The sequence below is a fragment of the Carassius gibelio genome, chromosome A19 (genome assembly GCF_023724105.1).
Source record: "Carassius gibelio isolate Cgi1373 ecotype wild population from Czech Republic chromosome A19, carGib1.2-hapl.c, whole genome shotgun sequence".
NCBI classification, from domain to species: domain Eukaryota; kingdom Metazoa; phylum Chordata; class Actinopteri; order Cypriniformes; family Cyprinidae; genus Carassius; species Carassius gibelio.
The window spans coordinates 12,474,993-12,596,888 of NC_068389.1; the positions used below are offsets into that span (position 1 = coordinate 12,474,993).

Genomic DNA, 121,896 nt, shown 5'->3' on the forward strand with positions numbered 1-121,896 from the left:
CATTTTCCCTGTCAAGTTTGTACAACAGATGAGTCTAATTTAGAGAGACTTGTGTGGGCAGTTTCTGTTTGCTGAAATCTCATGACCATCTTCTAATATAAAGTTATCTCAACATGCCGTGGAAAAAAAGGGATTCCTTTTCAGCCATCAAGTATTGCAGGGGCAATCATGAAAATCATCAATCATTGTTTTATGCTATATTATTATTGTCATTGTGTAATAAGTGATGCTCACTAAGCATGTGGTGTTTGCCAAAGTATGAGCAATTACTATCGGTCATAATTTGAGCTGTTGATAAAAAAAAAAAAAAAGAAACTAAATATTAAACTTGTACTCTTTTTGTTACAGACAGTAATGTGAGCCGTTACTTTTGGGTCATTAATGGGACATTAATGAGGTTATTTTTGGGGCCAGATTATTGTTATTATATATATATATATATATATATATATATATATATATATATATATATATATATATATATATATATATATATATATATATATATATATATATATATATATATATATATTTGATTTATTTTTTATTTTATTTTTTATTTATTTGATAGGGACAAAGCATGTTGATGAACACTTGTACAGAATACAAATTTAAACAAGCCGGATTATAGCAGTGATGCTAATTTACGTTCTTAGTCCCTAGGCAGGTACACACAAACAAATACTCACTATACACAAGACTCTGCTAAAAAACACAATACATAAACCACATCACAAAAATTAGTAAGAAAAATGTTCACACACTTGATTTTTCATAAGCCACTTCTTAAGATGTTGTTTAAAAGTGTGATAATTAGGACACTGTCGTATTGACTGTGGCAAACTATTAAAGTATTTGCTTCCTATCACTGATAAAACTTTCTGGCCAAAAGATGTTCGCCTATTTTGTACTTCCCAATCCCCTCTACTGACAGACCTGGTACCAAAACCACAATCTGCCCTCTGTTTGATGAACTCCTTCAACGGGGGTGGAGCAAGCCCATGCCAGACCTTATAAACAGAGCATGCATAATTAAGATTTTTAAAATTTTCAAAACTCAAAAGATTATGTTTTTTAATTATTTTACAGTGGTGAAATGAGAGGTTTTTTTTTTATCAAACACCTTTATCGCCTTCTTATACAGTGTTTCTATTGACTTAAGAATTGAGTTACTAGTGAATGACCAACTACTGAAACAATACTGCATATGTGAAAAAAATCATTGAATATAAATACAGCCTTGCAGCACCAACTGTCAAGAAAGACCTAATATACCTAAAATTTCTTAAATTAAACTTCACAATATTAGACAACTTTTTTACATGGCTTTTAAAAGTGAAAGTAGAATCAAGAGTAACTCCAAGATACGTAAACTCTTTCACAAGTTCTATTTCCTCTCCTCCTAGAAATACATTTGAATGCGTCATCTCTACTAACCGTTTTAAAAACATCATACACACAGATATATATATGTATGTATATAAAAACTTGACTTGAATACTACTCTTCTATAATGAGCAGGTTTTTAATGTATGTTTAATGTATTAATTTTTGGAGACCATTCCAGTGTGAATTTTTTTTCCTAATATCATAAGGGGGGGGGCATAATCAGGTATTATATTTAAATTAATTATTTATTTTACTTTTTTTTTTTTTTCAAAAATAATAATTGAATGCCAGATCAAAATCAGTTGGTGTGACTCCCTAAAAACTAATATTTCTGAATTAATTGTTCATGATATTTGTACTTAAAATACCTTGACATCTTTATATATATAAATGTTATTTTTTTTAAATAAGTAAAAAAAAAGTGTTTCCACTCACATGTATTAATGGTTACATGAAAATATTATATAATTTGTCAAAACCTCCAGCATTAATTTGTACAGTACAGTTCTAGCAAACAGATTTAAAAATATATACGCGTTAGAAAATCTGTGTTTTTATAGACCTTGCACAACAGTAAATCTTTCACTGTAACCAGTAGAGGGCAGAAGTCTTGCTCTAAAAACAATCCACTTCCCTTTTGCTTTATTCTACTGAGAGCACAAATTCTTCTTCACACAACCCAAACTCTTTGCAACTTCAAGACAGCTGGGGCTGCCAGGATAGAGCAGAAATAAGATATGGGAATCAACATGTCCCTCCATCATAGTGAATACAAATTGACAAGATGCCTACCGAGCGTGACTGTGCTTGCAGGCGGAGATGACTGGCATGAAGTGCGTGGCTGATATACAGATGAACATCTGACATGCCAGGGGAAGGAGGAGTGCTGTGCATGCTGTACTGTGGATCTGACAGGCAGATAGTCTCAGTGCTTGGGTGTGGTGTGAAAACAGGTACAGACAACTCAGTCGGTTGGCATTCAGAGAAAGTGAAATTTTGCAATGCTGGCACAGTCGCATCCGTCATTTTCGTATTGAATAACACTGCATGTGTTTTTTTGGCAGGCGGTGTGTGATGGTGTGATCTAGCATGTGGATGTGGGTTGGAGAATCGGTGGCTGATCATTAAGGCACTAAGTGTAGACAGCAGCAGGCCCACAGGAGAAGGCCTAACGTGGCCTCCTCACAGAAGATCAATAGCCCATCCACACATGCACAACACATATCCATCACCAGATTTCCCATTAAAAATGAGCATTCTGTCAATAATTACTCATTGTTTATTTACTAGTGAAAGTGAAAAGGGACTCTCAAGCTCCACAATGACAAAAAAAGCACCATAAAAGTCGTTCATATGAGACCCCTCCCCCCACCCCCCCCCACACACACACATACACACATACACTATTCATAGTCAGCCGAAGAATATTTGTGTCATGAGACGCACAGGAATGCATTCTGATTTTGTGACAATATACAATTTTTATAGTCCATTTCAGCACTTCTTCTTAAATTTCAAACTTAAATTTGGAATGTAGTGATTGAGTGAGTCACATGTACCAAAAACAGTACCTTGGTAATGGTGCTTTTTGTCATTCTGAGACACAGTTATGAATACAGTTCTCCTTCACTTTCATAATATTCTTCAGAAATTCACCATTGTGTTCCATGGAAGAAAGTGTTTGTTCATGAGGGTGACTAAACACAAAGTAAAACCAAAACTATTAGCAATATACACAAATAAAGCTGAAATAAAAATAAAACATAAATGCATTAAACAAATTAAACATAAAACTTGAAATAAAAATGAGAAATATTCCCCAGAAAACAAAACAAAATAAAATAAAAATAAATATTAAAACAACTTAAATTTAAATAAAATAAATTGAACTGTAATACATGTAATTCATGTAACAATATTATTAAAATTTAAACAAAAATATAAATGAAAACATGAAAAACTGAAAATATTAAATACAAGATTCTAAATTATATACACACACACACGTGTGTGTATAATTTATTAAATGTCAAATACTGCAATAGTACATAAATAATACTAAAATGACACTGAAGAAGGTAAAGCTCTGCATCCATAATCAAAAATGTTCGTATATTTTAATGTCATACCATCATCCACGGCTAATTTTATGGCAAATAAAAAAGTATGACTGATATGTCTATGATATGACTAATTCCTAAAAGTCTACTGTAGTCATTTTGCCAATGTTTGCAAATGTTGTATTTACAGGGAAATGTAAGTCATGTAAAACTTCTTGACCAAATGCTGTGCGCTGCGACTCTTCAATAACAGGCCAGATATGCTGATCTATTCCAGGGTGGAGGATGGGTATGTTATAGTCTCCATAGAAACATAGCCGCAAACTCTTGTGGAAAGTCCCTTCCCAAACACTGACCACAATGTGTCTGTGTATGTGTGAGTGCATGTGTTTAACTTTTAGTCTAATTCTACTCCCCCATAATAGGAAGAGTATTCTCGAAGAAAATATATAGACTGTCACTGTCATTTAAACTGGTATTATCTTAGCAAAATTAGCAATAATCATGCATATCTCACTCTTTTTATTGTGTTTTCTGGTTGAACCAGAATATTGTTCTACTGATGTTCTACTCATAGAAACTAGAACAGAAAATTAGTTTCATAAGGCTATTTACATGAGTAACTGTGGGCACTGGAGTGCAAACGCAAGCCTACTGTCAGAGCCAGCAAACTGGCTCTTACTCTTGGCTAATCACAATGAATGCACAATTCCTATATCTATAGGGGATTCTAGCTTTTATTTTATTATCATCACGGGCTGGTTTGAGGAAATTGGAAGATTCAGATAGTATTTATATAATAATGCAAGGCCGCAGATAACTACAGGCGTGCTGATATTTGTGATATTTTTTGGTGATGTGATATTGCTTTCATAAAACGTTAATATAAACAAGAAATGAACATTGAGCTGCTTATATTTGTCTAGTCATATATTTATTTTAACAAATATCCCTGGCAGAGTTCCAAAAGAATCCACAGCGTCTATCTTTTCACGTTAATGCAGAGGGTAAACCCCGGTCTGGAACTTTGAATGAGTGGAGCGGAGTGACAGAGCGCCATGGCTCATAGCGTTCTATAATCACTTGGCTCGAACTCCAATCCGGAATCTCCATTCCCTGTTGCTGTTCTGAGCGAAGGATACAAACTGTGCAGTTTCCCAGTGATATTGGACCAAATGGCAGCTCTCCCGGAACGGTGCTGTTTATATCAGATTACAGAAACGAACTGACATGTATTATTAAACTTTAAAACTCACCATCTGTATATAGAGCCTAAAACGTCATTATGTTTTTCTATGCTTTTAATGGAACAACCTCCAATCTCTTCTCTTTAACTGGGCCGGCCAACTGCTCCATATTTGGATTACACTTTTACACACACACACACACACACACACACACACACACACACACACACTCTTACGCACGCCTCCACACACTCACTCCCTCCGTCACACACACTCACTCACTCACTCACTGGAGGTGGGGGGACGGAGAGATAGAGCTATTAGCTCGGGCTGCAGCAGACATCATTGTACGAGCGGAAGGGAGACGATTCCACCGGCAGTGCGCGAGAACGCACGGAGCCCTGGCAACACGGAGAGCCTCGCGCTTCCCTGCCCGTTATACCGTACAGTAAGTCCGTGCATCTAATTTACCAGCACAAAACTGTCTTTTGGATTTGCTTGCGATCTGGGGAAAATGGCTGGGAACTAAAGAACGCAGGAGGAACAGAGTGTGACGTTTATTAAAAAAAACCTTTGTAAATATTTACTGTGACAATTGCACTCATTGTTATGTCAACCTGTCTGCGGTCGACCGGGCGAGATGCTCAAGATGTGCTGTTTGTCATCTCGATTAAAAATTATATAACTACTTTGAAGTAGCGCACGGGAAGCGGGGCGGTTACTCGCGAGCTGTAAGCCCAAGCAGGGAGCGCTCTCGCCGGGGCTGAGTAACTGCGCCACCCCGCCTCCTTTTATCGCTCCAGATAGACTCATAAACATACATTTATCTGCGGATTATTGGTCAGCCAGCTGTACTTTTTGTAGCAAACTGTCACTCGTCGTAGCTGTGCACACTTCTGCTGAGTCAACATTGTTGCTAGAAGCCTTTTGATGTGAAAACAATCGCGGAAGTGTCTGCTCTAGAGTTGCGACTTCACCCTTGTGCACCGTTTATTCAAGTGCATTTATCGCCGGTGTCTGTTTAATTGAGAATATCACGTACAAGTAGGCTACAACACTTTTAGTCTCCGCTTCACTGTCACTGTGTTTTAGACACTGGTTGTGTTTCAGTACATAATGAGCGCACCACATCGCATGGTTCCTAAAAGGCGGTGCGATTTGTTCAGCGCGTCCTGAACAGACTCCAGTAACGCTGTCTAGGTAGGCAGCCTTACTAGGATTTGAGACACAGCCATTGAGTGTATCCCGTCGTGATGTCACTCGGTTCATCCCGGCTGGTTATATAATGAGCTGTTGCTGTGTATATTTCATGTGTTTTGCAGGGCGGATGGGGGCTCCATGTATTGTGACCGAAAAACAGTGCTAGGTTTTGTTGCTTTACTAAATAAACCGTGCAGTTTAGCGTTGATTTTGTAAACAGTTGGTTGAGACAGCCTTAAGTAGGTCTTAGGATCAGAGTATCATTATATCACGTACTATACTATACTGTCAACGTCTTCTGTACATTAATATACTACGCCTTGACTTTGTGCGCAGTTTAGAGCAGTTGCATACTATACTATACTAAACTATATTTTGCAATATATATTACCTATATTACCATTTTACATGTGCAAATATTTATTCCACGTGTCATATGATGGTATATTTATTATTACACTTTATACTGCAATGCATACTATAGTATTCTATAATGCAGTATGCTACTATGATATACTACACTGTAAGATGTAACGTTGTTTTGACTTTTGATCCGAGGTGATTGTGCACAGATTCATGACTAATGGGACAGTTGCATATACTGTACTATATATACTATACTTTAATGCACATATGACAGTACAGTATATATTACTATACTAATATAGTAATATATACTACAACTCCTGCCAGCACCGAGCCCTGAACCGGTGACCTTCGGGTAACTGGTCCAAGTCTCTAACCGTTAGGCCACAGCTGACCCCACTGTGAAATGTACTGTAAGAATCTATAAGAAATAAGAAATGTACTATACCATGCTATGCATAGTTTATGCTTTTGAATGGACTTTATTGTGCACAGATTTATGGCTAATGACAGTTGTAGCATATTCTAATCTATATTATTCTATGCAACATATATAGCATTCATTTTTTTGTTTATTGCATTATTTGCAGGTTACAGTTCATATGATTTTTGCAGCAGAAGTGAAGTAAAACATTCCATGTGAAAACATCTTTACTCCCAAATGGCTGCTTGAAAAGAAAAAAAATCTCCATTGATTTAGTTTACTGAGGATATTTAATTCACTTTTAGACTTTGTATGTCCAGGGGTGGATTTTGTGATTTGGGGGCCCCAGGCAAAATATATGAATGGGGCCTTATGAATTTGCACACATTTACAAATCCAGCATTGAGGTTGCTTTTTTGTTGTAATGCTTACTGCTGCATAATGGTGCCCCACAGTTGTGTCCAGTGTTTCTACATTTTTCATGTACATGTTTAAAGGCTTTATTTCATGTTGTAGAGCACAACAGCAATTGATTCACAGATTTCACAAAAAAGCAACTGGTTGCATGTCTGCGCTTTATGCGCATCTTCTAGATGAAAAGTATTTTAGGGAGCCCTTGGCTTTTGGGGGCCCAAGGCAGTTGCCTACCTTTGCCTAATGGGTAAGTCTGCATCTGTGTATGCCATAAAGAGGCACAGAAAGAAGATAGACATAGTGAGAAATCAAATTTACTGCATGAGACAAACTTTCATTAAATGTTGAAAGACCAGCATGTTCAAATAAAAAAAGGAGGATCATTTGCAGGGTCACCGTGCTACAGTTTCACCATGTTCTGCCAAGTATTGCTGCTGCATGCTCGGTTTTCATGCTTATTATTAGTGTACATTTACAAGGCTTTTGGATGATTAGGAAATCCTAGTGCTTTTATTGAAAATCCTGTTGTTTTGGAGAGCGTGTGGATTAGTGTTTCCCCTTTTTTGTGCAGTTGTAATACAAACAGTATGGCCTGCCCTTTGCAACCTGGGACCAAGCTGTTTGTTCTGATTATGCAGTGAATGTTTTATTTTTTTAGAGGGATTTGTGTGGTGGTGAATTGCTCAGTGCTATAACTCAGTAAGCAAATCTCTGTTTGATGGCCCCAGTACCACTTATTTTTAAATGCTAATGAGTAGTTATTAAGACACCGAGTATGGCCTAATTACAGGTGCTCTAGTGTGTCTGCTCATTTGTTCAGTTTACACATACACTTGCCGCTTGTGAAGTGCTCTATCTTGTTTCTCCTTAATAGATGCGCTGTTTAAACTACCAGAGTGTCAATGGAGTTGTGTTTGCTGAACCCAAATGAGCTTGTGACAGTTGCAGGCAAGGCTAACTCGACACGCTTGGGTGCCTGTGAAATACAGAAGGACACACCTCCACCTGCAGACAGTGCTTATATAATGCAGCTTTGATTGACAGGGAGAGTATCAGCCAATGGGTGAGGAGAGCTAGCTGGACCAGGAATTTGTGTACACATTGGAGGGGTGGAGCTTAAGTCAACCTGGTTTCACCCTTTGCTGGAAATTAAGTGTAAAGTTAGGCCTATCCAGGCAAGCTCTTAAAGGACACTCCCTCACAGGTATGCATGCATGAACTCAAGACCTGGGCCGCATTGTTCTGCAGCATAAAAGACAAATTCAAGGTAGGCCAATTCTTTCTCTGAGCTCTAACTCTTCTGGCTATAGCTGCTTTTTTGTGAGTCTGTGAACGTGTTTGCACCTGGTATTGAAATCTGTCTCGGGTCATTTGATAGCAAGTGGCCATCTGTTGCTGTTTATACATCTTGCATGTTCCACATATACCTTCCAATTTAAATCTTGCATCATGTGATGTTTTGAAAAGTAGCATGCATGGAAAAATTGCTAACAATAAGTTGTTTTCATTTAATTTAAAATCCTTGCTTTAGTGCACTGGTTGATTGACGGGTGAGGAGGCGGTCCTTCACTGCTCCCCAGGATGCTTCAGAATGGGTTAGCATTTACACTACAAATGCGATGTAGTCTCATGTGTTTTCTGAATGTGATGTGAGAGATCCGATTTACACCTGTATTTATCTCTGTCCACTTGTGATCAGATGCTAGTATCAGTGTAAAAGGAGTCTACAGAAGTTCAGCGTCCTTTCGCAGTGTGAGAGTATGAGGTGGGGAGAGGGAGGCAAAGAATGGGAGTGGAACAGGTTCAATTGAGCAATGCTGTTTCCAGACCTTTATAGCCCTTTTCTTTCATCTCTCAGTACTATTCATTTGCTCTCCCTCCATGGGTGCAGTACACATCCCCAACCTGCTTTTGTACTGCAGCGCTCAAGAGCTTTTTTTGATATCGAGATATAAAATAAAAAACACTCTTTTCTCCAATGAGTGGATATCAGCGTGCCGGCTGCTCGTCTTCCTCTAGACTCCCCGTGACGGCTTTATGTATAGCCTGAACTGAAGCTTTTTATTTTTCAGCTGAACAGTGCGATGAACTTGAACGTGCTTGAAACTGTTCATTGTTCAGTGAATGTGCTAATTTTTTTTTTCTTATTATTCTTCTTGTCAAAGTGTGGCGCTTCAGGATCATCAATACATTTCTTCATCCATCTAGAAGCATAGTTAAAAATAAAACCTTTACATAAATAAATCACATTCAAGCCTCCAGACTTCATGGTATATCCAGACTCTGCAGCTTGGAGAGTAACATGCACACCTGTGTTTTCTGGACAGCCAGAAGTGTTTTAAAATCCTGTTTGATTTCCTAATGTGGCCTTCGAGTCGTATATATTGTGATTTTGAGTTAAACTTAAAAAGCACATGAATGACCAAGCAAAGTCATTTTAAAAAGTGGGGAAATTCTTATTGATACCTGGCCCCTGCAAAATCAAATATTTCAGAAGGCTCCACAATATTGAAAAAAAACTGACATAATGTTTCTCTGCAATATATATTGTGATATGATTTATTTCTTTATGTTTTGGCCAGATGACTCTATTTGGAATGAAAGCAGCATCCGCACTTGTCAGTCAGCTGATCTGAGGCTTTGTAGTGAAGATAGTCTCAGATATAGAAGCAATCGATGGCTGATGTTCTGAATGGCAGAGTGTGAATAGTGTAGCGGCTCTGTGTCAGTGTGGGGATCGATGACCCCTCTATGGGCTGTTGTCCTTCTCTGGCGTGGGGATCTGTATGCTGGTGCTCCCCCTGGGCTTATCCAGACAGTAGAGCCACTATTGATGGCACTCTTTCACCATGAAAGCAACCAAATAACAACAAAGCTTCACACTCATGTGCAGCTGGTTTAGAACATGATGAAAATCCTCGTCCTGTTACTGAAAGCCTTAAGTAGCATCCGTTTTTGGAGCATCCTTAAAGTGATAGTTCACCAGAAACTAAACCTTAAAGGATCCATATTTTTTTTCTTTAGTGGAGCAGAAAAGTAGATATTTAAGAGAATATTCATGCTGTTCTTTTCCATACATTGAAAGTGAATGGAAACCAAGATGCAAAAAAAAAAAAAAAAAAAAAAAGGCACCATAAAATCATTATTAAAGACTTGTATACCGTAGACCAGTATCTTGAAACATCTGAAGCTTACTGTGGTGAATAGATTGTAATTTACATCTGACCTTACTGACCAAAAATCTTCCTTGACTGCTATTGTCACCATTCTCTTTCACTGAATGGAAAAAGCAGCTTTGGCATTCTGCTAAACATCTATTTTTGTGTTTTATAAAAGGTTTGGAACAACACAAAGGCTAATAAATTATGACATTATTTTCATTCATAGATGAACTATACCTTTCTGTTGTCTGTTTTGCAGTTTGTGAATGTACAGAAGGTTGATGGTCTTAATATATCAGCCCTCAGGAAATCGACAGACTAAAAGCCTCATTCTCAACATATGCTTCAGAACATATGCTTTATTGAGGTACTGCACAAAGCTAGATAGACCTCTGTGCAATGTTAGTGTTCATTCATGTCTCTCCACCTTTTTATCCCCACAGATATGCCATATTCATATTTAATGGCATTCGCTATAGTGTGGCACTAGAATTGCTTTATTTGTAATGAGGAACTTGGTAGGGAAGCATTGCCTACCTATTTTTAGGCTCTTTACTGTCAGTATCATGTTTCTTTTCACTAGTAATTCTTTTAGTATGAAAATGACTAAATGATATAGCATTATGTGGCTGAATATCTCATCTCGGTTTTTTCCTTTCCATCTGATTTGTATTACATTTTCAAACTGCAATAAATTGTAGCTTGTTTTGAACTGTTCTGCATATAGTTCCCAAACAAAGGGCAGCTGGAATCATCTGACCAGCATGTTGTAACCCCTGAGGCAGGGAACACACAGATGAAGACAATGCTCAAGGAGGAAAGATGCCATCCTTTCTGATGCAGTTAATCAGATGAATAGGACCACCAAGCGTTCTTTAACCGCAGCACATACTTCTTGGAAGTGACCTCTGAGTAAGCATTCATGCATTACTACACTATCGACAATGGACCTTTTTTCCCCAATGTTTCACTAATGCGATGGTGAAATAAGACCCTTTTTTGGAATATTCCTAGGCACAATTCTAAAAGCTAAAAATGCATCTAAGGTGCAAATATTTTATTAAAACTTACATTTTGTTAATGTGCTTTGTATTTTAAATAGATTTTCTTTTTTTCAGATATTCTCAAGATGGAGAAATCTGTTGTATTCATTTGTCCTCCATCTTTCTGCCACTATTAGTAGATAGAGCAAATGCGTCCTGTATCTGCATATACACGTTGAAACAACATGAAAAAAATGTCTTAACTTATGGGATTTATGATAAGTTAGTTGTTCTGACTTTAAGAGGTTATTTGCAATGGAAATTCAGGAATTCAAATAATTTTGTCCTAAGAATGTTCTTTTTTTTTCTTTAGATTGTTCTAAAGGAATGTTTTTGTGAATACAAAATATATAACTTATTTAGTTCTTCAGAAGAAAATAACTGTTAAGAAGAACTGCAGTCTTCTGAATATTGTGTGAATCCGGCCCACTGAGCTAGGAATACGGGAAGATGTCTCCACATAGCCAGGTGAGCGGGATGTAGTAGGACCTGCCATGCATCACGGGTCTCACAGCGCGTATCAGGATTGAATACTTCCAGCACAAAGGAGGGTATGCACCGGGAGAGGAATTCAATAACAGGAAAACTCTATGGATACAAACAATCTGTGGAATACCGAAATCCACCCTTACCACTGTTTTGTTTGCCATGATATAGTCATAGTTGTGCACGCTGTATTATTCAGGTGATGTGAAGTCCCTAGTAACTTCTCACCTTTGTAAACTTCATGGAAAGAGCACAGAGCTTCTGGGCAGGGTGCAGGGACTTTACTACAAGCTGTACTTAGTGCAGTTACAGTACATTGAAGGAATTTCCTGAAGTTAACGCTGGCCTTGAATCGACAAAGTGTGGTTTTGACAAAAGGGAAACGCACCAGAGAAAAACCAGACTGAGAGAAAAAAAAATTTAAATACTGCGTGCTGAGAAAAAAGAAGCTAAAGGCCGTCCCAGTTCCATCCCATTTCCCCTCTTAAGTGATCTCATTGGATTGGTGGAGACGTGCCAGTGTTTGGTGGGAGAGGCGCTCCCCTCCTCTAGTGGAGTTCTTTCTAGAGAGACTCTCAGAGAAGGTAGCCAGACAGGCATTCCTCACTCTCACATCTCTACTGCTCCATTTTTTTTTCCTTCTCCGTTTTCCATCATTGCCTCCAACAATGTGTGTCTGAGTCACCCGGAGGTGCTTAAAACATAAACGTGGGCACATTGAGAACATTTGAGTGTGTTCATTAGCGTCATACAGCACTCAAATCATTTGGAAAAGATCATAGAGTATTATTTAATGCCTGTTAGTTGCATTATAATAGTATCATCGGTCTGTTTTTCATTGACTGATGTTTTGATTAGTGGTGCTGTTTACTTTTTTTTTTTTTTACATTTTATAAAATAATGAACAAATAAAGAAAAACAAAAAAACTGTTAAATGCCACAAATGTACATTATATAGTACAGAGTATTAAAAAAGTGATATCAAAATATATAAGTATAATATAATTATATAATTATAATATAATTATAATATAAATATAATTATATAATATACAATATTTATATAATAATATAAATATTAATGTATAATATTGAATGTTGCATATGCTGAAATTCAGATTTGCTGAAGTTTTAACATTTAATAAATTATTAGTATTTTTTTAAAGCTCAAATAAGTATTGAATGACTGAAAAAGTAAGTTCTATTTAAAGTAGAGGAAAGAAACATGAAACCATTTCAAATTCAGTAATGTCCATTAAATATCCAATAAACATTTTATAAATAAAAAAAATCTTTAATATGGTATATGTTGTACATACATAAAATAATCACTTCAAGGAGGGACACAAGCCAAATCTAGAGACCAAAATATCATAGTAACTTGAGGGTGTTCTTTCTTGACTTAAACAACCAATCAGCTAGCAATCTGAATAACACTTTAGCATTGTGGCAGCAACATTTGTCAAAAGTAAAAAAATCCAGTGCTCGCATTTCATATCATAGCTAAAAAGCATGTCAAAGATAATTCTGAAGGTTCTTGCTAAATAGGCCATCTCTTGCACAGAGTCAATAGCTGTCAGCGTGGTGCAGCAGCTTTGGGATGAGGAAGTTTGCAGGTTGAATGAGCAGCAGGCAGTGGACTGATGAGGCCTGACACAGATGAATGAGGTTAATCTGAAGGCCACCGTGTAAAACGGTATCCCAGGTGTCAGCAGTGACTGAGAATATTTACCATAAGCTACTGCACATGAAGTCCAAATATCTGTTTGCTTACTTTTCTCTTCTCACAATGGTTACCCAACTGAAACTGCCATCGTAGAAACCATATAGAGAAGGAGGTCGCTATAGTACATGGCATGAGGCTGTTCGGCTGTCTGATGAGTCTTGTTCCTGAAATGTCATGACATCTGCAGATCCACACTTATTACTTAATGCAGAATCAAAGAGGTCTGCTTGTCCCAGCATGCATTTTGATGCATGCCTGATTTATGCACTCTGTTTTAAAGGGATAGTTCACCCAAAAATGAAAATTTGATGTTTATCTGCTTACCCCCAGGGCATCCAAGATGTAGGTGACTTTGTTTCCTCAGTAGAACACAGACTGAGATTTTTAACTCAAACTGTTGCAGTCTGTCATTCTTATAATGGGTGTGAATGGGAATCACGGCTAAAACATACAATAAAACAAAAAAGAAATACACAAACAAAATCAAATTAAACCCTGTGGATCGTGACAATAAATTGATGTGTAAAGACACGAAATAATCGGTTTGTGCAAGAAACTGAACAATATTTATATAGTTGTTGTTTTTGTTTTTTTTTACCTCTGATGCACTGCAATGTCTGAAATGTACTGATAGCCTCCTCAAAACACAGCCTGCAGTGAGGCGTCTTCTTATTCTTCTTGCTTTACGGCAGATCAAGTGCATTACCGCCACCTTTCTCTCAAATGGACCATTGAAACTCCATCTACAATCTCAATCGGGAGTGTCAATGGTCCGTTTGAGAGACAGGTGGTGGTAATGCACTTACAAGTGTGCGATCTGCCGTAAAGCAAGAAGACGCTTCACCGCGGGCTGTGTTGAGGACGCGCTGTTCTCTAATAACAGAAAGCATTTCCTAGTTGAATTCATAAATCTCTCTCTTTCAGTGGTGAGTGGGACACGTTCATTATGCTATAGCATATATCTGAGAAAAGCCTCCAAGGAATCAGTGTCAGGGTTATTATAGTCAGTTAAACATAAACCCATAAAAATGAATTTCTTAAAATAAAACGGTTAACTTTAGTTTCCAAGGCAACATTTTTTGTTTTCATTAAAGTGATTGCTTTATATGATAAACGGATATAATTTAAGCTATTATTCACTTATAAACATAGATTGATGCACACATAGCACATCTAATATGGTAACCAGAAGCTTAGTTGTGCTTCCTTGATATGCAAGAACCAATATGGTTTGTTCTTGTGCATCAAGCATGTACTGACTTTTTGTTTGCTTGAAATTTTAATGGATGGATGAAATTTAAAAATACTGCACATTAATTTGTGTTTTGAAAACGACCACATTCTTATCAACTGTGATTTTAGCGGTAGATAATGTTAAGGGTTTGGTTTAGGGGCATGTGAGAGGCATACAGTATGTTTATATATTCCAGAGCTTGTCCTACTTGGCAAAATCACGCTAACCCTGAATCCACCTACTTATTCTAATGTTACATTACATGGCTGTACCAAGCTTTCAGTATGACCTTTAGAATAAACACTACATGAATGCATGAAGATGTTCTGGTATGACTGAATGTAGCACCAGCCATGCATGTCATGGTACATGTTTCTAAACCATGCCAGTCTGACACCTACCCACATTCAGTGCGATTGTGATTCTAGTAAATGTCAGTATGTGATGCATAACCAGCTGTCAGAGGACTTCTAGTTGACACTGGCTGAACAGTTGTAACATTGAGTGTCCATGAACTTGGTTTGACTGAGCGGGGTCATTACTGAGAGGATGGTCCTCCGCTGAGCGTGCTTGGTGTTGTTCTGGAGATTACATCAGAAAAGACATACAACAAAGGGTCTGAGGGAGGGCTGCTTCTTTTTCCTGTTGTGAAATGATTTGATTCATGTGGCCTGTTCTCTCAGCAACCTATTCATACTAGTTAACCTCAATGTTGAAACACAGGCCGAGCTCTGGCATTTCCTCTCAGCCACTGACAGAGAGGCAGTGGGGTAAAATATGGGGAGTGCTTTGGAACACTGTATTTTTTGGGCTTTGAGCAACTTTCATAAAGACGGAGGAGGCAGTACTTTTTGAGCTTCTGTGACAGGAACCCACCCTTAGAGAAACATAATATAGTAGACTCGCAATTTCAAGGATAGTCTGCTTTGAGCACAAAGACATTCTTTCCCATTTGCCGCAGAGCCTTCAAACTTTCAAGTCCAAAGACAAGGGCACGTAACCGTTTCTAAATGGTTTTCTCTGTGAAAAGATGATATGCCGTAGTCCTCGCTCTATCTGCTCAGAAGTTGCTATATTAGCAGGTTTCACTGAAAGTCTGTTGCCAAGTGTAGCGCGTGATTGTTCCATCAATAGTAATATTTCTCAATCCTGCCTGTCCTAGCTTAGAAAGTGGCGGACTTGTTGTTGTTGTCGGTGCTGATGTTTAATCTCTTAAACCCGAGGGCTGATTTTGTAATACATTGTAAAGGAATTACACATTGTTACTCCAATTTCCCAAATCTCAGGATAATTCAGACCTTTCATCAAGTATTCTGTATTATTTATTTGGAAAGAGCATTTTGTTGTTGTTTTTTAATGTGGAAAAAAATAATAATTCAGCATCACTTCTTTTTTAGAGGAGCCACATTTTTCATGTGCCAAGTCCCAGACGCTTTAAAATGGGAGATGGGCAATTAGAGATTGTTTTTGGTTGTTGAGGATAGCTACCTTAAAGTTATAAAGTAGTTATATTGTTATCTATAGATATCTAAAGAATAGCATCATCGCAAAAGTAACATACTTAAAGTAACATATTTGCATAATTTACTTTTCAGAACCATTCATTCTCATATGAGCAATTTAAACGTAAGATTTGAAAAACTTTTTTGCATAAATATGATAAAATACACAACAAAATGAATAATAATAAAGATGCAAATTATCTTTTGATTGATGTAGTTAAGGAAGCTACTTTGCATAAATGTAATGGGATAAATAATAAAGAAATTATTATTATTCGTAATACATGTCATTAAAAAAAATGTTCTAATAATTTTGTTAATATTGTATCAGAGCTAAAATAAAACAATAATTAATATTCATTGTAATTTAGATCGCAAAACAACTTTGTATAAAAATAATGGATTTAAAATTTATTTGTATTTTATTATTAATACAAGCCATTTTTTTTATTTTGTTTTAATATTTTTGTTATTATTGTCAAAGATGACAATACATCATCATCTTCATCATTCATATTCTTAATACTGTACATGCCATTTTTATTTCATTTTCTAATTTCTGATAATATTGTGTCAAAAAGCTGAAAATCACAATAATTAAAATAAATTCAGTATTTGTCACACGCAAAAAATAAAAATAAAAAGAAGAGTTAACTAATTGCTGTGTTTCAAGACATGACAGCTCTCCACTCTCGCTTGGTTTATTCAGTTTTCTCACAGCAGTTTAATCATGTTAACTAATCACTGGGGGTCAGATTATAGTATTTTAGTTTCTGATAAGAAGTTTTTCCATTAAATGGGTCAGTTGAAAAGGCATGAAGCACTGCAGTCTAATCTGGGAATTCCTCTTAAGGGCTGTTCACTGTGTTACTTAAAAATGTGCAGCGTTTCTCTTATAGTTAATTAAAAGACCCCAGATCTTTCCCTCAATTACTTCTCCGTTATCCCGGTGCTTCACTGTGGTTCTGCAGGGCTGACTGGGCCGTTCCCCCAGGTGATGCGGATTTGAATGGGACAGTATAATGAAGCAGAGCTGTGTTGGTGTATTTATGCGTATGAAAGTGGGTGGGGGGAATTTCTTTTCATTTCTACCACTGCAGTCGTTTTCATTTTTTCTTTTCATTATCTGCCCCACTTTCAGTCTTTCATCTTCAGAATGGACTGCCAAGGAGATGTATGTTTGTGTGGGAGTGTGTCACCTTGTGTTTTTACGTGCATGTGTGGGTAAGATGCCTTTACACGCTTTTATTTCACGTTGTGTGTGAAATGGGTGTGTACACTGCAGTTTATAGAGGGTATGCGTACGCAGGGAAGAGCTATTTCGGGCCTCTTGTGCTCTTGTAGTTGAATCTGTAAACGTACTGAATGTTATGAGCTGCAAACGATATGGTGTGTGGAAACTAGTGGCGTCATTGGTGAAACTCCAGGGGATGTTCTCCAGCCCTGATCCATAGCAGCTCTCAGGAGTCTTATATCTGTTTACCCTGAGGTTGAAGTTCAGGTGAGTTACATACAGGGTCCAAAATTATCTTTTTGCTAGATCAGTTCATGGTGATTGAATTGAAAGAACAACTTAGTCATATATTAAGGGACATGAAACTATATATATTATATATGTTATATATATATATATATATATATATATATATATATATATATATATATATATATATATATATATATATATATATATATATAAAACAAGAATAGTGAATTTATTCTTCATTTTAATTTATTCTTCATTAAAGGTCAGTATTTTTCTTTTCTTCAAGGATGCATTAAATTGACCAAAGGTGACAGAAACGACAATTATAATGTTCAATTTTAAAACTATTTTTTATTATTTTTTATTATCCTATTCTATTTTTAATCCCGAAAAGAAAACTTCTCCACAAAAAAAATTAATCAGCACAACTATTTTTTAACACTGATGTGTTTCTTGAGAAACAAATCAGCATATTAAAATGATTTCTAAAGGATCACATGAAACTGAAGCCTGACACTGAGCATTAAATCACATTTTAACATATATTAAAACATAAATAAGTTATTGTAAAAATATTTTACAATATTACTATTTTTTTATAAATAAAAAATATATCGTATGAATGGAGCATAAGTGACATCTTTCAAAAACATAAAAAAAAAATCATATTGACACCCAACCTGTGTTCATTCATTCATTCATTCATTCATTCATTCATTTAATGTTTTTTTGGAATGTTGTGATTATTGTGATTTCAACCATGCTTTATTTTGTTGCATGAAATTCCTAGAAAAGCTGGAGGAGGTTTTATCAACTTTATAATTTTTTCCACATATGCATTTTATGCATATTTTCAATATTCCTTGGATGGGAATATTATTAATAACCACCAACCGCTAATATTAAGTTACAGTACACATCTTTTTTCTTTCTTCAGGATGTCATTGCTTCTTAAAGAGACACATAAACGCAGCTCTCGTGGCTTTCAACAGTGGCTGTTGTTAATCACAGAGGACCAGCGCTCCCCCTCCTGGGATTTGGGAAAGTTTTCAAAGCTTCACATCTCAGCAGATATCCTTAGACCCAGTGTGAGTTAAGTAACAGCAGCGAGAAGCTCTCTAGTGTAGGTTTGTGTGGCTCTGCATCCTTCACTACATAAACAGGGTCATTGCAAACAGAGAAATGAGGGCCTCTGACATCTCTGCTGTACACATACACACACATTTTGTGTCTAGTTTTACAGGAAGGCGACCATATCGACAAATAAAAATCAATTTAACACAAAAGCATTTCCAGGTGTGCCGGTCTCAAATACCCTTCACAAGATGGGTCACATGATGTGCAAGCTCAGGTCACTGGGTAGCTCTTTGAAAAATAGCAGAATCAGTCGTATCATGTGTTGTGCGTCCCACTGCCAGTGAGACTTTGTGAGTCAGTTCAGTATTTCAGTGTTTGTTTCCTGCGGTTTCAGAACTACCTTGGCGCTGTTATGTAAGAGTCTTCATTAAAAGTGAGAGAAAATGGTTTTCTGAAAGGTTGCGTGACCTTTTATCCGGTCGTTCCGAGGGTGTAATGTTAACAAACCGTTTGTAGGGGTGCATGGGAAGGCTAAAAGGTTTTGCTGTCGGAGTGGTGAAATCTCGTGGTGGTTTGGATTGAATCGGCAGGTCCCCGCTGACTGTCTGCCTGGCCTCGCACACACACACACACACACACACACACACACACACGGACGGCGGGGCTGCCGCGTGATAGACTGTCAGGGCTGGATTGCTGGGCTTGTGGTGTTTTATTCACACTCCAACTCCGTTTGTGCTGCTTTCACAGATCTCCGAGAGGAGGCCTTTTTCCTAAAGCACATGATTGTGTTCATCCTTTATGTGGGACAGCTTTCACTTAGAAAAAAGAATGGTGTAACAGTGTTGTTTTTTTTTTTTGGACATGTACTGTTCCATTATATTTCCATTTCTTTTTTTGACCATTAAAATAAAAAAAAATGTTATGTCTAATAACCCATACATGCCCATGTAATAAATCTATTAAAAATAAAACACTAAAACTAAGACTAATTGTATTTGATGTGTACTATACCATGATATTGTCTTGTGTTTTCTAGAAAAAAAATGTAAAGCCATTTTTTTTATTATTTTTTTAAATACATTTGAGAACCATGAAAATACCATAATTTATGAATATTGCAATTATTCAGTGTCGAGGAATATATCACAATATAACCACATTGTAAAAAATAAGTTGCTGTCTCAAATCTTGGTCAAATGTTTCAAACTGGCTTACAAAATCTTTAAATCATAAAGTTGGAAATTGCTTAACTTATTTTGATGCGTTAAATAATGACATTTTAATATATATATATAAACATTATCTGATCTAATATCACCAGTATGTTTTTGTCAGGGCAAGGTGTGTAATTATTGAGAAAGACAAGGGGGAGAGAGAAAGCGAGAGAGTGCAGGCAGGTGAATAGAGTTTGAAGTGTGCTATATATTTCGGATTGTAATGCCTTGCAGCTGTAATCCTTGCATTATGCCCTCTGTGGATTTGCTCATGGAATTACCCTGTAGTAAAGAGCTCAGCGTGCGTGACTGGGGCAGCGTGGGCTGACGGTGGCCAGACACTGATATGTAATGCTGATGGAGGGGAGGGAACAATCCGAGCGACAGCGAGAGGGTCTCTACTGTGGCATGAAGCCAGCACAGGGAGAGAATCTCATTGGATGTGACAGTGTTGTGAAACAAACCAGCAGCAACATAGCAAGTGAATTACAGAAACAGAGGCCTGGTGTCTGGGAAAGGACCGACTGCTGGTGTGTGTGAGCATGTTGTCGTGTGTGTACGTGGGAGAGGCTGATGATAGCACAGTCATGTGCAATTATTATTATTTTTTTTGTGTGTTTATGCTTGTGAGAGATTATTTTTGTCTTCACTATAGCAATTGTAATTGCAATATTAATTGATTTAATAAGCAGCAGTTGTATTTCAACACCCCATCTACACCGCGAAACTAATTCAAAATATCAAGAAATACTATAATAGCATATAAATAGTACAAAATAATGTTGGTTTATATGCACTGTATATTTTGTATGTAATGTATGTCTGTGGTGAATGAAAATCCACATTCTTCCTTTTGTTTAACCCAAATATCAATGATTTATTCGTCCCAGAAAATGTGTGCAAGATGGTTGTTATTTACTGAATAATGATTCATGGAGTTTTGAGAACTAGCCTATGGTCTTGTCAAATATGTGGCAAAGTTTAACTATGCAAACAAGTTCTGTGCTCAGTTTAACTTTTATAACACTGTAAACCTCTGATGTTTAAAATGGACAACATTTTAATCTTTTACAGAAAGGATTGATAACCGTTTTGTGCTTTTAAAAAATAACACATTCATTTTTAATAGCACAAAACAGTTATCAATCCCTTTCTATATAAAAAAACAAACAAGACAAAAAGCTTAGTCATAAAAATATGTAAATATTCAAGCTATAAATAATGCTAATGTTGACTGAAGGCTATAAAGTCTCCAATATACCCAAGGGAGGATTCATTATAAAGATAAAAATAAATCTCTTTTTTCCCATAATGCTTTAGGCCCTGCAGTCTTGACCTTATCACCAATGCCTCTGTAACCTGTAGTTCTCATTAAAAAAAGTGGAGTTAACCTAGAGATTCACCTCAATCAGAGATGAGCAAACGAATAACCAAGTCCAGGTTCTCTTTAATGAGACTGTACCTGATATTTACAGATACCCTGCGTGACTGAAATCATTTATAGACATTATTACGTAAGTTAAGAACAGCAAATACTAAACACTGCCAAATTATCAGCGTTCATGTCATAAAGTGACTAAAGGCTGGCTCAGTCTTATGATCGTGTCTGGACTGAAAGGCGCAGTTCACACACACAGTTGTCTTCCACTGGAGAAAGAAAGTCATACAGGTGACACGATGGTGAGTTAATGATGACAGAACATTATTTTTGTGTTGCCTGTCCCTTTAAGGATTAGGTTGTATGTGCTCCCTTAAAGGTGTAGTGTTATATCACTGTGAAGCAAGAGTCCATTGAGAGTTCACCAGTAAATCATTGTCACGAAGCTTGTCCTGGGTGGAGTGTTTGTGTGTGTTTTCATTATCTGTGTCAGCAGTGTGCTGCGTGACTGGCTGCTGCGCTCTCACAGGTCAGAGGTCAGCCATCTGCGGTGAGCAGGAGAACTTTGAGCTGACCGATAGGGGTGTGTGTTTGTGGTTATGTAACTACTGCTGAGCCTAGCGTATGTGCACCAGGAGCTTCGTTCAGTAGCTTCTAACGGGCCGTTCACACTGACAGCAGTTTGTAGAGACTGAACAACCTGAGGTCTTTCATTTTCAATGAGAGTTGGCGATTTCCGACGAACCCTTGCCATGACTGATAACGTTTCTGCGAATGGGCAATGATGTCACAGAACACTCTGTTCTGATAGGGTGCGCCAAAATGTTAAATGCAAATAATACAGATGATCTAACCATATAATTGTGTATAACATTTAAGATTGCATAATAATCATTTAATTAAAGGAGAAAACGCTTCCCATTGAAGGTTGTGTTCAGTCAAACATCTGCCAGTTACACTGCTTTACAACTATAAGCAGGATGCATAATAACTTTCAAAATACTGAAAATACATTTAAATAGCTGTTAGTTGCAGCTCCAACTAATACAATACTATTGCATGCTTATGCTGTTGTGTATTCACAAAATAGTTGACATATTCAGTCATTTTGTTGGATCAGTGCATTTTCTGGTAACTAATTGTTTACTAGAGTATGTAAATTTGTAAACATGTTATAAAATAGTTAATGTTAGGTTTTAGTAGCCTAGTAAACGTGTGTAGCTATACTTCCTGAATTTTGAAATAGTAAGGTCCTAAATGTCCTCACTATTCAAAAATGCACTCTGTAATGTAGTGAAACAAATATAGTGTGTGTGTGTGTGTGTGTGTGCATGAGAGAGAAGGGAAAGTTGAGGTTAAGATATTTTTAACCTTTTCTTTAGTAATACAGACAGCTGTTATTAAAGACTGAAAGCCCTCAGGAACATGCAAACACACACACACACACACACCATAGCTGCACAAATCTTTTTTGTGTTATTATTATATTATCTTACTTCAGAGTAGTGTACAATAACCTGGGGACCCCCTCTTCCAGAAACGGAGGCTCTGAGGGACAAAAGTACAGTTGATACTCTTGTGTACTTAATTGATTAGCAGATGAAAATATCTAATATCTGTATATCTTTAAATATGTAAACATATAAATGGTTTTTGAAAAAAAAAAAAAGACTAAGACACTAAGTTGAGCATTCTGTGTTTTGGTTTGTGTCCAACAAAAAGTACACGATCTCTGCTATAGAGGAGTGTCACTTAGCATTGTTAGCATGTTGAAAACATCCCTTGACTTGTTTCATAAAGGAACAAATACAAGTAGTGTAGATTTGACTCATTGTGGTCAGCTGCCATTTTACAATTACACTTCTGTAATTTGTCAGAAAGATAAGAGAGCAGCCCTTTTCAGCTGCTGAATTACGAGAAACAGAAACAGAGAGTGCTTTTTATGAAAGCAGGATGAGAAGATACTCTTTTTAGTGTTACCTTGACATTAAAGAGGCAAAAGTGCTGTTTGAAATGTAAAATGACTCAAGCCGCTACCGGCGGGTAGAGATAAAGTTACAATGTCACAATGCCCTTTCTAAACTGTATTCCTCTCGATTTAATAATAGTGATTTAATAAAGCAATAAGCCTCAAGAAGCCGTGGTTTACAGCTAAGGGGCATTGTTAGAGATGACACGAAGTGGATTTCACTGTAAACCACAGCTTCAAGGGGCTTATTGCTTTAATAAACCCACACTTTTAAATATAGTTTGGTTTGTTAACTGAATTTCAACATTCATCAGCAGATTTATTAGTTTACAGTTCAATCCATCCACACTAATATAAGCATTCAGTATCAGTGTATTTTGACTGCATTCATTAGGTCAATGTTAGCATTTATAATATAATCGTGTGTGTGTGTGTGTGTGTAATTTCACATTCAGTCTACAGATTAATAAAGAAATAATAAATATTTGTTTTAATGGCATCTTTTTTTTAATTTAAGGCAAGTATCACTGATATCAATACTCATGTGTCTATGAACATTTATTCTCTCTAATATTTAACCATTAACTGTAGCCATTCATTACAGGGTAATTAAGGACTATCAATTGTAACATTTCTGTAACTTAAATAACAGCATCTAATTTAAGTGAATTTAAAACAATCTTCACATAATCCCAGTATAATACATGTCATATTTACCTGTGCCCTTCAGCAAGTAGGAAACATACAGGAATTGAATAAAATTCTCAAACACTGAATTTTAAATTAGATTAAAGCTTAAAGCTACAAAAGTTATTGATTTCCTGTTTTTTTTTTCTTTTGTTCTTTGTTTAACAGACATCACAGCAGCTGGTTATTATGTTTTTTGGCTGCTATTACTTTAAGAGCTGCCGCTGCAGAACATGACGGCGATCTGACACGTATCGCATTTTCTCACAACTCTTTACCTTTTCTGACCCACTTAAAGTCTCTATAAAGAGCTGACGAGTTGAACTGGGTGTGTTAGATGATGGAGACAGTGCTGGGCTGCTCCAGACCAGAACAGTTTTGAAAACCATTGCCTTTCAGAGACATGTTCTTGAATGTAACTCATATATAACAAACACATGCACAGTTTTAAGGCAGCTTTAATCGCCTTTGTAACAATATAAAAACTTTATATTCATGGGGAAGAAGGAGGCGGGAACCGGCGGACATTCAAATACAACTTACATAATAAAATAAACACAAAACAGCGTGACTGCCCCTCGCGGACGACTGTTGCGCACAACCAAAACAAAACACAAAATAAAGCCCAGGCCTGGTCGCTCCTCTTTTGTATCCTTCCGATCTCCTCCGAGGGACTCGAGACTGGTGAGTGGAGCAGGTGTCACTCATTTCCCAATCACTCCACCAGCCTCGCTCTGTTCCCACGGCTCTCGGCCCCGCCCCACTCATCACAGCCTTTTTGGTAACTTAAAGGAACACTCCACCGTTTTTTGAAATAGGGCTTATTCACATTATTTCCTACATTTAGATAGGTGGGCAAATGCATTTTTGTGTCAGTGCATGCATTGTTTTAGTTTGACTGGGTCGGCGTTAGCTTAGCTTAGCACAATGAATGGAATCCTTTGTTGCCAGCTAGCATGGCCTGAGTAAAAGTGATCAAAAAATAAAAAAAACCCACCTAATTACTTCTTGTGGACTGCGTATTCACAACGAGTACAAATAGCGATCCAGATTAACACTAGGCGATTTCCTAGGCAGATATTGGCTTGGGACTATATTATGGGGAAGCACAGGCGAAGCACTGCTGCTTAGGCGAAGCACTGCTACTTCGGCGCAGAAATATCACGCAACACATGAAATCCCACGACTTCCGTCAACATACCGGCGTGAATAGCAGCTGCCTGGCTATTTTCCTTACAGTACACGAATGGCGATGAACATGGCTGATTTTGAGAGAGACGAAGAGGGTGACTTCTCAGACAGTCAAGAACCAGAACCATACCTGTTTGAACCAGAGTTTACAGAAGACGAGCTGCGTGCTTTGGAAATAGAACGACAGTAGGAGACTGCGGTCAAGCCAGCCGCACTTCAGAAAAACACCGTCAAGCCAGCCGCGAGTGAAATTTATATGCACGTGTATTAGTTGCGATCGCTCAACAGCCTGAGGACGTGAGGATGAGAGCCAACATGAACTGGTGGTGTGAATGTGGGGGAATATGCCAATCTATGCCGACGGAAATAGAGTGTCTGTGCTGTAGAGAGTGGGACACGTTTTTGCCATTGATGACCAGGCTCAACACGTCAGATCAAGATGAGCGTGCCCGAAGTTGTGTCACATCTACAGAGGATTTCACGGCGCTGATCCATTCTGCAGTACTAGATTTTTTTTTCCGGTGTGACAAAGTGAACTGGAAAAAACGCCCCACGCCGAATGGACCAAATGGACCAAATGGACAGCTGTCCACAGAGTAAGTGATTATTTTAATCATGACGCATGTATAGATCGACCCATATTATACCTGTATTCACATAGAGTTGATGTTTTCATGTGTTGCGTGATATCTCTGCGCCGAAGCAGCAGTGCTTTCTTCTGTGCTTCCCCATAATATAGTCCCAAGCCAATATCTGCCTAGGAAATCGCCTAGTGTTAATCTGGATCGCTATTTGTACTCGTTGTGAATACGCAGGCCACAAGAAGTAATTAGGTGGGGTTTTTTTATTTTTTTGATCACTTTTACTCAGGCCATGCTAGCTGGCAACAAAGGATTCCATTCATTGTGCTAAGCTAAGCTAACGCCGACCCAGTCAAACTAAAACAATGCATGCACTGACACAAAAATGCATTTGCCCACCTATCTAAATGTAGGAAATAATGTGAATAAGCCCTATTTCAAAAAACGGTGGAGTGTTCCTTTAATGACTTAACTGACAACATAGCTATGACACTGCATGCTCGTAGGTTCATTTGCACTTTAATGTGGAATTATATACAGTGAGCCACGCTGGATTTGTGTGTGGAATTGAAGAGCATGTGCTATTTACACAGTATAATGGCTGACAGGACAGGAAAATTAGTTTTTTGAAGGTTTTGTGAAGGATCATGTGACACTGAAAACTGGAGTAATTGCATCACAGAAATAAATTATGTTTTAAAGCATATTAAAACAGAAAATCATTATTTTAAATGCTAATAATATTTTACAATATTACTGTTTTTCTTTAGTTTTGGACAAATAAATGTAGCCGTTATGAGCAGAAGTGACTTCTTTAAAGGGGGGGGGGGGGGTGAAATGCTATTTCATGCATACTGAGTTTTTTACACTGTTAAAGAGTTGGATTCCCATGCTAAACATGGACAAAGTTTAAAAAATTAAGTTGTACGTTTGAAGGAGTTTTTTTGTTCCAAAAATACTCCTTCCGGTTTGTCACAAGTTTCGGAAAGTTTTTTTCGAGTATGGCTCTGTGTGACGTTAGATGGAGCGGAATTTCATTATATGGGTCCTAAGGCACTTCTGCCGGAATGAATTGACGCCGGATTTGCACATCGTTTATTTCTTAAGGATGATGCAATCCCAATGAAAAAGGGTCACGATCGTGTGTTGGAACCGCAGGCGGTGAGTAAAACTGCTTCAAATATCTCTGTGTTATTAACTTAGCTATCAGCGCGTAAGCACATCAAGTAAACCTTGTACACCTTTAAAAAAAAAAAAAAAAAGACGACATAAAGTGGAACTTAGTCATTTTCCAAAACCGCTAAGCAAATATATACAGTTTCAATACATACTACTTAGAGACGTCCTGCTGTAGTCGTTGCTGCTGCTGCTCTCGTTCAGTTTCAGCTTCTGGATCTGATTCTGGATCATAAATATACGCTGAATCTGACTGTTAGCTATGGTTTGTTTTGGATGATGGTTTTTTCCTTACCGTAATGTCACAGCTTCCAGCTCTCAACGCAAAAGCCTACTGGCGCTCGTGATTCTTTAGCTTCGCCCACACGTCACGCCTCCAGGCGCTCGTGTTTTTCCGGGAAAAATCGGTACAGACTATTTTTCTCTTACAAATATAATAAAACTAAAGACTTTTTGGAGTTATGAAGGATGCAGTACTACTCTATAGGTACTCAAGATTAACATGATATTGAGTGAAAATGAGCATTTCACCCCCCCTTTAAAACGCATTCAAAATCTTAATGATCTCAAACATTTGAACAGCAGCGTGTGTATGTATATATTTGTGAAATGTTTTTGGTTTTGTCACTTCCCAACTACCCATGTTCCAGTAAGCCGGTCTTATTTGAACTGTGATATGATAAGGTTTTGAAAAATCAGATGAGTAACTGTTACTTTTAGTATGACTAAACAGTCAATCTTAACTATTTACTTCATCAACTTCATCAAGTCATACTGCAATGTAATGTAAGAAGTGTAATGTGTGTAACCCTTATGAAGGAAGAGGTGGGAGGTGTTTGACGGACAGTGGGCAGGGCATCAGACATTTGTTAATATTCTTTCCTGTCAGTCAGCAAAATTAGCTGCTGACTAAGACAAGGACGGATGATGGTTTATATGTGAGTATATTGGTCTGTCTAAATATATATAGCAGTTGGTATGCATGTGTGTATGTCTGATTCATAACATTTGCATAAATATTTAGCCTTTCTTCAGTGTTGGTCACAAGGCTACAGTACAGATCATGTAGATCTCATTTATTTTCTCAATAGGAATTTCTAATTCTGTAATAAAGACTTCTAAACATGAACCACACCAGTGAAGGAATGAACTACTAATTATGCCATTCATACCACAATGTAACTGGAGCATATTGCAAATTATTGAAATATATAAGCTGTTTGCGCTCATACAGTGAGTATTATATAAGTTGCAATGCTTTTATAGGAGTGGGAAGTCGCTCAGAGTCTTGAAGGGTTTATACATTATGGTTAAAATCGGTTTCTCTTGCCGTGGGTGATGGCATCTAAACAAGATTAAGTGGTGGTTTACAGCAGTATTTAAGAGCACAAGTAGCTCATACACACGAATGCACAAAAGTACTCGTATTGTCCTGCCAGAGCATTACCTCCATCCTGGCCTTGTTTCGAAGGAACATACCAGAGCAAATGGAGACAAGAGTTTCTCAAGACTCAGCGCCTGCTTTGAAGCAAGAAGTGAAACATTTGTGGGGGGGGAAATGCGAAATAGTTTCTGATTCAAACAAACATAGAGTGGTTGCCATGTCGACAGGCATCTATAAATAGTGTTCAGTGTTTGTTTTGTGAATGCGGTCTCCCCAAGGAGCTTCAGAGACCAGGAGCGTGATTCTGATTAAACAGCCTTTCCTCATAGCACTCAGCCCTGGAACGAACCATTAAACTGGACCAAGAGGTCAGACAATTTAAGGGAAAGAAAACAGCATTTGTGTAGAGGAATGTGCACTTAGTATTAAAACACTATTACTGGGAAATGCATATTTAATAAAGATTATATACATATAGAATTTGGGGTTAGTAGGGTTTTGTTCACTAAGGTTGTCTTTATTTGATCAAAAATACAGTTAAAACAGTAATATTTTGTCATTTATTCTTGCAATTTAAAATAACTTTTTATTTGAATATATTTTACATTTTAATCTATTCCTGTGATGTCAAAACTGTATTTTCAGCATCATTCCTCCCGTCTTCAGTGTCACAAGATCCTTCAGAAATCATTCAGATATGCTGATTTTCTGCTCAAGAATCATTGATTATATATATGAATATTTCAGCATTCTTCGATGAATATATATATATATATATATATATATAATTTTTTTTTGTTGTTACATTATAAATGTATTTACCATCACATTCGATACTTGAGTGACCTCTGTGGTTGTGAATGTTGTATATGTCACACAAGGGTTTCAAATAAAACATTTATTAAACTATGTTTAAGGGTAACATTAGCAATTTATTGTTAGATTGATTAATTATTGATCTTTTTTTAATTTTTCGACAGTGGATGATAATAGCTTGGTAGTAAAGGAAATCCCTACCCTCAGTTATCTCGCTGGTTCATACGGCTGAAACTATTTAAAGTACATGCTCAACTAGTCTCCTGTTACCTTGGTTACATATTCAGGAGGAATAGTGGTGGGATTATAAAAGGATTTCAGAACACATTTATTTTATTATACAGTGAATATAAAATCTAATTAATATTTTTCTCAAATTGATACTGTATGTAGTCAGTTTAAGAAATGCAGTTTTAGTTTTGGATGTTGATTTGGTCAGAAGAGCATAGGTCTAGCGGTGGAATATAGGGTAATATAATTTAGCACAGCCACTCTGACCTCATTGCCAAAGTGTAAACCTCTTCTGTTTTTGCATGTGGCAGGGAATGGTGAGGGTTGTTGGAGCCAGGCAGACGCAGACGTGGACAGACAGAGTGGGAATCACAAGCCGTCCCCTCAGACATCAGGAGAGATTTATCCATCCCCGTCTTAGTGGTTTCATCTGGACTCTTCTCTCCGATTGAACATTGTAACCTTCTACCCGGTCAAGATCCGCCTGTGTCATCCTGCTGGGTAAGACAGAGGTTTACTTTCACTTGAACGTGTCTGGCTTGGCTTGTGCACAAGACTCATTCTTTCTTGGGTCAAGCTTTTTTTACCCTCAACGTAAAATAGACCTCTTATGAAAGGGAGACTTGTGTGATGTCTTCTGCCTGTAGGGTTTTCTGACAGATGCGATGACTGGAAAAAACCTGGAATGTTTCCTGTCCCTTTCTCAGTAGTGGTTGTGTGTAAAGACGGGTGATGTGAGGTCAGCCTCATCACACATCTGCGTGAAACGCATTAAGTGTGTGTTTCTCTTCTTCTTCCTTGCTATGCTTCGATCACTTGTTATCTCTCTTTCACTTGCTGACTCAACACTGCACTTCCTCTTTTTCCACTCACTGTTTTGGTATTTGTTCATACAGTACATCCAGTTGTCTTTGTCATCATCACAAAGTCGTCTGGAATCCTCTCTGTTTTAATGTATTTTTGTCTGTGCTTTTATGTTTGTTTCCATCTTAAAGGAATCTCTTAATACCCCCCCCCCCCCCAAAAAAAAAATAATAATAATAATTAACATAATAAAATGATTCATCCTTTTGATTTCCAGACCCTTAATGCTTTTTTCTGTTAAACACAAAATAAGATATTTTTCACTGACCCCATTGACATGACAAAACAGCTCTTGTTTAAAACATTATACCATATTTTAGCTTCTCTAATTTAAAAAAAATATCTTAAAAGCAATAATAATGTGAAATATATATTTTTTCGGTTGAAAGTATCTGTTTTCTATTTGATTTGTATTTAAAATGTAATTTATTTTTGTGATGCAAAGCTGTATTTTCAGCATCATTACACCAGTCTTCAGTGTCACGTGATCTTTCCGAAATCATTCTAATATGCTGTTTGCTGCTCAAGAAATGTATTATTATTGTCAGTGTTGAAAACAGTTGTGCTGCTTAATATTTTTGTGGAAACAATTATAAAATTTTCTGGATAAGCTGATGAATAAAAAATTCAAAACAGCATTATATTTATATATAATATATATAATATATAATATTTACATTGCAAATGTTTTATTGTTACTTTTGGTCAATTGAATGCATCCTAAAAGCATTAATTTCTTAAAAATAAAAACTATTGAAATGCAGTATATGTTGTCATTCCACAAACTTTCACAAAGTTTTCTGCCACAGAAATGTGTAAGGATCACCTTTTCCTCATCGAAGGTTTGATCTTTATCCTTCACAAGTTGTCTTTCCTCTCAGCGCCAGGGCAGTAGAAATAGTTCAGCTTCTGTTGTGAAACTCGTTTTGCTTCCCATCCTGAATACCAGCTCCTGTTTGGAAAGGTAGAAGCTTCCAGCCTGTCAGAGCGTGTTAGTGCACATATAGACTGAATGTGGATGTGAGATGATGTTTCAGTGGGATTGGCTGTGTGTATGCGTGCAGTGTGTCAGTGGGGACAGGAACTGATGCTGGTTGAGTTGTAGTCGGGCCAGCGGTGCATGGATAAACCCGTCAGGAGTATCTGTTCAGCTTTAAGTTTGACAGGGATCTGTCTCTGCCTCTGGTGTCATTTCACACTCCCTTATTTCCTCCTCTAGTCGATCTTAATGTGAATCCACTCAGTCTCTCTTTTTCCCGTTCATTCGGTGTCCTTCTACAGCATCTTTTTCCTTTATGTCTTCATTAGTATCCAGTAGGGATGTCCAAAGTACTGGTACTACTGGTCCAAGTTGATATATTTTCACAAGTTATTCATTAATTTATTTAATATTTTTAACATATTTCTTATATTAATATTGACCTTGGTACATCTGACATCCCTAATTCCTTTTGCTGTTATTCTAGTCCTCTCACCCTTCCTGATTTTTTTCACCTACACATTTCATTTCACCTACAAATGTTCTCATCATTTTCTCTTTTTCTTTCTCTTTCTCTTTTTCCTGATCTCTAGTTACTGAACAAGGAGTTAATTACCAGAGTCAGAGCTCATGAATTTATTCATGCTCTCTGGTAATTGCCAAAAGCTTGTAGCGTAGCAAAAGGTTCTTCCCCCTCACAGGGGGTCTTCTCATCTCTATTACAGCACCCCATATCCATTCACTGCCTATGTAGAGGGAGACCCTGCCACTGTTACCAGGAGATGACTTATCAGGGAACTCTTATTATGAAAGTCATGCCTCTGTCCTCATAGATTAATGTTTATAATTTCCACTTGGAATGAGAAAATAAATCATTACATCAACATTGTTTACAGCAGCAATATTTTGGAAAAGCCCATTTCCAGTTAGTTTGTCCTCAAGTGAGTCTTTGCTCCGAAATGACAAGCGTCTTGACTCTCGGCACAAACTGCACAACAATGCAGTCAGTCTAGTATCTATAGATAGACTGTGTACAGAAAGCGTTGCTTAATGATCTTTAATATCTGCAGCTTTTTAGGAGCCAAGTCCTCCTCTGTGGCTGAAGTGTATCGATTGAAGGGCGACTGGGGAAGAATATCTTCATAATGGCCAAAGAGTTGAGATTCAAGAGTGTTTTCGATCTGGCAAATGAATGCTAACAGTAAGTTTACATTTGTAAAATATTCCTCGTAGGCATTATATGAAATTTATATTGTGAATGAAGTGGTTTGAGGGTCGTAGGAGGTCAGTGTCACATGAAAAATACATAAAGAAAATATACATTTAATTCTTCTTGTAAATTTTTCTAGTATTTTTGGCATGCGTGGCATGATAAAGTAAATCCCCTGATAAAGACTTAAAGGAAAGGTCAGTCGCAGGCCGGATGTCTCACAGACTGCTGTTTTTCATGGAAGTTATTATCGAACGGGTGCTTCTTTCTCTCTCTTTGTCCGGCCAGATAATGAAATGAAACAACTGAAACATCCTTATCTGCCGTGCCTTGCAAATCCACATATTAGTGTTATTATTTTATGCCGTTGCATTATGATATCAGTGACGACAATCTCTCGACTATAATTAACTTTATGGTAAGGTTATTATGTGCCTCTGTCCACATTTTCCTTACTAGTATTTATTATTATTATTATTTTTTTACTATTTAACCAACTACAACCAAATGTTTTTGTGGCTATATCAGTTTGCATACATTCTTTCCTTTAACAGTGTCACACATCACAGTCGCTGGGTAGCTCCACCCACGCTGAAATCTCATTGGTCCAAAGTCTTTCTGGACGTTCTTGTATTTTAAACAACAGATATGTTCACACTGGCTCTTGTTTTTGCTCACATGACTTTCTCTCTTTAAATGTGGAACAAAAAAGAAGAGCATTCTGGTCGCTCAATTCCATGTAATCACGAAGAATGAGGACTGGAGCTTTCAAACTTCGAAAAGTACACAGAAGCACCACATGATCAGGCTGAAACTGAAGACCGTTGATGAGAGTTCATTAGATAAATAAAGAAAGAAGATCGGTCAGATCTTTTGAATCATCTAGGTCAACAAACTAACCTACTCATTCAAATAAAGGCTCACTTTCAATCTGTTATAAAAATTGTATGATACTTTCTGTTGCTTTTGCGTCTGTAGTGTTCCATTCTCAATGGCGTGTAATTGCAATGGAGTAAAACAACCCATGCATTCTGAAACATTCTGCTTTCGTTTGAAAGATTGTGTACTTTTGGGTGTCTAGCACTAGCCAAGGGGCTGAAAGAAAATACTAACGGATAATAACATGTTCATATAAATATACTGTAGTTATTCTTATGTTGTACACTCCTGCAGGTTGTTTTGTCTGGGTCAGGGACACTGGCCACTTAGAAAGACGAGAACAGAGCAAGTCTTTCACCGAGACAGGGAGAGATGAGTCATTCCTCATGTGAGATTTTGAGGAAGAATTAAAGGGAAGCCTTCGGCAGGGACGCGCCAGGTCCTTCTGAGCTCTGAAGCTGTGAGAGAAAGACATGTGGCAGATAAGGTGCGAGGCGGGGGAGGTGATGTGTTTATCGTAGGCAGTATGTGTGAGTGTGCGCGTGAATGTTTTTCACAGGCCGGACAGCTTCCATAATGTGCGGCAAGGTGATCGAGGTCTCTGTGATTGAAGGGTCCTGCCGGGTCTGATGGATCCTCGGAGGGAGAGGAGAGGTTTTTCTGTCACTCGCCACTTTGTTTAGCTTTCGCCCCTTCTCCTCACTTTTCTTTCCTGTGCCTTGGTCTCTCTTTATTGCTATTCGGAGAGAAACTCGATTTATTTGACTGACAGGAAGTGCAGTTCTTGAAATACAAACCTGAGCATGCACGTATCTGTCACACCTTTCTGAAAATGCAAACACTGCCCAGCATTGTTTAATCAACACGTACATAACATGCAGCAACACTCAGAAACGCTCATTTGCATGCAGCGATCTGTAGCGGGCGCTGGATTTCGGAAATCAGGAGCCAAATCCCACTCTGGGCTTTTTCATCCAATTCATGTCACAAAACAATGTTTATATTTTTATAAATATATACAGCTATTTTACATACTTTTAAGAATAGTTGCTATTTGTCTCCTTGGGTTTGTTGGATACTTTTCTCTATTCAAATTAATATAATAGCCTAATATATTATTATATGTAGTAAACTATTATTATATACTTTAACTGCTTTCAAGCAATATTTGTGCTTTATTTTTTAAATGCCGGGTAAACAAAAAATAAACTGTTAACTTAATAATATGATCCTTACTATTTTTCCCATTCAGTTTGAAAAAGGTCTTTGTGAATTATAGACTTATACAGACTTATAGACGTAAATATTTTAGCATGCGTTTCATCATATTTAACGGTCCTTTGTATCAAAACATTTGAAACCCCCTGCAATATATAAAAAACACCATTTACCTTATTCTATCATTAAACAACCAATAATTCATATTTTTGTATGTTTACATTGTCATTCTAAACCAAGTTGTATGAAAATAATACAATGAAAGCATATTATTATAACAATCCTTAGGCTATTACTAATATCCAGTTCTTTTGAAACCATTAGACATGAAAACATACAGTAGGTGAACATGTACACTATTTGATCTTGTTACGTGTGTTTTATTTCTATACTGTTTGTTGTTTTCTCATCCAAATTCTTGAGCAGTTGCTGCCTACTTGGATGTATGCATGTATTCAGTAGCCCGTTCTTAGAAAACCATGCCCTCTTTTACTCTTTTTCTCTGTTGCCTTGTTTCTCTCTCTTTATTTCACATTCACAGAGACAGAGAGCGAGGGATCAGTTGAGTAGCTCTCTCTGGTTGAGTGATTCATCCCAGCACACACACACACACACACACACACACACACACACACAGCTAGGAGAGCTTCTGATGCAGATATTTTTAGAGCGCGGTGGCAGTGGGATCCAGGGAGATATATTTGTGCGCATGTGCGTGTGTGTGTGTGTGTGTGTGAGTGAGTACTACAGACAAAACCAGAACGTGATCAGAGAAGTAATGTACATCAGAGCACAAAGACAGTGACTCAGTCTACAATTCTCCTTCCAGTAAAAACACACAGCGCTCACAATTAACAGACTCTAGTGCCCAAATGATCAAGTCAGACATTACTGAATGCAAACAACACACAAGTCGCCACACTTTGACCAAATCACTTGAAAATCAACACATTACAAACTATACTGACCATCGGTGACCAGAGCAGACAGAACTGAAACAAATAAAGTTATTCCTTCTGTAACCATGGCCGGATTCACAAAAATCTCCTTAGGAAATAAAATACGAAAGCTCTTAGAATAAATTATAAGAAGAGTGTTAAGTAGAAAGTATTATGCTTGAAAAAATTCTCATATTTTTCTCATATATTTTCCCTGTTGATAACCCGCACTATTTCCAGCTGGTACACAAGTATCTGATAACCCTACAATCATTCTAGATTATACAAGAAAAATATTATAACTATAAATATTATAATATTCATTATATGAAGTCAGTATTAAAATGTTTAATATCTAAAGGAACCCAAACCATTAATTTAACATTTTCTCCTTTGGTTTTACTTTAGTTCTATTTATTTTCCCCCAGGATTTGAATTCTTTTATGTTTCTTCATTCTTTTTAAAAGTTTCAAAAGTTTTTTTTAGAATACAAAATATTCTTTGCTCAAGAAAAATTAAGAATTGTATTATGTAGATTGTTTTCGCTTCCTCAGATACTGCACATTTATTCTGAAGCCTAGTTAATCTGGGTGATGTTTTTTTTTTTTCATTTTCATCAAGATTTTATTTTATTTTATTTTATTTTGAAACTATCAGACAAGCCAACTTGTGTGCTGTTTGGGATAATGTACTAGCATACTACTCTTACTATTTCTGCAACATACAGAATGTACACTATAAAGTGCACTTGCCCTTCAATATGAGTCATGAATGAACCAGAAGAAATATTCACTCTGAACTCAGTATCATTATTGGATCAGACTGCCAAAATACTATGTGTAAAGACTGTTTACACAAGGTGATACACTGATAGTGCATACCATCCCGTGTGTATATAACACAGTATTTATAAAGCAGTATGCTAGTATTCCTTTAAACACACCCATTGGCTCTATACTAACATTGGGCACGTTCACTATGCTATTGTTATGCAAGCGCTCACTGTTCAGCTATGTAATGTAAACACCGCCCTGCCCTAAATGGATATCACAGAGACTATATCAGCCTGCTAATAGAAATACATTTCAATTAGCCTGGATGTACTTCCAGTTGGACTTAGCTAAATCCTTTATGTGAGTCATATGTCAGACTCTGAGCTTAGTCGAGGCAGCCATTCTGGTGTAAATGAGCGCCGACTCTGAATAATTCAAATGCCTTGTCCTTGCCTGGTCCCTCTCTCATAAGTCACCCACATATAGATTCCCGGGCTGGAATGGTTTTGTAAAGCTAATAGAGGCGGTGGAAACGCCTCCTCTAGTCGTTCTGAGGGACAACCTGTTCTCACTGTTCAGAGAAATACGACGAGTGAGGTGTGGTTGTCATTCTCTCACACTCTCTCAGGTGTTTCTCTTCACTCACAACTCTGAGCGAGCGAAAACTCGTTTAGTGAGTGAGAGTGTGGGGTTTGTGTGTGTGAATGGTGCGTCTGTGTGTGCGTTTGTACTTTTATAAAACAGCGCCAACAGCAATATGAAATTTTTTTTTTTTTTTTTTTTTTTATATAATTTGAAGAATTAACAAATATGAATGATTAAATATATGATATATATAAAATTAGATATTGCCTTCCGATTAAAATACAATTGGATATAAAAATACTAATAATACATGTAAAAAATTTGGTTGTAAAAGATTTATTTTTCAAATGCTGTTCTTTTTTTTTTCTTTTTTTTTAAAGAATCCTGATAAAATAAATGCAGCCTTGGTTTGCGTAAGAGTTTTCTTTTAAAAACATTTATTTTGAATAGTAATGTGTGTTAAAACAAGTATAAACATTTTCTAATTGATATTTATTGAAATTCTCCCACAGAGCTGTGTAGTTTATTATCCTTATCATAGTTTGTTTACAGTAGCAAATCTAAGGTAACAATCAGTTATTGGCTGGTTTAGACAAGTTTTAATAAACCTTTTAGTTTTTTCACCAAATCAGCTACTGTATCCATCCCTACGTTCACCAAGCCTCTTGCATTTCTCCCTGTCTTATTGTTACACCTGTTTGGAGGTTTCTTGGCCCCTCAAGACACACATTTCATCACCTGGCTGACAGTGACAGGCACTGATTGGAGCTTCGGACCAACACGAGGGTGTGAAGAGGGGGCGAAGTTGCTTTGGGTGGCTTTTCCTCTTGTTTCTCTCCTGACAGCCTTGGCTAGCACACAGGGCAGGCTGCTGTCACTGATAAGGCAGGTGACAAATGAGCTAGCAGCTGCCTACATCAGTTTTACATTTAAAAATGGCCTAGGCCATCTTTCGGGATGCCAGCACACTGTCGGAATCAAAGCTTTTTGATGTAACCCCCAGTTCAAGTCCATTTGAACCCCTTTTATAGACCAGTCGATGTTTGCTGGACCTGAATAGATGAGAAATGGGGCTTTTATTTCAAAGCAGAGTTGAGTGTCAGTGGCACTGCGGCTTGTACAGCTGGACTTTTGAGAGCAGTGTTGTTATTTTACGCTCTTCTCGTCTCCATGGTCACAGGGTAGGTTGGAGTGCCAGCACTGTGTGTTATGATTGCAATGATGCCCTGGTACTGGCACGACAGACGACAGCGACAGAGAGAGAGAGAGAGAGAGAGAGAGAGAGGGGGGCTTGCAGGAACCTCTAGTGTACACTTAAAAGAGGGTGCTACATGGATTGCATAGGATAGCCACTGAACACTTAACGACCAATTCATCAAACATCTCACATCCACATCACTTTTCTCTCATATTTTATAATTTTTTTTTATCTATCAGTGTGCTTATTTGTTACTTTCTTCACTTAATATCTTTTTTTTTTTTTTTTACATTGTCCACTTCTTCGGACGTCCTTTAGTTAGTGGTTGTGGTCAAATGACACGTCGCTGTAAGCCCAGAGAGGTTATGATGTCATAAAGGCCATTTATAGTAGTGGTCTGCTTTGAGATATGAGATATGATGTGCAGAGCTAGGCATCCGCATGAGGAAACGGCGCTGTATTTTTAAGAGCTGTCCATTTCAAGCCACGCTGTTGCTATTTTTGAACTTTCAAGTCGACATGAAATCAAAATCTCGAACTCGTTAGTGGTCTTCTTCTGGTCTTTTTGGTCATGATTCGTTGACGAACATTAGTCCAGATGTTCAAAATGAAACCTGTTTGATGACCATTCAACACCTTTAATACAAACTACAATATACTGACCAATCAGAAAAAAAATGTCATCCAATATTATATTATATTATATTATATTATATTATATTATATTATATTATATTATATTATATTATATTATTGTAAAGTTGTATTAAATATTTTTTTGTACATTATGTATTCAAGGGTTTAATTAAGAACATACTTTTTTTCATTTTTCATGTTGTGGAAATATAGTGGGCTGCAAATATTGTTTCCTTTTGACTTTACAGGTTTTGTTTTGAATAAAAATGTACTCTTGATATGACTGGTGCTGAACAAAACTGCGGTGATGAGACAGATTAGCTGGCCTGATTTCACAGACGGGCCGATGCGGGAAATTCAGGATCTGATAGGTCACTGCAGCTTTAATGTGAATGTGGTCTAGTCGGATGAGTCAGTAAATAGAAAGACCTCAGTGCTGTTTAAAATCTGTTCTCATGGCCCCGCTCCATATGCTAATCATTAAGCTCAGGCCTCCCTTTAACGTGTTGAATGACCACAGAGCTTGAACCGTAGAGTCATTTCCTGTTTAAGTGTACGTGTGAGCTTATGATATGCAATAAATGAGTATCAAGGTCCAGGAAGAGTCGATCCGTAGTGAAAAGAAACAGGCCTGGATGAGGAGCGCTATAAGATGATGGATGTCCTCATTCGGTCGGTCAGCTTATTGGATAATGTGATTGAGTACAGTAAGGGTTGTTACCATTTCAGTTTAGTGTATTATGCTGTGGACTCCACTATGAACGCCGCATGCTGAATCCATCGTTTGTACAGTTATAATCTTTCCTTCTGCGTCGGCGTGAGATCTGTGTTTGGAGAGCTGTTACTTTAGACCTAAAAATACAAGCTGAGTTCACAGCTGCGATGGAGGCAGTGTGTTCGTTTCCATATGGGCTCGAGGGTTCGCTGAAGAGCATGCGATGAGGCTGTGAAAAGGTGGGAAATGGGGAAGCCTGTCGGGAGGAAGTGATTGTGAATTCTCTTTGACAGGGTTCTTGCCGTTTTTGTTACTTTTTTTTTTAGTCTTAAGCATTTCTGTACTCCTCTTTACAGCATTAATTGCAAATCGTATCTTATGCCATGAGAGAGGATGAAGCGTGGTAATGAGCAGCATGTTTTAATAGCCCCTTTGACACATATATATTGGGCTGTGAAGCTGTGATGGGATACCTGGTGAGTGAAGACTTGCTAAGCGAAGTGAAGTTTTTGTGTTCATTTATGGTTGACTTTAGGCTCGACAATAGGCGATGGTGTTTAACCCTCATAATGCATTCAAAATCTGTATACTATTTCACATTCTGTTTGGACCTGAAGAATTGTTGTTTTATAAAACATTCATTTCAACTTTTCAACTAAAATAATATTGTGTCTGGTCAACAGCTTGTGAATGTGAAAATATGTCAAAGGTTTGAAAGTGACCATGCCATGTTATTACTGCATTTACTTTCCTTTTTGATTAATTAAAAAATGTAGAAACTTAATAACTCATGATGGCTCAAAAACAGTCCATATTTATGAAACCTACATATTTATTTATTTATAAACAGACCTGAATACCTTATGAGGGTTAAAGTAAATGAAGTTTGTCATGGACAGGTGTGGCAAAAATCAGGATGCCATTATAAACAGTTGGCGATCACTTTTAACAAATAGTTTGCATTGAACAATTTTGGATATTAAATAGTTTGTGCTCATTTCCTCTAATTCTACATTTAGACTTAGATCACCAGTTGTCATCTAACACTCACTTATGAACACAAATTATTAAATAGACTGATTTTTAGTTTTTAATATTTTGATTTATTTATAGTAGAAAGTCAGTTTGACATATCGGGTTCATAAAATCATCCTTCTGTGTTTTTATGAAGAGGTCTAAAAGGGTTGTTTGTTGGAAGATGCATTGAAGTCCTGATATGAGTCATGTGAAAGGAACTCGTGTGTACATCCATTAGATGTGCAGAACATAGACTTCATTTCTCAGTTTCGGCTTGCACATTACGCTCTGAACTTATAGAGGAAATACATCCTATACAGAATCTATAGAAGAAAGATTGTTTCTCTCACTTGCGTTCTGCTTTTCTCATGTTCTCTGAGTTGAGGTCTGGTTTCAGTCAAGGTTGTGGTTCATCTGTGGTTTTCTATCCCCCACAGTTCCATAGGGCAACAGTGAAAAGCTCAAGGGCTTGTTCTGTAACTGCCCGAGGTTGTCAGTGCAAGCAGTGTTTCTACATAAGCACCCATAATTACACGGACCTTGGGTCGTCTATACCATAACGAACAACTAGAGGAAATGGAGCAATTCGACATTCAGAATCAACTGTGATACTAACTTGTTAAATAATACAGTTCAAGTGTGTAAAATAAGTTTAAATTATAATAATTGAGAGTCAGTTCAGTCCTGCGTTGACCTAAACTTGTGTCGACTGCGTTGACTTTTTAAAAGCTTTTAAATCATTTAGTTAACGCAAGCCATTGCAATAAGGATATTGCGATTTGTACATTCGCGACATTCTTATAATTTCAATATACTGTGTTGCCCTATCAAATAATTGATTCAAGCAATGATTCCAATTAACAATTCGGTCTCCATAACAATTACATTAATAGTTCATTAAGTATTTTAGAGGAAGTACCAAATCATTTATGCTAAATATATAATACTATACCATATAAGCTATATTTCACTTATACCAGGACTTCACACTCCAGTCCATTAGGTGGCAGAATTGCAATTGTTTTCCATCCGCCGTTAAAATGTCAGTTGTTTTTGTCACCTCTAGAACTGGAGTGTGAAGTGCTGGTGGGATGTCTGCTACGATTGTTAAAATTGGTTTAATGAAGTTGACTGCAAAAATTGTTTAATTAGAGCGAATTAGAATTAGAAAATGTCAAGCTCCTTGACACTGTAGACTCTAGTTGTAGCTGTGCAGGAAATCGTTGTGTTTTGTTATTGTATTCCCTTTGCATTGGTGAATGCATGTTTGAGAACTGCTAACAGAACCAATCAAATTTTATTTGTATTTTTTTTAAGCATTTAAAAAATGCAGAGATTTTGTTCCCACTGACACATCAGTGAATTTATTCATCATTTACACTGCATGGCCAATCACCTCGAGACACGCTCCTTATCTCGATATTCCTCCAGACTTAGAAACAGATAAATGGATCAGGTCTGTAATAGACACTGGAGGAGCTATAGAGAGGCAGAACACATTGATTAGGTGAGAGTGAGTCTGAGAGCTGAGGAAACCTGCTTGTCTGAGCAGGTAGGACAAGGGCTCTTATCAATAATGAGAAGATGGGAGTGATTGCTGCAACTGCAATGAATCTCTATCAGTGCATATTACCGTGCAAAATCATATGGATGAGTTATGTATGAGTGTGCATATGTTTAATGGATACGTGGAGGAGTTTCCATTTGTTTTCACTGGTATCTCTCGTTGGTTCTCTTCAGCACTTTGTCTGTTGAACACATTGTTGAATACGAGGGACCCATCTGGGCAGCAAATACCAAACCCAGACCACTCTTGCTTCTCTCTCTGTCTCTGCCTGATGGTGTGGTGTAGTGGCACTTAAACTCCCACTCAACTGGACTGTATTCACTATCATATGACTAGTGTCTAAACAGATAAACTGTGGCAACAAACATTATGCACTACCAAAACAGATCAACTTCCTTTTAAAGTAGTAATGGTTTTCTGCTGCACTCATGAAGTGTGGAGAGGCCAATTACTTTTCTGAGCACTGGTGTGTAGTAAAGCACAGAATGGGAATCATTTTAACTCCTCTATAATGATCATACTTTTTAGAGTGCGTAAAGTCAAAGTTGTCGGGATGTTACTTCTGTCCTGATAGCATAAAGAACAAAAAAAACATTTAATTTGAATGAAGCTTTGTTGGCATAATTCTTTATTATTCTTTGAATAAACTTTATTCCGTACAGAGGGAACTCTTTAGGTTTCATTAAAAATCTCTTAGTCTGTGTTTCGAAGATTGACCAAATGGGCTTGGATTGACATGAGGCATTGACATGAGGCAGAATTTCATTTTTGAGTGAACTATTCCTTTAAAGCACATTATCTAAACTCACTAAATGGAAATTGTTCTGAAAGCAGCAGAATGGATGGTATTTTTGTAGGAATTCGGTTCAGTTCTTGCTCTTGGCCTTGCTGAATTCAAACAATTCCCTCCTAGAGCAAAGCAAGTAGGTTTCAATTAAAGAGCGTGGGAGTTTGGCAATTTATCGTTACTCTGGACCTTCTGCTTCATTTAACGTCACAGCGAAGCCTGCAGAAGATGCAAGTCTGTGTGTGTGCAAGCTAGCTTGTTTGATGCCAGTGAGAATGTCAGACTTTTGCAAGAGTGCCTTGATTTGTGCATCTTGTGTGCGGGCGTCTTCATGCTTGTGTAAGAGGCAGTGGATTCGATTGATTGAGAACTAAAAGCCCCACTGAGGAGCGCAGACAGCTGTGAGGAGGAATTAGCTCTGAGTGTGTGTGTGTGTGTGAAATGTGTGGGCCTTAATGTAGATGCATTATCACAAGCGCTGGTCCATTAATAATGACACATGTAATTTGCTGCCTCTCTAGTGCCATTCTTCCTCATGCCCAAAATGGGATAAAAAAAACATGATTGGTGCGTTGTGTAGAAAGCTGTTTGTCAAACTGTGGAGAGCCTTAATCTGCCACAAATAGGAGGATGGCATTGGCAAAGCTAAACGATTAAGTTGGCCCCCACTCCCCACACAAATGTACGTACTGCCCATGTAGAGCCGTTTAACTGGTGATCCCACTGGGACTTTACTGTGCAGCGGAGACATATCAAAAGACTGTAAATTGAAACGCATCAAACTGTGTGAACAATCCATGTGTTTTAATAAACTCTGTAAACATGCTCATTTTAGCAGGATTCTTGAGAGACATTCAACTTTCATATTTGAACTGAAAGAAGTACTATTAGAAGATAAGAAATAAAAAATACTTTCTAAATAGATATACCAAACTATATACCAGACATGAATAGCTTCACAGCATTATGAGTTATGTTTACATGCACAAGTTTTCAATATGAATTAAACCATTAATTTTCAGATTTTGGAGGTTCGGCTTATATGACCCCTAAATCTGATTCACATATTACTTCCAAACAAAACTTGCATGTTCAGAACCAGAGAAAGCCTACAGTGAGGCTGACATGAGTATAATTGTCATTTATTCCTTGATTAATGCTGAAAAGAATAGCTTTTTAGGAAATATTTGGTGAATATTCAGTCTCCTTTACTGACTAGTTCATATTGTGTTAGATTTAGTTAACCATACACATGTTCGTAAGACGCAAAACTGAAAGGGGGGGGGGGGGGTGAAATGCTCATTTTCACTCAATCTCCTGTTAATCTTGAGTACCTATAGAGTAGTACTGCATCCTTCATAACTCCAAAAAGTCTTTAGTTTTATTATATTCATAAGAAAAAGATAGTCTGTACCGATTTTCCCAGAAAAACACGAGCGCCTAGAGGCGTGACGTGTGGGCGGAGCTAAAGAATCACGAGCACCAGTAGGCTTTTTGCGTTGAGAGCGCTTGGAAGCTGTGACACAGATCCAGAGGCTGAAATTTAACAAGAGCAGCATCAGCAAACGACGTCTCTATGTGGTATGTACTAAAAATTTATATATTTGCTTAGCGGTTTTGGAAAATGACTAAGTTTTTTTTTTTAAGCTGTACATGTGGAAAGTGCAGTTTGATGACAACATCGCATGTTGTTTACTTGATGTGCTTACACGCAGATAGCTAAGTTAACAACACAGAGATATTTGAAGCAGTTTTACTCACCGCCTGCGGTTCCAACACACGATCGTGACCCTTTTTCGTTGGGACTGCATCATCCTTAAGAAATAAAAGATGTGCAAATCTGGCGTCAAACTGGGCCTTGTTTGTAAAACAAGCATCTTCGAAATGCAGGGGAACAAACACAAACACTTGCACAACTCCGTTGATGCTCTGTAAAAATAAAAACTCCATCCACTGGTCCCTTAATGCTGTTTTTTTTTTTTTGTAATCTGTGCAGGGTTGTCTTGCCCTGGCAACCAAAAACACATTTCTGTGACATTTCGCGACGCTCTACGGGAGCGCGCGCTCTTCCGGCAGAAGTGCCTCAGGACCCATATAAGGAAATTCCGCTCCATCTAACGTCACACAGAGACATACTCGAAAAAAACTTTCCGAAACTTGTGACAAACCGGAAGGAGTATTTTTGGAACAGAAATACTCCTTCAAACATACAAATTAATTTTTGAAACTTTGTCCATGTTTAGCATGGGAATCCAACTCTTTAACAGTGTAAAAAACTCAGTATGCAATGCATGAAATAGCATTTCACCCCCCTTTAATGAAAATGTATGCATTACACACTCTGTACATTATGTGCCCGATACGATAGATTTCAGTGTTTAGATGAAGATTGAGCCATCAGATTAGTTGGTTACATATAAATATAGGTCATAATCATTTCTAACTAGTGATTTTACTATTACTTTGCTTGAAATGTATTACACATCCATTAAAGTGAATTAAAAGTATAATAGCATATAAGGACAAGAGCAACGTTTCTCCTTTTTATTTATTTTGCTGTGCAGACATGTTGACAGGCAATAACAGACGTCAACAGACAGTCACAGCACTCATTCAGACTGAGAGAACAAAAAAAACCCTGAAAAAACACATCTGGAGTTTTTTTTTCCACGCTAGATAACGAGAAAGCTAAATATGACATTTGCTATAACATGTTTGTGTGATGTTTGTTATAAATGTAAAGTTAAAAGGTTTCTGTAATGGTTAGTTGTAAAAGAAATAAATATATCTGAATTTGCCATTTAGGTCTTTTAAAATGTTAAATATAAGGAAAATACTAAAAATGCATCGACTAGACCAGAGGTATAATATTAGTATCAATATCAGCAATACTCACTTTGATAGATCGAAAAGGAAGTGGTATCAACCTTACCTTATCCCAGCATTTCGCTTCTCAAGTAAACCGATCGTGTTTCAAGGCTGCTGAGATTGTATTCCTGGAAACAAGACACTGATTAAGAACAGGATTTTTTTGCAGTGTGTAGGAAAATCCTTTCATTTCAGCTGCATCTGCTTGTGTGAGTGAACGTGTGCATGCACTAGCAAGCATCTGTTCTTGTGTGTGTATGTACCTATGTTGGGGATAAAGTGCAGGAAAGGGCACAGGTGCATTTGACTCAGCCTTTTAGACTGAAGTTTCTGAAGCCATTCTGCTTTCTTCTCAGTCTGGCAGAAATGCAAAGTGCGCTAAATGTAAAGTGCCATAGATGGCTGTAAACTGGGTGAGCGAGCTGTAGGCTGCTGTGATTCCTTGCCCATGGACAGAGCTATAAAACCAGCTGGGCTACTAGTCCAGGTTGATTGGATTGCAAATAGCATTGAGCAAAAGGATCGGCCTACATCAGTGGCTGTCACCGCTAATGACCTCTGCATTGGGCCTGAATTAATTAAAGCCTGCGACGGTGGCTGCTTAGTGTGTATATGAACATGAGAAATATATTCTTAAGATCAGTTGTTAGCATGTTGCTGTGCACTTGCTAAAGTATTCTTATAGCATGCTGTGTTTATCTCTCTTTTTTATTTTGATAGGTGACTTTTATTCTTCAGTGAAACAGTTAAGAAGATTTTTAGCTCAAACGGCGGTCCTTGGTGATTCATAAAAAGCAAGCCAACTGCTAGCATCACTTAATAGTAAAAAAAAAAGAAAGCATACACAAATGAGACAAAATGAATACCCGTGGCTCCTGACAATTTATTGAGATCTTAAGAAGCAAAACAATCTGAAACTGAACGCTATTTACAGATTTTTGTCTGTAATCCAAAGCCTCAGGCAAACAGGGTCTTATTGTTTTCTGTGAACTGTCTCTTATCCCACAATGCACCGCAAAAACCAGCATCGATGGAAATTGCGTCACATTTTTTTAAAGAGCGAAACATAAAACACACGAACCAACTCAAAAAATATGACACACTATATAAGATTTGAAAAGAGAAACCTTTATTAAGGTTTTTAAATTTTTTTTGTATAAGCACATCACTAGACAGGTAGTGAATGCATCTATTTAAACTCTGTGATAATCTCTGTTTTTCGTGAAAGCTGAAGTTCGAGAACAACAGCTTGGTGAACAAGCGCAGAGAGAAGTGTATGGGAGGAGTTTCCGTGTCGCTCCTCAGCAAGTGCATCTGTTTTTACTGTGCTTGGCTGCAGCTTTGCACGGCTTTATTCGATCACCTGCATGTGTCCTGCAACACAACGACTCTCTCAAGACTGCATTTACCTGATACATGTGGAAAGGGTACAGATCCGGCCTCTTTTACTTAAACATGGCCGATACTAATGCAGATTTTGCACGGCGAGATAATTCTCTCACACACGCATACACACATGCTAGCTTTCACACGCTTGTGTAGTGAGTGTAAGTAATCTCCCCCTGCTGTTTCAGGCAGTGACTCATCATAAACACTCATGTGGCCGGCCTTGCTGGAGTACAAACCGTCCTGCTCAACCGCACACACAAACACACTGTAGTAACGAGAAATGAAAGCACAGCCTTCTGACTTACAAGCACACACATGCTCTACTACATGCATTGTAGCAATTGTGGTTAACAATAGTGCAAAATACTGCCATAGGCAATATAAGCGATCTTCAAGAGTGAAATCGCTTTCTGCTGTGGCATAGGGTTCATGCTATACAAATAAAATTAGTTAATTCATTTATGTTTTTTATTCATTTATTTTTTATATTATTTATTTATTGATCATTTTATTTTGTAAGTTGATTATAGAATAATTTCAAATTTTATTGTTTTATTTCTTTTTTTTTTTTGTTCATGTTTATAGATTATGGAGATCAATTTATTTCCATTTAGTTTAATTGTTGTATTAGTTTTAATGTTGTATTTTTATTATTTTTTCGAAATGGGTAGAGATTTATTTTTAGTCGTTATTGTAGATTACATCTAATTATTTATTTACATTAATTTATTTTATTTTGTATTTTATTTTTTAAACCGGTAGAGAGCTCATTTTTTATAAGTGAGTATAAAATACATATATATATATATATATATATATATATATATATATATATATATATATATATATAATCTAGATTTTTTGTAGAATTTGTTATTGTAGAATTTTGTATTTCATTTTAATTATGTTTTTTATTTTTGAAACGGGTAAAGATAACCCAGGTATTTTTTTGAAATATACTGTTGGATTATATTTCACTTACATGAATTATTATTATTATTTTAATTTTAGAAATGTATGTATAAACCACATAGGTCATATTTAATTTTATTTTAGTTTCGTGGAAAATTCATATTTGTTTTGCTTTTTTTTTCAGCTGATGTTACCAAGGGTTGTGACCGCTACTGCGATAGTGAAACGCAAACATGTTTGCTCACATGTATGCATAAACACACACGTAACTAAGGCAAGCGCAATGGTTACCCACAGCTGAAAAACCACACGGCATATGTAAATGAGATGCGAGGGAAGTGTGAGTGCACGGCTTCCATGCAAATGTAATGGAGACCTCAAAGACAGAGGTTATAAATAGACCCGCAACGTGCGATTGCCTCAATGAACACCACATCGCTCTTAAAGTGACACATTCTCGTGCAAACGTGCATACTTCAGTGCACTCGAGAGGGCAATTTGGAGTTCAAACAAGTGAATGCTTAAAGCGACATGTAACCCAGTTAAACATGGATCTGTGACATCCGTCTGCACAGATTTTGTATTTGTGTGCAGTTTGTTCAGAATAGACTCACACGCTTACGCTACTGTATGATGGAAAACCTTTGAAGAAAAATGCGTTACGGGAATCTCACAATTAATGGATGAAAGTTTGCCAAATATGCGGTGTATTGTAAGAATTACATGCTCACTAGTCTGTTCTCCTCACGGCGCCAGGCTGTGGGACTCCCTTAAAACTGCTTGTAAAAATGTCATATTTAAGCATCAGACTGTCAAAGGTTGCTTTGCTAAACCCGTATTCTCCTGCACGGGGCTTGCCTCTCATTTGTACATACCTTCTCTCTTTTTTCACATGTTTACACTCACTACATGACCTGGAGGTGTTTAATCAGATTTTGGGCTGTTTCCCTTATTGTAGTGATCTCAAGCAACCACCCACCTACCCACCATTTCAAAACATTTGCATACAAACTCCGTTTGCTGTTGCAGACAGTGCAGAGCTTCATGTTATAACATATCTAAGCCAGGCATGAAGTTGAATGCACGAAGTGGTCTGTCCAGTCCCCGCTGAGGGTCCTATGGCCAACTTTGGCATGATTTTGTCAGTCTCTTGCGCTGTGTCTGGAATCACCCCCTATACTCTTATATAGTGCACCATATGAGGAAACAGCCATTTGTAGTGGTGTCCGAAAACATAGTGGTCATTTTAAAATGTGCTCATACAATCCCATAATGCACTGCAATAATGAGCATACAACGGATGTACATTCAACAGCTGACCGTTTTCATTCTCTCATTCAGTGGATGAAACATTAATGGAGCAGTTATGGTGTGTGTTTCTAAAACACCCCCCAAAAATGTGCTTTGATGAATTCAGCGAGGATTATAAACTAAAAAAAAGAATCCCCAATTTATAAGCAGTGACAGAACTTCAAAAGGCCTTTTAAAAAAGCATGTGTCCCCTTTAATGTATATTCCTACATTTAATCTTTAAATTTAGAGGGAAAAAAAGAGATTCCATGAATGCATTTACACCACAGTTAGAAATGCATAAATCATGTTGAGATTAATGTTTTAATTATGAAATACATTAAATTTACATATATATGAAATGTTGGGGGGAAAATAAATTAGTGAATCAAGTGAAGTCTTTATAAATGGGTCACTGAATCGCTGACCCAACCAATTTATAAATAAAATAATATTAAAATGCTCATTAATTTAATGAATCAAACTGTAATGTTTGGAGAGACCAATGGTTCTGTTGTGACTTTTTTTGGAGTTTGTTGGTAGAATAGAGTAGAAACAGTTGATATTGACAATATTGTGTCTAAAATGTGCATCACTTCATAGTAACTTAAATATAGCCTACTCTTCAGTTTATTTCTGAAAGGCTATTATTAACAGTCATCACTTGTAGGCGTTGGACTGTCAAAACTAGACTGTCTGACCTAAAACCAGACAGATGGCCACCCGAATAGTGAATGAGAGTATAGGAAGTGATTTTGGTTACAGCCTTGCTTTCTATTGTAGTAACTAAGAAACTCCACCCACCAAGCAATCTCATTGATTCAAAATCCTAAATCACATCACATTTCTTTTTCACATTAGATGTGGACCGACAACTGTCGTGTCTTGAACATCTTCACAGCGAGGTGTTTTACAGCCTGTTGTCAGACTCAGCGCCGCTTGCTCAAATGCAAACTGAGACCATATGGTAGCCCAACCATGTGCTGATATTATACCTCAGGTTTCTTCCACGGTGATTTACACTGTGCCATATACAGCAGATAATAATGTTGTGCAAATCTTGAGATCTGATTGGATAATCCTTCACCTCATCACACTGAGACCCTCCTGTTGACTACAAGTATTTCTTGTGTAAATATTCTTACTGATCCTAGAACTGTTCTCGTTTTTCCCTCAAATTCACTGAAATACAGCACCATCTGGTGTCTAAAAACAGTACTGCATTATCATTCTTGTTTAATCTTGTTCATCCAGTGTGTGTATAGAAATAAAGGCAGTCATTTAACTTATATATACAATATGTAATCTTACTGTATCGCGTTTCTGAATTTTCAGAGGACTTATATACTATGAATTATGTATGAATGAGTTTTCAATGTCAGCACAAAGCTAGTTTGATCTGCTTTCAGGCTCGTCTCACAGTAGGTGGTCCGAAGGAGCGGCGGTCCCATACACACTTCGGAGGAGTCATCAGGGCTTTGAACATTTCAAGATCTGAAGACTCTCCCATCTTTCTCCCACGTTCTTGTCTTTCACTCACTTTCTCTTTTATTTTCTTCCTTTTTTGCTGTTGTATCTATTCATCTGCCTTTGTATATCTGCAGCTTTGATTCTTTTTCATACACATGATGTTTTTATCTGTCTGTGAGCTTGTGTGAGGCTCAGTTGCTGAGGTTTGACTGGAAGTGTAAACCTACGCATGTGAAGTGTGTTGGTGCTTGATTCATTTGCTTGTCCTCTCTGAATGTGAATAAATAGACCAGAGCCAATTCCAAGTCACAAAACTCTGTTTGTCTGAACCATCTCATCCAATGGCAAACATTTCTGTAAATGCTGTGGTCAGAAATGAGCATGTGGAGAATGACGCAGCGTCTGCACATGAAGGAAATTTCCAGAGTTTGATGAAATTGCATGAAACATTGATGAAATGAAACATTGTAGTTTGCTTTTAGCCATATTTGACACTCATGCAATAATTAAGACTCAATTGGGTGCATGAAAGAAAAGAAAAAAAAAAAGAACAGTAAAACTTTTTTTACATTATAAATCTGAGTTATGCACATTAGTACACTGAAAAAAAAGAAAATAATTTACTTTGAAACTATTTTCAGTCAGGAATTGCTATTCAATTTAGCATGTGATTGCAAAGAAGTGTTATTGAATTAAATTGCATTTTAGTATTGCACTAGCAAAACGTGCTGTAATTATATTTTTTATACAGTATTTTTTTCATCTAATATTAATATTTGTAGCTTTATTCAATTCATGAAAATGATTTTGAATAGTTTTAGTTAACAGTAACAACACTGGTCTTCACTGAGACAACCCCCCCCCCCCCCACACACACATTTTTGCTCTGTCTCTTAATATATTGACATGTTTACAGCTATGTCATGTTCCTGTTCCTCATATTTCTGCTAGTAATCCCGTCGTTGAAGAAGTTTTGTTTTCAGGCAAGGGTAAACAAATCTTTGACAGAAAAAGACCACAGTGCCAAATGAAAGCACACTCACGCTGACATGATGGGATGACAATGATGTCAGTCAGGTTGTCAGAGAAAGGCTGCACCTCTGACACTGACAAAGAGAGAGAGAGAGAGAGAGAGAGAGAGAGAGAGAGAGAGAGCAGTTTAAATGAATGAGGTCAGCCTGGGGTACGACACTGTAACCTGAGAGAAGTGCCTGCCCCTCACACTATCCATTACTGCTGCGTTTGTCCCAGCTGAGCACAGCAGGAGAAACACAGGAAGTACAAATCTCTCCATCAGTCCCTCACAGTGACCCACAGACGGCCCTGAATGAACCTGTCACGGATTGAGTTTTACTACTTTGAGTGTGACCAGGAGCTTTGAGTGGCTTTTTAGGTAGTTGTGTGTGTGTGTGAGAGAGTGTAGAAGAGCTATCCACTTCCCTTTCTCCTGTACCTCTCCAGTAATTTCGCACAAAGGGAACATATTGAATGGTGATTGTAGGTTGAGGGACAGGCTTTGTGATTGATAATGACATGATTGCGCTTGTCATGATTTATTTGTGACTATATCAACAGCTGAGGTATCAGTGTTCAACTGACCCGGTCAAATTCTTAGTATTTTCTGAGGAGCACTGCATGTCTGCCGAATCCATGAACAAATGTCTAATTATTCATCAAAATTGATTGATTGAAATGATCTAGAATATTTCATTGTGAAGTTGCATGAATAGAGCAAACCTTATGATACATGGTTTGTGGTGGATATAAAATAATTAGCACTGCAAAAAATAGCCCAATTAAGTTTCTCTTTTTTTAATCACATATTAAGGTTCTAATATAAATCATAATCTTAGATCTGCACTACTTTTCATTAGTTAGAAGTCTCTTATTTTCACCAAGGTTGCATTAATTTGATCAAATATATAGTAAACCAGTAATATTGTGAAATATAATTACATTTATAATTATAATTATTATAATTTTTACAATTATCATTTTTTTGTTTTGTTTGTTTGTTTGTTTGTTTGTTTTTTTTTGCTTAGAATTGTATCCTTGTAGTGGCAAAGTTTGGCAATTTTTTTAAAAAGTAGTTTAAGCGTAAATATTAATTCCTGATTTGAAATGTTAAATGAGATTTGTTAAAATAAAATAAAATATATGCAAATTACACATATATAGTTATATAGTCTATAACTTGTTTAAAAACAGATTAGACTGATGTTTATTGGCTTTCATATTTTAGTATATTTCTGTGAAAGTCTTTTTACATTGTAAATATTTTTTTTCTATTATATGAAAATGGCTCCTTTTTATTAAAGCTTTAATGGCCCCTTTTTAAATATTTTTTGTGTTTTTTATTTTATTTTAAATATAATAATAATAATTATAAATATAAATTTTAGTAGTAATAAAGCCTTTAACCATTTGTTAATTTGGGATATCTAAATGGGGCAAAATTGAGCAGTTTTTTTTTTCTTTTTTTCTGACAAAATATTTTTATAGCACCTTTTCTTTTGCTTTCGGCACCCTATTATATGGCATTCTAAAACACACTTTCAGAGATGTAAGGCACATTATTAAATAATATTATAGTGTATGAGCCAAAGCCATCTTCCATTAATATTATATCGAGACATCCATCCTCCAGTATGAGTCACTGGTTTTCTGCACTTGTTTAGTGTATAAATATTGCTTTTTCCCTGGCTGAATAAGCTATTCCTGTCTCATTATGTTAAATGGTGGAATGAATAGACTGTAATATTGCTGTGAAAACAGGGAACATCCCTCAGCATCGAGTCATTCCTCATCATTACAAACGCAGCCACTCGCTGCACGGTTGCTTACACTTTTTGGCATATATATATATATATATATATATGTGTGTGTGTGTGTGTGTGTGTGTGTGTGTGTGTGTGTGTATTTGAGGGGTGGATTCTCATTGGGTGGCTCCAGCTATCTGGCATTAGCTGAGATGAACTTGTTGCTGCTTGTCTATTGATCAGTGAAATAAAAGAGCTGCTGTAGTAATGATGTCATCACCTGCCTCTCAGCGCTGACCTTGAATGAAGCGAGCGACTGAGCATGCTCACTGACTGCGCCGCTGTGAGTGTGTGTGTGTCTGTGCATGCAGGATTCTGTAGGTTGAAAGAAGGAAAGCTTTCAACCCGCTATCCTCTACTGCACACACACACACCTGCTGCTGAATTCCTTTGAGGAACTCCATCTTGTTACTTCTCTGTCCGGTGAGAAAAGAGAGATGGTGTCTGCCATGCCACTTCCATCTGTGGAAGAAAAGCACCATGATTACTCTGTGTGCAAAGCATATGGTGCACCTTATGACAACGGTACAAGGCATTCATGCATCATTATGTGTACATTTAAAAGGCTTGATTTGACATAAAAATGTCTTTGTATGCATTGAATGAATACACAGGTTTATAGGAATAGTTCATCCTAGATTCTGCCATCATTTACTCCTGACTTCAGTGGAATACAGAGAAATTTGGAAAACTAAACTATTTTTTTTTTTTCCATGCAAGCATCCAAAACTCTGGGGTTAGTACGATTTATTTTTCATTCATTAATGAATCAATGAACGTGTGACATTTATAATGATTTAAAATATTTTAATTTCAAATAAATACTGTTATTTTTGACTTTCTTTATAAGAATCCTGGTAAAAAATAAATAAGAAGAAATGTTTCTTGAGCAGTAAATCAGCCTATAAAAATGATTTCTGATGGATCATATGACACTGAAGTAATGACTTTGCATTATTAATAATGAACTTATCATTTTAAAAATAAATTAATAAATCAATGTAAATAATTTAATGTCAATTATTAGCCTGCAATCTATTAAAACAGAAATCAGTTGTTTTAAATTGTAATAATATTTCACAATATCACTGTTTTTACAGTAATTTTCCTCAAATAAATGCAGCCTTGGTGACCATAAAAAACTTCTTTCAAAAACATAAATCTTGCTGGCAAACTTTTGAACTGTAGTGTACATAAATTAATGGGAACCTAACCTCTCAAGCTTCAGAAAGGTTGCAAATGCTCATAACATTTATCATAAAAATGTTCATGCATCTTTTAAGGGAATACAGTTTTAAATTTGATTCTGGTAAAATATTTGCATCTCTTGCATCAGTTCGGGGTTATAAGTCATACAAACAATCTTTCCAATCTGCTCACTGAGTCAGTCGTCTGTTGTGACTCACTTATGTCTGAGGCTAAAATGTATTAAAACAAGTTTTAAACTTTTTAATTGGTTTGTTTTACATAGTCAATATTTCTGATATGTAGCCACCAAAATGTGAATTATAAACTTTTTCAGTGTACCCACTATTTTCAGCTGTGGAAAAATATATTTCTGTTCCCTCCTCACACAGATGTGGCCGACTGGGTTCAGCAGTTTATAATTATATTTCAGACACTTATCAGACAATTAAAGCCCTCTGTAAAAGGGCCGTTCACCCCTAAACCTTCCTGAATCCTCTTGACCTGTCATCCCCCATCATCCTCTCTGTTCTCTTTCCCTGCTGACCGAGCTCTGCTACAAGGATGGTATTGGCTTACTGCTTGTCCTATATCTGCTCATGGGAACCTTACACCTGCAACCTGCACTGTGTTGTGCAGCGCACACATACACTACTCTACTCTAAAATGGACTTTGTGGAGCAGACTTGCACAATAATACAAACCTTTTTTTTAGGAACCATAAACAGGTACAGGGAACAGGGATCCTTTTTGTTTGTGCATGCATGCCTGAGTATGTTGCATTGCTGGCAATTTTAAATATCTAAGATATCGGAATTAATTATTTTCCTTCAATCTGATTAGAAATCCCCCATGTGATGTTAAGGGGATGCAATCAGGCCAACGCAGCATTAGAATAAGAGCTAAATGCTCTTAATATGATGCATGTGATACCAAGACAGTTTCATTTTGAACCCTCTAAAACTGTAGGTATAAATAACTATGTTTTCTGAAAAGCAATATTCACGGACACAGCGCTAGGGTGTTGTGGGCTGTTGCTATGTAGTTTCCAAGGTATTCTGAGCAGTTAATTGATTGTGATGTGGTTGTGAGGGTGTTCTGGATGGTTCCCAGGGTGTTGATGAGCTATTCTGATGGGTCGTTAATGTGGTTGTTTTGTGTGGTTACTTTGAAAGTGGTTGATATAGAGTTTTGGGTTTACCTTCAACAGGCCGATCACCTACTGTATCTTTAAAAAGCCACATGATTTGAGGTTTTATTCATGCTAAATAATTGCAATACGAGTTGATTTGTGAAGATTAATATACAGACTTGTTTCTGAAATGTGCACTTTTAGTAAAGTGCAAACGTTCATTCCTGCAGATTTGATCAGATCCATATCAAATTCTTACAGAAATCTGGTGAGTGATAACAGAGAAGATACAGCAACTTCATTTCATTTCTGCTAGTGGCAACAAATGTGGAATTGAAAAAAAAAAAAAGTTTCCACTTAGTGTCACTTCCTATATCTATTTCTGGTCTTTGTTTTAGGTTTGGTTATAAATGTTAACCGTCTCAGAGACCCAGATGTGCTTTGATACTCTCGACAGAGGATGAAACATCGCTGGCCTGAGGTGCAGAGATATTTGAAAGGTTTGAAAGGACTTCTGTGGGACAATCATAACAAAAAATTCTCATTCCAGTACGTCTGTCCATCTGTCATTCAGTATGTCACCTCTGAAACACATTGTACAAAATAAGCAATATGTAATTTCTTGGAAGTATGGCACTGTACGATCCACAATGGTACAGTAGAAATGATATGTGTTAGTCACCAAATTCAAACAAGTCCAGGTTTGGCTGACAATTGCAACAGTAGTAGATGCCGTAAGCATGCCGTCTTGTTCTTTTTTCTCATTATACACATACATGTCACCTTAAACACTGACCTGAGTGATCCGGGCAGTCTTGTTTACCCAACACCACAGCCTCAGATAGGCCTCCTGGAGCTGGAGCTGATTGTGACTTTGAGGGAAGTGACATTCAAGGAAATGTTTAAAGGATGCTGGCCGTGCGAGCTGGGTTTCATAAAAAGACTGAGCTTGCAGTATTGCCCCATCGCTGTTAATGACTTGTGGCCACAGCTGCAAGCATGTGACACGTGAAAGAAGAAAAAGGCATTAAAGTGACAGTAATAGTGTTTGAATATGTCTTTTCACATAGATCTGATATAACCATGCAGCCACAGGATTTTTTTTTTTTTTTTTTTTTTTAACCTCTGATTTCTGGAAATTCGAAATAGATTCGTTGAAATTAGTACCATGCTTGGTTACCTATTGATGAACAGCACCTGGTGTAATCATTTTCTCACTGTAGCTATGCAGATCTCCTCATGACTCTTGATCATTCAATGTGTGCTCGCAGCAGCGCTCTGAAGCTCATCTGAGTTGTGGAATAGAGACATTTTGAGGTAGGAAATTCAAGCTGTCAAATCTGCAGTACAGTATGTTTTAGGGGTGCTCCGATCACGATCGACCGGCTTTACTGACGAGATGTGCATTAACGATCGGCCGATCGTGATCGGAGCACCCCTAGTATGTTTTAATGTTAGTGCAATGGTATTGACAATTAACCGCATCTGGGTTCTCTTTAAATCAGTTTGCTTTAGTGAGTACTAGTACTACAACAGGATGATTCCACCGCAACGTTCTCAGTTATGCTCAGAACATGATCAGATTCTAGCAAAAAGTTGTCTTTTTGACCTAAAAGTGAAAATGTGTGATCCCGCACAGTCACAGCTGGTCAGAACATATAGGAAGTTTAATAATGCAGTTCTGTTCAGTGGGAAATTTTTGGACCAGTGAGTGTTTTTTATTATTATTATTGATTAGGACATGTTGTCGGGCTGCTATAAAAGACGTGGTAACACTTTAGAATAAGGTTCCATTAGTTAATGTTAGTTAACTACTTTCGTTAACATGAACTAAGCAAGAACAATCCTTCTACAGCATTTAGTCTTAGTGCAAGTTAATTTCAACATTTACTAATGCATTATTTAAATCAAAAGTTGTGCTTGTTAACATTAGTTAATGCACTGTGAATAACCATGAACTAACAATGAATAACTGTATTTTCATTAACTAACATTAACGAAGATGAATAAATACAGTAATAAATGTATTATTCATTGTTTGTTCATGTTAATTAATACATTAACTAACATTAACTAATGGAACCTTATTCTAAAGTGTTACCAAAGACGTTACAAAAGAGTTGTACACTTTATTAATAGTGTCTAATGTACACCAACGCAAACTCTGTACAGTGCATTACAGATATGCATGCAAACATACATTGCTGCATACTAGTGCTGCACGATTATGACAAAAATCATAATTGTCGATTATTCCCCTTAAAATTGCCATGATTAATTACGATTATCACAATTTACACTGAATGATGTCTATACCATTGTTTGATGCAACTGCATGTCGTATTTCTATTTGAGAATAAACAAGCTGAAAACACTGTAACTGAGAAACCTTTAGTGCTTTTCTATAGTATTAAGCCTCAAATGTCAAATAAACATCGGATCAGTTTCTTTTTTAAATTATAAAAAAGTAAAAATATGAATGGTATTATAATGTTATACTAAAATGAAAATAATGGGAAAAACCTGTAGAAAAAAGAAAACTACATCTTTAGCACACCAAATAACAACATAAGTGAACTTTGAACGATTAATTGCCTCTTTGTGGCATCCATAATTGTAATCGTGATTAGAAATTAATCGATTAATTGTGCAGCACTAATGCATAATATACTGAACATAGTATGTTTGAGTGTTATTGTGGTGCGCTATTCTAAACAGGCTGTAGCCAAACATTTGTCTATTTAAAAAATAACACACACTTATGAATCATCTACAATTAGACCACATATAGCTCTCAAGCACAGAGCAAATTGGCATGTTTTGATACCATAGCATGGTCTGTATGTCTACATATAATGTTGTGTTGACTGTCTATATCACTTATGTCTTGGTTTTCCCCTCACTTGGATTTAGGTTTCTCTCTCATTCACTCCCTCATTTACATGTTCACACATCCCACTATCTGTCCTTGGTCTCAGACTCCTGTAGCACTAATGGCTGTTGTCACAATTTTACTGCACCCACCCGCTGTGACCATCTGTCTGGTCTCTTTCTCTCTCTCTCTCTCTCTCTCTCTCTCTCTCTCTCTCTCTCTCTCTCTCTCTCATCACTGATGCTATATCAGCATGTCTGCCAAAATACAATGTTGCCAAAGCAATACAAAGGATAATTACTCTGCAGAATTGGACGATATGGCAGAAGTGTGCTTGTTAATCACCACGAAGAAAAAGTAGTGTTGTAAAAAGTGCCGATGTCTGTACCAGTCGGTACTAAAATTGTATGTCATTTTGTGATGATACCACATTTCCTGCTAGCATTTCGAGAACTTTTGTGCGGATTCTCAACACCTCTGATTGGCCACTGTGTTCTCGTACTCGGCTGTGATTGGCTACAATGATCGGTAAAGTGATGATCATTGTAGCCAATCACAGACATGTCTGTTGAGCACTTGAGCACAATGGCCAATCAGAGTGTTTGAGAATCCACACAGCAGTGCTCGAAATGCTAGCGGGAAATGCTGGCATCATTAAATTTTTTTTCAATTTTAGTGCAAACTGATACATACATCATTACTTTTGACAACAGCACCTCAAAGAAAGCACAAAATGACATTGGGATGAAACGATAAACGTCCTCATTAGCATCACAACTCAAGCCATAAAACCTGCTTCCTTGGTGAAGCTAGGGCAAAAAAGTGGAAAGAAAGTGTGTAAATTTAAAACACATGTAAATAATAAAAGTACATATAATTATTATTTTATTTTATTTTTGTTAAGTTTTTTCTTCTTAACTTCACATTTAGTAGTTGTAGTAGTAGTAGTAGTAGTAGTAGTAGTAGTAGTATTTGGTGACAAAGTGGAGAGAAAGATGAATTTGAAATGCACATATCTGCTAAAAAGTGGTTTTGGTCAGCATTAAGGTTAAACTACAGTGTACAGTAGATAATCTCAAAGCTAGGTACTTCACATGGACTAAAAGCCATGTCTAGTTGAGAATAACCAATCTTTAAAGAAAAAAATAAATATTGAGACCCCTACTTTTTTCCATTCATTAGAGCATTGTCTGACATTTTTTTTGGATGTTTATGATTGCTAAGAAATGCTAGAAATTTGGCTGAGGTGAACCTGAAATTGGCCTTTTCTACTAGGCTTCCAGTTACGAGAGAATAGTTGACTAGTCAACTTTTCAAATATTTTTGCACATGCCTAGTTGCAGCACAAATGCTACATAAGCAGAGGCCATGCCACTTGGAAATAGATTGCTGCTATCTAATACCTTGAAGGCAACAGTTTGTTTCTCAAGTAATGCCCCAGAGATGATACACGGCTTCCTTGCTGCAATCTGCAATCTGTGCTGTGGAGTACTACTCCTGAATACTGATCTAAGATCTGTGCTTCTGGGAGTTGAAGGATGTGATGTCATTCCCGCTTTATGCCTTATGGAATACCACAGGTGGTTACTGAAAGAAACCAAACAAAGTCTAGCCGCAGCTCCAGTACGTTCTGATCTTAGAGCGGAGCAGCTCTAATGGAGACCGTCTTTATTTAAAGAGCACACTCAGTGTACACCCACACCTCCGCCTTTCCATAGCGGGCCGTTCTGTGTTGTGAGCGTCTGAAGGGATGGACCCTGCAAGATGACAGAGTTGCTGTAGTATGAGAGTGACTACTAGACTAAATGCACCTGAGTGCATCTGTATGTGGATCATGTTTGCTCAGCACTTAGTTCACGGCCTTGGGACAGGACGGGAATTCAAGGGTAGGAAGGTGTCCTGTTTGTGACTGCACAGGCTGCTGGCTCTGGATTATTGAGTAATATATGTGTGTTTGTGTGTGTGTGTGTGTCCACAGGCTGTGCTGGAGGCCTGCACTGAGACTACAAATCGCGTTGGGATTGTAACGACTTCAATGGGCCACAACACATGCTGAAACACTGGAGGCAACTGAATGAGGTATGAAAACAGGACTCACACACACACACACACACACACACACACACACACATGCCTTTTGAAAGCAGTGACCTTTAATTCTGCATTTTACTACTCTTGCCGCCAAGGCATTATCTGGAGCGCAATTGTAAAAATAACTCTTGCTTAAGCTGTGTCCTACTCAGCCGTCAAATCAGGCTTTGATTGGTGGAGCAATAATATAGGTCTGCCTAGCAACAGAGCTGTTTACCAAACAACACAGCTGGGGCTGAAAGCCGCGCTTTCACAAAAAAAATCCTCCAGGAAAAAGCTAGCTAGCTAAAGCCCTTGGGGCAACACTACTTAAATGATTCATGCTTGAAGCACGGTCGGTCGCAGGCGTACTGTAACATGCAGGTTTACTGTCGCATGCTCACAAACTGCCGTGTGCACGTGCTGTGGATTCGTAGATGACGGTTAAGAAATAATACACATGTTCACGTGAGATGTGTGTGTGAACAGGCCCAAGTTCTCAAGTATAGGCACAGTCTACTTTAGTTTAAGTGCATTGCATTGAGTGCCTTTTTGTGCATGAAATAACTTTTTTTTTCTGTTACTTTTGTAACTTTTTTTTCTTCTGATCTGTTAATAAATCCCTTAAGTGCCCCCTGCTGGTGAAATATACATTGTGGTGCAAAGAATTTGAAGTAGAATTTTGAAATGGTAGTGCTGTTGTTTATATATGTATGTGTGTGTATGTATGTATATAGATAGATAGATATAGATATAGATATAGATATAGACATAGACATAGATATAGATATATACAACACACACACACACACACACACACACACACACACGCACACACACACACACACACACACACACACACACACACACACACACATATATATATATATATATATATATATATATATATATATATATATATATATATATATATATATATATATATATATATATATATATTAGTGCTGTCAATCGATTAAAAAAAATTAACTAATTAATCGCACAATTTTTAAAAATTAATCGCGATTAATCGCGATTAATCGCAATTAAAAGACTGAAACTTTTTGGATATGTAAATGTAAAATATAAATAATTAATGTAAACTCAAGACAAAGAAACTATTTAAATTCAAAATATGATTGTTTATTGGAATTTTTATTTAACTTGTAACACAGATTTTCTCATGTAAACAACATTCCTGCAATAAACCATCAATATCCTCCAAATTAACTGTTGGCTTGAAAGCCATATTTATTACAGAAATAAAAACGCAGGCATGTAAGTACCATTTGAATTTCAAAACAATCAATGCCAATAAAAAACAAAAATGATTTCCATGTTGAATTCTAAGTGGACTGCAAAAAAATTCCCAAGTATAGTCATTGCCAGTGCTTTAAGTGGGCCGGTATGCACAGGTACTCAGTACCGCCACTTCCAAATATAGCTCTTGAGCGTACCGCCACCTCTCCGTGCGCCCAGAACGTGCTTGTAGCGTACCGGTACGCTCATTTGGACATCTGTTTTAATAGAGGTTTTAATCTTTTACCTGCACTGCCGATTTTCAGAGCGCCCTTCACAATGCAAGCTTCCTAATTCATCCCACCGAGAGCAGTAACTACATTACCCATTCACCCTTAAGTTATACAAGTGAATAGCGCATGTGTCGCTTTTCCCACTGTTAAGTGTCAACAACTCAACGTGGCCGGAGAAGGTGTGTGAAACTCGTTGTGAGTTATACTAAAGCAAAATCTTGAGTATTTATTGTCTGATAAACATTAAAAACTGTCTGCGGAGGTTGAGTCGTCCTGCAGCCCCCGCTGGCGGTTCATTGGCTGCAGCATCTTTTTTCTAAGTTCTAAAAAAATACCGTAGACGGCAAGGCACAAATTTAGATATTCATTTATCTAATTAATCTATAGCCTATGCACAAAGACAATATGATCTTTTTGTCCCCTTTTTGTTTTAAAGCTAGATGAAGAGAGAGAGCGCAAGTTGCTGCAGCTGAGGAGGACAGTGATGCACGCGAACAGGAGTGATTGACAGTTCGCGGCACTGTGTACAAAAAATACTCCGCTACACAATTATTTTGTTATTTTCGTTTAAGCTTATTAACGTTAGCGTTACAGAAAGGTCTGATTTACGCACTGTTACAGTCATTGTTTTTTTTGTTTTTTTTTTAAACAATGACATTTGAGTTCATGAGCTCTTGTGGCAGACTGAAGAGTAATCCGGCAGAATTTTAAACTGAAACTTTCCGTCTAAAAGTCCTTCCTTGGTCTTATCCATATTTCTTTGCACGTTGAACACACATAGACCACAACTGGAAATAAAAAAAACTGCAACAGCGTTAATTGCGTTATTTTTTTTTAACGCGTTAAATATTTCAAATTAATCGAATGCGTTAACGCGCTAATTTTGACAGCACTAATATATATATATATATATATATACATATACACACACACACTTTAAATGTATATACATTAATATATTCAAATTATAGAAAGTGGAGAGAAAACTTAAATATGAAATGCATTTATCTGCTAAAAGTATACTGGAAATTATATATTATTAAATTATTTCTAATTAAATATAGAATTGAAATAATTTTAAATATATATATTTTTTTATTATATATAAATATATATATATATATATAATTTTGTTAAAAAAGTGGAAAGGCTGTAAAATTATAATTAATATATCTGCTAAGGGTATATTATAAATTATTTATCAATATATGTGTGTGTGTGTGTGTGTGTGTGTATTTGTATATCTTATTGGTATTAGTATTATTATATTAGTATTAGTATTATTTTTAAGTGAAGCAAACCATGCACAAGCAGGTGGCATATTTTTTGCCCATTGCTTTACATTTAAGCCTTCACATACACAGAAATTGTGAGGATTTTGGCCAAATTATGATATAATTCTGGTTACTATCATCATCATGATGTTTTACAAAAATGGAGTTCATGCAGCTCGAGTTAAAACATACCAATTTGTGTTAATTTTTCGGTTCAGTTTTTTGCTTCAAGTGTTTGGCTTATAATAGAATAAAAAGTTGTATTATAAATTAAATTACAAATTAATCCATTAATTAGTGACAAGGCTGGTGGTAGATATTGAAACTGACACAAGGGCAATTACCAAAATCTATCAGCAGCAGATGCAGTTATAGTCTAAAACTGGCTGAAAATGAGGTGATTAATTAGCCCGGCCAGTATATTGGTGCATATCTACTCAAAAACTCAGGGAATGAAACACAAATTTTTACACAGGCAGCATTAGCTCGTGGGCGAGCAGGCCTATGAAAGGCTTGATGGGTAATTAATGGAGACGAATGAAAATTAGTACTTTTCTGTCTGTTTTTTCCTATGTCTCGCTCACTCTGTTTTTCATCTCAGACAGCTCTACTATGCCAATGGCTCCTCTAACCAATCATGGGCTTTTAGAGTAAAAGCTGTCTCCCAGTTAAAGGTCACTGGCCTCTAAGTACACGTGGTGAAGCATAGCAATTCATCACATTCATGCTTCTGCGCTTTCTAATGCGTTCTGAATCTCCTAATCTTCTGTTAAGTGTTAATATGTCAAAGGTGGGGTTTGGCGATGTGTTTTTCCTGTTGGTTAGTTCTCAAAATACTTTTTTTATTATTTTTTAAATGAGCCCAAATGGATGACAAATTGATGTTGTGAGTCCACTGGAATGCATCAAAGTCCATTATATGTCATTATAAGAATATGAAAAATCGGCAAGATCAAAGCATGATGTGTTTCTGAAAATAGTTACTGATCCCAATGTCTTTCCAAACTTATATGTACTGTATGTCTTCTCTTTGGACCCTATTGACTTACATCGTGTGGACAAAAAGTCACATTTGTCAAAATATCTTCTTTTATGTTCCACCGAAGAAAATCAATCATACAGGTTTGGAACGACGAGAGTAAATAAAGGATTTTGGGTGAACTCTCCGTTTAAGATAGTCAATTTCCTTTCCCTGCCCAAATAAGTGTTTTCTCAGTGATGCCATTTTTGGTTCCCCAAAAAACTTTCAGTGAACATTTCTTTTTTAGTGTGAAGAATACTGTAATAATCTAAAAATCATTTTTTTTCCCCACTATTAAGAACCTTTGGTTGTCATTTTAATGTTTTCTTGTCAGGAGTGTGTCTTGCACAAATGACCCTTTTGAAGTTCAGGTGCTGCAGATACCAGCCTTGTGTTTGCCTAGTGTGTGTGTGTGTGTGTGTGTGTGTGTGAGAGAGAGAGAGAGAGAGAGAAAGAGAGAAAGAGAGAGAGAGTTTGGTGAGTGTGTGAGGACAGCAGCACTATTCTTGGCTGTTGGGGGAAGTCTTGGCTCCCAGGCACATGGGAAAAGTGTTCTTGGCAGGAGTAGCAGTGGCATTCCATTGTGCCTGGGTCCCTTTCCCCCTCAGCACTTAAAACTGTGTCCTTTCACACCGTGATCTCAGCGGAGCGCTTTCTAGAAAGAGGGAGAATAAATAAACGACTACCATAAACACCAAAGCACCTCGGAATCCAACCATCTACTCAGGCATAGCCATTCACACACTTTTCACATCTTAATTTCAGACATTCATACGCAAACATGTTTCATACTTCTATTTTTCGTATTCCTCGTTTTGAACAGTTTTGAGTGGCAGCTCAAGAGATTCAGAATAACACAAACATCATTTACTGCTGTCATTAACATGTCTCTCAGGACATTGGCCCTTATTTGGTGAAGCCCCTTAAGAAGGTCACAGGCAATAAACATTCAGCTCTCCGACATGCTGTGATTTTGCTCTCCCAGAAATGATCTTGAAATTATTTTGACCGTTGACCTAACAGTGGAATTCAGCAGGCATCAGGGAATAAAATGAGGGAATATAGCGACTTTTTGTGTTGCAGGTGTAATATATGTAGTCTAGGTCAGTTGTTTTCCTCCTGTTGTCCCCTAGTAGGTCGTGGTGGTATTGCAGGTGGGCCGCCAATTACTATCTGTTACTAATTACTAAAATCGAAATCGCAAAATTGATCAAAGAAATCGTGCTAGTTTTTTTTTTCCATATCGCACAGTCCTCATTCAATAAATACAGTTAACAATCTAGCTTCGTAGTACTAAGTTATTAACCCAACAATAGCGGGGTCAGTAAATTTTTTTGCAGTGGGCCGCGCAAACATATGTGTTTGGTTGTGTGGGCCGCGAGTTGAAAAAGGTTGGGAACCACTGGTCTAGGTCATATTTTGTACTTCAAACTGGTCGAGGGGTCGTGTGTGTGTTAATTGTTATCAGCTGCCATGTGCATCACGCATAATCTGCATCTGCTTCACGTGTTTGTCAAGAACTGTGACATACAGCATCTTCTTAACTTCTTGTCCATTATTTGCTTTCATTGTTTGCAGAAAACATCTGTATCCTTACAAATGCATAGCAGCAGAGCCATCCAGCCTAAGAATTTTCTGGGACGTTGTTGTTGTTTTTAATTTCTGATTTTAAATTTGAAAAGGATACACGATATATTGGCAACACAAGGGTTTTTATTTATTCATTCATTTTTGCAGATATTAAATATTTTATTGTTCATGTTCATTCCCTCTATTTTTACAGTTAGATTGTCTTTAATGTCATCTAACGCTCACTTTAACTAACTTTAGCCTTAATGTTACTTTGATACTCAACAATACACTATTGCTTACTCTTATAATACCTTCATTCTTACACACACATGCACGTTTATGTTTATCCCATCAAATGTTTAAATGGGACTTGAGAGCGCAAATGTTTTCTTTAGCTTTTTTAATCACTAAAGTGGTATATTCAAGCTGCGTCTGAAACCAAACAACTGTTTTCTTATCCCCGCTGGCAGAAGTCTTCTGTCTGACACACTGGGTCAAAAGGTCAGACGCTTTCTGCTGTAAATCTAGGCATCAGATTCGAATTTAGTGAATTTAGGATTTGTTTTTATAAAGATTACCATTCCATCACACTAGACATAAATGCTGATGTTATCTTCAAACTCTTTAGTTACATGTTACCAGACCGGATGGTTTCTGACTGAAGCTCACATATAACTGGATACCAATTATATGTTATATTATACCTCCAAACTAGCTGCAGCGGGCCAGGGATTTGGTGGTGTGTGTGAAAGGTGACCCGCTGACCCTCTACCGGTGTGCACATAAGTCACATATAGTGTCACGTTACATGAATTACATGACAAATACAATTGACTTTTTCAACATTGAAGGGTGACAGAGGTTATTTTTAAAATCTCGTCTTTTCAAAGCAGGGTCAAGGAGAAGAAGGAGAGCCAAGCAATCAGTGTGAAGTAATATTCTGAGAAGTGTTGCTGCTAATAGCTTCCGTTCGTCCTCGATCCTGGTGTATTGAGTGTATGTGTTGACATTTGCTGGAGTTTTGTCGACCTGGTTATTCACAATGAATAATCATCAGTGTCCTGCTTTGCAACCCACATCACAGAGCATGTTTAAGCAACAGCACAGGTCAAAATGTACCATAACATGACTTTGGTGGTGCTTACAGAAAACCATGAAATGGTTTTTATGCACTCCGAGAATAAAAGCTTGGGTTTATTTGTTCCGCTCATAGATAAAGTCAAAGCATCGTCAGGGGTCTTTTATTGTGGTCCAAACCAGGCCATATTTTTCTCTTTCACGTTTGCACGAGGTCTGTGATTGTCATGCTCTCGGGTTTCGTGCTGGTAGTCTGTGTGGGGAGCTGGCCCGTCACACTCATTTCTTAGCCTCTATTTATTACCTTGGCGTTATCTAAATGTTTAATTTGTCATGAATGAATGATCACAGGAGCACTAAAGAGGGCGCTAGCAGGATGGGGGATATCTCGCTGAGAGATAACAGCACGTGTTACGATTTAGACCTGTCTAAATAGTGTCATTATGATTCTTATCTCCCTTATGTCAGTCGTGCTTCTGTGTTTCATTCTGGGTTAATTTTTAAATATGCTGTTGTTCAGTGTTAATTTTATGTTTGTTAGTGATATATCAGCTAAAGGTAATTTATACAGTTTGAAAAGTTGAGATTCTATTAGTATACGTAGAAACAAATGTTAATCAAGATTAATAAATGATGCAAAACATATGTATTGTTTATTGGAAAGCATTACAAAAATGTCAAAGGGACAGTTAATTCAAAGAAAGACACAATTTGAAATGCTTAAATAACTATTTATAATGACAATGTCATCTTTAATTGCCCTTTTGGTTTTTATTTTCTTCCAAAATGCTAAATAGCAACAAACACCAACACACCATTTTCCCTGAAAGCCTGATTGTCGCCACGCACTGTGAAATATTCCTGAAACATGAGGTCAATTCGTACGATAACAAAAGGTCGAATTCAGTCTACAGGAACTATTTAATCAGTTTTGTGCTTTATGTAAATGCTGTAGAATGTAGCTAATAATAGACCCTGAAATGATCACATAGGCTATACTTTTACACACCTTTTATTTACTAAAAGACAAAAAATACAGAATTGCTTTAAAAAGAAATGGCAAAAATGACTCAAAAGTGTGGTTTTAACCTCATTTCTTTGCATATGCCACTTGGGTTTAATTTGTTATATAATGCAGTGACATTCATTCATTAGCATATCTTAGCACTTCCAATTCAGTTTTGTGTCCCAAACCTGCTGCGTACAGGCCATCAGCCAGTCTGTGCTGTGTGGGCAGACGTGGGCATTGTTATGGATCACAGCGGTGTCCTCAAACCAACCCTTCAGTCTGTCTTCGTTTGGACGGCACCGCTGAGGCACAGCGGAGCCAAACAAGGCCACCCCAAACACAATTGCATGTCGTCCCATTTTGCCACAATTCAAAGAGCCTCCATCCTGAGTCCTGCTGGCCTGCTCTCTCAGGAACATAAAGACTTCTCGGTGTGGTTCACAGTGTGTGAAAAGCTTTTAACAGGGTCTCACGCTGTGTGAGTGTGTTTGTTGGAGGTCCACATTTGTGTTCAGTCATTGCAGTTTCGGCGTGATGCAGCTGTAAGTTTGTATGCAGGGGTCGCTCTTCTCAGCAGCACAGGCGTGATAATGGGCTGGAGCTTTGAGGTTTGTGTTACTGTACGGCTGCGTGTTATAGTTATATGCTGTTATGGACGGTGGGTAGAGCCAGGTGCACTGAAGTAGAAAGCCAGCCAGGACTGTGTCAAATTCTAGTCTTAAGATTTCTACACTTAAGGTATTTCTTTGGTTAAATACTATTTATTACTTCTTATTATCTTATAAATAAAAATTATACAGTATATATATATATATATATATTCTTTTTTTTAATTAATTAATTTATTTATTTTTATTAATTTTTTATTATTATTTTTCTTTATACAATTTATATACTGTTTCCAGCCGTCTGAGACCACTAGTTGGCGCTTTACATCTTATTTTAGAATTTACTTTAGTGCTTATTCATGCAGTTTAACACATATCACATTTTTTATGACTCTATAAGTTGCTTGTAATACACTCATAATGTATATATACCCTTTTGAATGTTATTTTAAGCATTTGAAAGGTCCTATTTAATTCACAATTTGTTTTCAGCTGCGTTCTATTATATAAATCATTTTTTTTATGGTTTAAAATAAAATGTATTTGTAATATGCTAATCATAATAACTAATAATATCATAGTATGCTGCTCATAATACCTAACAAGGAACATAATATACCTAATAATAGTCATGAATTTAGATTTTTTTTTTTTTTTTTTTCATTCCAAGAAATAAAAACACAATATTTGCTAAAATTGATTTTGGTTTTTATAATATAAAATGTTTTATTTAATGCTATTTTTAGCATTCAGACTGCTACCATCACTTATGTAATTGAAGAATTGTTATTAAAAATGTATTATGTATTAATAAAATAAAGGATGAATTTTTGTTTCTGTATTTTTAAAACAAAGCTGCTGATCATAATAACTAATAATAATCATAAGCTGTTTATAGTAATAAATGTAATAATAAACATAATATGCTGCTGATAATACCTAATAATAGTCATGAATTTTGTAATGTTATTTTTAGCATTCAAACAGTTCACTCAACAATATCAGTCAACAATATTTATTTGTGAAAATGTATTTATATATTTATAAATGTATTTATAGTTTTTCAAACTGATTTAAGATTGCTATCTTTTTTATTTTGCTTGTGCTAGTTTGAGTTTTCACCAATTCACTTGCCTCATCTGTATCTGCATGCATATTTATTAAAGATTATGTGTGTGAAACGGAACACAGTCTCCACTCTGAGCTTGTGTGTGTTGCTCTGCCTCTTATTCGTCATAAGCGTGTGTATCCTCAGTCTCTTTTTGTCAGTACGAGAGTGTGTGTATACACTCCTGTGGGATTATCGAGTAAAAGTGGGGCTTAGCAGTGCTTTGCCTCCATGTAATCCGTCACACACACACTGATACACACTCCACATAATGGCGGATTTAGGGTGGCTTGTGAATGGAGGGAAGGCGAGAAGGACACAACGAGGACACTCAACTGTTCGTGCTAAGGACAAACAAATGTGTGAAATTGATTTCAGGTCGTAACCAGACTCCAGCGCACGTCTGTAATTATGTGCAGCTAATCTGCACTTTTTAAACACAGGTGAAGCTTTGGCTCTGTGGAGCTGTATCTGAGGAGAGACGAGAGCTATTTATTTCTGTGACTCAGATTTAGCGGTCATTCAGTGCAAGTATTAGTTCAGAATGACACAAAGCACCATGAACGTATCACCTCTGTTTAGACGTGCTTATTAATACAGTCATGATAGATTAATATAATATCAAAGAGAACATTTAGCATCCTGTTTCATATTTATAATGGAATGCTGCTACATTAGTCTAAACTACTGTAAATTAGGTTACAAATATTTTCTATAAATATCTTTCTATTTTTCTGTCAACATGAGGATGAGTAAATCATGTTTTCATGTTACCCAGGACATATTAACATATTAATCTATCATAGCCATATCGCGACTCAGCAATATTACAGAGATGTGCTCTTTTGATGTGATATGTATTTGATGTTATATTTGATATAGGTCTTATCCAGTTTCTGGAGCTTTCTCACTTTCACCCACGGATGAGAATGTTGGTGAGGGTTGGTGTGTAGTAATTATAATTAGGCTTATATAAACAGCATGAATCTATGGTTTATTGTCATAAAGCCAGGCAGTATTTTTGTTCAGTGACTGGGCTGACCTCAGAGACCTCCCTCACTCACATTTATAGTTACACCCTCAGACTTGGCACTGAGAGAGATTGAACAGAGCCAGGACTAAGTTTCATTCCATCCTCGTCGTCGTCTTCATCTCTCTCTCTCTCTCTCTCTCTCTCTCTCTCTCTCTCTCAGTTATCAGAATCAGAGAATGAGGCACTCTTGTGTTGGAGAGAGCATTCAGGAACACCAAGGTTGGGCAACGTACTGTGAATTTAATTGAATATAATTACTTTTTTTATTTTATTATTTAAAGAACTGTTTTCTATATGAATATATTTAAAAATGTAATTTATTAATGTGATGCAAAGCTGAATTTTCAGCATCATTACTCCAGTCTTCAGTGTCACATGACCCTTCAGAAGTCATTATAATATGCCGATTTGGTTTGCAAGAAACAATTGTTGTGCTGCTATGATCTGGTATTTTTGGAAACATCCCATATTGTGTGTTTGATGTGGAAATCTAAACAGACAAATACAATGCATTATTAAAAACACCATTTACAACAGCATGTGTTTCTTTGAATTCATTTGAATACATTCATTTGATTGCAACATTACTTTCATAAATTCAAACTTAATTTACATTTCTACATCTGCTTTGCTACTGCAGTTCAAAGTCAGGCACTGAATTGCAAATGAAAATGGATTCTCTGTGATTCTCTACTACTTTTCTGACTGAAGTGTTGTGGTCTCTCTGGTGTGAGCTCAGCATTCGGCCATTGCTTTTTGCTGGAGGCACTTCAGTAAAAATCACATAACGTTAATCTGCAGTCATTCCTCTCTCCTCAGGGCTCAGTATGGGGTTAATACTCCACTCTGTAGTGCTGCTGGGCATGCTGGGTATGACTGTGGCACTGCTCTCTCTGTGCCAATCTGTCTATTCACCCAGCTAATGAGTCATTGTTGGGTTGTTAGTGCTTAGGGGCAGATGATGGTGATACAAGCAAGAGAGAATGTTCCTCATGATTATAGAAGTGATGGATAGAAGGAGATACTGGATTGAAGGAATGGTTCTCCCAGGAACTGGAGATATAAAGCTTTAAAATGACACTATAAAACACTAAAAGTATCATAAAAGTATTATAAAGTCATGTGGATTGTTTTAATGATGCTATTATGTTGTAATTTAGACACTATTTTGACAGCCTCCTTTACTTTCAGTACACTACTGGTCAAAAGTTTAGAATAATTATGATTTTTAAAAATATTTTTGAAGGAAATCCTTAGGCTCATACAGTAAGATACAGTAAAAACAGTAATAATGGAAATATTATAATTTAAAAGATCTGTTTTCTATTTTAATGAAATGCAATTCATTCCGGTGGTGCAAAGCTGAATTGTCAGCATCATTACTCCAGTCTTCAGTGTCACATGATCCTTCAGAAATCATTCTGATTTGCTGCTCAAGAAACATTTATTATTATCAATGTTGAAAGCTGTTTTTGCTGCTTAACAGTTTTGTGGAAACCGTGATACACTACCATTCAACAGTTAGTAATAATTTAGTAAGTTTAAGCAAGATTAAAAAAGAAAAATCAAAAGAAAATCCATTCTTTTATTGTGCAATGGCCCATTAAATTGATCAAAATATTAAAAATGTTAATGTTACAAAAGATTTCTATTTCAAATAAATGTTGTGCTTTTGAATTTTTATTCATCAAAGAATCCCGCAGAAATTATCACAGTTTCCACAAAAATATTAAGCAAATGTATTATCTCAAGATTTTTATTAAAAAATTGAAAGCAAATCAGCACATCTGAATGATTTCTGAAGGATCATGTGACACTGAAAACTTCAGTTATGATGCTGAAAATGTAGCTTTGCATTGCAGGAATAAATTACACTTTAAAATATAATAAAATAAAATAGAAAATACTTTCAGTTCTTAAATTATTTCACAATATTACGGATTTATTTTTCAATATTAGTGTCTTTCAAAAAAAAAAAAAAAAAAATCATAATTATTCCAAACCTTTGACCTGTGGTGTACATGGAAAAATGCAGCCAGGGCATTCTTCAAAATATCTTCTTTCCATTCAACTGAAAAAAAAAAAGTCACAGGTTTTGAACAACACGAGTGTGAGTAAATGATGACAGAATTTGATGGCAGAAAAATGTATGCATAATGCGTGTGTATAGAGCCTTTCATGAGTCTCCTTGGCGACACGTCTCTGGAGTTGATCCCTCGCGTGACAGCGACAGAAGCAGAGAGAGGGAAGCCACAGCTGAACTGCAGACAGTCGGAGGCAGTCGCAGCCTCTCTCGCGCAGGTGCCATCAAAGGCTTGCTGCTATTCAGATCTGAAAATGCATATCAGTCTGAAACCATTCAGTATGTAAAAGGCCACATCTGGTGACTACATTCCTGTGAAGTTTAATTTGAGTGGATTTTTAATCACTCCACACAGAAAGTGAGACAGAAAGAACTTTGAACAAATTCTTTGGCAAACCCCAAGAGTGCACCTTATCACTCCACAGGATAAAACATGAAACTGATCATTTTGTGTGTTAGGAAAACAGAATTATATTTATAGAAGTATGACTTTAAGACTATAACTCTGTTTATTCATGTGTGTGTATATTACTATAAACTGTATATGAATATTTTTTTCGAGTTTATTTATACATACTGTGATTACTTGATTGTGTCAAGTATAAAAAGGGCTGATAATTGCAGTTGGATATGATTTTAACTCTGCTTTCCAAGAGGTATAATAAAAGAAACAGTTTAAAATAGATGTGCCTGTGATAGTCTGGACATTCCCCATGTTAGAATCATTAGGACGGATGATTGCAAGACCAGATGTTGACTGTTGACACCATCAAGCTTTTTATACTTAAAATTATTAAACTGAATTTTATATAATATATATATTATACTTATTCACTACCGTTCAAAAGATTGAAGTCTCGTGCTCACAAAGGCTGCATTTAATTGATCAGAATCACTGCAAAAGCAGTCAAATTGTGAAATATTATTACAATTTGAATAGCTGTAATTTATACCTGTGATGCAAAACTGCATTGTCAGGAAGCATCATTATGCTATTGTATTATTATACATTTTTAGATATTGTGAATGTGAAATGGCCTATAGAGGTGAATACTGTATATGTAGCTGTCATCAACAGTAAAGCTGCACATAGACACTCTGTGATGTTATGGGTATTGCCATAGAAACAGATCACTTGTAGGTATTTCAGTAGAATCTGAATTGCCATCTCATAATTACAATAATTCTGACATGACATGAACACAGCTTTAGTCCAGAATAGTCAGGTTTTCGAAATTTCACACTAGACGTATTTCCTGGATAAGTACAGCACAACAACGCTCTGATTGTCTTATGATTAGTATCACATCATTCTGTATCTGTCCAGAACTGTTTGCCAGCACTGTTGTGTTCAACCTATTTAACTTTCCTCAAATGCCGAAACTAAAAACAGGAAGTGAGCATCTCTGTGACTATAGAAAGCTCATGAATAACTAACAAGACCAGCACTGCTTAGTTTATGATTGGTTGTCAGTTGCTAAACATTTCACTTTGACAGTCTTTAAGAACTGAAGATCATTCTAGAATAATGCTGCCATATAACGCAATTCAGGACTCATATGACAGCATTTCAAGAGAAAGCAAAGCTGCTCTGAATGCAAATACGAACCTGATATATTTACATTGTCAATTCTTTCCCATGTTTAATGCCTGCAATCTGTAGAGAGGAGGAAGATGATGTTCTCTGCTGTAGACAGCGGATTCATCTTCTGTAAAGAAGGAATTAAGGGAATATTTTGTTATCAGGAAGTTAGCGGTTGCAGATTTCCAGAGCGAGAGATTTTAATCTGCCATTTCTGTTTCAAATTGTCACCATCTTTTTTTTATCTTACTCTGCTTCTGTCTGTCCTCATAATATCTGTCTGTATCTCTTTGTTTCTCTCTTCTCCCCCATCCATTTATCAATCTCTCAGGTGACTGCACGTGCTTCAGAGTAAACACACACAACTAATTGAATTACCCTAAAGGCCCAGAAATGGAGAGCATAGCTAATTTGTTTCCATGGCAGCAGACAGAGCTTCCCATGCCGCTTGTTGTGTTGACTGCGGTTCTGTAAACAGCACGCACTCACTCGCCTAACAAGGGAACTCCTTGCGTGCCCGTCATGCGCTACGCTTCAGATGAACTCACATTAATGACCGAGTCTGAGCTCAAAGCACTGACAATCTCTGACTGCCTCAGACTTTTCATAACACGCGACTCATAGGGACACGGTCAGCCGTGCGTTAAATCGACTCATCGGCAGGCCCACATGGAGTCTGTGCACGCAGAACTTCAGGGAGCCTCATTCACAAAGTTCTGCACACGCTTTGTGTGTTTTCATTTCATATTCATATTCCATATTTTGATGCATGCTTAGTTAACTAAAACGAAAACCGAAATTAAAATAAAACCAGTTTTTTTTTTATATAAAACAAAGAAAGTATGAAGAAAGTTTGATTAAGGCAGAAGTCTTCAGTTGAAGTGAGGGGAAAATAATATATTTTTTAATTTGTACAATATTATGGATAATAATATGAAAAACAGTGAATTTACAGGAAATTGCACTTAACCATTGGTCTCAATCTCAATATAGTAGCTGAACCAAACCAGACAGTTATAGATGAACACAAAACAGCCGACATGTCAGCGGAGTAGAATTGTGTCAGTAAGTTGTACTTCCTCAGCTGGCGTTTCCGTTGTGAAAAAGGCCCAGCAGAGGCTGTACTTCCTTCGCCACACTGTAAACACATTTTGCCAAATTGAAATCCATTCAATAGTTGTCCGCAGACTTGACACTACAATCAGTTTAGTAAATGCAAATAAAATAAAAATCTGGTTCCATCAAGTCCTGTTCACAGGGTTTGGTAGAGAAGTTAGCCAAGCTATACTTAAAGAACCCGAGATATTGTTATAGTATTTTTTTTTTTTTAATTAGTTTTGGGGTTTATTTAAATGTCTGTATCATTTTTATTTTTTATCACAATTTAAGTTTTAGTTGTTTTCATAATTATAAAGTAGTTTTCTTGTAGGTATCAAGGTGAATCTAATTATATTATGGTTTTAATTAACTTTAATAACCCTGGCTATCGCCCTCTTTTTTTGTGGGAGACATTTCTGTCGTCCAGTCTCACTGCACCATCTTCACCACCACTGAGCAGAATATATATTTATCCAAACTGCTTAGCTAACTAGGTCAGCTAAACAAACTCTCTAGCCATTATGAATCTGAGACACTGAGACAGTTTCTAGCACCACCTACTGATGAGTTAATAGACCTGCACAAGCGCTATAGCAACAGTTTTCACTCGTCTTTATATGCCACTTGAGTTTTAAATGGTGCTGAAATTAGATGAGATGTTGCTGTACAGGATTAGCATCACAATGTCCTTCTGCACCTGAAATGAGCTTGTAATCCTGACTCTCTGCGGAAGTGTGTGGGTCTGTGTTTGTGTGTGCTCTTCTCCTCAGATCATTAGTGCTGTGTGTGGGAGTGCGTGTATAAGGGAGAGGGCATATTTACTCATTTGAGCAGTTTGTCTTTAGGCATATTTCTTCAGCTATGAAGCACTTTTGACTTTCACAAAATTAACTTCCTTAATACTCTTTTCTCTGGTTTATTTCAGTCGAGTTACTAGCAGATCAGATTTCCAGTACTGTGTTGGAAATGACAGTGGTGAAAATGACATTTCAGAGATTTTTGCATTAAAATGGTTGTTTTCTTTTCAAAGTATATTAGTAATATTGTTTATATCTTAACTAACAGTTAAAATAAGACCTTTTGCTAAATCAGTGTTTTTGACCACACATTATGCATAATAAAGTAAACTAGTCAACTTTGAGGCAAAATTGTTCATTGCTTGTCTCAATGTTTTATTTTTATTTTTTGAAAGAGATTATTACTACTATTCAGCATCCATTAAATTGATCAAATGTTTCAGTAAAGACATTTGTAATGTTACAAAAGATTTCCTTTTTCAACATGCTAACAATAATAAATGTTTCTTGAGGACTAAATCAGCATATTAGAATGATTTCTGATTGATCTGGAGTAATGCTGCTGAAAATTTATCACAGGAATAAATTCAATTTTAATATATTTTCAATAAGAAACAATCGTAATAATACTTCATAACGTAAGTGTATTTTACTGTATTCACGATCAAACGAATGCAGCCCTGGTGAGCATAGGAAACAAAATAAATTCCAAAACTTTAAAACCGTAGAGTGTGTTATAGAAATAATTTCCTGAAAAAAATGGAAACTTGTTAATTTTACTATATCTTAAGATTATGGTAGTTTAGTTAATATTTTTGTGCTGAATTAAACAAGAAATTAATTACTAATAAAAACCTATAGCTACATAAAAAGCATTTGAGAAGTATTCTTGACACTTTTAATAAGAACTTCACTGAACAAAAAGCTCTTCGTTTTAAAAACAGTCAAACACCCTGAGACACAAAAGTGCCTGTAGTTGTAGAAACGGCCTTCTATCTCTTCATCGCTCTCTTTATGACCCTCCTCCCTCTCTCGATTCCCCTCGTACTCTCGTTCCCTCACCTCCCTCATCTGGCTCTCTGTATATCCCTCCCTCTCTCCTTGATTTCCTCCTTCACTCTGGCTCTCTTTCATTCTTTCGCTCTCTCTTGCTTCAGCAGTGTAGTCTGGGCACGCTGCCAGTGGCCTTGTGTCTTTTTTTGAATGAATACCTGATGAAGTTGGTGGTGCGCAGTGAGGTGAGGTGTGGGAGGAGCTGAGCGAGTGAGAGAGAGAGAGAGAGAGAGAGAGGGAGGGGAGAGCTGGCAGTCCGGCGAGGCCTTGTATAACGCATGTTTGAGTGCTGCGGGCAGGGCTCAGAGCTCAGACACACGGGGCCCAGCGGGGCAGGGGGCAGTGCCTGACCACAGGCATGACTTAAGCAGGAAGGGCCTCCGTACACACCGGCAACACTTCTGTACTTCTGTAAGGGGTCGGGGTCGGGGCAGAGCGAGAGGGGGCTGTCTTTTTGTCTGTTTGACTCCTGTGGGAATAAGAGAAAGACTTACAGAGCGACTCAAATGGCCTCTCTGGACACTGAGGTAAGCTTTGACACACTCCCACTACACTGTTTTACTTCATTGTGTGTATGTTAGAGATTGTGCACGTCTCTGTTATAGTTATAGCATGTTTCCCAACAGCATCCAACCGGATATTTCAGCAGCTTTTAGGAGGTTTTTTTTTTTTTTAATTAACAAATAAATAAGTTTTGCTTTGTTGAACTTGAGATATCAATTGATTAAATTAATTAGCAGACACACTAGCACATTAAGATCCTTTCTAAATTGAAAAAGCAAACACTGTGTGTATGTTGTCCATTTGTGAGTAGGCTATTATGTGCATATTTACTACGTGAGGTCACCAGAACTGTTAATGTTTAATTGGTGTTAATGAAGTGGTACTTAAGAATTAATGATTGAACTGTGAAGGTTCATAAGATAAGGTTGGAAACACTATTTAGTTTCTCTCTTTCTGTGTCTTGTCAGTGTGATTCGTGTTCTTTATGAGTATCTCTGGACTTGAAAGTGCAAGTCATTCAGCTGCACCTTTTCATGTGGTTACAAAGCTCTCTCTCTCCTGAGAGTGTTCCATTTCTTCTTTCCTTTCGTCGTTTCTACTTTACAAACTGTCTCCTTTTCACTCGCTCTATCCATTTCTGTGCAGTTCATTGTAGAGATGGGGCAGTGGGACTGATTGTAAAGGCAGGGACAGTTAGTGAGTATCTGCCCACCTTTTAAAGAGATAGTACCTCAAAAAAGTGTGGAAGGGGCTACAGTACAGTAATGTTGTGTCTAGAGAGCTGCTTGTCTACACAGCATTTTAGATGCATTCTAAACCATGTAATTTGTACTTTTGTAATTTTCAGATTTTAGGTAAAAGTGTAATTATAAAAGTTCATTAATATACACATTTATTTAAAGAAATATATATTTTCAGTTATGTCTCTTATAGTTACATATAGTCTAGTCATATATCTCTTATAATATATTTATATACATCTATAAGTCTGGACCAAAAAACCAGTAACTGAGATTTATATATTATCTGAAAAATAAATAAATAAGCTTTCCATTGATGTATGGTTTGTTAGGATAGGACAATATTTGTCAGAGATACAACTATTAGAAAATCTGGAATCTGAGGGTGCAAAATAAAAAAATTAAAACCAAACAAAAATGCCTTTAAAGTTGTCCAAATTAAGTTCTTAGTAATGCATATTACTAAGCAAAAAATACTTTTTGATATATTAACAGTAGGAAATTTACAAGATATCTTCATGGAACATGATCTTTACTTAATATCCTAATGATTTTTGGCATAAAAAAAAATCTATAGATTTGACTTATTTGACAATTTTTGTTTGGCTATTGCTAAAAATATACCCAGCGACTTAAGACTGGATTTGTAGTCCAGGGTCTCACACACACACACACATATATTAGTTTCTCAATTAATGATGAAAGGAGGTGATAAAAACAACAATTACAAGAATAATGAACAGTTATGTTTAAAGTCATTTTAAAGGCATTTTAAATTAATGCGGTCAGTTGTGTGCATTACTCATAGTCTTTAATTCTTGTCAATAATGCTGTGGTTATATTGTCTTAAACCTTGTCATCCTCATGGTCATCTCCCATTGAACCACTAATGCGGTCTGGATGACATGTATTGTTGCGGTGCATCATTGCGGTTTGCGTGGGGTTTTATGGAGCAAAATGCATTTGGAGAGCCCAAGCTTTTCCTCATTCATGTCTGTGTTAGAGTCACAGTGAATGTCTTTGATAAATGACTCTGATTTGTCCCTGCTGTTCTCCTTGGCTCTGGGGCCCCGGGGCCGTGATTCATACTGTTGCCAGGGCTGATGGAGGACAATAAGTTTAGGTTTTCAGGTCATCTGATACTGTTCCTAGTGCGCTCAGCAAGATCCAGCTGACAAGGCTTTTATACTGCTCTCATCTCACTATGCTCTTAGTTTACTGTGCTGAAGCAGTGTGTGTGTGTGTGTGTGTGTGTGTGCTAATGAGTATTTGAATGAGCCTCTGTGCTGGTCTTCTGTTGCTATTTGCTTGCCGTATTAAAAGTGTGTGTGTGTAGGTGTAGCATAGTGTTCTCACTAATGTAGGTCAGTAGATTGCTTGCTCCCTCCCTGCTCTGTGTGTATGTGTGTGTGTGTGTGTGTGTGTGTGTGTGTGTATGTGTGTGTGTGTTGGGTTTAATCCTGAGGGATAAGCAGGGAGGGCTGAGAGGACCCAACTGTGAAAGATTAGGACTTGGCTTTCCCGGGGATACCACAGCAACACACTGAGTGAGTTTGTGAGTAAGTGTGTGTGTGTGTGTACATTAAAATACCAGCCATTGGCATCAGTGTCATTAATCCTAAGTGGCTCCTGCAGTATCAACATTCATTAAAGAATAGTGTAAACTGCAGTCAGTGGTGTAAACTCACTCTCATACTGTGGGTTTCTCTCTCTTTTACTCTGCTGTCCTTGAAATATAATGGCTCCGTGCCTTCGCAGTATGTACTAAATAGGGATGAGTCATAGAGGTTGCTACCAATAATCATTATCTGTCAATTTTATGGAGTGAGTTGTACATTTGTTTTGTTTTTTTATCCCTCTGAAACATCATCCTTAGTGTTGGTACTGGACAGTGTTACATCAGAAAAAAAAAGATGTGATTTATACACTATATGAATTCATATTTAGTTGTTTTTGGATTCATTTATTTACTTTTAGCTATATTTTAGCCATGTTTTCTTTTATTGAATGGGTAATTCAATAAAAGAAGGCTGTTCGCTTAAGTAGTCTTGAGGTGACAAATTCATTTTTAGAGTTATTAATTTTCCAAATTAATATGTGATGAAAAACAATAGTTACTAATTATAAGGTTGTTTGAAATATCTCAGATTTGTACACTATATTATATCTATCATCATTATTTAATTTATTTTATTTATTTATATAATTTGGCTCAATTTTTTTTTTTTTTTTTTTTGCCAACAAGGCTTTATCTGTGACCTCATAGGATTGTTTTTTTTTTTTTTTGGAAAAAGATGCTGCTTCTGTTCTGTCCATAGAAACAAAGTGCTATATTGAATTCAAATAACTGACTTCTCAGTGGCTGATTAAGTGCGTTGTCCAAGAATGCATGTGTGCAGCATCAGTACATTCTTGGAAATACTACATGTGCCATGGTGGCATTGTCCTTTTATCTGTATTTTCTTAATAATAACAGTAAAAACAACCATAAATTGTACTGAGGTGTTTAAACAAGTAAATAATCAAGTATAATTTAACCACAGGGAATTTCCTTGATACCTGTAGTAATTAAACAAGAAAAATCTGCCCAATTTGTAGTTCTCTCCATGTCTTCCCCCCACACCCCAGTTTCCTAAACTCATTTGATGTGCTGAATTCTGCATACTGTGTTGTTGGGAAGTACGCAAATTCAGATGCAGAGGGTGTCTTTGGGTGTGCTTTGATTCATGTGAAGCATATATCGTATGCTCTTATATGTAGAGATTAAATCGAGATGCAGATCGTACATCAAATTGGGAACAAAGAACCACTGATTATCATTTAAATAATTTTTCAAAAATAATCCGATCATAAAGGATTTATTTCACTGCAGACATTCAAGGACCTGGAAGAGACCAGTTCAGATCTCTAGAATTGCCTTTAGAGTAAGTTATAATACCATCTGGATAATACTGTCATCTACCATGCATGATTACCTAATTCATTAATTTAAATGATTATGATAATTGGGTTATTAACATGCTTGATTACCCTTGTCTGATGCAAATTATAGTGAAGGAAAAAGACTTAAGAGAGGTTGGGGGTGGTACAAAGAGAGATGAAATGATAAATGAGCCAAAGGGAAGAAATGAGCAAGTAATGGATGGGGACATGAAATGTAAGAAAAAAAAAAAAGAAAAAAAGAGGCAGGAAACACTGATTGAGAGAGTGCTGAGAATAGACACCCTGCTCAATGTCAGTAGCTGTCAATCAATAGTGTTCAGCTGTTGCGTAACCTTTCTATACTACTTTGACTTAAGAGCAAACTGAGAGGACATGCTCCTGCTGTTTGTAATCAGCTGAGGGCTGTTGTGTCTGCTTTAAGTGATGACATGACCACTGTGAACCTAAACATAACCTTTGAACATAAAAAGACAATCAGTATTGTATGGTTACTTATTGTGTCTAATTTAAAAGCCTTGTCTGATGATATGAAGCCTGACAGGCACACTATAGAGATAGAGTAATGGTATGAGATGGTAATACCATGGTACTTTGGTATCAATATCATAGTTCTGAATGATTACCATATTCATATAGTCCACAAAGTTAATTCCCTGGTTCTTTAATGATACAAATTTCAACATAGTATTGCCATATCCACACAATAGTGTTACCATGGTGTAAGTGCAAAATACCGTGGTGAAGTGATGTTATCACATGGGAATACCATGGTATATGGTTACTCATGATTTTATTATCTGATACCTGGTACTCCAAGGTACGTCAAAGAACTGTCACTACATGTCCAGAAGATATGGTTATATTATGGCACTTTAATATATATATATACACAGTGGCTTAAAGGGTGGGTGCCTCTTACAGCAAAATCCGTCTGTTCTTTTATAGCAATGCGACACTTGTTAAATCATGAGGGCCTGTTTATCATGCAAAACCACCCTCCCACTAGTGCTGGACAACAGACGCAGCTGAATGGGTTCAATCAATAGAGCTCAGGGAGAAATGTCAAACAAGCCATAACACTGCACAGCATCACTGTTTCGTCACGTGTCTCCCCATACACTCTGGAGTAGGAGGTAGAGGAAAATGAGACACTGGCTTCCTGCTTTGATGGAGAGCTTTTAAAGTCAACATTTACATTTACATTTATTAATTAGCAGACGCTTTTATCCAAAGCGACTTACAAATGAGAACAATAGAAGCAATCCGATCAATAAGAGATCAACAATAGTATACGAGTGCCATGACAAATCTCAGTTAGTCTAGTACAGAACACATACCCAGGTTGTTTTTCTTTTTGTTGTTTTTTTTTTTTAAATAAGAATATGAAAGACAAGAAAAGAAAAGTGCTGGTATTAGTTGGTTAAGTGCTGGTGAACAAGATCAGTCTTTAGATCTTTTTTGAAAATGAGTAAAGACTCAGCTGTTCGAATTGAGATTGGGAGGTCATTCCACCAACATCAAATCGAAATAGACAGTTGTACCTTCCTAATACACATATGCACAATTCATTAGTACAGTGGTTCCAAAGTAAAGTAAACGTCTTAGTACACAATGTAACTACAGGAGAGTCAAGTTTTAAATAGTAAAAATATCAAAACTCTTTGGTCATTTTTGAGTGAGATGCATATGGTCTAATCAGCTTCAATGATATATGCTAAGCTGCAACTAAAAGGGCTACCTCCAGACCTGGAGATCGGCTGAATGGATTCAAAAACAGTAAGACACAACTGTTTACAACTCTAAGGAGTTGGAAAATGAGCCTGTTTTCAAAAATAGTGGAGTGTTCCTTTAAGCCTTGTGTACTGAAGTACTTAGTCCATTTAAGTCTAGCTTTATTATGCCATAGAAACACACTTTGTTTTCACATTGTAGTAGATGAGCCTCCAGTCTAATTTGTGATTGTGTGTTGCATAATGGTGAATGTGTTACTGGCTTCAAATAAGTCCTGAGTGCAGAGTGCTGGTTCATTATTAATGATGCTCACAATGTGTGCTCAATCTCGCCCTACAGGGGGTCAACTTACATATTCCAAACACAAGACACTGATGCCCACTCAAATGTACAGTGATATTTTAAAAAGCTATTGAATGCACTTAACTAGCCTTTCACTCTGAAGTGTCAGAGTTTATATGACTTTCTTCCACTGAGCTGTTTCCAAAACAGAAATAACCTTAATGACGCATGTGTTTATTTTTCAGGTTGTTCCTGCAGTCCTGGAGACTCGCTCTCAGAGGGAAATGATTCCGCATGAATTGCATGGACCGCTCTCCCACAGCAGGTGTGACTTCCATTGCTTAAGACTGAAATCTGTGTCCATCCGACCTTAGGCACAGGACACATCCCCTCACACCACCACTCTCCTCTCTACCCCATCCCCATCCTCGCTCTGAGCCAGTCAGTGGGACAGCACACTCTGTTAGCAGTACAAACAGAGACCAAGAGGGAGAGGAAAAGAGCCAAAAAAGACGGGGAAGAAACATACAGAAAGAGTAGTACAAGATTCTCAGACACCATGAAGTCAAACCAGGAGCGGAGCAATGAATGCCTGCCCCCAAAGAAGCGTGAAATCCCAGCAAGCACTCTGCCCTCAGAGGAGAGGCCCATGGTGATGGCGCCTGCCAATGAGAGCCAGCGTTCAGGGAACCTGGCCTGGCTTGCCAGTTTGGCAAGCGGACATGACAGAGGGCGGCAGCACACCAGCACCTCCTCAGAGCTCGATGGGCCTCAATACAAACCATTGTTAGCCACAGCTGAGAGCAATCATCCTTCATCCACGTACTTAACCAGATCTCCCACTGCAGTGACCACCATATCTGCAGTGTACACATCACCCCTCTCTCAGCATGCTGGCACCATCCAGTACACACCCCTGGCTCCTAATCTTCACTTCATCAGCTCTCCGTACTCTACACCATATGCTGGCTACATCTCACCTCTTGTTCCCCCTTTGGCTGCCACCACTACCACACAACGTGACGCTTATGCCAGTACCTCCAGTTCTCTAACATCCAAAATTGACCAGCACCACCAATTGGGCCGTCCTACTGGCCTGGTCACAACTGACAACACCTCTTTGTCCCACTCCACACAATACGTCCAAATTGCTGGTTCTCCTCTAAGCATATCTCCTCGGACTGCTCCGTCACCCCATACTCACTTGCCTCTACACTTACACCCTCACCACACGCACCCCATCAGTGGCCACTCGCCAGTCTTAGTTCAGTACACAGATGGACCTTTACCCAAGAGAGAGGAGACAAGGCCCAGGGAGGTGCTGAACGGAGAGTTAGAGAAGGACAGACGCTTTGGTCCATCTCCCGAATCTAGTGTAGGGAAACAGGGCAGCACTGCCAAAGGATGTTCCTCTACTCAACAGCACCAGATCCACCAGCAGCTGAGCCAACATCACTATGAGGCTCGGCATGTGGTGCTCCCTGCCGAATATGTGCAGGACAGTGCTACCATGCGGACCTCGTTGGTGCTGGTACCCAACAGTCATAGCTCCGGTGGTACACCTGACAAGATGCCTCCCCCAACATCCCACTCTGAGAAAGGAGGGATTTGTGCAGGCAAACCCATGTCCCGTAGTTCCTCCTCCTCTGCCTCCCTTCAATTTCCTCCTCCCCCTCCACCTGTGGACAGTCTGAAGGGGGCGTCTACCACAGTGTCTCCCCATGCAGTCATCCAGACCACACATAACACCACAGAGTCACTCTCACTGGGCCTCCCCTCCACCAATTTCTACTCCACCCAGCAGCCCATCATTGGTTACATTGCTGGCACAGGGCACCAGCAGCCTCTCAGCTACCACACCAGCCTATCTCAGCACCTGGTCATACCTGGAACTCAACCAGTCATCATCCCAGTGAGTGGAACTGAAGCTACTGCTACATCGACTACACCACACTTGCCTGCAGCACTACCCCATACTTTCGTCACCTCAACGGCCCCAAAAGTAGAGACTTTTGAGGCTACATCCCCATACCCTCACCCTGCCACAACTGTGTTTCAAGCCCAGTTGCATCTGCCTGTGGTTCCGGCCCCTGCTGGCTTGCTGACGACTCCACCGCCACCCTCAGCCCCTTCACTGCCCCCTTACTTCACCAAGGGCTCCATCATCCAGTTGGCAAATGGAGAATTGAAGAGGGTGGAGGACCTGAAAACAGAGGATTTTATTCAGAGTGCTGAGATCAGCAATGAATTGAAGATTGACTCCAGCACTGTAGAGCGCATTGACAGCAGTCATACACCTAACTTTGCTATTATACAGTTTGCTGTAGGAGAGCATCGCTCACAGGTGGGATAATATGTTTTTGCTTCACTCTTGATGTAGAATGTTTAATGAAATATCTTGTACAGTGCTGATTGTTTCATGACACTTGTAGTATGAGTATTTTTCGTATGAGTAATTTTCGTAAGTACAGTATTGTTCAAAATAATAGCAGTACAATGTGACTAACCAGAATAATCAAGGTTTTTCGTATATTTTTTTATTGCTACGTGGCAAACAAGTTACCAGTAGGTTCAGTAGATTCTCAGAAAACAAATGAGACCCAGCATTCATGATATGCACGCTCTTAAGGCTGTGCAATTGGGCAATTAGTTGAATTAGTTGAAAGGGATGTGTTCAAAAAAATAGCAGTGTGGCATTCAATCACTGAGGTCATCAATTTTGTGAAGAAACAGGTGTGAATCAGGTGGCCCCTATTTAAGGATGAAGCCAACACTTGTTGAACATGCATTTGAAAGCTGAGGAAAATGGGTCGTTCAAGACATTGTTCAGAAGAACAGCGTACTTTGATTAAAAAGTTGATTAGAGAGGGGAAAACCTATAAAGAGGTGCAAAAAATTATAGGCTGTTCAGCTAAAATGATCTCCAATGCCTTAAAATGGAGAGCAAAACCAGAGAGACGTGGAAGAAAACGGAAGACAACCATCAAAATGGATAGAAGAATAACCAGAATGGCAAAGGCTCAGCCAATGATCACCTCCAGGATGATCAAAGACAGTCTGGAGTTACCTGTAAGTACTGTGACAGTTAGAAGACGTCTGTGTGAAGCTAATCTATTTTCAAGAATCCCCCACAAAGTCCCTCTGTTAAAAAAAAGGCATGTGCAGAAGAGGTTACAATTTGCCAAAGAACACATCAATTGGCCTAAAGAGAACTGGAGGAACATTTTGTGGACTGATGAGAGTAAAATTGTTCTTTTTGGGTCCAAGGGCCACAGGCCGTTTGTGAGACGACCCCCAAACTCTGAATTCAAGCCACAGTACACAGTGAAGACAGTGAAGCATGGAGGTGCAAGCATCATGATATGGGCATGTTTCTCCTACTATGGTGTTGGGCCTATTTATCGCATACCAGGGATCATGGATCAGTTTGCATATGTTAAAATACTTGAAGAGGTCATGTTGCCCTATGCTGAAGAGGACATGCCCTTGAAATGGTTGTTTCAACAAGACAATGACCCAAAACACACTAGTAAACGGGCAAAGTCTTGGTTCCAAACCAACAAAATTAATGTTATGGAGTGGCCAGCCCAATCTCCAGACCTTAATCCAATTGAGAACTTGTGGGGTGATATCAAAAATGCTGTTTCTGAAGCAAAACCAAGAAATGTGAATGAATTGTGGAATGTTGTTAAAGAATCATGGAGTGGAATAACAGCTGAGAGGTGCCACAAGTTGGTTGACTCCATGCCACACAGATGTCAAGCAGTTTTAAAAAACTGTGGTCATACAACTAAATATTAGTTTAGTGATTCACAGGATTGCTAAATCCCAGAAAAAAAAAATGTTTGTACAAAATAGTTTTGAGTTTGTACAGTCAAAGGTAGACACTGCTATTTTTTTGAACACACCCCTTTCAACTAATTGCCCAATTGCACAGCCTTAAGAGCGTGCATATCATGAATGCTGGGTCTTGTTTGTTTTCTGACAATCTACTGAACCTACTGGTAACTTGTTTGCCACGTAGCAATAAAAAATATACTAAAAACCTTGATTATTCTGGTTAGTCACATTGTACTGCTATTATTTTGAACAATACTGTATGTACAGTATATACTGCATAATTTCATAGTGTTTATTATTGGCTATATACAGTATATATTTTAAGGTACATTAGAATCAAAGTTATAGTCAGTTAAATCCTGCTATCTAAAAAGGATTTCAGTGGAAGTAACTTGGCAAATTTTGTCCTTTAATGGTAGTTGGATAATATACAAATGGAATCCAAAGATTTCAATGCTCATTGGCAAAAAAAGTAATAATATTAAATCTTTGCACCTTTTACAAATGCCTAGGGATCTTTCTTTACTTTGTTACAGCTTTCATGCATTTTTAGCATCAGTTTGAATAACCATATGGTAGTCATTTCTATATTTTTAAAAGCTGTGAGGGTGTCAATGTCCTCCTATATGAACTCCACCTGCACTCAATCAGTGTAACTAGATGTGGGGTAAATTGGCAGCTGAAATAATCTCCCTGTTCCATAATCCTTCCCCTGGCTGTCCCTATGGCATCTTTGTTTAGTTTGTGTGGGATTCACTGGCAGAATTGAGTCATTCCTTATTTCTGCTCCCTTCTGTTGTACTGTGTGTGGGCTGTATGAAAAATCTGTTTCATTTGTCTGGGAGTTGAGATGGGGCCACCCACTCGAAAGCAGCTCTAAAGTCTGTCAGTTTGAGAGTCGCTGATTAACAGATGCTATTTAGCAAAGGCATTCATTCATATCACCAGGCATTTGTGCATGACTTCTACTGTATATTTTTAATGACCTCTCCTTTTGCCTTCCTTTTTCTCTCGCAGGTCAGTGTAGAGGTGTTAGTAGAGTATCCTTTCTTCGTGTTCGGACAGGGCTGGTCGTCATGTTGTCCAGAACGGACATCCCATCTGCTCGAGTTGCCATGCACCAAGCTTTCAGTAGGTGATGTCTGCATCTCCCTCACCCTGAAGAACCTGAGGAATGGCTCAATCAAAAAGAGCCAGGGGCAAGTTTTGGATGTGCCTACCCTTGGTCCACCCCTTAAATCACCCAAAGCACTCTCCAGTGGCGTGCGAGGGGGTGTTCGGCACACAGAACAGGAAAATGGACTTGGGCAGTGTGGAGATCAGGGAGGAGGAGGCAGTCAAGGCAACAGAGAGAATGGAGAACTGAGGTTTGGCGAAAGAGACACCTGCAAAGCACCAACGGTCACTGAATCAGAGTCCAGCAGCAAGCCCACAGGCCGCAAAAGGAGGTGGTCGGCCCCTGAGGGCCGCAAAGTAGAGAATCCTGAAGGAGAGCCTCCTTTAACGTTCCCCAAGCCTTCTTTCATCCCTCAGGAGGTTAAAATCAGTATCGAAGGCAGATCAAATATTGGAAAGTGAATGCAGATTGGACTGTCATATTGTAAAAGCAAAGTTTGCCTTCAGAATGTTTTAGGTTCTTTTTTTAAATTGAGTTCTGATTTAATTTTCTATCTGGATTATTTTACCTAAAGGCTAAATTTACTCCGTATGCACATTATCACTTCTAATATTGATGCATTCAATATTACACAAGCAATTGGTGCAATTCATTTGATTGGTCAAATTCAGGGCAGATGTGGTTCAAGGTGGAAAGGTAGTGAGATACAGGAAGGCTTCAGTATATACAATCAGTCACAACTAACATCTCTATTCTCTTACCTCTTACATCCTCTCCTTTTTTTTTTAGCATAGACAAACCTGGTTTATCTACACCTAGTGGCAATGTTAATGGTGGCAGAACGGAAATCACTCCTCCACTGGTTGCAGGAGCTTACATGATGTCAGCTATCTAGTTTAACTGTGACTAAAAAAAGACTATCCAAATCAGTTCTAACAATGTAGAGCAGTATCATCAGCGCAGTTAGACTAGCTTAGATCATATTAACATTTATTGAAATGGAAGATGATGTTTCCAAATACTATGGTACAGGCCAAGAGAGATGATGTCATTGAGCTAAGCCAGTTGCTCCTCAGAAAGATGAAACTATCATTTAAAGCAGGGAAAGATGGACGAGTCTATTTTTATATATCCAACTGTCTAACCTTTTATTTGATTATTTTTGTAGTTTTGCATGTTTTAATTTTCCATCTCACTTTTCATACCATACATGACAGGTAGTTTTATTTTTTTGTTTATATCACTTTTTCCGGTATTTTTTTTGTTTGTTTGTTTTTTTTGATGAATGTGCAAACCTTGCAATCAGGGGTCATGTTTTTTTTTTATATACATAGATGGGTTCTTGTCTGTGTGTGTGTGTGTGTGGGTGTGTGTGTGTGTGTGTGTATATATATATATATATATATATATATATATAATATATGCATGGATGTATCTTGATGCATACAAACACAATGGATCGTGCAGTCTCGCCTGTTTTTTTGTTCAAACAAGAGAAAGTTGTTTTTTTTTTCTAAAAGAAAGAGAGCGAAAGTTGTCTGAGAAGGATGAGATGAGTGTTGTCCTGAAGCACTTACCTAACACACCTGTCAAGCCCACTAGCTGATAGTAATTTAAATCAAATGAGTCAAATTATTATTATATAAATTATTACTATCATTTTTTATTATTGCTACTACTATTTTCTGTTGATCTTTCAACATGAACACAGTACTGTATGCTGTTTCATGAATTGGATGTTGTGTGGCACTCTGTGGTATGGTGATTGCTCACAAGGGTCACTGTGAAGGGATGAATGTAACAAGTGATAAAAGAGAAAACAATGAGATCTAAGAGGACTGCTTTAAAATAAGCACTTTTTCATTGTGTATGATGGGCTTAGCCTTCTCAAGTAAACCGAAAGCTTGAGTAAAGATAGGCACAAGAGGCCATGGCCCAGTAACAACTGCCATTTAATTCATTTAAAGCAAAAAGAGTCGTATGAAAGTGGGGATGCAGGTAGAATTAAGTACAGAGACTGTTTATATATTTAAGAGATATATGAGAGACAAAGTGAAAGTGAGAAACTCTGGCTATAGATATCTTCTGAGGATCGAAGGGTGTCATATACCTGTTTGTTAGCAATGTATGTGGTCGTGCACGCATGCAAGTCTGTGTGCTGTTGCGCACAGGCTTAAACACACATAAACTCGTGCACGGTTACGGTAATTTCAATCATGTTGAATTATGTCATGTATTTTTTGTACATTAACATGTATAGAACTGCATATGTTATATCTATCCTACTGTATGAGAGCGCAAGACTACATGAGCACGTTTTTAGTCCCGTCCCCCAAGACACTGACTCATCGAACGTATGTTAAAAGCAGTCATGTAGTAATTTCAGTGATCTGTAGTATATTTGTGAGCATGCGTGAGTGTTAGTGTGCGTGCGTGCAAATGTATGTGTATGTGTGTGTGTGTGTGTGTGTGTGTGTGTATACATACCACACATATTATAAATAGATATTTAAGTTCTACTTAAGAGAATATTGCAATTTGCACATTTGGAGAGATAGTAACATGATTTATTTTGTTTTCTGTCAGCACAGGACAGGGCCGAAAACCCAATTTTTATTGAAATGTAGCAGTTTTTTGACAAGTTTGCCTGGTTAGCAGGTCTGTTGGGTTCATTTTCGTTAGGAAAATCAGGAAGTCCCTTTTCAGGGGGTTTAAATCACACACAAAGACATAAAAGTAGGATTGTGCATGGTGCTGTGTCAAGGTGTTCGCTTCGTAGGGGTGGATGAAGTCATAGCCTGTAGCCTGCATACTTGTTGAGTCCTTTCAGTGGCCACCCTCAAGTTAGCTTGGGTAGATGAAGATCTGGCAGGAGGATGGGTGGTAGTACAGAATAAAAAAGGCATGGATGGACGGATGGATTTAATGAGTGGTGGAGGGTTGGTGGGTGAGTGCACCCCATATACAATTTGAAAATGCTTTATTTTTTTATAATAAAACAGGGTTTCTCAGATCAACACCACAACTTTTCTTTCTTTTTTTCCATTTGACATGACGTCTCTGTCCCCTCAAAGTGTGCATGTTTGAGTTTCACTTGGAATGCTTGCGTGGATGTGTCCGCTTAAACCAATCAAACTTGATATTTTTGTTGTGTTCAACATTTATTTTGGGCCAAAAGGTAGAAATAAGATGTGATGTTGTTTGTCCATTAAACCACCCCAACAACACGACCGTCAATGGCGAATCAATCTCGCATTTGTTTTGTTTCTCTGATCTTTCGCTGTCCTCCTTCTCTTCATGTAATGATCAGTGTTTCCGACGTCGCTCATTGCTTCGATCATTTTAAGAAAATTGTCTGCCTCCTTCTGGTTGCACAGTGCGGTTCCACGTACACACAAGAAGCATTCCGAACAACGGCACGTAGCAATAACCCTTAGTCTCTAGTGCTGAACCAAAAAATATATATATACAGAACCGGACATCAACGCCAGACCTCCTGTTCAACCTCAGCAAGCCATTTTTATCCTCTTTAGGTTGATTTTCAGTTTGCACAGCCAGCCCTCAGTAACTTCAGGGAGAAATACAAATTCATATGCAGTGACAGAGTCTGTCCCCTTCTAGCCATCTTAACCTGTAATCAATAGTGACCTCCAGATGCTCTTCAGGTGCCCATACAGAACCAGTACGCCTCTCTCAGAGTATGTTTACCCAACCGCAACCGCTAGCTACCTTCTTTTGCCTTGCATGTACGTGCAACCTCTTTCTCACCCGGCACACCCACTATAGTTCATGAACGTTGTTTTCTTTTCTCTCTTTTTATCTGTCTCTCTCTCTTATTCATAGCCATATAACCTTGACAGTATTTGGGATGGAGTTTCATATTGACTAGCTTGTTGAAAGGACAGTAGTTTTTTAATTTTAAGTGGGAAGAGTGATTTATAACTGTTGACTCATACATTTTTTTGCTAACACTCACCTATGAAATCTATTAAAGTCGATGTAAATTGACATTTCAACCCATTTTACTTCCATGATGTGGTGTATTTCATAGTTGGAAAAGGATATTCAATCAAGAAAAGTGGGCTTTTCAGTCTGCTAAAATAATACTTAAATACGTAATTGATAAATGTCAAGACAAGTAAATATGTTCTTTACGATGTTTTACCAACATCAGAGTACCATCCACTGATGAATCACTCAAAATAAGATCTAGAATGAGCATTGAGGAAGTAAATAAGGTCGATATTGATTCACACTGACTTTAAGGGTCACTTGTTATGTACCAGGAGACAAACAAGTTTAAATGTTTAATTTCAGGTATGTTTTTTTCCCCTTGCATTTGGACTTCAAGACCAATGACTATGTCACTGACTTCTTCTCAAATATTGAAGAACAAGTCCAACTGCAGATGAATTAAACATGCTTGACGTGCGATGACCTGAATGAATGAAACATCACAGATGTTCTGTGCCGTCTCATTTGATGGTCATCACAAACAAAGAGAATAAAAGATGCACATGGTACAGCTGGCGGTGTATTGTGCTGATAATGATAGTCTCTTTTGACTTCCAGTGCTAAGAGATGAGAAAAATAAGAGAACAGCAGAAGTGGCAGCCACTATTTTGACACCTAATTTTGTTTTTGTTTTTTGCATCAATGTCATTTAAAAACCTAAACCCCACTGATGATTTTCTAAAGTCTTCTTCTGTTTAAGTTCGACATGTTACACTCGTAACAGTCCGTGCCATCTGTATGTAGCACTGTTTCTGTGGTTTCCACCCATATACCTTCTCCCTTAAATTGTATTGTTTGTTTAAAACCATCTGTAGCCAGTGGGTTTTATGACTTTATTTTGCTGTTTGTGAGTAAATACGGCAAGTATTGTGTTTTCACTTTGTAGTGAACCCCTGATCTATCATTTTTGCACATTTTTTTCTTTTTTTCATTCTCTTTGGCAGAGGGGGGAGTTTTCCTGTCACTGACTTTATGACAACATCATTTGCGTTTCTGTTAAAGGTCAAAATCTTTCCTTGGGCTTACTCAGGGATGAGAAATAGGTGTGAATGTGTGTGTTGAGGAGGTTGTGTGACCTTTGAAAGGTTTGTGTACATGTAAAGAGATAAATATATATATGTATATATATATTCTTGTGTGTTAAACTGCTGTAACCAGAAGCAGTCATTTCATTGGCCCTGTGCTTTGGTTTCCCACAATGTCTCTACACCATATGAGGCCTTCCTAACATACTCTGTGTGTCTCTGTGTAACCGTCTGTATCGGTCTGTTTGTCCGCATCACAAGCTGTCTGTCCGTCTGCCTGTTGTCCCTCTGACGTCACAAGCCCAGATCCTCACACATGCAAGATTCTGAAAAAAGACTGAGAAATGATTCATCGACCTCATCAAAGTGGGGACCACTTTTATAGAAACAAATGAAAACAAAATGCACATTTTTTTTTTGTTCTTTATAAAATAGATAGACTTGATAATACTGTTTCAGCACTTTCTAATCCCGAGGAAAATAGGGTGAGAGGTTGGTGTCATCTCAGTTTCTCCCCTCTAATACGAATTCCCTCCGTCTCGGCCCGTTCCTGGGTCCAACGGGCTGAGACGACGAGGACAGAGAGTCGAAATGAAGTTGGAATGGTCCTCTAGGAACCTGAGATGACTTTACTTTTTGTTGTACTGATGTGTGCTCGAACACCGTCGTTCGGTTTTATTTGTTTTCTTTTCATGTTGGTTCTATATTTGACCTTGCTTCATGTACTTTGGACTTTGTACTTTGGCTTCGGTCTCCTCTGTAGCACTCTTTTATCATGGTTGGAGACGAGAGAAAGTGTTTAAATGAATGTTTTTAAGAGTTTTCGAGCGGCTCTGTGACAGCTCGCGCTCTCATAAGAGGAGCACCGCTGACAATTTCCTTGTTTTTATTTTCATTTCTCTGGCACAAATGTCAAAAAAAAAGACAAATGTTGGATTGCGAGTTTCAGCAGTTTGAAAAATAAATCAAAAGATTTTCTTTTCTTTTATTGTGGCTTATTGGGGAAAAAAATCTATATATATGTTTTTAGTTTTCTTTTCTTTGAAATCAGTTGTAAAATCAGTCAGGATTTCTCTGTTTAACTTGACTGTTGTTTGACATCTTGTCAACTGTCCAAACCGCTGGATTAATAACCTCAGGCTGAGAATCTTCTTGCAGGCCCACATTATGGTTTTGTTTCACCCTAACTAACTGATGTATGGTTTGCTTGATATGGGTATTGTAACTAGTCTTATTGTTAATTCTATAGTTAATATATGAGCATTCAGCTATACCAGTGCTGGATAGTGAAAACAGTGCACACTCCTTAAAAAAAGGAGCCCGGCCCTCATCTTTTACATCGTTTCGTGAGCCGGTAAACTGACAAACACTTCCTCAGAGAGCGGTAAAGCCGGGCGCAGGAAAGAGACTAATACAACCATCCTCTGATGTATCCTGAGCAGTATTTGTCACTGTTGGGTTGAACTGGACACTCAACCCTGGTTAACATCTGAGAACTAAACGCCAGGGACGTACTGACCATCACAGGCCTGAACCGACTCGTGTACAGATGCTGTTTTCACATACCCGTTGTCACCTTCACGCATAGCAATCGACAGCCTCGTAACGTGTGTATTTATCCTTCAGAATTTGTACTACACTCTTGAGATAACATATCTTCAAGTATCTTCAAGGAAAAAATGTCATTTTGTAAATCTGGATTTATTGCCAATGAATGCTTAATAAGATGTCTCTGTAAAACTGTACTCTGTAAAATCTTTTTAGGCCTAATTTTAACATGTCCGTAATTTCCGAGTATGTTTTGTGTAAAATTGGATTCTGAATAAACATTGAAGGTAGTTTCTCAGCACTTGGAATAATCGGCCCGAGATTTTAAAGCTGAGGTCAGATACACAAACTATTAGCCGGAGGTGAATAACACTATGTACTCTATGTCAGGTGAACGGCGTTTGGTTATCATTAAATGTGCACGCATGTCCAGCCTCTTTTTTTTCTTTTTCCCTTTTGAGATTGAAATGTTAAGATGTGTTTTGTGATAAACAGGAAGCCATTGGTCATTCCTCAGGAAGGAGAGGGTTCAGATATTGCAGTATTACCCCAGGCTTGCTGGACTATAGAGGTGTCGCAGGTCTTGTCATAAAGAGATTTGAAGTCTTCCATTGGAAGGGAAATGGAAGCTGTTTCTAGTTTCTTTTTTCACTTGCCATTGGGCAGAAAGATCCACGTTAATAAAACCTCCGGACTGGACCTTTACCTACTGTTAGAAAACAATGACTCAGTAGAGGCAGGTTGCCATATTGTTAGTGTTGTTGTTTTCTCCATTGCTTCAGTGCTGTGAATTTACTGAACCTGCAGTATAGTATGTAAGACACCACGCAGAAATGTTTAGCGAGACTGTTAAAGAAAAATTGAATGTTGCATCCTGTCCTGAGGTTCTATTTTCTTGGAATTGTATCGGAAGAGTCTGGGCAGTAGCAAGAGATGGTTGTTGGGAGAGGAAGTAGTGTTTTGCACCTTATTTAGTAAAGGAAACTAGATTAAAAAAATATAAATCCATAGGTAGGAAATCATTGTGAAAGGCCAATTTATTTATTTTTCTTTTGGTTCATTTTATTTCCAAATGCGTGCATACTATGTAAGTTGTGCAAAAATATTGTACTTGCACTAGCTTTTTTTAAAAAGAAAACTAATATAAAAAACATTTGAATTGAAATTCTATTTTCTAATTGTGGTGTGTCTATTTGTAGGATACACTCACGTGGTTTCTTGGATTTTTTTGGTCCCTTTCTTTGATGGTGCTTGCCGGTTTTCTAGTTAGAACTTATTTCATTATTCTGAAAAACAAAAACAATATTTGATTCAGGTTGTGAACAAATTTGTTTAAAAAAGAAATTGTCTGTATACCAGTACAAGTTTATTGTTGCAGTATACACGTACTAATAAAAATGACAGTGCCAATTGCAAACTGCACCCTTTTTTGGAGTTTTTGATTTGTGAGAATGGGATTTTAAAGGTGCTTTTTTTTCAGATACAGTGGGCATATTTCACAGACAGACATGAAGCTATACTTGCAAAAAATTGCACACCGAGGTATTCCACAGGCTTCTTTGGCTCTATTGCACCTAGTCAATGGAGTGTGGGTGTTGGCGGAGGAGGCGGCCTTGAGTATTCACTTCTGTTCCGGACTGGATCATTCATTTGAAGAAGTGTAGATCATGGAAGACACTGAGATCTTATCAGACACAATCAAACCCACACCTGACTGTTGGAAACAGTTATGACCAATACAATAAGTCAGACCGATGATTTTGTGTCTACCATTTAGTTTGAATCACAGTACATAGTCTTAAAGGAAGGTGAGCCTACACATTTAATAAAAAAAAAAAACACTATCATGTTTGAGCCAGTGAGATATGCTTGGGTTCCTAACAGAGTGCAACAGTCGAGTTCCTGGAGTAAAAATTCTATTCATTTTTAACAATTCATTAACTAAGACAGACCTACTGTGAGCTATGAAGAGGTTAATCAATATTACATGCTTTTGTGGGTGAGCTACTTTTGTTCAAGCTAAAGGTGTCGGCCTGTATTATTTCAACTTAGTTAAAAAAAATGATTGCATTCAACAATAATTGCATTCACTCTCATGAAGCCATGCCGATCAGTCTCCCTATGCTCTGAAACTAAAATAATTGTATGCAGAATATGCATTTATACAATAAAAGTGTTGTTTCTGTATACATAATATCTTTAAATCAATAGTTTATACTTATAGTTTTAATTTCAATTGCATTTGCAGTGCTTTATGGGACTTTTGTTCTTTCCTCTCAGTAAAACCATTCTCAGGCTTGTACTACTGACTTTTAAATACTTTTTTTTTTTTTTTTTTTTTTTTTTGCTTCAGATCAAAGTTTGTAATGTTGCAATTGTCCTCGTAGCTAGTTGGTTTGGATCATGTTTATAACTCTTTAACAAAGAGTTTTTAAAAAATCCTTATGTGAAAAATGAATGGTAAAAATACTTGGGAACCAAGGCCGTTCTCTCGTTTCATACAAACTCAAGTGGCGCCATCTTGTTTTTCAGTAATCATCTAGTAAAAAAAAAAAATACCTAAGAGGACATCAGTATTTCTATTACCAGAGTGTATAGGCTGATAGCTTTGTTTGCTGTAATGGACAGTTTTTCTTAGTATAATATACAATCACATATAGTCAGTCAGTCATCATTGTAAAATAACATATTTGATCACATAATTGGCAAAAAAAGAGAAGATATTTAAGGCATAAAACAACAACATTTCTTGTTCAGATGTTTATTCCTCCATATGTAATGTTTTACTCGTAATACATTTAATAAAGTATTTTCTACATCATCTAAACTGCACAAGTCATGTTGAAGAAATGAGGTGCAGTAGTTTTCACATTCCTCTGGTCTGATATGACATCCCACCACACCCTCTGTACAATCACAAAGGAAGCAGGCCAGCAGAAATTGTTCACAACAGTACAAATTGCACCACTCGCTGCTCAAATCAACTCAAAGTTACAACACACATGGGACTAGATCTTAATGTGGCAGAGAATTTTCTCTACTGGTGTGTAAATTCTCCACCAACATGCATTTCTTTCTCTCAAACCGTCATGCTGATCGTTACACTCTAGGGAGAGAATGGGTTGCAGCTTCAAAGAATGAATTCGCCCCAGTATTGTACTGTCAAGAGATTTGATGTTTCTTATTCAACCTCTGCATCATACAGATGCAGACCCACTACTTACTTTAGAGAACTTGAAATGAATAAAACTGAGCATGCTGCAACATAATTGGTTTTCCAAGGCAATGTATTGGGGTTCAGCAAGGTTCCTGAGCAAAACAATATCTATGGGTCTGTCTTTAAGAGTGTAAGAGTTACAGAATGAATAAGATACTGTAGATTCATGAATCTAATGAGCACAGAAAACTGTAAAAAAAAAAAATAAAAAAATAAAAAAGCCAGAGGAAAATATGTTTATGAATGCATCTGCCGTTTAAAGGAACAGTGCATCCAAATTCACAGAACAAGGACAATGATCTTTTTCAGCTCAACTATCCCTTAACTGGTGAATCTGTATTTGTGAGTGTACGTTTTTAGTGTGCACAACTAAGTGAACATTTGGCTAGACTGCTGTGTGACTCTGATGAAGGTCGTCCTGCGGCTCAGTTCTTTGAGTTTGGCAGCTCCGACATATGTGCAGGTGGACCGCAGGCTGCCCAAGATGTCCCTGATGGTGTTCTCCACGTCACCTTTGTAGGGCACCTGGGCCATCCTGCCCTCTGATGCCCTAAAATCACACAAACAGATAAGATGCCCTGTAATATCAGTTATTTTTGTAGCAAATGCACTTAAACCCCAAAATTTATAGCTTTAAATATGCCCTATAAATGTATGAAAACATCCTCACCTGTACTCCTCTACTCCTCCAACATAATTCTTCATGGCAGTGTCTGAACTCATCCCATAAAACTCCCATAAATCTGCCCCAACACGTAAAATTCATTATTAGATACATTAATGCTTTATAGTTGGACAACAATATAACAAGCATACTGTATAATAGCAATTTTTTTAAATAATGGTACAAGAACAGTAAAATTGTGTTTTATAGTTTAGAAAAAAAACAAGAACTTAATTCACCAAAAGCTTTAGCAACATCTTCAGTGCAACTGCAGCCTACGTCCCAGAAGACAAAAAAATTAAATCACTGCAACACTCTATTCTAAGAAATAAGTCTGGTTAGATGTTAAAGAAGCCTTTTAGTCTTTCTGAGGAGGCAAGCAAAACTGAAAAGATAGGGAAACTGTGGCACTGAGTTGAGGATGCTGCTCTCTTGTGGTAGTGTGACACCACTGTCTTAAGCACTGCATTACAGCATGGTAACATGCTAACAGTGATAGCTATTTAAAGAGCCTCACAGAGATGATGTGTCCCTTCAGTCCATGGGCCGAGTCAGCACACTCGATAACAGCGATCAGTTGAGGATATCCCACAACGGTCTTAATGCGTGTGGTGCATACAGAACCTGAAGATCACAGTGTTTTCAAATCACCGTGCTCCAGAATAAGTAATATGTAATTTAATTTAAAAGATGATTGTGTACTATGAATATGTATTACAGTGTTGGGAATTCTAATGTGATACCTGGCCCAATGCCCACTTTAATGATATCAGAATGAGCTCCTCCATCATCTCCCCCGTCACCACATTTCCTGCCTAAATCATCAAGATATGTTATATGATACTTTTTACTTAAAAAAACACAAAATAAATCAATATTTTTTGTCTAATTGACATGACATTTGTTATGTTACATTTGGGCAAAAAATCTCACCATGATGGTGTGCTTTGGAAGCTTTTCCTGAACCCTTTTTACAAACTCCACAAAGTGTTCAGAGTAGCCATTGGCCACGTCCAGGCAGATGTACTGGATGAGAGGAATGGCCTCCAGGATTCTGCACAGTTTCTCCAGATTCGCCGCTCCACTGCCCGAGCTGGCCGCCACATGCTGAGGATGAGAGGAAAGATGGCTTCTGTGATTCACCACATTAAAATTATGAATTTGCTATCTAGAAAGCTTTTGTATGCTTGATATAACTCTAGTTGCATTGCCTAGTTTGCTGTCATTCTGTTATGATAAAAAACACTGGTCAAATATGCATATGATGCCTGACATCTAAAAGATTTTCAACCATATATAAAAACAAATAAAAAAATACTTAAGTGACATTATTAGATACTATAGGAGTACAGAGTTTTTAAGTGTTACAATCGCCCCACCAGTTTCCCCTATCAAATGCGTATTAGTCTGTTGAAAGGCTATTACAGTCTAATGTATAATATATTCGGTGTGACACTTGCTCAGGTGTTGCTCGGGCTGGTTGCTGCTATGGCATTGCTAAGGTGTTGGATAATAGCTGGGTGGGATGCTAGGACTAGCTGGGATGTTTTATCTGCTATGGCAGATTTAGTGTTAGAACTCCGATGCTATGGCATTGGTAGTAGGCAGTTGCTAGAGTGTTTATTTTGGTTTGATGTTGATGTAGTTTCTGGATGAACTGCTTAATTAAACAGCTTTTGATCAAGCAAGGCAAGAAAGTCTTTTTTTGCCCTTTCACCTCAAGGCACTCTGGATGACTGGCTGCAAAAGTCTTCCACTCCTCCAGGGAGCAGTGTTTCTGGATGGCTGTGAAGAGAGTGTGCTGAAAGACAGAGCAGAGAGACGTCTGAGAGGGCAGTGAGTGTCTGGCACTGAGACAGACAGAAATATAAGAGCCTCTGGTCTTCCGTGTCAAGCCAAGGTAACAAAACTCCATCAGTGATAGATATGGAGAAAAAAAATTAAAGGAGATTAAAAAAAACCTTAGGAGATACCAGGCTCAGTCAGGGCCCAGTTCTCCTCTGGACAGATGAAACTAGCATGGTGTGGTTTAATTTCAGGCAGCAACACAAGTCAGATGGACTTAGCAGAGGACTCGTCTGGTTTTTGTGGTCTTGTGCCGATGGGCGACGAGATCTTCACAGGGGATCGGTCTCTGCTGATATTCAGAGCTGCAGTGGTCGTCTCTAGGCGGTGATCCACCATCTGGACTGAATACAGAGGGCTATCACAGCTGTGCTGATATTCAGCCATATCGCACTGATACTCATATGATATTGCTAATACTTAGCATACACACACACACATAGACGCGTGCACAGAAAGATGGCTCTTTTATGTCAGCTGTCTAATACACAAGGTTATGTCAAAAACACAAAGTTCACAAACACAGTTGGTTATGTTCGTAAATGTAAACAGCCGCATGTGTATCAGTATCTTGAATCTGTGAAACAATGTCTCTTGGACATAGCAACTATACACACATAACTCAATCAGGCCTCACCCCCTTTTATTTATTTGCTTATGCCTTGGGTGGTAATTATTTAAATTAAGGATACTGCAACTTTTTAGAATATATATATAAACAAAAACCAAACCAACCCTAAATATTTGAATGCTATTATATACAATGTATATGTAATCAGATTATGACCAAATTCTGATTTATATCACCATCCACAGCTGACATAGTGTGATGGGCTTAAGTTAATTTGTGCTGAATCATTTATAGGTTTGTCAGAGAAAAAAACTATTGCAACCTGATATCCACAGACATTATCTCTTTTTCATGTACAGACACTCTCAGGTTCTCAGAATTACTTTGCAGCAGTTACTGGAACTGGAAATGACTGAGGTCACATCAGTCACACTACACTGCCCTATGAAAACCCATCCTGCTGCTATTTTACTGCCGTTGAGCCGTGTAAAATATAAATAAAATGATTATAAATGGAAAACATGGATTTTGAAATGAGCTGTTCAGCTATAATACTGGAAACTTAACTGTCTAAGTGAATAATAAAATAATTACAGGTGTACAAACCATATCATCACAGTGCAGCAAAGGTGTTTATGTCTGGAAGAAGGTATTCCATTTGTGCAGATGATCATGTAAGTGTATGTTTTGTTCCCATTATGAGTTGTGGGGCAGACCAAGTGTGACCAAGATCAACACCACAGTGAAATTTCTTCTGATATGTAGACAGGCCTATTTTTAAACACGCTTTCAAAGCACAAGCTCTCAGGTTGCTTTTCCTTAGCCTGATCAGTCAACCCTGAAAACCGCTGGGTTTGTTTCAAAACACATCAACACCAGGAAATAAAGAGAAGCCATTACATACTGGAGTCTGTTGATCAAGCCTGATTAACTGTTACTGGTTGAAGCTTAAACATGGGCCCCATAAATCCAGCTCTGTCAAAAAGACTTCAAGGTCATCCTGATTTTTACTTTCATTCTTTGCCATTCACAGACACATACAGCTCCCTTGGTACTCATTTTAAGTTAATCATTCAGGTATAATGAAATAAGGCCAATGACAGATTTCTTATATTAGAGACAGCAAGCAAGATGTTCTTACCTCAGACCTGCTTTTCAGACTACTCCTCTTTGGTCTGAAGAGGACATCTTTGAAGTCCAGTTTGAGGTCAGCATCCACCCGGGGCATAGTGACAGGCCTGAGAGCGGATGAGAATCTCCTCCTGAGCCGGGCTGGTCCAGATCTCCAGGCACCAAACCCGAACCGGCAGAAAAAGAGTGTATTTATAGTGTAGAAAGGTCCGTCACTAATCTGTTTGTCCAGCATACATTAAGAGTAATTTCATATCAACTCTAAGAAAGGATATTTTCGTGGCCACAGAAAATACTTTCATACACTATTAATGCATCAGAGCATGTACTGTAGCTTGGATCAAAATCGTAAGGGACATTGATTTGCAAGGCAGAATTAGAAACTAGTCTAACAGACAAACATACATGCACGCATACATACAAAAGGAGAGCAAAGTGGATGAATGAAGCCATTAGAGAAACCAGAGAATGCAGTTATGGAAAGAGTCAGTTAACCACCTGAGAAAAACCATCAGCGCAGTTTAAGAACGGGGTCTATAGCTTATACTAAACCTCTGTTTCGTTTAGTTAAATGTACGATACTCGCATTGCCTTGGCCTGGAACGAGCGTCGGGATGCAAGTCTTAATGGTTTGGAGTTATGATCACCTTATTCCAGGGTTTGAAGAGTAATGAATTCCAAAGATGTTCTGATTAAATGGTGATTGGGAGTTTCTTCCCAGTGGGAAGTGAAAAAGAGCTAAGAGAGACATCAGCTGCGATCCATTTGATCTTTGGTAAATGGAAAGTCAAGGCAGAAGGTAGGCACATGCTTACAAAGAACTAGTTAATTATAGACCAATCTCGAATCTCCCTTTTCTGTCCAAGATACTAGAAAAGGTAGTATCCTCACAATTATATTCCTTCTTAGAAAAAAATAGTATCTGTGAGGATTTCCAGTCAGGATTTAGACCGTATCATAGTACTGAGACTGATCTTCTTAGAGTTAAAATTACATGCTCTTATCATCTGATCGTGGTTGTATCTATTAGTACTACTGGATTGACCACAACATTCTTTTGCATAGACTACAACACTTTGTTGGCATTAATGGAAGTGCATTAGCATGGTTTAAATTGTACTTATATGACCGCCATCAATTCGTAGTAGTGAATGAAGAGGTATCATATCGATCACAAGTGCAGTATGGAGTACCTCAAGGCTCAGTACTAGGGTCGTTACTCTTCACGCTTTACATGTTACCCTTGGGAGATATTATCAGGAAAAATGGTGTTAGCTTTCACTGTAATGCAGATGATACTCGGCTCTATATTTCTTCTTGGCCCGGCAAAACATACAAATTTGAAAAACTAATGGAATGCATATAAAAAAAAGAGTCGATATAAAAAACTGGATGACGAGAAATTTCTTACTTCTAAATTCTGAAAAAAACAGAGGTGTTAATTATAGGGCCTAAAAACTCTGCTTGTAATAACTTAGAACACTGTCTAAGACTTGATGGCTGCTCTGTCAATTCTTCGTCATCAGTTAGGAACCTATGTGTGCTATTTGATAGCAATCTTTCCTTAGAAAGCCACATTTCTAGCATTTGTAAAACTGCATTTTTCCATCTCTAAATTACGGCCTATGCTCTCAATGTCAAATGCAGACATGTTAATCCATGCGTTTATAACCTCAAGGTTAGATTATTGTAATACTTAATTGGATGATTGTTCGGCACACTTAGTAAACAAACTCCAGTTAGTCCAAAATGCAGCAGCTGGAGTTCTTACTAGAACCAGGAAGTATGACCAGTTTAGCCCAGTCCTGTCAACACTGCACTGGCTCCCTATCAAACGTATAGATTTTAAAATCTTGCTTAATACTTCTAAAGCCCTGAATGGTTTAGCACCTCAGTATTTGAATGAGCTCTTGTTACATTATAATCCCCCAAGTCCGCTGCTTTCTCAAAATTCAGGCAATTTGATAATACCTAGAATATCAAAATCAACTGCGGGCAGCAGATTCTTTTCCTATTTAGTACCTAAACTCTGGAATAACCTACCTAACATTGTTCGGAGACTTACATGTTAGGGGACCCGTAGTGTATGTAGATAGAATTAGCTCAATCTCAGGTAATAAAAACATAACGGTTCATTAAGAAAAGTCTTTATACACCTCTGAAAACATAGTTATATATATTATATTGGATTTCTGTAAATATACAAACAGCAAAATGATACTAACATTACATTTCAATTTAATCCAAGATTGTTCCATGGTCTCAAACATGCAATGCTCTCTCAAGTAATCTGAAATTGACATTTGCTTTTTAGGTGCCATTCAATTTGTAATTTTTTATTCAGCAATCAAATTCTATACAATAAACACTTTATAGAAAACATTTTTAAAACAAATGCATTACAAAATACAGGCATGTCATCAGCGAACAACAAAAATGAGAAGTCTTTTCAAATGCACAGCAGTATTTACTTTGAAATGAGCCACTTCTTTGTAAACTAAAACATAGTGCATCAGAGTATATATAATTAAATCAAAGCCTTTGAGATTTGATGAGTCACACCAACAGTTTCATATACTGTACTCTCCATCACTGATTGTTACTCTCATTGGGTGATTGACTGGGATGCTAAGGGCTTTCCACACACAACTGCTACACATAGGTTGTAAGTAATCCATGTATACATGTATCACAGTTTGTTTAGTAACTGTTAAAGGCCATTCACACGGGTCATACTTTTCAAGTATGAAAATAAGTGGGGTGGGGGTTTGGGGTCACAGCCCTGAGAATCTCATTAAAATCTAAAAAAGGGTTTTTAAAGGCTTTATGCCACCTTATCCAGCTGGAGGGTCCAGGCTTCAGCGGGTGTTAAAGGCAGATCTGGCAGCAGAACAATAAGTCCTGATGTCTGCAGAGGAGCCCATTTCAGAGGCTCAGGGTTCCCCAACAAAGTCACCTGAACAGAGATGCAAAATAAATACAGATATTTCATTGATATTTTACTCCCCAGATATTTTTTTTTTTTTTTTTTGACGAATGGATATACATTTACCATTGTGTTGTGAGAGGTTTTAGGAGTTAAAAGCTTAAAGGAGTTCTGCATGGGATTGGAGGTGAAGATCACATACACAGTGCTTCTTTTTGACGTATACCTGAAATTGAAGGAACATTTTAAAATACTAAAATTGATGAAGCATTCCCAGCTTTCATAGAACTACACCACATGCTAAAGAGGACTAAACTAAGGCTGCAGAAACAGCTAGAGAAGGAACCAAAACTTCTGCTGACTCAGCTCACAAAAACCCCAAGCTGCTTATTAACAGATCGAGAATTATTCAAATCATTAATGACAATCAAATTATCATATGATGGATTTATTAACATGTCATAATTTCAGGGTAAAGGTTTGCGTTCAGTCTAGATTAAGTTAAGTGAAATGTGGCCAATTATGGTGACCCATCCAGGTGCACACACACACATACACACACAGCCGGAGTAGTGGGCAGCCATGTGTTGCTGCGCCCAGGGAGCAGTTGAGGGTTCAGTGCCTTGCTCAAGGGTCTCACCTCAGTCTTAATGGGGTCCTGTTATGCTCTTTTACAAAGTCTTGATTTAGTTTTAGGGGTGTACTAGAACAGACTCATACTAGGTTGTTCGAAAAACAAATTTTTCACATATTCTACATTATTACAATACCTCTCTCCCCAGTCTGGCATGAACGGCTTGAATAGTTCTTCTAACAAATGAAGGCCTGCCTTCTGAAATACGAAATGTGTTGGGATTGGTTAGCTGGGCCAGTGTGTGTTGTGATTGGATCCACTCGGCGCCTGGTCGGGTAATGTTATGCCCCTTTACCATAGCTGCCTCCTGCGAGCTTCAGTGTAAATATTGCTCAAAATCAAATCAATTTGAGCGCAATTTAAACCCAGATGATTGTATGATTGTATCCACTCTAAGTTTGTCTGTCTTGGGAAAGCTAGCGTGTCTCCTACATAGTGATAATAACACTTGTTGCCTTCTCTAGTGCAGCTCAACCAGGTCTCGTCCCATTGTCTGTATCTGTGATATCACAAATTCTGGAAAACATGTGTTGTAGTCCAAACAAATCGTAGCTTTGTAAATTTGCAGATCTTTTTTATGCTCAAACAGCAAAATTACAGACTAACTAAAGTTGAAAATTTAAAAAGCATAACAGGTCCCCTTTAACTGAGAATAAGTACCCAGAAGTCTCAGCAGAGTTTTTGGAAAAGCCGGTACAGTGAATGGACTCTTGGGATTGGCCTTAAAGTCATCCTTTTAAACAGTGGTCTATGAATCTTAAACTATAATTTTCTCACATGGCTCCTGTTATACTCATCATGGACTCTAGGTGACACTATTTCACTGCAACCACAACATGAGTTTCTGAAAGTTTTTCAAAGGAACTGTAAGGCACAGACAGAAAAGAGGAAGTTTAAAAACATCAACATACCAGACAGGAACAGTAGCATTCTCAGCCTGGACTCTCCAAGGCTTAGTTCCATAGATGGCTTCACCATTGACCTTCAGCCAGGCTCCGATTCCTCGAAGACGTTCCTCGAAGACTGGTGCAATAATGCCATCTGCTGTAGGCCCTATATTTAACAGGTAATTACCCCCTAATGCCACGACCTTGACCATGTCCTGTGGTCACAATATATGAGAGTCATTAGGCACCATATGAACTTGCATAAGCTTTATATGTTTTATTAATTTATATATATATATATATATTATATATTATATATATATATATATATATATATATATATATATATATATATATATATATATATTTAGGGCTGGGCAAGTTAGTGCGTTATCGCGTTAACGCATTATTTAATTAACCCCAATAATTATTTTATCACCCATTAATGCAGTTTTTTATTATTATGAAAGTCCGTTGCTCACTGGTTCTGAATACACAAACAGAAAAATCAAGGGTCACAGGAGGGAATGCTCCCAATCAAATTATTTAGGCTAAGCATCAGCATCCATAAACCACTGTCCACTGTTATTTTGACAGAAAAGAATGCAATGAGCTTATAAATGGGAAATAGAAAGTTTCTGATAGCACATGAAATTATATGATATAGCACTACTTTTATATGAAAAAGTGCACTATACACTACTTTTAAATGCATTATTAGTTTTGTGCATAACGCAATTAATGCAGACAATCATGTGATTAATCGTGGTTAAAAAATTTAATTGTTGCCCAGCACTAATATATTATATATATGAAATACATTTACAGAACAAGGATCTAGTTTTATAATCTAAGGCAAGATCTTCTGTCTATTAGCAACACATCACACCTTTATAATGGATGGTAGATCCATCAGTTCACTTAGCTTCATATTTCGGCGATACCCCCATGATATCGTGTCCACTGACTGGCATTTCTCCCACTTGTGGTTGGGAAGGTGTCCAGGAGTGAACTTGTCAGCACAGTTATAATAACCTCCATGTTTACAATAACAGCCCGCCCCCCATCTGTCATTGGTCACCACCACATCCTGTAAGGAGTGACATAATGCAGTCATTATGATCTGAATTATAATTTGAGACCATTTTAAAATAAGAACAACAACATGCATAATCTCACTTTGACCGGACTGTCGTTGTAGAGCCAGGCTAGGAATCCTGTAGAATTCCAGTAAGTGTCAGGTGCTTCCCAGTCTCCATCTGACCAAATCAAGTCTGGCTCGTACCTGAATTATCAAAAACATCACCAGTTAACATATGTGTAGACTGTAAAGCTTAATCTTTGTACAGAAAAAAAGCTGTTAGACTTGTATCATAAACAACTGCACTTCGTTCTCCTGCCTGTATCATCAGATGAATTACCTTTTGACCAGATCGTAGAGCTCTGGCATGGCTTTTTTTTCAACAAAGTCCTGGGTCTTGAAACCAGATCGCTTGTCGCTCAGGTAGATGGGATTGAACCATTCATACAGAGAGTGGTAGAGTCCATAATGCAGAGACCTATTATAAGAAATTAAAACATTTTGCACTAAATAAATTATGCAAAGCCTTACTGAGATATCCACATTATTTAAATATAAGAGCAGACATGGCCTTTTTTATTTTTTTTATTTTAATGACTTTCTGTGTCATCTTCTTCCACCCTTTTTTAGCTGTACAAAAACTGTTACACTGCTTGATTTAGCAAACTGATATTTGTTATCATATTTTATTTTAGTATTGTAAATTGAAATTTGCAGCTTTTACTACACTTATTTATTTTAGTTATTTACCTATGGACTGCGGAAAAATTCATATAGTTTATTTATATATAGTATATGTGTGTCTTTTTGCAATAAATGTAGAATATATTGCACCTATATCTATAAATAAATTAAATGAACAGATTTACATTTATCTAATTGAGAAATTTTTGCTTCAGATCAAAGTTTTTAATGTTGAGCTTGTTAACTGTTGAGGATTTTCACAAAAATTATACAAACACCTGATTTTATGTGCATAGATACTGGTTTAAAAATGTGCTCTTTAAAAAAATATCACATACAGAAGTAAAATATGTCTGTTGTACCAAATATATTAGCTTGCTATCCACAGTTGTAATGATTCTCTAATTTCTATAAAGAACAACACTAAAGCAAAGAATAAATCTTTGTTTTTTTAATAAGAAAACTAAAGTATTAGTTATATCGTTGACTTTTGTTTCATGATGTACGAGGTAAACTTTATAGCGATGTGTAGTCTGTGTAACTTCTCCTCAGTAGAAAAAAAGCAAGAGGCTTGTTTCCGCGTTGAAAAGACAATGTAGCTTTCGCTTTAGCATCAGTCTGTTCTAAAAGCACAATACCTCTTTCTTATTGCAGCGCCCAAATCTCCAACAAGATCCCTGTGAGGTCCATTATCAACAGAATTCCAATTCCAAGAGGTCGGGGACCCCCAGTTTGTAAAACCTTCGTGGTGTTTTGATGTGAGGACCACATACCTGTGCAGAATGACAGGCAAAAGCATAAATACGTAGAACAAACACAGAAGCCACCATAATAATTAAGCAGCCTAACGTTACATACTTTGCTCCCGAAGCCTCGAAGATCTCAGCCCACTCGTCAGGATCAAAAAAACGCGCGTGGAAATCAGGAGCGAAATCCGCATACCTGAATCCGATCGGGTAGTTTTTGACCATGAACAGGATATATTCAAATTTTAGTGAGGCCTTCCAGTACCACCAGAACCACTCGCTTCCGAACGCGGGCACTGAAAACACCCCCCAGTGAACGAAGATCCCGAACTTCACTTCATCGTACCATTCAGGAAGAGGTCTGGAGTCCAAACTGGCCCAGTCGGGCGTGTATCGAGTCCCGAATGATGCTGCGCATGATAGAAGACAAAGAAACAGCGATATCTGACACGGAGTCACTTGCATGACTGATCACAGGTGAACTTCACAGACTGTGAGCAACAAAAGTGACTAAAGCGATTTCTGCCGACAACAGGTTTGTATTTCCTGGTCCAGCATGTGACTAGCTACAACACATGACCCGCTGCAAACTATTTGTTTCAAGGGATGTGAAACTGCTTCCTCTGTAGATGTAAATGTTTTCTTTTGTAAAAGGGGAAATGGCCGTTTTAATTTGACAATTCAAAACAAAATATTTGATTTGCCTTTTCTAAAAGACAAAATGGAATAAAAAAGGCAATATGACTTTAATAACTTCTTGGTTAAAAAAAAAAAAAGAAAGTTCAGTGTTTTACATTTCATAACATTCCACTTCTGCAACAGATACAGGCCTAGTAGGCTACTACCCATAACACTTATTTAATCAAGCAAGGAAACCACTAAATCCAGTAATTTTTTTATTCCACCAAATTATTAACACTATTTTCTATTCCACCAAGTAAAAGTGACTAAACTGGTAGTTTGTTAAAATGGTAGAACATCCCGGGCCACCCTCTTATTTACTAGCTCTTATGAAGAATGAATGAATCTACAACATAGTGCCTTTCCCTGCAAGCTTTTTTGCAACTTTGTTTATCATTAACATAACTGAATTCAATGATGAACTGCCTTTAACTATCATTTTGCATTATTAACACACTTTTTTCCAAATGAATGTTGTTCAGTTGCTTTGACGCAATGTATTTTGTTTAAAGCGCTATATAAATAAAGGTGACATTGATCATCTTGTCCAGCGCTCGCCTCTGCTTCATCTTTCTTTCGACCACAAACACAGTCCAGTCAGAGTGTTATTAATTTGTTTTAGACAAATATTAAAATTATATTACCATCTGCTGAAATGACATTTCAGTTTTAACCATGGGTTCTAAGGTATTTAACATGCAAGTGATAACGATCTGATCAGTAAGAAGGAGGACCAATATCACGGGGGCAAAGTTGGAGTCTAAAAAATGATTTTTATTTCAAGTGGATGTGCAAAATGTGCAAATAGGTGTTTAAGAGCCTAAACAAAGATGATAGAGTTTTTTCCACCCACTACATTAGGGGCTTTCGCACCACGTAGTTCTAGGAACTTGCCAGCAGAGTGTGAGAATCATTTTACTATTGTGGGAGGAGACTGGTCAGTAATTAATTTCAGGTGTGGGTGGCTAATCATGTGACCAAGAAAGCATAAATAGCATAAATAATTTGATGATAAATATTTTATTTTGTTTGCTTCTGTTTGTGTGATATTGCCCTCCTCTTGTTGTGTGTTGCAGTGTGTAGTGGCTTTGTACAGGGCCGAACCGGACCTGCATCAACACTTTTTTTTATTATTGAGTTTATTATTGATGCATGTTTTTATTGGGAGTTATCATTTCGTTTGTCTGTGAATAAAAAAATTGGATATTTGATGACCCCCGTTTACTGCTTAAAATCAAGTATTGCATCAAGACTTTGTAGAGGGCTCCAGGTGGCATAGTCAGTTTAATTTATACACTACATTTTTGGCATATTCAGAAGGATATTTATTGTGATAAAACTGAAACAGTGGCTGGTACGAGATGACATATAGGAGAGTATATTTTTCCTCCCCTTTTTATATTTATATGTATTTTTTTGGTTAGCTTGGTTTGTTGTAAATATGAGTTTGGAAGGGGAACAGAAGGAACTTCTTGCTCTACTTGAGGATGTACAAAGACTATGAATAGCTAATGCAAATTAGCTAAAATGAGTTTTATCAAGGAGGGGTGCCAGTTCAGCCGCAAGTAATATTAGTGGACCACTTGAGGTTTCTAATACTGCCTCATCAAATTTTCTTAATCAGGCAAAACCTGAAAGGTTTTTTTATATTCGGGAGAGGAAGTGTCCTTATTTTTCAAAACTGATTTATCTCTTTATGACTGGATTAAGAATGTTAAAGCATGCATTAGAGGTAGGTGTATTACCAGTAGAGAGAAGGTCGTCTTCATTTATGATCATTTGGACGGGGAAGCAAAAGCAGAAATTAGATTTCGTTCTTTGACAGATTGGGAAAACACTGAGGTTATTTTACAAATTTTAAAAGAATTGTACAATTCCTATTCTTCCTTTGTTAGTCTCCAGAAAAAAATTTTTGATAGAAAGCTGACAGTCCTTAAGAGGTTTCTCACTCAATGTGGGCTTTAAATGGGGATATTCAGCGGTTTTACCCAAATAAGCTAACGGACCCAGACACCTTGGTTAGAGACCAATTTGTGGCAAATGTGCATGATGTAGCATCGCGCAGGGAGTTAAAGAGTATCGTGAGGATACAACCTGTTCATATCTTTTTTAGCACTCCAACAGGAGGCTATTAAATGGGCTGAAGAGGGGGAGAGGCCTTTGGGACAGGCTTGAGCAGGGCTTTACCATCAGGGAGCTAATTTTAATGTTGAAGGGTTGTGTAATTCAATGGGAACTTATCTACTCTACAGGAGGAACCTCATAAACAACAGTTGCAAATCGATAGTCTTCTAAAAACCTAACCAAAATACAATCTAGACACGAAAGGATGCTTACTGCCCCGTACTGAGGAGTCTTTAGATGTCTTTTAGATATAGGCAGGTGCATTGTGCTTTTCTTACCATGGATCTAGCGAGTGGCTATAACCAGGTCCTGGTAGCGTAAAGGGACAAAGTGAAGACTGCCTTTTGCACCCCTTTTGGGCTTTTTGAGTCCGAGAGAATGCCTTTTGGATTATGTAGTGCACCAGGGACTTACCAATGACTCATTGAAAGAATATTTGGTGATCAGAGCTTGCAATCTGTCCTTTTGTGTACTGATGACATTGTTGTCTTCTCTTTGTCTGTGGAACAGCATTTGCAGAGGTGGTCCTTAGTTGACTTCAAAGGAAAGGACTAAAAGCAAAGTTGAGTAAATGCCATTTTTTCAAGCGGGAAGTGCAGAACCTGGGGCATCGTGTGTCCAGAGAAGGGGTGATGACTGATCCAGAAAAACATCTGCTGTGACAAATTGGAGGTGGCCCCGTGATGTGACAGAGGTCAGGTCTTTTCTCGACATCTGTAATTACTATCAATGCTTTGTGAAGTGTTTTTCCCAATTAGCTGCCCCCCTCCATCAGCTGGTTGCAGATGTTCTTAAAACTTCAAAGAATAGTAGCAAGACATTTGTCCCTTTTTGCTTTCTGTACATCCAGTTGTGTTTTGATGTATTTACATGCTCCAGTAGGCCTATTGCCAAATCCACATTCTTTTTTCTGTGGAATTGGGCTTTATTACACAAACCTGGCAAACCGAGGGGGAACAGGAAGTCCAGAGGGGAACAGAATCGACTGCTACAGTGGCGACATTACACAGAAAGTTGATCCTGATTTGTCTTGTTGTGTGCATTCGAAGTGCTGTTTTGCTCACAGATAGAACCTTTATAGAACCAAGTTACGAGTTTGACTTTGTTGATGGAACTTTTTTTCTGAATAAAAAGTCCTAAAATGTACACAAAACATCACATAATGTAAAAAAGCTGAAGCAGAACAAGAAAATGTGAATAACTCAATTTTGACAAAAATGTCAGATAGAACCTTATAATTCCAAGGAGACGAAGGAGCAAAAAGCAATGTATAAGCTAAACAATAAAATAATAATAATAATAATTCCTTGTGCTTTTCTGGGCACTCAAAGCATTTAACATGGAAGCGGGGAATCTCCTCCACAACCACCAGCATCCACCTGGATCATGCGGCAGCAGCCATATTGCGCTAAAACACCCACCACACACCAGCTTACAGGTGGAGAGGAGACAGAGTGATTGAGCCAATCAGTAGACATGGGGATGGTTAGGAGGCCATGATCGGTCCGAGGCCAGAGGGTGAATTTGTCCAAAATTCCAGGGTGTTACAGCCCTACTCTTTTCAAAAGACATCCTGGGATTTTTAATGACCACAGAGAGTCAGGACCTCAGTTTAACATCTCATCTGAAAGACAGTATTCCAAGGTGATGAAGTAGCAAAAAGCAATGCATAAGCTAAACAATAAGATAAATAACCTAATGGCCAATAACATGCACAAAAACAAATAAATTGACAAGACTACAGTATTCCCTGAATGTGTTTAAGGCAATTCATTTTAAAGCATTTATTCACACAACTGCTACAACACATAAAAAAATGTGGTGCCCTCATTGTCATACAGCAAATTAGGTTCATAATCCATAATTAGCCAGTGCAGATTTGTACTAAACCCAAATATAATGTTTGACAGCTTTCCCAGCTGTGTAAGTTTTCCAATACAAATTAATGCTTTAAAGGGGTCATATGATGTTGCTAAAAATATTTTTTTGTGTGTTTGTGGTTTAAGGTTAAAATAAACATTATTTTCCACAAACTGTACATTATTGTTTCTCCTCTTTGCCCTGCCTTTCTGAAACGTGTCGATTTTTACAAAGCTCATAGGTCTGAAAAGCAAGGTGTGCTTTAATTGGCCAGCTATCCAGTGTGTTGTGATTGGTTGAACGCCTGAAATGTGTTATGGAAATGTTACGCCCCTTAACACTTTGATGTGAGGCGCAATGAGACAAAAGTAATAAAACCCATTACAAACGAGGCATTTGTTGCATTGATTGGGGTCATAATTACTATTTATAATGACTCTTTTACACGTTGCGTATAAAGCTGTGTAAACATAAAACACCATCTGCATTTGTGATAAGAAAAACAACAAACGCTACTCTGCACTGCTCATAACTTGCATTTGAATCATCAGTGGCACATTCTTTAAACATGAAAACGTACTTCCAGACAGTGTGTCAGAAGCGCCAGACTGTCCTTGCCAAGTTGGAACTGCCCCACTTTATAGAAACAGACACAGGCATTGTATACTGTCGTCCGCAAAATGTGCTGCACACATCTGAATATTTGTGTTGAACTGTTCTGGAACAGTGTCGTAAATACAACTTAAGCACTGATTTCTAGTTGTGTCCTCTTTTGGAAGGCCAAACAAAGTATTTTCGCTTTCACAAGGAAACACACAGCATCTCCATGACATGGCTCCGGCGGCAACAGCGAGAATAAATCTTTCTTTGCGTGAACATATGGGCGGCATTATGCAAATCTTCCCACACTGTGATGTAGACATGTGGGGGCATGTTAGTACGAGTCGTTAAGGAGGCCCTGGTTGACTCTGAACTTTTATAAAGAAGATCTCTTTGGATTTGAAACTTTAGTCTTCGCAACTTTACAGACCTTCTTTATGCACCAAGAGCTTGTAACACTCCAAATAGAAAGGAGTGTTCATCATATGACCCCTTTTAATTGCCCTAAATAATTAACCGCCTTTTCTAACCACAAATAATATGAGGAAGTGACTAAGGTGGTAGGTTGTAACCGGTAGAATATTGAACACACCCTCCCTCAGTCTTTTCATGCTCCGAAGTCCATTCATTTAGTAAGCATTCATTTGAAACTGTGAAAATGAATCTACAACAGAGTGCCATTTTCTGCAAGCTGCTTTGCAACATTCTGTTTATCGTCTTGTCCAGCAGAACTAGCGCTCGCCTCCGCTTCAACTCCTTCCACCATAAACACAGGCCAGTCAGAGTCTCTAGTGCTCTTCTCCATAGATTCAGACTGGATACTGAGGTTCATTGAGGAGGGATCCTCATTGGTTGTAGTAACAAAGGTGCAGCCATCACAAAGTCCAAATCGCTTCATTCCCTGGGACACAATGCCTGAGAACACTTGACGACAGCCTTTGCACACAATGGGCCAGGTGGAGCGATGGACCTTCAAAACATAAATATACGTTTTGATGAGAATGAGTAGGGATGTCAACTGACTAAAATATTTAATCATATATATATATATATATATATATATATATATATATATATATATATATACACACACACACACTTTTTTATGAACTTAATTTGTATTAATGCATTTTTTAAAGAAGCAATTTTCCAAAAGCATCTGTAGAACTGGGCAGCAGTCAGTTAATTAATATAGCAAATCCTGGCAAAGAAACTGTTAATATCACAAAATGTAAACGTAGCTCAGTTTGTAAACTTATATATATATAAAATACACTCGTATTAAACAATATAAAGAAAATATCAACTGTTTGTTTATATTCTTGCAAAATGTAAACTATATTAATGCCTAGTCTGCTAAGTCTGACTATAAGGCATGAATTAAAATGAATTTCAGTAAAGCTGCTGCTGTTCAAACAATTTGTACTGTGGAAAGCACTATAAAATGATAATTAACATTCCAATCAAAAGCATGACTAATTTTGAGTGATTCAATACTTTGAAATGTAAATGTTTTCATAAAAAGTCAGCTAAATTCTTTCTCTGGAATTCATTTAAAAAAACTTAAGCTAAGTACAGCAGCAGGATGACTGTGTGTATTTAACACTGACACTTGCTCATGTTCTTAGTTCATCTCTCTATAGAACAAAAACAAACTGACTTATAGCAAGTTCGGTTAAATGAGTCCAATACTTTTAATGCAACACATTCAGATAATTCCCAAGTTATGAAGACTTACGGAAATGGCATGAGTGCGCAAATGTTCTTGTCGCGTGAACCGTTTGCCGCAGACCTCACAAGGATATGGCCTTTCTCCTGTGTGGCAGCGGATGTGCCTCTTCAAAATGCCCTTCTGTTTGGCTGTGTATGGGCAGAATGGACATTTGTGCAGCCTCCCTATATAAACACACACATACATTTCAACACAATTCAAAAATGATTCTCTGCATCTGAATATGCCAACTTCCATAATTTCATACATACAGCAGAAGAAAAAAAAAGTATGTAAACCAATAAGCGTGTATGAATTCATAGTATACTTAAACAGTTGGCAAAAAGTTCCTGGATGATTTAATTACTTTCTTGAGACTCTGAAGTGTGATGACACTAAACTATCCCATGAGGCCATGGGAGGGGATTAATAAATGGCAGTCAAGTGATGCAACTGATGCCAGAGGTCACATGACATTGAAAACATACATGTAGTACATCCAAATTTCCTTCCTACTACACACATTCATACTATATAGAACATACTTTTTTAACATTCATGAAGCAAGTTTAAAACTAAATGTAGTACATACTATGCAATATACAATTTTGGACACAATGATTGTATCACTGTAGCAGTTTTTGTCAGCATCTCTCACCTGGATCATCTCCGTACCAGTCATTCTGAATCTCCATCCCACAAGGCACCGCAGGACCGAGCACATCTTCGCCACGGCCCAATCCACCAACGTACCCCAAACTCTGCGAAAAGTGTTCACTTGGGTTTGGGTTTAACCCTGCTCTGAATAGCACATCTGGAAACGGCTTCATCGGACAGTTAGCAAATGATACGGAGGAATGCTCAGTACTTGGAGCCGGGCTAGTGTTAACAGTTCTCTCCTCGTCCTGATTTGGGCCTTGATAAAGAGTTGTGTCTTTGGATTCCCGTGAAGATTCGCCCTCCTCATCAGGGTCATACTCTATTTTGGGATGCACCAAACCTAGAAGCAAACCTGGGGTGGATGAGTTGACTAAATCTGGGCCTGGACTGATCTTCAGTGAAACGTTCATGGGAGGATGGTTGGAAAAAGCTCCTTGGGAGTTTTCGCCTTCGGAGTCTTTACTACTGGTGGCCACTGGGGTGCAGACAGCAGCTGTTGGGGCGTCATCGGGGCTGAGGGACTCTGTGACCTGACAGGTCCTTTGGTCGGCATCAGAAGTGGATGCCACAGGAGCACTATTGGCTGAAACTGGGTTTTCTCTATTATCCAAGTCCTTATGCCTATTCCTCTCCCTGTTACAGATCTCCAGGGAGGATTTGATGTAGCCCTTGCAAAAGTTCACCACGTCAGTCATCTGAAGGTAGCTCGCAGCTGACATTATTTCAATGACATTGTCGCTGCGCAGGTCCAGGCGACCCGAATACAGAAAGTCTAGGATGAAGGAGAATGCCTCAGCTGTGACGATGTCCAGAGAGGCCGTGCAGTGTCGCTGGCTATTGTCCTGCAGGTAATGCACCAGCAGTGCCCGAAAATAACCACTGCTGGCGAAGAGAATATTACGATGTGCTTTAAAAACACGTCCCTCTACTATGATGCTGCAGTCACAGAAGAAGTCCCTCTTACGCTGCTCATTCAGCTCAGACAAGAGCCGGGAAAGGTAGGAAGGAACCTCCATATTCACCATACGTTTCTCTGGAAGAATCAAGGTTTTACGAAATTAATCGATGATCACGAGAAAGCCATGCTATGAAATAATTCAATACTCTGCTATAACATTCACAAAGAGATATAAAAAAAACAGGGGTGACCAGATGTCCCCATTTTCCAGGGACTTGGTTTTTGGTATCCTGTCCACAGAAATGTACCCATTTTTTGTCACACATCTTAACTATAACTCATGGGTGAAAGTACACTACGATATGAAAAAACAACAACAACTAAACTTACAAAAACGTACATTCACAGGAAGCATGTAAATAAAAAATGCATGACATTTTTTTATTTAGCACTGACCTGAATAAGATATCTCACATAAAAATACATTTACACATAGTCCACTGAATTTATAAAAATTACCCCATTTAAAATGTATGCTTGATTCTTAATACTGTGTTGTTACCTGGATGTTCCACAACTGTTTTTTCTTTTTTTTTCTTGTGATAGATGACTCCCTTGTTTTTCCTGAACAGCAAACAAGAGGGTCTGAACCTTCTGTAATAGTCCTTCAGTTGTCCTCAGTGTGAAAAGATGGATCTCAAAATCATACAGTAATTGTTGAAAAGGGTACAAATACAACAAAAGATACTGGAAAACCAAAGAATTTGTGGGACCTGAAGGATTTTTTCTGAAGATTTTTTCAAGCTGTCAGTTTAACTGTTCAGGACAAACAGGGGACACCTGATCTGTTAAAAGCTGTGGAGCTTCCAGGTAACCAAACTCTATTAAGAATCATCAAGCACATGTAAACTTTTGTTTAAATGTAAAAAATTATTATAAAATATTTAATATTTTATTTGTATTTTATCTTATGCATTATATGAAAATATCTTTTATGCGAAATAACTTTTTCAGGTCTGTATTAAAAAAAAAAAAACATGCACTTTCCATGATCCTTCTTATTCTTGTAAAACAGCTAATAGATAACTAATAACAGATACTGAAAAACTATTTTGACCAGTGAACCAGAAAATTTCCACAAAAAATCTGGCCACATTAAGATTATATCAACATATGTTGATATAGCCTACAAACATTTAAGGTGTAATATATCACTGTAACAATAGTATTAAACGTATCTGAACCAAAACGAACTCGCATATCAGTCGTAGCCTAATAATTTATGAACAACAGATATGCGATTATGACAATCGTTATGTTTTTCAGCAATGCGTTTTAGTGATGAGCGAATTATAGGAAGCAGCAGCGAGCAATAAGAAAAAAAGCCCACTGCATTGTAACAAATCCAGCGCACTCGAAACAGCTTTAACAAATGTACCCTTAACCTCTAATGCTAAAAAAAAAAAATCATTCGTTTATACTCACATTTAGGTGTCTGTTCTGTTGTTCTTCATGGTGGTCTTTTAAAAATGTCTCCCTGACTCCTTCCTGATTCCTACGTTGTACTTCCTTTCTCTGCCATAGCAGCGGGCGGAGTGTAAAATCGCTCCATATTCCCTATATAGTGTACTACGCCGGATGTCGACCATTCGTTCAGTGGTGTACACTTGTCGAAGCACTATTGTCCATAATTCAACGCGAGAGAGACAGCGTGATAGAGTAGTGATGGGAAGTTCGGATCATTTTCATTTCAGCAAAATGAACGAATCTTTTTTCGAGTCATTTCGTTCATTTGAAAGGTTACGTGTTACTTCCCCAGCACATCTAGTACTTAAGCAAACGTTGATCACACTACAAACAATACAAAACTAAAATGCTATAAGATACAGAAAATATTAATTCATTGTTTTTACCTGGGTCTTCAGTCTGTAATCAGCTGACTTCATCTCTTGTCTGAAAGTCTTCGGGTTCAAGTCATTCCTTAATCACGTGACAGCCTCATATTTCTGACATTTCTGTCACTGTGTTTTCGTTACTGTTTCTTCAGGATCTGTGGTGTGTTATTATTTTATAAATAAATAAAACCCTGTTTTAAATAAAATATTGATGAATTTGTCTTTTTGACTGTGAATCAGTAAATAAACACTAAGCTATATAATAATACAAGCCTGCAATACAAAGTATTTATAGCCTAGTTTGTTCATTTTTAATCCAATTTTGAGTTTGATGGTATAATAATTGCTTTTCCTAGGCAAACTTGACATTTTGGTCTAATATATGAAGATTGCTGAAAAGGACATAATGACATAAATTAAAAGCAAATTACATTTTGAATCCTAAACAAGTAACACTAACAGTTCTATAGTCTAATCTGAAGGGTGAACTCAAAAGACATAAATCATACAATGAATAACATACAATAAATCATACATTTTTGAAGATTAGAATCCACTGCAAAAAAAATCTCTTCTTTATCAAAGTGATTTCACCATCATATGGACAAAATGTAAATCATAACCAATAATTAAAATAAAAAATAATAATAAGTACTATGCACCCATTTGTAAGGAAGGTTGTAAATTAACTAATTTCTCTAGCCAATGTTGTCACGTCACGTGACAAAAGAACGAACAACCCAATATACCCGAACTATGAACTAATCAATTCTCTTTCTGGCTCAGACTGCATTGGTTTAACGAATGGGGCTGTCACGTGATTAAGGAACGAGTCAAAAACCCAATAGACCCGAACTATGAACTTATCAATTCTCTTCTGGCTCAGATTGCATTGGGTTTAGTGTATTGGGCTGTCAAGTGATTAAGGAACGACTCGACCCAAAGACTCATGAGATGAACTAATCAATTCTCTTTCTGGCTCAGACTGCATTGGTTTAACGTATGGGACTGTGATGTGATTAAGGAACCAGTCAAAAACCTGATAGACCCGAACTATGAACTAATCAATTCTCTTTCTTGCTCAATACTGGATTGGGTTAGCGTTAGGGGCTGTCACGTGATTAAGGAATGAGTCAGAAACCTGATAGACCCGAACTATGAACTAATCAATTGTCTTTCCGGCTCAGACTGCATTGACTGATACAAGTGAATTACTACTAGCAGAACAGAACCTATAGTATAGAATATTGTGCATGCGCGACTGAATGAATCACTCCCCGAGACGACTCAGTCATCCTGAGTCACATTAAAGATTCGTTCAAAATGAATCATTAATAACTCACCCTCATGTCGTTCCAAACGCGTGAGGCCTCCGTTCATCTTTGGAACACAGTTTAAGATATTTTAGATTTAGTCAGCTCTCAGTCCCTCCATTGAAACTGTGTGTACGGTATACTGTCCATGTCCAGAAAGGTAGAAAAACATAATCAAAGTAGTCCATGTGACATCATAGGCTTAATAGGCTAAGCCCCCCTGAAGTCTGTAGTCGATGATCAAAAGTGTTCAGCAATCACCTTGTCACCTATTTTGTGCCTGTTCATGCCTGTGTGTGTGTGTGTGTGTGTGTGAGTGTGTGTGTGTGAGAGAGAGAGAGATTAGATAATAGTACAGTAATCTAATTACCTTTTTAGATAAAGTTTTTATTTTCATTCTGTTTTTATTCAAAATTTGT

General features: G+C 37.5%; 3 protein-coding genes and 1 pseudogene across 8 annotated transcripts; 1 reads left to right on the forward strand and 3 right to left on the reverse strand.

The window, feature by feature from the left end:
- Positions 1-4,852: 4,852 nt before the first annotated feature.
- On the forward strand, positions 4,853-96,766 carry LOC127935721 (ataxin-1-like). Of its 4 annotated transcripts, none has more exons than XM_052533825.1 (5): positions 4,855-5,084; positions 29,697-29,886; positions 60,667-60,767; positions 84,051-86,149; positions 88,663-96,766. In XM_052533825.1, exons 4-5 carry the CDS (start codon positions 84,365-84,367, stop codon positions 89,221-89,223), a joined length of 2,346 nt encoding a protein of 781 aa, XP_052389785.1. In that variant the 5' UTR covers positions 4,855-5,084; positions 29,697-29,886; positions 60,667-60,767; positions 84,051-84,364; the 3' UTR covers positions 89,224-96,766. The 4 variants fall into 4 exon arrangements, with proteins under 4 accessions (XP_052389788.1, XP_052389785.1, XP_052389787.1 ...); XM_052533827.1 differs by lacking the exon at positions 4,855-5,084 and adding an exon at positions 27,832-27,892; XM_052533828.1 differs by lacking the exon at positions 60,667-60,767 and having other exon boundaries at positions 4,853-5,084.
- Positions 96,767-97,955: 1,189 nt separating this feature from the next.
- LOC127934962 (GMP reductase 1-like) lies at positions 97,956-102,990 on the reverse strand (annotated as a pseudogene).
- Positions 102,991-105,068: 2,078 nt separating this feature from the next.
- On the reverse strand, positions 105,069-110,320 carry LOC127935724 (tissue alpha-L-fucosidase-like). Its single transcript, XM_052533833.1, has 8 exons — positions 109,848-110,320; positions 109,628-109,762; positions 108,646-108,783; positions 108,404-108,509; positions 108,114-108,314; positions 107,249-107,439; positions 105,830-105,929; positions 105,069-105,733 (listed from the first exon to the last, which is right to left on the reverse strand). The coding sequence occupies exons 1-8, from the start codon at positions 110,198-110,200 to the stop codon at positions 105,602-105,604; spliced, it is 1,356 nt and encodes a 451-aa protein (XP_052389793.1). The 5' UTR covers positions 110,201-110,320; the 3' UTR covers positions 105,069-105,601.
- Positions 110,321-114,286: 3,966 nt separating this feature from the next.
- Positions 114,287-121,662, reverse strand: LOC127935723 (zinc finger and BTB domain-containing protein 8B-like). Of its 3 annotated transcripts, XM_052533830.1 has the most exons (6): positions 120,183-120,303; positions 119,755-119,947; positions 118,832-118,893; positions 117,370-118,404; positions 116,739-116,896; positions 114,287-115,970 (listed from the first exon to the last, which is right to left on the reverse strand). In XM_052533830.1, coding segments are annotated over exons 2-6 (1,563 nt in total). In that variant the 5' UTR covers positions 119,757-119,947; positions 120,183-120,303; the 3' UTR covers positions 114,287-115,664. The 3 variants fall into 3 exon arrangements, with proteins under 3 accessions (XP_052389790.1, XP_052389791.1, XP_052389792.1); XM_052533831.1 differs by lacking the exons at positions 118,832-118,893; positions 119,755-119,947; positions 120,183-120,303 and adding an exon at positions 121,508-121,662; XM_052533832.1 differs by lacking the exons at positions 118,832-118,893; positions 120,183-120,303 and having other exon boundaries at positions 119,755-120,072.
- Between the last annotated feature and the right edge of the window lie 234 nt (positions 121,663-121,896).

Bases quoted from the DNA above. Each gene is read 5' to 3' on its own strand.
- LOC127935721 (XM_052533828.1), top strand. From the start codon at position 84,365: ATGAAGTCAAACCAGGAGCGGAGCAATGAATGCCTGCCCCCAAAGAAG. The intron at 86,150-88,662 runs GTGGGATAATAT...TTTCTCTCGCAG, and splicing joins TAGGAGAGCATCGCTCACAG to GTCAGTGTAGAGGTGTTAGT.
- LOC127935724 (XM_052533833.1), bottom strand. From the start codon at position 110,200: ATGCAAGTGACTCCGTGTCAGATATCGCTGTTTCTTTGTCTTCTATCA. The intron at 108,510-108,645 runs GTAATTCATCTG...TTGATAATTCAG, and splicing joins CTCTACGATCTGGTCAAAAG to GTACGAGCCAGACTTGATTT. The intron at 107,440-108,113 runs GTGTGATGTGTT...TTGTGACCACAG, and splicing joins ATCTACCATCCATTATAAAG to GACATGGTCAAGGTCGTGGC.
- LOC127935723 (XM_052533830.1), bottom strand. The intron at 118,405-118,831 runs GTAACAACACAG...TGATTCTTCCAG, and splicing joins AACAGTTGTGGAACATCCAG to AGAAACGTATGGTGAATATG. The intron at 115,971-116,738 runs GTAAGTCTTCAT...TATGTTTTGAAG, and splicing joins TGCGCACTCATGCCATTTCC to GTCCATCGCTCCACCTGGCC.